The 144,179-nt window shown below is 39.1% G+C and overlaps 1 protein-coding gene across 1 annotated transcript; it reads right to left on the bottom strand.

Moving 5' to 3' along the window:
• Positions 1–137,665: 137,665 nt before the first annotated feature.
• On the bottom strand, positions 137,666–143,109 carry DPPA3 (developmental pluripotency associated 3). The gene is made up of 4 exons (XM_045073340.1): positions 142,872–143,109; positions 140,290–140,555; positions 139,485–139,520; positions 137,666–138,273 (listed from the first exon to the last, which is right to left on the bottom strand). Exons 1-4 carry the CDS (start codon positions 142,954–142,956, stop codon positions 138,163–138,165), a joined length of 498 nt encoding a protein of 165 aa, XP_044929275.1. The 5' UTR covers positions 142,957–143,109; the 3' UTR covers positions 137,666–138,162.
• Positions 143,110–144,179: the final 1,070 nt, after the last annotated feature.

Below are 144,179 nucleotides of genomic sequence, written 5' to 3'. Positions count from 1 at the left end.
AGCAGTGACACAGATAGTAAAGATAGCACAGAAGTAATTAAAGCCCCAGTTTATATATTCAACAAGCTAAATGACAGGTTCCACATTTTAAGGAGAAAGATAGGAAAAGAATGAATTTGACCTTGTAGCAAAAATTGTGTTTAGCATAAAATAAATACATTGGATGTAATTGCTGTAAGACATTGCAGAAAAAAATCATAAACATGGATACTTCATGGTAACTGTTTAAAACAGAAAGCATAATAAGAATGGGGAAAAAGGGACGCCTGGGTGGCTCAGTTGGTTAAGCAGCTGCTTTCGGCTCAGGTCATGATCCCAGTGTCCTCGGATCGAGTCCCACATTGGGCTTCTTGCTCAGCGGGGAGCCTGCTTCTCCCTCCGCCTCTGCCTGCCTTTCTGTTTGCCTGTGCTGGCTCTCTCCCCTTCTCTCTCTCTGATAAATAAATAAATCTTTAAAAAAAAAAAAAAAAAAGAATGGGGGAAAAAAACGGGCGCCTGGGTGGCTCAGTGGGTTAAGCCGCTGCCTTTGGCTCAGGTCATGATCTCAGGGTGCTGGGATCAAGTCTTGCATCGGGCTCTCTGCTCAGCAGGGAGCCTGCTTCCCTTCCTCTCTCTCTGCCTGCCTCTCTGCCTACTTGTGATCTCTCTCTGTCAAATAAATAAATAAAATCTTAAAAAAAAAAAGAATGGGAAAAAAAACAATGTGATTTGTGATACAACTTCAGACAGCCATTATACTTATAATCAGAGTTCCTCAAAGAGAGGGGTCAGATATATTTGAAGAAATAATCACCCGACAATTTCCCAGTTTGATAAAAACTAAACCCAGGGATTGAGGATTTTCAAAGAACATGAAGCCCTAAAACATGAGGGAAATTATACCAAAGAGTATCTTAATTATGTGGCTCAAAAGAAATATTGATTTATTGGTTTTAAATTTATAAAGACATCCTGAGGAAAAGTGTATGTACAGAGAAACAATATCAAAGCAAGAGAGAAGACAGTTGATCAACATCTTAGAAGTACTGATTAAAAAGTCATCAAGGACAGGGGCACCTGGGTGGCTCAGTGGGTTAACAACACCTCTGCCTTTGGCTCTGGTCATGATCCCAGGGTCCTGAGATTGAGCCCTATATCAGGCTCTCTGCTCAGCAGGGAGCCTGCTTCCTCCTTTTTCTCTCTCTCTCTCTGCCTACTTGTGATCTCTATCTGTCAAATAAATAAATAAAATCTTAAAAAAAAAGTCATCAAGGACAAATTTGATGAATAGAGAAACTCTTCTAAAATTGAAGGTAGGGACGCCTGGGTGGCTCAGTTGGTTAAGCGGCTGCCTTCAGCTCAGGTCATGATCCCAGCGTCCTGGGATCGAGTCCCACATCGGGCTCCTTGCTCGGTGGGGAGCCTGCTTCTCCCTCTGCCTCTGCCTACCGCTCTGTCTGCCTCTGCTCCTGCTCTCTCTCTCTCTAACAAATAAATAAATAAAATCTTTAAAAAAAAAATAAATAAAATTGAAGGTAAAAGATTTTTTTTCCCACTACAACCTGAGAGAATGGATGTACCAGATATATACTATAAAAGCAGGTAAAGGCAGTGTTTTAGAATTCTGATCCCATCGAGCAAAGAAGGAAGACCCTGAATTCACCTCCCTAAACATCCCAAATTTACACTATTTATATGTAGAACAGTTCCTCCTGAAGAAAAGCAGAGGGCAGAGCTGCACAACAAAAGACAGGCCACACAGAAAACAGTAAGAGAGAGAGACTTGGCAACGAAGGGAACCCTCACCCCACTGCAGATTGCAACAGGGAAGAATAGTACTAAAGGGACTAGGAGCAGATTGGTCTGTCCTGGGGCAGAGGGAAAAAGCTGCCATTTTGTTTTTATTTTTTAGACAGTGGGGAGTGAGAGGGAGAGAGAGAAAATCTTTTAAGCAGATTCCCCACGGAATGCAGAACCGTCCAGAGGCAGGGCCCATCTCATGCCTCTGGGATCATGACCTGAGCTGAAACCCAAAGTAGGATGCTTAACCAGCTGAGCCACCCAGGTGCCCCAGAAGCTGCCGTTATAAAGAGCAACTATTATATGAAAGATCCAGTTACCTTCCAAGTGCTGAGAAGTTCTCTGGGTTGAAGGGGCTGAAGAAAACCACTGCTTACCTTCTCCCTCCATCCTGGTAGAGTAGCTAGGGACAGGCTTCCTTCACATACCACAGACAGCCTGCCCCTTCAGTGAGCCTCCCAGGTCCTAGCCCACATGAGCCATGAATATCCTGGCTATAAAAAGTTGTAATTTTAAAAGAACAACTAGAAAATAAAGTACCTAGCCCTAGGACTGCCGAATGGCAAGGGAGCTTCGAGAACTCTCTGTGAGCCTGAGGGTCTGGAAAGTGCCACCACTTACATTCCTTATCTACCTTGACAGTGCAGACAGGAGCAAACACAGCCTCAGAGAGTCCTGGGTCTCAAACCATACCCACCCCCAGCCAAGCCATCAAGGCAGCCCCACTGCAGGGTTCACCAGGACACTCCTGAGCAACACTCACTACAGCTCCAGCCACTGGTCCAACTACCACCAACTGAGGACCACAGAAAACTCCAGGCCCATGTCACTTTGGCTCCAAACAGTTTGGTAGGGTAGACAGAGATGTAGACTAGTAGAGTCTTGTAGAGATGTCTTGATGTAGACAGAGAACTCTGTGACCTTCTGGCTTGTACCTTCTGCTATAGCCAAAACTCTTTGAGTACCCCCTGCAGAGAGTGCCCTGGGAACTGCTAGTCTGTGCCTACCTTGACTCCAGCCTTCCTGCCAGAAGAACCCCTGTGCCGCACACCCCACCTGACCCTCGTGTACTTCACTTGAGTTTCAGCTGTTCTGCCAGGGCACCCTCTCTGTGGAGAGCCCTAGGCCTACCCCAGCCTATGCCCACTTCAGCCACAGCTGTCTTGCCATGGCAGGCTCTGTTGGGAGTGCCCCAGGATGCTGGCTTGTAACCCCCCCTTTGGCTCCATCTGTCCTGCTAAGGTGTCTCCTGCAGAGAATACCCCAGGTCCCCCTTGTCCAGAGCTCTATTAACCTCACTAGGGTACTCTCTGCACAGAGAGCCCCAGCATACACAGATTTCTACTGTATCGTCAACGGTCCTGCCACAGGGCCCTCTGTACAGAGAGTCCTGGGACCACTATAGCCCGTGAACCCTTGAGCTCTGCCACCCTATCAAGGCACCTGCACAAGTGTCCTCGGATCCCCAGCCCATACAACACCACTCCCAACTAGCCAGCCAAAGTTATCAGGTACACAGAGTCTACACAGGGAATGACAACACACAAGATTATGACTTCAAATTTAGGGGAAGTAGCTGTGCCACCTAATTCATAGAAACAAATGCAGAAAGTGAAGCAAAATGAGGGGAGAGAAGAATATACGCCAATGAAAGAACCAGAAAAAATCTCAGAAAAAGAACTATATGCAATCTGCCTGATAAAAAGTTGAATTATTTTCCAGGCTAGGTCACATCTTAGACCCCAAAACAATCTCAATAAACTTAAAAAGATTAAAATTATACCACCCAACTTTTGCAATAAGAATAGCACAGAACTAGAAAATAATTACAAGGAAAAAATGGGGGAGGGGGGAGAAAAGCATGTGGAGCCTAAACAACATGTTACTAAGCAACTGATGGGTGAAAAAAGAAATCAAAGAGGAAATGAAAAAAAAATGCATGGATACAAATGAAAAATGAAAAAAGAACAGTCCAAAATCTGGACTCACTGAAAGAAGTTCTAAGAGGGAAATTTACAGAGCTATAGGCCTGCCTCAAGAAATAAGAGAAATCTAAAAAAAATTAAAAATCTAACATTATGCATAAAGGAACTAGGAAATGGAAAACAAAGCCCTAGTAGAAAGAAAGAGATAATAAAGTTCAGAGAAAAAAGGAAAAGATCAAGGAAACCAATAACTGGTTCTTTGAAAAGATGAATTTACAAATGTCAGGAGACAGGACACAAATAAAATGAGAACTGAAAGGAAGTAACAACCAATACCACAGAATGACAAAGTATTATGAGATTACAATGAAAAATTATATGTCAGTAAATTAGACAACCTAGAAGAACTGGATAAACACCTAGAAATAATCCTCCAAAGCTAAATCAGAAAGAAGTAGAATATCTGAACATACTAATTACTAGTAACAGAATTCAATCAGTAATCAAAAACTCTCATCATTATGAAGTTCAGAACCATATGGATTCATAGGTAAATTCTACAAAACATTTAAAGAACAGTTAATACTCTCTTTGAACCATTCCAAAGAATCTAAGAGGAAGGAAAATTCCCAGATTCCTTCCATAAGATCAATGTAACCGAATACCAAAATAAAAAATGCTACAAAAGGAACACTACAAACCAATACCCATGATGAATATAAGTGCAAAAATCCTCAACATACTAGTAAAAAAAAAATTGCAAAAATACTTTAAAAAGGTCTTTTACCATAATCAAGTGGGATGTATTCTGGGGATGCAAGGGTGGTTCGAAATTTGCAAGTCCATCATGTGATAAACCACATTAACAAAATGGAAGATGAGGGGCGCCTGGGTGGCTCAGTGGGTTAAAGCCTCTGCCTTCAGCTCAGGTCATGATCCCAGGGTCCTGGGATCGAGCCCCACATCCGGCTCTCTGCTCAGCGGGGAGCCTGCTTCCTCCTCTCTCTCTCTGCCTGCCTCTCTGCCTACTTGTGATCTCTGTCAAATAAATAAAATCTTTAAAAAAAAATGGAAGATGAAAGTAATTTGATTATTTGGGCACCTGGGTGGCTCAGTCCAGTCTGCTAAGGTCTGCCTTTGGCTCAGGTCAGGATCCCAGCGTCCAGGGATTCTCCTCTCCCTCTGCTGCTCCCTCTGCTTGTCCCCCTGCCCCGTCAGATACATAAATAAAATCTTTAAAAATTACTTGAGGGGTGCCTGGGTGGCTCAGTGGGTTAGGCCTTTGCCTTCGGCTCAGGTCATGGTCTCAGTGTCCTGGGATCGAGCCCCTCGTTGGGCTTTCTGCTCAGCAGGGAGCCTGCTTCCTCCTCTCTCTCTGCCTGCTTCTCTGCCTGCTCGTGATATCTCTCTATGTGTCAAATAAATAAATAAAATCTTTAAAAAAAATTACTTGACTATTTCAATAGATGCAGGGGCACTTGGGTGGCTCAGTCAATTCAACATCCAAGTCATGATCTCAGGGTCATGGGATCAAGCCCCACCTCAGGTTCTGCATCTCTCTCTCTCTCCCTTTGTCCTTCCCCCACTTGTATTCTCTCTCTCTAAAATAAAACCTTCAATAGCTGCAGATAAAGCATCTGATGAAGTACTATACCCATTTATAAAAACTATCAGCTCAACAGGTTTAGAGGGAATATACCTCAACACAATAAAAACCACGGATGAGGGGTCCCTGGGTGGCTCAGTGGGTTAAAGCCTCTGCCTTCGGCTCAGGTCATGATCTCAGGGTCCTGGGATCGAGCCCCGCATCGGGCTCTCTGCTCAGTGGGGAGCCCGCCCCACGCCCCACCTGCCTCTCTGCCTACTTGTGATCTCTGTCTGTCTAATAAATAAATATAAAAAAAAAAAAAGACCACGGATGAAAACCCACAGTGAACATCATACTCAGTGGTGAAAAACAGAATTTTTCCTCTAAAAATCAGGAACAAGACAGAGATGTTCACTTTTACCACTTACATTTACTATAATACTGTAATTCCTAGCTGTAGCAATCAAAGAAAGAATAGGCATCCAAGTTGGTAAAGCAGAAATGAAACTGTCACTGTTTGCAGGTAACATGATATACGTAAAAACTCCAAAGACTATATTAAAAATATTGGAAGTAATAAACAAATTCAGTAAAGTTGGAGGACACAAATTAATACACAGAAATTGAGTTTGAGGGGCGCCTGGGTGGCTCAGTGGGTTAAGCCGCTGCCTTCGGCTCGGGTCATGATCTCAGGGTCCTGGGATCGAGTCCCACATCGGGCTCTCTGCTCGGCAGGGAGCCTGCTTCCTCCTCTCTCTCTCTCTCTGCCTGCCTCTATGCCTACTTGTGATCTCTCTCTGTCAAATAAATAAATAAAATCTTAAAAAAAAAAAAAAGAAATTGAGTTTGAGTTTCTTAACACAAAGTAACAGAAAGAGAAATTAATAAAAGAATTCCATTCGCAATTGTAACAAAAGTAATATTAAAGAGGATACAAATGTAAAATTATTTCAGGTTCGTGGACTGGATGAATCAATATTGTTAACATGTCCGTAACGCCCAGGAAACCTACAGATTCAATGTAACCCCTATCAAAGTACCAACAGGGGTGCCTAGGTGGCTCAATCTGCCTGTGGCTCAGGTCATGATCCTAGGATCGAGTCCTGCATCAGGCTCCCTGCTCAGTGGGGGGGTCTGCTACTCCCTCTCTCTCCCCCCTGACTCATGCTCTTTCTCTCTCTTGCTCTCTCAAATAAGCAAAATAAATAAATAAATAATAATAAAAACCACAATTTTTCACAGAAGTAGAATAGTAAAAAAAAATTGTATGGAACTCCAAAACAAACAAACAAACAAACAAAAACTCCAATAGTCAAAGCAATCCTGAGAAATAAGAACCAAGCTAGTGTATCACATTCCCAGATTTAAAAATATACTAGGAAGCTGTAGTGATTAAATCAGTATGGTACTGACACAAAGATAGACACGCAGAATAATGGACCCAGAAGAGCAAACCAACATGTTGTATAGTCAATTAATCCATGACAAAGGAGGTAAGAATAGACAATGAGGAAGAGATAATCTCTTCAAAAACTGTGTTGGATAAACTGGACAGTTACATGCAAAATGATGAAACAAGGTCTCTTCCTCATACCACATTAAAAAGGGAACTCTAATTAGATTAAAGACCTGCATGTGAAACCTGAAACTTTAAAACTCCTAGAAGAAAACACATAGTAATTTATTTGACATATATCTAAGAAATACATTTCTAGAAATGTCTCCTCAGACAAGGGAAACAAAAGTAAAAATCAGCTACTGGGGCTACCCCAAATAAAAAGTTACAGTGAAAAAACCAGCAGCCAAATGAAAAGGCAAGCCTATTCATGGGAAATAACATCTGCAAATAATCTGATCAGGAGTTAATATCCAAAATACAGAAAGCACTGATGTAAAAAAAAAAAAAAAAACACTGAAAAAAGAGCAATAAACATTTCTCTAAACATTTTTCCAAAGAAGACATACAGATGGCAAACAGACACATGAAAAGATGGGTGGCCACATCATCAGGGAAATGTAAATCAAAACCACACTGAGATAGTACCTCATACCAACAGAGTATATAGAATTAAAAAGGTAAGAAAAAACTAGTGTTGGTGAGAGTGTGGACAAAAAGGAAAGATGCACTGTCGATAGGAATGCAACTTGGTGCGGCCATTATGGAAAGCAGTAGGGAGAGTCCTTAAAAAATTAAAAATAGAAGTAATTTATCATCCGGTTATTTACTCAAAGAAAATGAAAAAACCAATTTGAAAAGATAAATCTATCCCCATGTTTATTACAGCATTGTTTACAATAGCCAAGATATGGAAGCAATCCAAGTATGCATCAACAGATGAATAAAGAAGATATAGAATACACACAGCAATATTACTCTGCCATAAAACAGAATGAGATCTTGGCATTTAGTGACCACATGGATGGGTCTACAGGCTAATATGTTAAATTAAGGAAGTTAGATCGACAAAGACAAATGCCATATAATCTCACTTTTATGTAGAATCAAAAAAGAAAAACAAAGGGGTGCCTGGATGGCTTAGTTGGTTAAGCGACTGCCTTCGGCTCAGGTCATGATCCTAGAGTCCCAAGATCGAGTCCTGCATGGAGTCCCGTATCGGGCTCCCTGCTCAGGAGGGAGTCTGCTGCTCCTGCTGACCTCTCTCCTCTCATTTTCTCTCTCTCTCTCTCTCAAATAAATAAATAAAATCTTTAAAAAAAATAAAAATAAAAAGGAAAACAAAGGAATACATGAATAAACAAATCAAAAACAGAAACAGACCCCTAAAGACAAAGAACAAATGAGTACTTGCCAAAAGGAGTGAGGCTGGGGAATGGGCAAAGTGGGTGAAGGGGAGTGCAAAGTGCAACCTTCCAGTTATGGAATGAAGAAGTCATGGGGATGAAAGATACAGCATAGGAAAAATAATCACTTATGTATTTTAATGGCATTGAATGATGAGAGATGGTAGCTGCACTTAGGTGAACACAGCGTAAGCTATAGAATTGTCAAAACATGTTGTATACTTGAAACTAATGTGAAATTATGTGTTAGCTATACTTCAATAAAAAAGTAGTGTTGTTTTTTTTGTTTTTAAAGATTTTATTTATTTGACACACAGAGAGAGATCACAAGTAGGCAGAGAGGCAGGTGGTGGGGGGGGAGCAGGCTCCCCACTAAGCAGAGAGCCCAATGCGGGACTCGATTCCAGGACCCTGAGATCATGACCCGAGCCGAAGGCAGAGGCTCAACCCACTGAGCCACCCAGGTGCCCCCAAAAGTAGTTTTTAATATAGAAGAAAAATGATAACTGATATAAATATGAATCCACACAAAGGAATGAAGAGTACTAGACAGGGTAAGTACATGGGGTAATAGGACACTCTTTGTTACCATTTAAAATTTGTTAAAACATTGATTTTTATTTTTATTTATTTAATTTATTTTTTTAAAAGATTTTATTTATTTATTTGACAGAGATCACAAGTAGGCCAGAGAGGCAGGCAGAGAGAAAGAGGAGGAAGCAGGCTCCCTGTTGAGAAGAGAGCCCGATGCAGGGCTTGATTCCAGGACCCTGGGATCATGACCCAAGCCGAAGGCAGAGGCTTTAACCCACTGGGCCACCCAGGCACCCCAAAACATTGATTTTTAAAAAACAAGAGTGATATAATCTAATATTTATGATATGTGGCAATTATATAACAAAAATAAAATTTGGGAAGGGAGTTACCTAAATATATTTTGTACTATTTTTAAACCATTTGTAAATTGAATTTATTTCACTTAAGTTAGATTATGTTATGTTAGGGCCAACCTTCAGCTCCCGTCATGATCTCAGGGTCCTGGGATTGAGTCCCTTGCCAGGCTCCCCACTCAGTAAAGTCTGCCTCTCCCTCTCCCTCAGGGCTGCCTCTCATTCTCAAGTAAATCAATGAAATACTGTTTTAAAAAAGATTATGCCATTAAATATTTTTACTCTAAGCCTTAAAGTAACCTTAAAATTTTGACAACAAAATGGATAAAGTAGATCATTAAAAAATATGTACTAGAGGGTGCCTGGGTGGCTCAGTGGGTTAAGCCGCTGCCTTCGGCTCAGGTCATGATCTCAGGGTCCTGGGATCGAGTCCCGCATCGGGCTCTCTGCTCAGCGGGGAGCCTGCTTCCTCCTCTCTCTCTCTCTGCCTGCCTCTCCATCTACTTGTGATTTCTCTCTGTCAAATAAATAAATAAAATCTTTAAAAAAAAAAATATGTACTTTGGGTGCCTGGGTGGCTCAGTGGTTAAGCCGCTGCCTTCGGCTCAGGTCATGATCTCAGGGTCCTGGGATCGAGTCCCGCATCGGGCTCTCTGCTCTGCAGGGAGCCTGCTTCCTCCTCTCTCTCTCTCTGCCTGCCTCTCTGCCTACTTGTGATTTCTCTCTGTCAAATAAATAAATAAAATCTTAAAAAAAAATATGTACTAGATTTGAATAAAGGGAAAAAGAAAGATAGCAAAGAACAGATGGCACCAGTAGAAAATACATAGAAAATTGTATGTTACACTTAACCTTAGTACTAATAAAATTACATGGGAATGGTCTAAACACCAACACTAAAGGGAGTAAATGACCGGATTGGGTATAAAATGAGAATCCTACACTGCCAGCAAGAAATATACTGCAAACATAGAGAAACAAAATGGGAAGACTAAAGGGGTAGTAAAATATACTATGTTAACAATAGTCAAACCAAAGCTGGCAACAGAAAAAGTAGGTTTCAGGGGCGCCTGGGTGGCTCAGTGGGTTAAAGCCTCTGCCTTCAGCTCAGGTCATGATCCCAGGTTCCTGGGATGGAGCCCCGCATCAGGCTCTCTGCTCGGTGGGAGCCTGCTTACCCCTCCCCTCTCTATCTGCCTGCCTTTCTGCCTACTTGTGATCTCTGTCTGTCAAATAAATAAATAAAATCTTAAAAAAAAATAGGTTTCAAAGCAAAACATGCTGACAGGGCTAAATAAAGTGATTTGATAACTATACATTGGCTAATTTTTTAAAAAATCTTTAATAGTTTTGCACTTGTTGCAAAAAGTTTAACTAGAAATTCAAAACCTAGTTCTTTGAGAAGATTAATAAAATTGATAAAACTCCAGACGAGTTGTTCAGGATAAAAAGAGAGTCACAAATTAATCAATATCACAATAGGAGTGATGTCACACTACAGAATCTGTATTTCAAGGAAAATCAGACTATTATGAACAACTTTATGCCAATTTGTTAAGAAGTTAGCTGACACAGACATAATTCATGAGAGACAGAGTGTCAAAATACATTTGTGAAGAAATGAATAAACTGAATGGGACAAAATCTTTGAAAAATACAAACTCTCAAAGTCCTCTAAAAATATATATATATATTAAAAAAAGAAATAACGTGAAAAGCCTTACTCCTACTTAAAAAATAAATCTGTAGTTTTAAAACTGGAACCAAATGGCTTCACGGAGGAATTCTACTAAGAAATAACACTATATCAATGAAAGTCTTCAGAAAAATGAAAAAGAATGTTTCCAAATTCATGTCATGAGATTAGCATTGTAGTAATACCAATACTAAAGAATGACAGTATAAGAATATAAAATATCAGAACAATATCCTTCAAAACTATAGATGCAAAATTTCTAAATGGAAACTAGCACAGCTAATTCAACAATATGTTAAAAAGATAATACATCATGATGACCTGGAGTTTAACCCAAGTTTGCAAAGTTGGTTTAACTTTCTAATATCAAGGAATGCAATTCACAATATTAATAAACTAAAAAAAATCCTGTTACCTCACTTGACAAATAACAAATGTGTGACAAAATCCAAAAATACATTTTTGTCATAAAACTAGAAACAGAAGGGAACTTCCTCAACATGATTAAGAACATCTACAAAATCAACAGTGAATAACATTTCTTTTAAGCTAGTAACTTTCTTAATGACAAAGAAATGTATGCACTCCCTAAAAAAATAAAGAAAAAGAAGGTGTTTGCTCTCATTACTTTTATTCAACATTACATAGAAGGTCTTGGCACTGAAGTAAAAAGATAAGAATTAAAAGGCATCCACACAGACAAGGAAGAAAAAAAATGTCTTTATTCACAGATGAGAAGAAGATCTATGTAGAAAATCTCATGAAACTATAAATAATCACTGCTAGAAGTTAATAACTTAAGCAACACTGCATATTACAAATTATGATACAAAATCATTGTATTTCTTCCTAAAAGCACTGGAAATGAAATTTTAAAAATACCTTTTAAAATTGTATAAAATTATGAAATATACTGGGATATGCCCAACAAAAATTTTAAGACCTATACACTGAGCACTTCAAAGTGGCTAAGGGAATTAAGATAACAAATGTAGAAAGCTAAATTGTTTATGATTTAGAAGACTTAATCTTGTAAAGATACCCATTCTCCAAAAATTTATCAAAAGATTCAATAAAATTCCAATGGAAATCTGAGCCAGGTCATAGAAAATAGCATACATGTGTTGAAGGAATTTTATATCCCTAGTGCACCCCCCAAAAATCTTATGCCTCACATCATATAGACATACAAACTTATGAAGGATAATAGACTTGATATAAAACTGAAATTATAAAACTTCTAGAAGCCTTTTCTAATTATTCCAAAGGCATAATTCATAAATGAAAATAATCCATACATTGGATATCATCAAAAAACTTCAAAGACAGTCATATGCTTGCACAGACGCACACACACATTCTCATATGTTCTTATGTCTGCTTATGCATAAGTGAAGTGAATGACATCAGTAATACAAGGAATGTGTGGGAGGCATTGTGATTGCTTGTAATTATAAGAATCTTTTATTAACTGTCAAATGTTACAGTATTAGTTAAAAGTGGATCTGGATTAGGCATATATCTATACTGCAAATTCTAAGAAACCACTAAAAATTTTTAAACAATGCAAATGCTTTTGACAATATGCTAAAAAAAGGGAGAGAACATGGAATCATAAATTGCTCAATTGCTCAATCATAAATTGTTCAATTATAAATTGCTCAATTAAATTGCTCAATTAATTGCTCAATTAATCATAATTGCTCAATCATAAATTGCTCAATTGTTCAATTAAGAAACTTACAGGCCAATAACCCTGATGAACATGGATGAAAAGATGAACATGGATCCAAAGATGAACACGGATCCTCAACAAAATATTTTCAAGAAGACATACAATATGAACAAGTAGGATTTATTCCATGGATGCAAAAATGTTTCAACATCTGCAAATCAATGTGAAATACCACATTAACAAAATGAAAGGCTAAAATCTTATGTTCATGTCACCAAATGCACTAAATCTACTTCAAAAGTTCAACATCCATTTATGATAAAAACTCCCAAACTACTAAAACTCATACAGCAATTCAGTAATGTGGCAGTATACAAAATCAATGTACAGAAATCAGTTGCTTTCTTATACACTAACAATGAAAACACAGAAAGGGAAATTAAAGAATTGATTCCATTTACTATAGCACCAAGAACCCTAAGATACCTGAGAATGAACCTAACCTGTATTTGAGGAACTACAGAACACTCATGAAAGAAATTGAAGAAGGCACAAAAAGATGGAAGACCATTCCATGTTCATGGATCGGAAGAATAAACATTGTTAAAATGTCTATACTGCCCAGAGCAATCTATACTTTCAATGCCACTCCAATCAAAACTCCACCGGCATTTTTTAAAGAGCTGGAGCAAACAATCCTAAAATGTGTATGGAATCAGAAGAAACCCCGAATTGCTAAGGAAATATTGAAAAAGAAAAAACAAAACCAGGGGCATCACGTTGCCTGATTTCAAGCTTCACCACAAAGCTGTGATCACCAAGACAGCATGGTACTGGCACAAAAACAGACACATAGACCAGTGGAACAGGGTAGAGAGCACAGACGTGGACCCTCAACTTTATGGTCAACTAATCTTTGACAAAGCAGGAAAAAATAGACAGTGGAAAAAAGACAGTCTCTTCAATAAATTGTGCTGGGAAAATTGGACAGCTATGTGTAGAAGAATGAAACTCAACCATTCTCTTACACCATACACAAAGATAAACTTGAAATGGGTTAAAGACCTCAGTGTGAGGCAGGAATCCATCAGAATCCTAGAGGAGAACATAGGCAGTAACCTCTTCGACATCGGCCACAGCAACTCCTTTCAAGATATGTATCCAAAAGTGAAAAGGAACTTTGGGGACTTCCATCAAGTTCAAAAGCTTCTGCACAGCAAAGGAAACAGTCAACAAAACAAAGAGGCAACCCACAGAATGGAAGAAGATATTCGCAAATGACACTACAGACAAAGGGTTGATATCCAAGATCTATAAAGAACTCCTCTAACTCAACACACACAAAATAGATAATGTCAAAAAATGGGCAGAAGACATGAATAGACACTTCTCCAATGAAGACATACAAATGGGTAACAGACACATGAAAAAATGTTCACCATCACTAGCCATCAGGGAGATTCAAATCAAAACCACATTGAGATACCACCTTACACCAGTTAGAATGGCCAAAATTAACACAACCGTAAACAATATGTGTTGGAGAGGATGTGGAGAAAGGGGAACCCTCTTACACTGTGGGTGTTGTGGGTGTGCAAGTTGGTGCAGCCACTTTGGAAAACAGTGTGGAGATTCCTTAAGAAATTAAAAATAGAGCTATAAAAATACGATCCTGCAATTGCACTACTGGGTATTTACCCCAAAGATACAGATGTAGTGAAAAGAAGGGCCATCTGTACCCCAATGTACATAGCAGTAATGGCCACAGTCATCAAACTGTGGAAAGAACCAAGATGACCTTCAACAGACAAATGGATAAAGAAGATATGGTCCATATATACTGTGGGGTACTATGCCTCCATCAGAAAGGATGAATACCCAAACTTTTGTATTAACATGGATGGGACTGGAAGCCAAGATTATGCTGAGTGAAATAAGTCAGCAGAGAGAGTCAATTATCATATGGTTTTGCTTATTTGTGGAGCATAAGGAATATCACTAAGGACGTGGGAAGATGGAGAGGAGAAGGGAGTTGGGGGGAATTGGAGGGGGAGATGAACCATGAGAGACTGAGAAACAAACTGAGGGGTTTGGAGGGGAGGAGGGGTAGGGAGGTTGGGTGAGCCTGGTGGGTACTGTAGAGGGCTCATATTGCATGGAGCACTGGGTGTGGTAAACAAAGACTTCTGAAACACTGAAAAGGAATTTTAAAAATAAATAAAAAATTTTAAAAAATGCTCAAGAAAGTGAATTTAGACAGAATGTACCTCAACATAATAAATGCAGTGTATCACAAACCCATAGCGAATATTATACTTGATGTTCAAAAGCTGAAAGCATTTCCTCTAAAGTTAGGAGGAAGACAGGATGTCCACTCTTCTCACTTTCTTTCAACACAGTATTGGCCACCCTAGCTGGAGTAACTAGTAAATCAGAAAGGAAGAAATACAAAGCTTGTCTATTTGGAGAGAACATATATAAAAAACCCTAAAGGCACCACCAAAAAAAACTTTGAGAGCTAATATATGAATTCAGTAAAGTTGTGGGATAAAGACTATAAAAAACCTGTTTGATTTCTGTACACTCATAATGAACTATTAGAGAAATTAAGAAAATAATCCCATTTGGAGTTGCAGCAAAAAGAAGAAAATATCTAGAAATAAATTTAACCAAGGAAGTGAAAGAACTGAACACTGAAAACTGGAAGATAGTAGTGAAAGAAATTGAAGAAGACACAAACCACAAAACTGTAAAGCTCCTAGAAGGCAACAAAGAAGAAAACCTGGATGGCCTTGGGGACTATGATGACTTTTTGGAGACACCACCCAAGGCTCTAGCCATGGATACACTGGACTTCATTAAAGTTAAAAAATGCGTATTCCATGAAAGAAAGTATGAAAAGAATGACAAGAGATGCCAAAGAATGAGAAAAATTTTTGCAAAAGACACATCTGATACAGAAATGTTATCCAGTTATAACATTTAACATACAAGTAGCCTTAAAACTCAAGAATAAGAAAAACTTATCAGAAAATGAGCCAAAGACCCTAACACATGCTTGACCAAAGAAAATATACAGATGGCAAATCAGCACATCAAAAGATGCTCCACATTGGGGAAATGCAAATTCAAACAACAGTGAGTTACTACCTCACACCTGTTAGGGTGGCCAAAATCTAGAGCACTGACAACACGAAGTGTTCTGACAACACAAGGGTGTTGTGAAGCAACAGAAACTTTCTTTTGTTGAAAATGCACAATGATATAGCCACTTTAGAAGAAATGTGGGTTGTTTATTACAAAATACCAGAATGTCATCCAGCAATCATGCTGCTTATTTATCGAAGGACTTCAAACATTTATGTCTACATGATGACCCGGAGAGGGATGTTTTTAGCAGCTTCATTCCGAAGTGCCCAAATCTGGAAGCATTCCAGATGTCTTTCAGTAAATCAATTTACTAATAAACTGTGGCACCTCCTGACAATGGAGTATTATTCAGTTCTAAAAAAAAAAAATGAGCTAGTAAGAGATGAAAAGACATCAAGGAAACTTAAATACAAATGACTAAGTGAAAAACCAATCCAAAAATGCTATATACTATTATGGCTAGCAGTATATGACATTTTGTAAAAGGCAAAACTTCACAGAATAAAAACAAATCATAGTTGCCTGGTATTGGAGCGGAGGATGGATGACTAGGTCAAGCATGAAGCAATTTTAAGGCAGTGAAACCACTCTGTCAGATGCTATAATGGTGAATACTTGTCATGAATACATTTGTCCAAATACACAGAAGGTTTAACACCAAGAGTGAAGTCTATGAGAAACTATGGACCTTGGATATAATGATGTATCCGTGTACATTCATCAGTTCTATCAAAGCACTTTGGCATAGGATTTTGATAATAGAAGAGGCTTTGTAAAAGTGAGCTCAACAAGTATATAGAAAATCTCTGTACCTTCAGTTCTGTTCGGCTGTCAATGTAAAATTGCTCTAAAAATAGTCTATTGAAAAAAAATAATAAATGAGAACACCTGAAAGGATGGATTTGTCACTTATATTAAGAAAAAAAAGCAGATATTGGTGTGGAAATCAAGCATTCTACTTAGTATTGGGATTTTTAGGAGTGAAAAAGGCTGCTGTCACTGAAATAAAGTTGATAAAAGACACAAATATAATAACTGCTGAGTTACAACTGAAAGTCTTTAAGATTATGGACCAAGTTCATTTACATCATAAATATTATAGAATATTTGTCTTATATTTTCATAAATTATAAGTATGATGAAACAGGGGCACCTGGTTGGCTCAGGTCATGATCCTGGAGTCCCAGGATAGCCCCATATCAGGCTCCCCGATCAGCAGAGAGTGTGCTTCTCCCTCCGACCCTCCTCAACCTCATGCTCTCTTTCTCATACTCTCAATCTTAAATAAATAAAATATTAAAAAATAATGAAACAGGGACGCCTGGGTGGCTCAGTTGGTTACGCAGCTGCCTTCGGCTCAGGTCATGATCCCAGTGTCCTCGGGTCGAGTCCCACATCGGGCTCCTTGCTCAGCGGGGAGCCTGCTTCTCCCTCCGCCTCTGCCTGCCACTTTGTCTGCCTATGCTCACTCTCTCTGACAAATAAATAAATAAAATCTTAAAAAAAAAATGAAACAGATAAAACTTCATGACCATGTAATAACAGATATTGTTATAATCTATAATTATCCTAATGTGTGTTACAATTTAAATACATATTGAATTGAAAGTAGTAGAATAACTTAATCAAATATGGACTTAGTCTTATAATTTCTTTTATAAAATAAAAATATCCAGAAAACACACACTTATAGTCCAAGAAAACAAAAGAGATCCCTAAGTGGTATACAGATTTTTTTCCCCCAAATACTATCCATGCATTCATGAGAATTTTAAATGCGGTCATTTGTTACACAACTTAGATGATTCACTGAGTTGGTTTTGTGTGTTGAGTCATTGATTTTACTGCTATTCACCAACATTTTCAGTTCCCTTCATGTTCTCCCTATCTACCTATATCAGTATCTGTCTTCTAACATGTGTACCTATTCAATCACTTTGGAGTAGAAGATTATAGATGTGGGGAGAATTAGTATTTGTTTTCAGTCTAAATTGCATTCCTACTCCAGCAGTATTTATTATATGACTGATAATCAGCTCTAAAAACAGATAATCTCACAGTTTTGAAGCTATTCTATTGGATAACTGAATTTCTCATAAAAAGCCCCACAAAGGTTTACAAGATACAATCACAAAAGCATAATTTAATAATTGTCAATTAGGCTTAAAAATGTGTTTAAGAAAACTACCATGATATATGGTTACTTTTAATGGAAAATGTTTAGAAACCATTAAAATATGTTTTTGGATTTAGTTAGACCAACTCACTTATTGACTATTATTATATTTATGTGCATTATAAATATAGTTACATTTATTATTCACTGGAAATCCAGAAGACCATCTTGTGTATATAGCAGTATCTTTAAAGAATGGATGCATATTCAATTCATTCATATAACATCGCTCATGGACACCTACAAAGTGAATTACATTTTGGTTTAATTACTACTGTTACCAACTGGGAAAACTATCCATTTGAATTATAGTAATTAAATGCATGAAAAAGTATTTGAGTATTTGTAATTACTTAAGTAGTTGACTTGGAACAACACATATTGGTACCAATTCTTAGAACTCGTAACCAAATTACAGGTACTGTACTTCATCAGATGGTTTGGAATAAAAAACAATTCTTTAAAATTGAGTCCGTTCTCAGAATTTCACTCAAATGTAAATCAAAATGGCAAAAGTTAAAAAAAAAATTAGCCTATATAAACTTAAATAAATGCATGGATGGAGTAGTGACTTAAATGTGAGTACTGGGAACTAAATAACTCATTCATACAGTTCCATAAGAAGTTAAAATGTATATTTTTCAAAGGACTTCTTTATTTTAGAAAGAGCAAGAGTGGGGGGAGGGACAGAAGGAGAGGGAGACAGAGAATCCCAAGCAAACCCTCCCTTCTCACATAAGACTCAATCTCAGCACCCTGAGATCATGACGTGAGCTGAAATCAAGAGTTGGATGCTTAACCAACTGAGCCATCCAGGTGCCCCAAGTGAATACTGTTTAATATGGTTCAACATGACATTAAAGATGATTATTTGACTATGGAACATGTACATTTTACGGTAAACTTAAAATGAACCACTGGACAAAATGGTGGTATAGCAATCTGCTTCCACACCACCACACACACATGCATTGATCTGAGTAACTCTCTTGCACACAGAACCAAAGATTCAGGTCAGGGATTATAGCATACAGGTAGAACACAGAAATTTAAAAAGATGCACTAAGGGAGACAGTATTACAGCACTCCCTTTGGTCTTAAGGGGTGAGTTGCTTTACGACAACACACTCCTACCTGCTGCATTAAGACCCTTGATCTGTAACAGAACAAATTTACTTTGTTTGATATTGGCAGACTACTGCCCTTGAAGAGTGAAGGATCAGATTTTTATCTCACCCACAGAGGCCAGCATGTCTGTTTGAAGCTACCTTGGCTTTCTGATTAGCCCAGCATGTTTTTAGGAAAATGCTTTTCTTTGTTTAGGTCACATAAATGATCTTACTAGTCTTCCTTTGTGGATCTGGAGACCTTGCCCTCCTTTTTTTTTTTTTTTTAAAGATTTTGTTTATTTATTTGACAGACAGAAATCACAAGTAGGCAGAGAAGCAGGCAGAGAGAGAGAAGGGGAAACAGGCTCCTGCTGAGCAGAGAGCCCTATGTGGGGCTCGATCCCAGGATCCTGAGACCATGACCTGAGCCGAAGGCAGAGACTTAATCCACTGAGCCACCCAGGCGCCCCAGACCTTGCCCTCCTTTACAGAAAGAACAGAATACCCCTGAACATCACAAGAACGAGAGCCCCTTGCAACAAGCCCTCCCACTGAGATCATGTTTGGAGCTGGCATCATCAAGTCTCCACATAATCAAGAAAAGCTGCAGGCCACTACACTCCGGTCTCTGATTTACTGCCCTAAACCCTTTTAAAAACACTTGTTCGAGGTAGAAACCTTAGAGTTGGCTTTTATACAAGAGCCCACCTCCTCCCCAAGTTGCCAGCCTCCTGAATAAAACTCAAATTCCTTCCAGTCAAAAATCATCTCTTGAGTACTGGCCTCTTGAGCAAGGGGCAGTCAATTTTGGGATTGGTAGGAAGGACAGATTCACATATCCCCCATTACACACCCACCATGTCTAGGCAGCCTATCAAAGACAGAAAGAGTGAGAGAGATGTTCTCCCATGGGAAAAGGGTGGTAAAGTCAGTGTCTGATTTCAGGGCAGACACCAGAGCCAACTAACCTGTCCCAACACCAGGCTTATGCCCATTATCCTAGGTCACTTCCTGTAGGCTCTAGGGGACCCAGGGTCACACCATGGTCCCAAAGTGGCTTCCACTGGCAAGACTCCAGCCAGAAAAAGAAATACGATGGCATTAGTGAGTCTTTACCTATTAAAAGTTACCTTAAATGTAAATGGACTAGGGACACAAGAGTGACTCAGTTGATTAAGTGAGCATTGGTCTCCCTGTCAGTGGGGAGTCTGCTTAAGTCTCCTCCCTTTATCTCCACCCATCCTCCCTGCTCACACAAATGCTTGTTCAAATCAGTATTTTTAATTTTAATTTTTATTTTTATTTTATTAAAAGATTTTATTTATTTATTTATTTATTTGACAGAGAGAGATCACAAGTAGGCAGAGAGGCAGGCAGAGAGAGAGGAGGAAGCAGGCTCCCTGCTGAGCAGTGAGTCTGATGTGGGGCTTGATCCCAGGACCCTGAGATCATGACCTGAGCCAAAGGCAGCGACTTAACCCACTGAGCCTCCCAGGCACCCCCAAATCAGTATTTTTTAAAAAGGTAAACAGACTAGGGGCATCTGGTGGCTCAGTGGGTTAAATCCTCTGCCTTCAGCTCAGGTCATGATCCCAGTGTCCTGGGATTAAGCTCCCCCCCTGCTCAGCAGGGAGCCTGCTTCTTCCTCTCCCTCTCTCTGCCTGCCTCTCTGCCTACTTGTGATCTCTGTTAAATAAATAAAATAAAAATCTTTTTTAAAAAAGTAAACAGACTTGGGGCGCCTGGGTGGCTCAGTGGGTTAAAGCCTCTGCCTTCGGCTCAGGTCATGATCCCAGGGTCTTGGGATCGAGCCCCACATCGGGCTCTCTGCTCAGCAGAGAGCCTGCCTGCTTCCTCCTCTCTCTCTCTCTCTCTGCCTGCCTCTCTGCCTACTTGTGATCTCTGTCTATCAAATAAATAAATAAAAATCTTAAAAAAAAAAAAAGTAAACAGACTAAACTCTTCAATCAAAAGACACAGTGGCTAAATGGATTAAAAAATACAAGTGTATGTGCTGCCTCCAAGTGACTTGTCTCCAGCTTTAACGACACAAATAGGCCCAAAGTGAAGACAAGGGATAAAGACATTCCATGCAAATGAAAACCAAAAGAAAGCAGAGGTAGATGTACTTACATAAGGAAAAAAAATAGACATTAAGACAAAAATTATAACAAAAAGTCATTTTACAATAAACAGGTCAGTTTATCAATAGACTGTGATAACCATAAATAAATATTCATTCAATCCCACAGCATATAAATGTACTAAGTAAATATTAATATATAAGAAACATGATATGATAATAGTAAGGTTCTTGAAACCCCATTTTAACCAATGGATATATCACCCAAGCAGAAAATCAATAAGAAAACACTGGACTTGAACTACACCAAATGGACCTAAACACATATTCAGATAATTTCAACCAACAGCAGCAAGATATACATTTTTTTCAAGCATGCATAGACCTTTTTCCAGGATATGCCTTTTCTTAAGTCACAAAACACATGGTGCCAAATGTAAGAGAACTGAAATTATACCAAGTATCTTTTCTGACCATAATATTATGAAAAGTGAAATCATAATAGAAAAAAATTCACAAATATGTGGGAATTAAACATGCTCCCAAACTGACAATGCATCAAAAAAATAAAAACAGGGGCTCCTGGATGGCTCAGTGCTTTGAGCCTCTGCCTTCGGCTCAGGTCATGATCTCAGGGTCCTGGGATCAAGCCCCGCATCAGGCTCTCTGCTCAGCAGGAAGCCTGCTTCCCCCTCTCTCTCTGCCTGCCTCTTTGCCTACTTGTGATCTTGTATCAAATAAATAAATAAAATCTTAAAAAAAAATAAAAATAATAAAAACAGAAATTGAAAAAACATGAAACAAATGAAAATGGAAATACAATATGCCAAAATTTATGTGTTGTAGCAGCAACAGTTCTAAAAGTAAAGTTAATGCCTACCTTAAAAGAGAGTTCTCAAATAAGAAATGTACATGTACACCTCAAGGAACTGGAAAAAAAGATCTTAAGCCCAATGTTAGTAGAAGAAAAAAGATGAGAAAAATAAAGAACCAAAAGAAATGTAGAAAAGAGGGACTCCTGGGTGGCTCAGTTGGTTAAGCAGCTGCCTTTGGCTCAGGTCATGATCCCAGTGTCCTGGGATCGAGTCCCACATCAGGCTCCTAGCTTGGCAGGAAGCCTGCTTCTCCCTCTGCCTCTGCCTGCCACTCTGTCTGCCTGTGCTCGCTTGCGCTCTTTCTCTGACAAGTAAATAAATAAAATCCTAAAAAAAAAAAAATATGCAGAAAAGATACAGATGTAATGAAAAGAAGGGCCATCTGTACCCCAATGTTCATAGCAACAATGGCCACAGTCACCAAACTGTGGAAAGAGCCAAGATGACTTTCAACAGATGAATGAATAAAGGAGATGTGGTCCATATATACAACGGAGTATTATGCCTCCATCAGAAAGGATGAATACCCAACTTTTGTATCAACATGGACAGGACTGGTCAATTATATGGTTTCACTTACTTGTGGAGCGTAAGGAATAGCATGGGGGACCTTAGGAGAGGGAAAGAAAAAGTGAATTGGGGGAAATCGGAGGGGGAGAGGAACCATGAGAGACTGTGGACTCTGAGAAACAAACTGAGGGTTTGGGAGGGGAGGAGGGTGGGGTGTTGGGTGAGCCTGGTGGTGGGTATTAAGGAGGACACATGTTGCATGGAGCACTGGATGTGGTGCATAAACAATGAATTGTGGAACACTGAAAAAAATTAAATTAAAAAATGGAGATTAAAAAGACAAAGAAAATATAACTAAAAGGCGTATTTTTTTAAATATAAAAAAGTTGGCAATCCCTTATCTAGACTAAAAAAAGACTCAAAACTGAAAGAGTAGACATTATACCTAGTAGTAAATATCAGGACCAGATAATTTCACTGGTGAGTTCTACCAAACATTTTTAAAAAAAATTAACACCAGGTCTTCTCAAACTCTTCTTAAAAACAGAAGAGGAGGAAACAGTCCTAAACTGAACTTATTTATTCATTTGACAGAGACACAGCAAGAGAGGGAACACAAGCAGGGGGAGCAGAAGAGGGAGAAGCAGGCTTCTGCTGGGCAGGGAGACTTGATGCGGGGCTGGATCCCGGGACTTAGGGATCATGACCTGAGCCAAAGGCAGATGCTTAACTGACTGAGCCACCAAGGCGCCCCCTAACCTAAACTTTTATTTTATGAGGTCAGCATTACCCTGATACCAAAGTCATATTAGGACACTACATATAGGGATATTGGCCTGTGGTTTTTTTGTTTGTTTAAGATTTATTTCTTTATTTTAGAGAGAGGGAGCATGAGCAGGAGGGGTAGAGGAGAGAATCTCAAGCAGACTCTACATTGAGCACAGAGCTGGATGTGGGGCTCGATCTCATGACCATGAGATCATGACCTGAGCTGAAACCAGGAGTCTGTCACTGAACCAAGTGCACCACCCAGGTGCCTTCCTGCCTGTGCTTTTCTTACAAGTATATTTGCAAAAAATCTCAACAAAATTCTAGCAAACCAAATCCAACAGGACACTGAGAAGACTATACACCATGATCAAATGGGATTTTCCCCTGGTATACAAAGGCAGATCCACATATGCAAATAATTAAATGTAATAAATTAATAAAATGAAGACAAAATCGGAGAGGGAGACAAACCATAAAAGACTCTTAATCATAGGGAACAAACTGAGCATTGCTGGAGGGGAGATGGGGTAACTGGGTGCTGGACATTAAGGAGGGGATGTGATGTCATGAGCACTGGGTATTCTAGAAGACTGAAAAATCCCTGACCTGTACCTCTGAAACCAGTAATACATTATATGTTAATTAACTGATTTAAATAAAAATGAATATGGAAAATTCTTATAAATCATCTCAGTAGATGCAGGAAAAGCATTGGCCAAAATTCAATATCATTTCATGTTGAAAACACTCAAGAAGAAAAAGAAAAAAGAAAACACTCAAGAGGGGCGCCTGGGTGGCTCAGTGGGTTAAAGCCTCTGCCTTTGGCTCAGGTCATGATCCCAGGGTCATGGGATGGAGCCCCGCATCGGGCTCTCTGCTCAGTAGGGAGCCTGCTTCCTCTCTCTCTGCCTGCTTCTCTGCCTACTTGTGATCTCTGTGTGTCAAATAAATAAATAAAATCTTAAAAAAAAAAAAAGAAGAAGAAGAAAACACTCAAGAAACTGGGTATAAAAGGAATGCATCTCAACATAACAAAATCTATATAAAAAACCCTCAATAGAACTGAAAACTTTCCTGCTGGGATTAGGAATATCAAGGTGCCCACTCTCAGCTCCTATTCAGCACAGCTCTAAGTCCCACTAGAGCAATTAGGCAAAAAGAGAAACAAAAGGCATCTAGATTGGAAAGGGAGAAGTAAAACTACTTCAGTTCGCAGAAAATACGATGTTACATAGAAAATCCCTGAAGACCCTACCAAAAAAACTATTAGAACTAATCACCAATTTAAAGTTGCAGGATATGAAATTAATATAAAAAGATTAGTTGTGGGGATGCCTGGGTTAAGCGTGTGCTTCAGCTCAGGTCATGATCCCTGGGTCCTGGGGTCAAGTCCCACATTGGGTTCCCTGCTCAGTGGGGAGACTGCTTCTCCCTCTGCCTGCTCTGCCTGCAGCTCTCCCTGCTGTGCTTTCTCTCTCTCTCTCTGACAAACAAATAAATAAAATCTTTAAAAAAATATTAGTTGTGTTTCCATACACTAAGAAAAAACTATCTGAAAAAAAAAAAAAAACCACAATTCCATTTACAAGAGCATCAAAATACATAGGGGTATCTTTAACCTAGGAATGAACATCCTGCCATTTGGCAAAACATAAATGGACTTTGAGGACTTTATTCTATGTGAGGTAAGTCAGAGAAAAACAAACTATATGTTATCAGTCACATGTGGAATCTAAAAAAGCCAAGCTCACAGAAGCAATAAAATGGAGGGTACCAGGGGCTGAGGGATAGACGGAAAGGACAAATACTGACCGAGGTTATAAACATACAGTGAATAGGAAATAAGCTCCAGAGATCTAGTGCACAGGATAGCAAATACAACAGTGGTATTATAACCACTGAATTTGCCAAGAGATTGAAACATAATTATTCTAATCACTAAAAAGAAATATAATGTAACATGATAGAGGTGCTAATTATTGCTACATGGCAATTGTATTGCATTATATAAATGTATCAAGTTAACATTTGATACAACTTAAATTTTACAGTATTATATATCAAATGTATTTCATACAAAAATTTTAGACACTGATGAAAAAAAACAACAAAAGACTCAGGATCACCAAAAGAATCTTGAGGAAAAACAAAGCTGGTAGTCATTATTCTTTCTGATTTCAGACTTTAATACAAATCTGTATTAATCAAAACAGAATAGTACTGGCATAAATACAGACACACAGAACAGAATCTAGAGCCCAGAAATGAGCCCTGACATATATGGTGAATTCAAATTTCATGAGGAAATCAAGAAGATTCAACAGAGGAAAAACAGTTTCTTCAGTAAGTATGTTAGGGAAACTGGACAATAACATGCAGAAGAATGAACCTGGACTCCTATCTTACACCACTCCCCAAAATTAACTTGGAATGGCTTAAATTCTTATACGTAAGATCCCAAACTGTCAAACTACTAAAAGAAAACACAGGGAATATGTTCCTCAATATGGGTCTTGGCAATGATTTTTTTGGATATGACAACAAAAGCATAAACAACCACGGCAAAAATAATCAAGCCGAACTATACTGAACTATAAAACTTCTGCAAAGCAAAAGAACTAGGAAAACAAAAAGGTAATCTACAAACAGCAGAAAATATTTTTAAAACCATCTATTAGATAAGAAGTTAATATAAAATCTATATAAATTATTCACACAACTCAAGAGCAAAATTGAATTAAATTTTAAAATGGGGTGAGGACCTGACAGACATTTTTCCAGAAAAGACATACAGGTGGATAACAGGTACATGAAAGGTGCCCAATATCACTTCTTCAGACAAATGCCGATCAAAACCCTGAAATAGTATTTCACACTGTTAGAACAGCTATATTGAACAGAAAAGGGATGTGTGTTGGCAATGCCATGGGAAAAGGAGAGGACTATTTTGGGAATATAAAATGGTAAGCCACCATGGAAATATAAAATGGTAAGCCACCCTGGAGAACAGTATGGAGTTTCCAAAAAAAACCCATGAAAAATACTACTCCCATATGACTGAGCAAATGAACTGCTATGTAGTACATATAAAGGAAATGAAAACAGAGCCTTGAAGAGATATTTGTAGCTTCATGGTCATTGCAGCCTTATGCACAATAACCAATATGTGGAATCTACCTACACGTATATTGAAAGATAAATGGATAAGGAAAAGGTAGTATATATCCACAAAAATGGAATATTTTTTAAAAAGATTTTATTTATTTGAGAGAGAGAGAACAAGCAGGGTGAGGGTAGCAGAGGGAGAGGGAGAAGCAGGTTCCCCGCTGAGCAGGAAGCCCAAGGTAGGGTTTGATACGAGAACCCGGAGATCGTGACCTCACCTGCCTTCAGGTGACTGAGCCGCCCAGGTGCCCCTGTCCACACAAAGGAATATTATTTAGCCCCATGAAAGGAGGAAATTCTGACTTTGCAACAACACAGATGGAGCTTGAGGACATTAAACTAAGGGGAGAAAGTCAGAGAATGACAGGTATTTATTTATTTATTTGACAGAGAGAGAGAGAGAGATCATAAGTAGGCAGAGAGGCAGACCAGGGGAGAGGGGGAAGCAGTCTCCCTGCTCAGCAGAGATCCAGACCCCGGGCTGGATCCCAGGACCCTGAGATCATGACTGAGCCGATGGCAGAGGTTTAACCCACTGAGCCACCCAGGTGCCCCAACTTGTTGTTTTTTTTTTTTTAAATCAAGTATTACTGACCGTTTAGTTTCAGGTGTACAGTGTAATAATTCAACAATTCTATATATTTCTCAGTACTCTTCAAGAGAAGTGCTACTCTTAATCCCCTTTATCAATTTCCCTTATTACCCTACCTACCTCCCCTCTGGCAACCACCAGTTGTTTATTTTTAAGAGCCTTTGGGATGTTATTTACATCTTCTTTCCTTTGTAAGTTTTGTTTCTTCAATTCCATATATGAGTGAAATCATATACTATTTGTTTTTCTCTGACCTTTCAGTTAGTATTGTACTCTCTAGGTTCTTAAGTTGTCATTTATGTGCAGACTCTTAAAAAAAAAAAATCAACCTCACAGACACAGAATGCAAAATGGTGGTTGCTATGGGCTGTGGGTAACAAAAATGGGAATTTGGTCAAAGTGCACAAACTTGCAGCTATAATATCCTAAGTTCTGGGAATCTAGTGTATAACATCATGACAATAAATAACATACTGTATTATATACTTGAAACTTGTTAAGAGCATAAATCTTAAATATTACCACTCTTCCCCCAAATTAAAAGTGAAAAGATAGAGGTAGTAACTAAGATCACTGTGGTAAGCATTTGCAACACATGCCTGTATCTGATCAGACTGGACACCTTAAACTTCTCATGTTATATGTTAATATTTCAATAAGGGTAAGGGAAAATGGACATAAAAAGTTCAGAAGAAAAGTAGAACATAATTAAATCTAAAAGAAGTTACTTCAATTAAGGACAGGCTAAAGTTGAATTTTATACAATGGATATATTCACCAATTAATGCTTATGTCCTGCTGACTAAATCGTCAGTTGCATGAGAAAAATTTCCTAACCTTAATCATGTCTTAATTCTTAGGAATCATTGAGAATGAACACATCCATCTTTCCAAGGAAATTGCATATTATTTTATTTAAGCGTATTTCTGATTTGAACAAAACTGAGGTTCATTATGCAAGAAAACCAAGGTAATTAGTAATAGCTTTAGAAACAGTTCCTCTCTTATCTTGTAACAGCTGGGAAATTTTAACTTTTATTAAAAGAGACTGTAATTTTATGATATTAAATAATTTTACCTTCCTAAATGAAACATTTTCTACAATTGTTCACTTATATCAAGGAACTATAAAAACAACCTAGTAACTTTCAAGTGATTAAACATATCATTCCTTATTTAAGTTTTAATTGACTCTACAAAGTCTCTCACATTTCAAATAATTTTATAAGCCAAAATTCAGCTAGCAAAGTAGTATCATTATTACTGTACCTTATTCTGTATTCTCTTTGATGATAGCTGAGCACAGTAACAGTGTAATTATATTTACGTGGTGACACAGAATGCCCTTATTTTTTCCTGAAAATCACCCTGAGATTAATCATTTCAAAAGCCCATAAAAGCTTGGTCAGTGTAATATTACAAGTGTTGAATAATTTGATTTGCATGAACTTATAGATTATGTCACTTAGAAAAACTATTGATACCTATACAGTTCACTCAAAAATGGTTCTGGTCGGGACACCTGGGTGGCTCAGTGGGTTGAAGCCTCTACCTTCGGCTCAGGGGATGATCCCAGGGTCCTGGGATCAAGCCCTGCATCGGGCTCTCTGCTCAGCAGGGAGCCTGCTTCCCCTCTCTCTGCCTGCCTCTCTGCCTGCTTGTGATCTCTATCAAATAAATAAATAAAATCTTTAAATAAAATGGTTCTGGTAAATTTTAGACAAGCACTGTTCTTGAAAAGTATTTTTGAAAATTTTAAGGAGGCAAGAATTGTTTTCAAAGTTTTAGGCAAGAATTATTTTAGTATTTTTAAGACTTACATTTCAGTATGATTTTTTAAAAAGATTTTTAATTTATTTGACAGAGAGAGAGATCACAAGTAGGCAGAGAGGCAGGCAGAGAGGAAGGGAAGCAGGCTCCCTGCTGAGCAGAGAGCATGACACGGGGCTCCATCCCAGGACCCTAAGATCATGACCTGAGCCAAAGACAGAGGCCTTAACCCACTGAACCACCCTGGCGCCCCTTCAGTATGATTTTTAGAATAACAAATATTTAAGTTACTAGCTCTCTAGGAGAGAAAAAAGATAGTTGTGATTTAGTCACAGATCACCAATTAACTTAATGGCATTTTATAAAAAATCATGTCAAGAAAATTATATTCAATTATTATTTCATTTTATAAGGATGTTAGAAATATAATGGAATATGAGGTATGTAAACATAGTTGATATTTTGTAATAAAGATACTTTCTGAAAGAATTTTAGTGGATTTTCTTGTAATGTTTTTCTCATTCAGAAAATGATTTAACTGGAGTGCCTGGGTGGCTCAGTCATTAAGCATCTGCCTTCGGCTAGGGTCATGATCCTGGGATATAGCCCTGCATCGGGCTCCCTGTTGAACTTCTTTGTAAGTAAACTATTACCTGAGGTTCTGCTTTCTTAAGTCAGAATTCGACAATGAGAACTACTATGCCAAAGATTATATGTTTTTTAGTGTCTTGGCAATTATTTTTAAATTGTTCTTTGTGTTCACTTATACCTCCAATAGCAAAGCGGAAAGAGCTCAACTCAGTAAATCTGGAAGCATTTCATGGTGTTTCATGGCTTTCTTAAGCAGGTAACATAAAACTGAGCCAGAATTTACTACTTCATGGTCATTAAATCCACAACATGGTAAGGACATCAGAAATGACATAGATGTAATTATGTGTATTACCAAGAGAAATGACATATGCTTATGAAGGATTTGCTGAATCAATGGAAAATATTTTTTTAAAGAGTAAAGGGGAAATGAAATCCCCATTATTCATTTTTGCTTTTGAAAAGATCCTACACAGTGAAGGAAATAACCAACAAAACCAAAGCAAATTATGCAATGGGAAAAGATATTTACAAGTGACAAATGTGATAAAGGGTTAGTATTCAAAATAGATAAAGAACTTATAAAATTCAACACACAAAGAATCACAAGTAATCCAATTAAAACATTGATAGGAAACACGAACAGGCATTTCTCCAAAGAAGACATCCAGATGGCTAACAGACATCTGAAAAGATGCTCAGTATCATTCTCAGGGAAACATGAATCAAAATTACCAGAGATAACCTCCTAAGTGTCAGAATAGTTAAAATAAAAAACACAGGAAACACGTGTTGATAAGAATATGGAAAAACCTTTGTACACTGCTGGTAGGAATGCATACTGGTGTACCTACTGTGGAAAACAGTGTGGACTTTCCTAAGGAAGTTAAAAATAGGGGCACCTGGTGGCTCAGTCTCTAAGCATCTGCCTTCGGCTCAGGTCATGATCCCAGGGTCCTGAGATCAAGCCCCACATCAGGCTCCCTGCTTCTTCCTCTCTCATTCCCCCTGCTTGTGTTCCCTCTCTTGCTGTGTCTCTCTGTCAAATGAATAAATAAAATCTTAAAAAAAAAAAAAGTTAAAAATAAAAGTGCCCTATAATCTAGCAATTGCACTAATAGATTTATGCAAGGAATACAAAAGTACTAATTCAGAGGGATACATGTGCCCTGATGTTCACAGCAGCAATATCTACAATAGCTAAATTATGGAAACAGCCCAAGTGCCCACTGCCTGACACAGAGATAAAGAAGAAGTGGTGTATATATATACAGTGGAACAGTACTCAGCTATGAAAGGATGAAATCTTGTCATCGGCAATCACATGGATGGAGCTAGCGTGTATTGTGCTAAGCAAAATATGTCAGTCGCAGAAAGACAAATACCCTGTGATTTCATTCATATGCAGAATTTAAGAAATAAAAAAATAAGGGCGGAAGAAAGAGAGGAGGAGGTAAACAAAAAAACAGATTTATAACTATGGAAAACAAGCTGATGGTTATCAGAGGAGAAGCGGGGAGAGGCTGGTGAAACAGGTGATGGGTGTTCAGGAGAGACGTGCTGAGATGAGCATGGATGACGTGTGGGTGTGGAATCACTGCATGGTGCACTCGACGCTAATATTACAGTGTATTAACTAACTAGAATTTATCATTCTTTTAACTGGAAATTAAATAAAAATTTTTAGAAAAGGAAGGTGGGAGAACAGCAAGTTTAGGGCTCAAACAGTGCACATTTCCCTATAACTTCATTTTTGAATTATGTGTGAGATACTCAGAAATCCTAAAAGAATTAGCTCTCAGCAATTTTAATTACTCAGACTTGTAAATATTCCTATCTTGATATCAGTAAAGGCAAAAAAATTAATTTCTCCCTATGCACTTTATAATTAATAATATATAAACTGCTTTTCACATAGTGTTGGGTTGTGTTTTGTTTTTTTTATACTTAAGGTACTGAGCATTACTCTTCAGTTTGTAAATACTACATTCTCTGATTCTTAAGATCCCTTTTTGACCCTGGTAAACAGAAATCACAAAAAATGTTTGGTTTTGAGCAGGTGGTATGTACCAATCAGAATGTGGCAATCAAAAGTATGTCCTGTGCAGAGGAAAATTCACAGAAAGCTTTTGGTTGCTTTGTTTAAAAATATTTCAGAAAAAAACATTTAGAATTCCATGGGCACATATGTGGTTGTCACAGGGGAGCATTCTGCAATTGTGTTATGTGGGGGGAAAAATTCCTTTCAAAATTAAAATACTGACAAATGCATGAATATAGATAATGACAATTCTGTCACTGAGTTTATTTTTAATGAATTAAGAGAGAAAACAAATAATAGCTGTCAGGTGGAAATTATTCATCACTTTTCTTTCAGATATCAAAAGCAGAGGAAAATAAGTGATATTTTAAAAATCTGAGTTTGGGACGCCTGGGTGGCTCAGTTCGTTAAGCAGCTGAGCTTAGGTGGTGATCCTGGGGTCCTGGGATCGAGTCCCTCATCCGGCTCAGCAGAGAGCTTGCTTCTCCTTCCCACTCTGCCTGCTGCTCTTCCTGCTTATACTGTCCCTCTCTGTTAAGTGAATAAACAAAACCTTTAAAAAATCTTTAGAAAAAGAAAATCTGAGTTAACCTGTGTTTCATTCTTTCTGTTTTAAGTTCTAAACAGCCAACAAAGTAATATATCCATTAATCATCAGCTGATTTCTGGGAACAAGAATGGAGAGATAATGTCTAAAAAATAGTCTAGCCTGTATGAAACAGCATTAAAAGTAAAAAAAAAAAAAAACCTCCATTTCAAAAATGTTATTTTTTAGCTTCTGTAAAAAAAATCCATCAACAAAACATATGTATACCTACTGCCTTTTCAGATTTTAAAAATGTATGTCAGAAAAAGCAACCAAAAACCAGTTTCAAAGTACTATGCCTCCACAAGAACCAGATTGTTTCACTGTAAAATTCTACCAAACACTAAAAAGCAGTCAATTCTAATGCCAGTTAAATTGTTGCAAAGATTAAAAGGACCAGAAAACATTGAGAGCTTTTTTTTAATAAATGAAGGTATTGATGTTATACTCAATCAAGACTGTCATTTGATTTTAGAAGGATGTTAAAGTTATAGTGGCATCAAAAATATACAAAATATAAATATATTATATACAAAATATATTAAATATGTTTTATTTTTATATATTTATATGTTTATCATTTGTATATTTATTATTCATATATTTATTTGTATATTAAATATAAAAGATATAAAAATAAGTACTACTCCTGCTTAATCACAAATACATTTTAATTGCAGGAGGATTTAAAATCACACTAAAACCAATACATCATGGTCAAGTAAGATTTATTCTAGAAATTGGATGATTTAATATAATATATCCACTAATGTAGCTCAAACTATTGACATAAAAACTTTTTTAAAGTCCACTATTTGTTAGCAAGGTACCAATAAAATAAAAAAATTATGATGACTTCCTAACCTTGAATCTACATAGATCTACGTACATCAGTTGCAAAGTCAATATCTGACACACTGGGAGAGAGCAATTACCACTAAAATAAAGAAAAGGACCACTATTTTTTATACTAGTTTTTAACACTGAACTATAGTTATTATTCAAAACAATAAGAACACAGGAAATGTGAGAAATAAGAATTGAAACCAAGAGAAAAAAATCTTAATTTCCTCATTTTATGACAGCATGTCTACAAAGTTAAAGTAAAAAAAGAATAAAAACCAATACAAACACTTTAGTAAACCACCAGAATATTAAAAATTATGAAATTTTAAAACCTTTCTTATATCCCAAGAACAATTACAAAGAGAATCTTGTAAAAAAAAAAAAATCAGTAAAATACCTAGGATTAAAAGTGCAAAACTAGGGTGCCTGGGTGGCTCAGTAATCCAGCCCTGGCTCTGGCACCCGGTTCAGCAGGAGGCCTGCTTCTCCCTCTCTCACTTCCCCTGCTTGTGATCATTCCCTCTCTAGCTGTGTCTCTGTCAAATAAGTAAATAAAATCTTTAATCAAAAGTCCAACACCTAGAGAAGGGAAATTTTTAAATGCTTCAGGCACAAAAGCAGTTTTGAAAAAATGGAAGGAAACACCACTTTTTAAAGATTTTATTTATTTATTTGACTGAGAGCACGATGCAGGGCTCGATCCCACGCCCCTCGGATCATGACCTGAGCCGAAGGCAGAGGCTTTAACCCACTGAGCCACCCAGGTGCCCAGGCGCCCCTTGATTGTTAAATTTTTAAAACGGTGCTGGGGCACCTGGGTGGCTCAGTGGGTTAAAGCCTCTGCCTTCGGCTCAGGTCATGATCCCAGGGTCCTGGAATCGAGCGCCGATCGGGCTCTCTGCTCAGCAGGGAGCCTGCTTCCTCCTTTCTCTCTCTGCCTGCCTCTCTGCCTACTTGTGATCTGTCAAATAAATAAATAAATCTTTAAAAAAAAATTAACAATCAAACATTATAAAAACATCAATCCAGAAGCACCTGGGTGGCTCAGTGGGTTAAGCCTCTGCCTTCAGCTCAGGTCATGATCTCAGGGTCCTGGGATCTAGCCCCTCATGGGGCTCTCTGCTCAGCAGGGAGCCTGCGTCCCTCCCTCTCTCTGCCTGCCACTCTGCCTACTTGTGATCTGTCAAATAAATAAATAATCTTAAAAAAATAAAGGCAATTCAATAGTTATTTAAAAAAACAGTAGAACTGACGGGGCGCCTGGGTGGCTCAGTGGTTAAGCCGCTGCCTTCGGCTCAGGTCATGATCTCAGGGTCCTGGGATCGAGTCCCGCATCGGGCTCTCTGCTCAGCGGGGAGCCTGCTTCCTCCTCTCTCTCTCTCTGCCTGCCTCTCTGCCTACTTGTGATTTCTCTCTGTCAAATAAATAAATAAAATCTTTAAAAAAAAAAAAAAAAACAGTAGAACTGAAAGTATATAACATGTTCACTAGGATAAACTCCAAATGAATCAGAAATCTGAATGTTTGAAATATAAATCATGCAAGTACTATAAGAAAACATTTATTAATTTTCTAAGTTGGAGTTGGAAAGCCTGGGTATTAGTTCTCAAAATTCAGAAGCATTAAAAGATGAATAAATTTCACTATTAAAAAAAAAAAAAGAACCAAACCTGGAACACAGACTACACACACACTTCAAACTAAAACCAGAATATATGTGCAGATTTTTATCATAGATGTTTAATTGCTGTGTTCATTCTTTCTCTTCCTCTCCCTCTTCCTCCCATCCAGTCCTTCCTATTATATTTCTGTAAGTATCTATTTAAGAAAAGCAAATTCTCTAAAAAATGGACAAATAACATAAAAATATGTTTGACAGAAAACTTAGTGTAAATGTTTAAATTTAGGAAAAATGCTAAGACTCACTTATAATAAAACAATTTCAAATGAAGAAACATAATTTAAATATTTCTTAAATTTTAGCAAAATCTACAAAAATTGACAAAACAATTGCCCTTGCTGGGTCGGGGGAGGCTATTCTCACAGTTCATTGGTGTATATGGGTAAAATGATACAAAATATATTGTGGGAAATCTGACACCACCATGAAACACTGGATGGCAAACCCACTGCTTAGGCATCCAACCTACATGTAGCCCTTTGCAAATAAGGTGGAAAAAATTGATGCCAGTGTTATCCACTCTACCACTGTTTACAGCAAAAACTTAAAACAATGCAAATGCTCAAGTTAAGATACTCTTTAAAATTTTTTTTTAAATGGTACATCAACACCAAGGAGTACCATATAACTGTACAAGACAATGAAGGAGCTGTTGAGTCTCCTTTATCTGAGTAGTGGTCAAAGTGAGTGTAGAGTAAAGAAGCAAAAATCTTCTGGGGCGCCTGGTTCAGTCAGTTAAGCATCAGTCTTCAGCTCAGGTCGTGATCTGGGGATCCTAGGATCCAGACCAGCATTGGGCTCTCTGCTCAGCAGGGTGTCTGCTTCTCTCTCTCCCTCTGTACTGTCTTGCAGGTAAATAAATACAAAGCTTTTCTGAAAAAGTAAAAATTTTGTGAGTATATTCTTATGCAATTTTTAATTTTTAAGACTAAGAGAGTATTTTACACATTCAAAACATTTGGAAAGAATTTTCTAACATCTAAATTGAGTACCACTGAGAAAACTGATTCCGACTCCATGTCAAATTATTAACAACCAAATAAACTGAAGAAAAGAGGCATTTCAGGCTCCCATTCTTAATGGGACTTATTCTAAAGCAAGAAAAGAACTGTAGAAAAATCTTATAGATTTTAATGCAAAAATATATTTCTGCATTAATCGAAACATATTACACACATCTTTTAAATTAAAGTAAGTATATGGCTTTATGCACTAAAAATGCCAGAAAGGAATGATATCCTTTGTACCAACTTGATAATATGGAATATGTACTATAAAGACTCACCAAAGATAGATTTTTGAAAACAAGTAAATGGAAGGTTATTCTGAATCTAACCAAGCCTTCACATATAAATTCCATTTTAATGTCAATAGAAAAAAATTTAAAAAAAATAGTACCCATAAGAAAGCAGTAAAATAAATCTAGATTGTGGTACACTCTGTAAGATATCTGGCATGGTGTCAACCAAACATCAATATTTTAAAATAAGGAGTTAGGAATCTTGGAACACTGAAAAAATAAATAAAATAGGAAATTAGAAAAAAAAACAGCCCAAGAAGTTAGGGAGCTCTTCTAGATTAACAGATTGAAAAGACATATTGACAAAACAAATAATTATTGATAAAAAAGATTAATGGGATATGTTCTTACTTTCACTGAATACACTTTATATTATTTATGATGAAACTGTCATAGTGTCTTTAGCTTATTATAAAATTATATTATACATATACATGAATATAAATACATGCATGAATACCAACACACATAATTACATCCATATGCATGTGTGCAGGCAGACAGAAAGGGAGAAGAAACAAATACAGCAAAATAATGATTATATGTGTGGTTTGTGGTGTTTACTGTGTTATTCATTCATATTGCCTGACTGCAAATTTGTATAAGAACTAGTTTAAAAAAATAAAGTGTACTCAGATCTATTTCTTTGAAGCACAGACTGTGTGTTCCTAAAATGTTCTATAATTCAATTCAACTTAGTTTGACTTATTACTTTTATGCAAAGAATTTCAATAGGTGAAAGGTGCTACTCAATTTGATAAGCTAAACAATTGCTTACAACATAGATTATGGTGCTAAAATAAATGAAAAGTGCTTCAAAAATGCTTCTTTTGGAAATTATCTCCATTTTCATACAGTTTTTTTGAGGTAATCAGTTTAACATGCATTTCATTTGAGGATTCTAAACTAGGAAAACCTGGGTATCAAGACTAATGAAGATTTGTAAACCATTTGCTAACTTACGGCTTAAGAAATACCTCTACTACAAGGGCGCCTGGGTGGCTCAGTGGGTTAAAGCCTCTGCCTTTGGCTCAGGTCATGATCCCGGGGTCCTGAGATTGAGCCCAGCGTTGGGCTCTCTGCTCCGCAGGGAGCCTGCTTTCCTTCCTCTCTCTCTGCCTGCCCTCTGCCTACTTGTGATCTCTGTCTGTCAAATAAATTAAAAAAAAAAAATCTCTACTAGAAACATTGTAGGACAGGAAGAGAAGTACCCATATTTTCAAATTGCATTCAGTATCTCCCGTATTATTTAGATAATACACTGTTCATAGTCTCAAGTTCCTGGAACATGAGCATGAGTTGATTAGAAACCAAAAAGTGGGAAGAAGAATAGGGATCCCTGGGATTACAAGTGATAAATATACATTCATCGGCAATAGTGAGATTCTGGCAGGAATAACAGAAAATAACAAGTAACTAAATGGACATCAGTTTAAGGTTACATAAGATATATAATATTATATAGTATAAAATATATATTATAGTATATAATATACAGTAACCTATAATATCAGTTTAAGGTCATATAATATATATTTAAAAGGCTCCCAAGAATATGTTTCCTTAATAAGCAGTAAACAAATATAATGAATGCTGGAAATACATCCTCTGATGGAGAACATTAAGGACAGGACAATGGAGAAGCCAGTGTGTACTAGAAATTATTTAAAAAATAGTAGCTGTCATGAGGTGCGACCTGAGAAATTATAATTAAATCAAATAAATCTAGGAGAGTAAAAGAACAAAGAAATGTCCAAGTAAGTTAGTTTCTCTATTACCCTTAAATATTTTATGGATTTAATTCCATATCATTGTACTAAGGGAATGGTATCAGATAACTTTTTATTTACTTTTAAGTTCATTTCTAGATTGCCTATATCACTAGGAACTATGCCAAACTGCTTTTGTGTTTGCATAGACTGATAACACCTGAAGCTAGAAAATGCCAGAATGGGGGCGCCTGGGTGGCTCAGTGGGTTAAGCCTCTGCCTTAGGCTCAGGTCATGATCTCAGGGTCCAAGGATGGAGTCCTGCTTAGGGCTCTCTGCTTGGCAAGGTGACTGCTTCCCCTGTCCATCTGCCTGCCTCTCTGCCTACTTGTGATCTCTCTCTCTCTGTCAAATAAAAAAATAAAATCTTTTTAAAAAGAAGAAATTGCAGAATGTTTAATTTTTCAACTTCTTGACAAAAACACTTAACTCCTTCCTATTTTAAAAAAACACTACGTAACATATGCATCTAATACTTAATATTTACATCAGGAATATTCACCTCTATTTCCAATTAAATAAGTAAATTTTAAAACTTGTGTCTCCTGCCATCACCTGATGTAGTCTCTCTCATTTTTCCCTATATAGATTTAAATAAAAACATCAAAAACTTGGACAACTAAGATTTTAAGGTAACCTATTAGTCGACACAACCAGAAAACCATGAGAGGTGAAATCCAACTAGTGAATGTATACTGAAATATGTTTTCTTCAAATCATGAAAGAAATACAAATTAATGTATCTTGTATTTTTGCTAATAAGAGTAAAAAGATTTGAAAGGAAACAGTTTATTCTGACATGGATACAGTGAAATAGTGCTCTCTATAATTAGGTAAAGAATATGATGCACCATTTCTGGAGAGGGATATGTAAGATGGGGATTATTAATGTTCACATTCACTGAGAAAGTAATTCTACTTCTAGGAGCCTAGTTTAAGAAGATTAATTAAGGCTATTATCTATTTCCATTTTTTTAAAGATTTTATTTATTTATTTGACAGAGAGATAGATCACAAATAAGCAGAGTAGCAGGCAGAGAGAAGGAGAAGCAGGCTCCCCACTGAGCAGAGAGCCCGATGCAAGGCTCAATCCCAGGACCCTGGGATCATGACCTGAGCTGAAGGCAGAGGCTTAACCCTCTGAGCCACCCAGGCACTCCTATTTCCATTTTTTTTTTTTTTTTACAAATGGAAGTTGAATGCAGGTTTACATATGGTAGTAAAATGTAGAAATTGGGAAAAGCCCAGAAATAAGGAGCTGGAGATATAAATATAAATATATATATATATATATATTTTTTTTTTTTTTTAAAGATTTTATTTATTTATTTAACAGACAGAAATCACAAGTAGACAGAGAAGCAGGCAGAGAGAGAAGAGGAAGCAGGAGCCTGCTGGCCAGGACCCTGGGATCATGACCTGAGCCCAAGGCAGAGGCTTTAACCCACTGAGCCATCCAGGTGCCCAGTAAAGCTGTTTCTTATCAAGTACTTATTAACAGTTATGACACTGGTATACTTAAAGACTAGAATTGAACTATTATGTAAATGCATGAAAGATGGTGGCACTCAGATTCTCACTGTTGGAATAGGGGATCAGCAAAGGGGAAAAGGGCTAGAATGAAATATGTGCATTGGAGTTGGAGGTGTGAGGATAGACTTGTGCTTAGCTTATAAAAGACACCAATGGATAAATACCCACTGAGCTACCCAGACGCCCCAGGAGCTGGATATATTTTGACTGTGAGAACTAATTAATGAATTCAGTAGTTTCAGGATATAAAATCATGAAAACTCAATTGTGTTTCAAGATGCTACCAAAGAAATATCTAAAACAGAAGGAAAGCATTCCCATTTAGAACAGCATCAAACAGAATAAAACATTTATGAATAAATTTTACTAAGGCGGTGAAAAATCTTTACCCCATAAACTGTAAGACTCTGATGAGAGAAATTAAAAAGATGCAAACAAATGGAAATTCTATGCTCAAGGGTCAGAACAATTAGTATCACTAAAATACCCATACCACACAAAAATTGTAAAGAGAGACAAAGAAGAGCATTACTTAATAATAAAGGGGAAAATTCAATAAGAAGATATAACAATTATAAATATTTATGCACCCCACATGGGAGCATCCAGATATATAAAACAATTAATAATAAACATAGAGGAACTAATTGATAATAACAGTAATAGTAGGGGGCTTTAACACCCCACTTACATCAATACATAGTTCATCTAAACAGAAAATAAACAAGTGAACAATGCCTTTGAGTGACCCATTGGACCAAGTGTACTTAACAGATATATTCAAGACATTCCATCAGAAACAGCAGAATCCACATTCTTTTCAAGTACACATGGAACATTCTCCACAACAGATCACATATTATGCCACAAGACAAATCTTAAAAAATTCAAAAAGATCAAAGTCATACCATACATCTTTTCTGACCACAACACTACAACACTATATAACCAGAAATCAAACACAAGAAAAAATCTGGAAAGAAGACAAATGCATGTTGGTTAAATAATATGCTATTAAACAATGAATGGGCCAACCAAAAACTCAAAGAAATCAAAAAATTACATGAAGACAAAGGAAATGAGAATACAGTGGTACACAATCTTTAGGATGCAGCAAAAGTAATTCTAGCATGGAAGTTTATGGCAATACAAGCCAACCTGAAGAAGAAGAAAAAAAAAGTCTCAAACAACCTGACCTTACACCTAAAGGAGGTTGAAGAAGAATAATAAATAGAGCCCAAAGCCTGCAGAAGGAAGGAATTAATAAAGATTAGAAAAGAAATAAATGATACAGAAACAACAACAACAACAACAAAATCAGATCAATAAAACTAGGAGCTGGTTCTTTGAAAAAAATTAATAAAATTGATAAAACTTCAGCTAGACTTGGGCTCCTGGATGACTCAGCAGGTTAAAGCCTCTGCCTTCAGCTCAGGTCATCATCCCAGGGTCCTGGGATCGAGCCCCCCACATCGGGCTCTCTGCTTAGCAGGAAGCCTGCTTCCTCCTCTCTCTCTGCCTGCCTCTCTGCCTACTTGTGATTTCTGTCTGTCAAATAAATCAATAAATTAAATCTTAAAAAAAAAAAAAAAACCCTTCAGCTAGACTTATCAAAAAGAAAAAAGAAAACACCTATTAGTACTATTATAGTTGGGGACTTTAACACTACACTCCTATCAAGGGACAGATCATCCAAACAGAAAAATCAGCAAGGAAACAATGACTTTGAATGACACACTGGACCAGATGATTTATGAGATAAATTCAGAAAATTCCATCCTAAAACAGCAGAATACATGTTCTTTTCAAGTACACATGGAAAATTCTCCAGAATAAATCATGTATTAGGCCACAAATCACTCTTGATGAATTTGAAAAGATCAAAGTCATACCATGCATTTTTTCTGACCACAGTACTGTAACACTAGATATCAACTACAAGAAAAAATCTGGAAAGACTACAAATACATGTAGGTTAAATAACATGCTACTAAACAAAGACTGGGTCAACCAAAAAAATGAAAGAAGTAATCAAAAAATTACATGAAGACAAATGAAAAGGAAAACACAATGGTCCAAATCAAGATGCAGCAAAGCAATTTTAACAGGCAAGTTTATCACAATACAAGCCAACCTCAGGAAGCAAAAAATAAAAAATAAACAAGTAAATAAATAAATGATGCCAAATAACCTAAACTTACAACCAGAGGAGCTGGAAAAAGAACAAAACCCAAGGGGCGCCTGGGTGGCTCAGTGGGTTAAGGCCTCTGCCTTCGGCTTGGGTCGTGATCCCAGGGTCCTGGGATCGAGCCCCGCATGGGGCTCTCTGCTCTGCAGGGAGCCTGCTAACTCCTCTCTCTCTCTCTCTGTCTGCCTCTCTGCCTACTTGTGATCTCTGTCTGTCAAATAAATAAATAAAATCTTTAAAAAAAAAAAAAAAGAACAAAACCCAAAACTAGTAGAAGGATAGAAATAACTGAGTATTAGAGCAGAAATGAATAATATAAAAACTAAAAAAAAAAAAAAAAAGAAAAGAAAGAAAGAAAGAAAAGAAACCAGGACCTAGTTTTTTAAAAGATCAACAAAATTGATAAACTTTTAGCTAGACTCATTAAAAAAGAAGAACTCAAAGTCACAAATGAACAAAGAGAAATAGTAACACACCAAAGAAATACTAACAATTGTATGAGAATATTAGGAAAAATTATATGCCAACAAATTGAACAACCTAGAAGAAATGGATACATTGATAGAAACATAAAAACTACCAAAACTGATGCAGAAAGAAATAGAAAATTTGAACAGACTGATTATCAGTAAGGACATTGAATCAGTAATCTAAAAAATTCCCAACAAACTGAAGTCCTGGACCAGACACAGTCACAGGATAATTCTACCAAACATTTAAGGAAGAGAATACCTATTCTTCTCCAACTACTCAAAAAAAATAGAAGAGGAAGGAATATTTCCAAGTTCATTCTATAAGGCCAGCATTATTCTCATATCAAAACCAGATAAAGACACCACCAAAAAAAAAAAAAAAAAAAAAAGAACTACAGGCCAGTATCTCTGATGAACATAGATGTAAAAACTGTCAACAAAATAATAGCAAATAATATCTGACAATACAGTAAAAAAAAAAAAAATCATTTACTGTTTCAACCAAAATTTACTCCTGGGATGCAAGTGCAGTTCAATTATTTGCAAATCAATCCATGTGATTTGTCACATCAGTAAGGTAAGGATAAAAACCATAGGATCATTTCAATAGATGTTGAAAAAAACATTTGACAACATGCGACATTCATTCATGATTAAAGCCTCCAAAAAATACATTTAGAAAGAACATACCTCAACATAATAAAAGCCTTATATGAAAACCCCACAGCTAATATCATACTCAATGGGGAAAAAAAAAACAATAAGGGATTCCCTTTAAGATCAAAATAAAACAAGGATGTTCACTCTTACCATTTTTATTCAAAATAGCACTGGAGGTCCTAGCCACAGTAATGAGAAAGCAAAAAGAAAAAAAGCCATCCAAATTCGTAAAAAAGGAGTAAAATGTTCATTATTTGCAGACGACATAATACTATATATAACAAACCCAAAAGTCTCCACCAAAAAAACTTACTAGAACTGATAAATGAATTCAGTAAAGTCACAGGGTACAAAATCAATGTACAGGAATCCATTGCATTTCTCTACACTAATAATGGTGCAGTAGCAGGAAAAATTTAGAAAATAATCCCATTTAAAATTGCACAAAAAGGGGACGCCTGGGTGGCTCAGTTGGTTAAGCAGCTGCCTTCGGCTCAGGTCATGATCCCAGCGTCCTGGGATTGAGTCCCACATCGGGCTCCTTGCTTGGCAGGGAGCCTGCTTCTCCCTCTGCCTCTGCCTGCCATTCTGTCTGCCTGTGCTCACTCTCTCTCCCTCTCTCTCTCTGACAAATAAATAAAATCTTTAAAAAAAAAAAATTGCACAAAAGGTAGTAAAGTACCTAGGGGGAAAAAAACTTAACAAAAGAGATGAAAGAATTGTACTCTGAAAACTATAAAATGCTCATGAAAAAAATTAAAGACACAAAGAAATGAAAAGACATTTCATGTTCCTGGACTGGAAGAACAAATATTGTTTAAAATGTCTATACAGGGCGCCTGGGTGGCTCAGTGGGTTAAGCCGCTGCCTTCGGCTCAGGTCATGATCTCAGGGTCCTGGGATTGAGTCCCGCATCGGGCTCTCTGCTCAGCAGGGAGCCTGCTTCCTCCTCTCTCTCTCTGCCTGCCTCTCTGCCTACTTGTAATCTCTCTGTGTCAAATAAATAAATAAATCTTTGAAAAAATAAATAAATAAAATGTCTATACAAACCCAAAGCAATCCAAAGGTTTAATGGAATCTCTATCAAAATAGGGATAGTATTTTCCACATGACAACAATCCTAAAATTTGGAACTACAAAAGATGTTGAATAGTCAAAGCACTTTTGAAAAAGAAAAAAAAAAAGGTGGAAGTATCACAATTCCAAACTTCAAGTTGTATTACAAGGCTATAGTAATCAAGACAGTATTGTACTGGCACAAACACTAGGTATTTTACCCAAAGGATACAAAAGCAATGATTTGAAGGGATACATGCAACCTAGTATTTACAGAAGCATTGATCAACAACAGCCAAATTATGGAAAGAGCCCAAATGCCCACTGACTAATGAATGATGAAGATGTGGTATATTCACACATACATAGAGTACCATGGAATATTACTCAGGTATCAAAAAAACTGAAATCTTGCCATCTCCAAAAACATGGATGGAGCTAGAGAGTATCTTGCCAAATAAAATAACTCAGAGAAAGACAAATACCATACTATCGATCACCCGTATGTGGAATTTAACGTACAAAACAGATGACTATAGGGGAAGGGGTGGGGGAAGAGAAGGAAACAACCCAGGAGACTCTTAACTGAGAGAACAAACTGAGGGCTGGTAGATAGGAGGTGGGTGGGGGATGGGCTAGGTGGGTGATGGCTATTAAGCAAGGCACTTGTGATAAGCACTGGGAGATGTATACGGGTGATGAATCAATAAATTCTATTTCTGAAACAATATTACACTATATGTTAACTAACTAGAATTTAAATACAAATTCAAATGAAAATAAAAAAAGATTTGGAAGCAATCCAAGTGTCTATCAATTGATGAATGCATAAAGAAGATGGAGGTGGAATATTCAGCCATAAAAAAGAATGACCTCTTGATATTTGCAATGACATGGACAGAGTTAGACAGTATAATGCTAACAGAAGTTAGTGCATAAAAGACAAATACCATATGATGTCACACACATGTTGAATTTAAGAAACAAAATAAACAAGCAAAGGGGAAAAAAAGAGACATCGAGAGATAAGAGAGTGAGAGAGACAAAGCAAGAAGCTGATTCTTCATTATAGTGCACAATCTGATGGTTACCAGAGGGGAAGAGGGTGTGGGATTTGTTAAACAGATGATGGGGATTAAGGAGTACCCTTGCCATGATGCACACAGGGTGGTGTTTTGAGCTGTTGAATCACTCTATTTTATGCCTGAAGCTAATATAACACTGTATATTAACCATCTGGAATTAAATTAAAATCTTAAAAAGAAAAAAAACTTACACCACTCAATACCAAAAGACAAATAATCTAATTAAAAAATGAACAGAAGACAGGAACAGATGTTTCTCCAAAGACATACAGATGTCCAAGGGACTCACTAGAAGGTGCTCAACATCACTCATCAGGGAAATGCAAATCGAAACCACAGGGATGTATCAACTCATACGAATCAGAACGGCTAAGATCAATAACTCAAGAACAGGTGCGGGAGAGGATATAGGTAAAAAACAAACCCTTCTACACAGTTGGAGGGAATGAAAAGCAGTATAGCCATGGTTAAAAACAATATGGAGTTTCCTCAAAAAGTTAAAAGTAAAAATCCTCCATGATCCAGTAAGCACACTACCAGCTGTTTACCTAAAGAATGTGAAAACACAAATCTGAATGGATATATACACCCTGAAGTTTACTGCATTATTTACAATAGCCAAACAAGAGAAGCAGCCCAAATGCCCAGGGATAGAGGAATGAATAAAGAAGGTGTGATATCCATACACAATGAAATATTAGCTACAAAAAGAATGAAATCCTCCCATTTGTAACAGCATGGAAGGATCTAGAGAGTATAATGCTAAGCAAAAAAAGCCAGTCAGAAAAAGACAAATATCATATAATTTCACTCACATGTGCAATTTAAGAAATAAAACAAATGAGCAAAGAAGAAAAGAGAGAGAGAGATGAGAGAGGGAAACAAACTGAGAAACAGACTCTTAACGCTAGAGAACAAAGAGAGGGCAGGTGGGGGGGGATGGGGGAAAAAGGGACTAGGATTAAGTGCAGACTTTTCATGATGAGCACAGATGTAATGCACAGACGTGGTGAGTCACTATACTGCACATCTGAAATTAATATAACACTGTGTGTTATATTACTGGAATTTAAAAACATGGCTAAAACTTTGAAAGACAAATGAGGAAATCTTCAGACAAGCAAAATGGGAGGAAATCCTTTTCAAGCAGTCCTTCCCTGCAGAAGAAAAAAAAAATCTTAAGGCAGTTTTTTCTGGTTAAAGGAAAATTATATAGTTCACAAATGTGGCTCTCTCTAAAGAAGGAGAGAAATACCACACTAACACTAATCAAAAGAAAAGGGAGTAGCTGTATTAACTTCAGATGAAGCCAACTTCAGGGCAAGGAAAAAAAATGATCAAGAATAAAGTTAAAAGAGTAAGGTGGGGGCTATATAATGATGTGTACATCTCACAAAATTGTGGACTTTTTTTTCTTTAGCAAAATCCCATTATCAGATCTAAAAATGTGTTAATTCTTTTGTATCTAATATCATTTCATGTAGTTTACCATTTGTAGTTTACCATTTGTCTCAAAATACCTATTTTATTTATTTTTTTAAAAAGATTTTCTTTATTTATTTGACAGAGAGAGAGCACAAGTAAGCAGAGAGGCAGGCAGAGGAGAGAGAGAGGAGGAAGCAGGCCCCCTGCCGAGCAGAAAGCCTGATGCGGGACTCGATCCCAGGACCCTGAGATCACGACCTGAGCCAAAGGCAGCGGCTTAACCCACTGAGCCACCCAGGAGCCCTCAAAACACCTATTTTAAAGTAGTCTGTTCAAATTACATACATCGAATTGGTTGTTCTGTTTCTGAGGTCTTTGTTAACCTAGAATTTCTTCTGTTCAAATCCTTCCTCTTGTTTCACATGCTGTCACATTGCAAAAGCCATGTAAATTGTTCAATGGTATGGACTACGTTCTTGATTTATTGGTCTCCTTTCTTTGATGTTTTTTAAATTGTTGGAATTATTTTTCCTTAGAAGTTGGAACTATTATCTAGAAGTCTGCATAAATTCAGTTTCAACATTAGGAATAATGAGGTATAAAATACCTGGCTGGCTCACTTTTAATAATCCTAAGATTGATCATTGATGTTCTGGTGATAACAGCCTAATTCCTCCTTTATAAAGTTCCCCATCATTTTTTTCTTCCATTTAATTGCTTACCCCTCTGCCTAAAACAATGATTTTATTAAAAAGTGCAAAATAGCAATGTTCTAATTCTGGTATTTCCTCCTCATTTATTAAATTCTTCTCTTAAAAAACTTTTCATCTGGGGCGCCTGGGTGGCTCAGTTGGTTGAACGACTGCCTTCGGCTCAGGTCATGATCCCGGACTTCCAGGATCGAGTCCCGCATCGGGCTCCCAGCTCCCTGGGGAGTCTGCTTCTCCCTCTCACCTTTTCCTCTCTCATGCTCTCTCTCATTCATTCTCCCTCAAATAAATAAATAAAATCTTTAAAAAAAAAAAAACTTTTTCATCATTAGCTAAGAGTATTTGATTACACTAAAACAGAGTTAATAGGACATCAGCAGGGAAAATACTAAATTTTCCTTTCATTGCCAACTCCAGAGTAAGGAAGTGGTGTTCTAAATACCCAGGTGGTAGGCGCCTGGGTGGCTCAGTGGGTTAGGCCACTGCCTTCGGCTCAGGTCATGATCCCAGGGTCCTGGGATCGAGTCCTGCATCGGGCTCTCTGCTCAGTGGGGAGTCTGCTTCCTCCTTTCTCTCTCTGCCTGCCTCTCTGCCTACTTGTGATCTCTCTCTGTCAAATAAATAAAATCTTTAAAAAAAAAAAAAATCCCAAGTGGAGATGGCTGTAGGCAAGAGACTGGGAAGATTCCAGAATTTGCAGCAAAATTATATCATAATCTGCCGCCATTAACATTTGATTTACAGCAGTACTTTTGTTGTGAGTCAGTCTTCTTTTTTAGTGACCTTCTGATGCCTATGCATGTGGGTTTTAGGACAGACTTTAGCTTCTGGCACTTACTTTATTTCTGTGAATACAATTTTTCACTTTAAAAAAAAATGTCACTTTTTAAGATATGCGGCTTCTCTATGCTTGACTAAGAGAAAGAATATGCTGATCATGCCAATACCATATTCATAGTCCCTTCCACAAATTGTTGTTGTTGTTGTTTAAAATCAATGACTTAGGGGTGCCTGGGTGGCCCTCAGTGGGTTAAGCCTCTGCCTTCGGCTCCCGTCATGATTCCAGGGTCCTGGGATCGAGCCCCTCATCGGGCTCTCTGCTCAGCGGGGAGCCTGCTTCCCTTCCTCTCTCTCTGGCTGCCTCTCTGCCTGCTTGTGATCTCTGTCTGTCAAATGAATAAATAAAATCTAAATAAAATAAAATAAAATAAAATAAAATAAAATCAATGACTTAGCATTCTGGTACCTTAGTCTAAAGCACATTTTAATTAGCATTAGTTATTTTCTCAGGGGTGGTCAGGCCTGGGTCTTTACAATAGCAAGTCTTCAAAGAAAGTTTGCTAGATAATAGCAAACACAAATGACAGCAAGATTTCAAAGAAAGGACTAGTTAATAGCAATGTCTAAAAAAAAAAAAAAGACATTCTTTCCTCAGATCAGAGCTTCCTAAACCTTTCAAGAAGTCTGAATACAGGTGGAGCGGACAGAAACACGGTCTGAAGGGACTAGCTTCAAATAAAACATTTCGGGAAAATCTCTTGTTTTGTAACAGAAATTCAAGTTTATTTGGTGTGCTTTTTCATAATAAGGATTTTATTTACTGGGTGCTGAGTAAACACCAGATGCTGTGTTTAAGTGCTTCAGGCCTATGTTCCTATCTGGTTTTCTGAATTCAGCAAACTGAGACTCCAAGAGGCTAAGTAACAGACACTCTCCGTGACAGGTCAGGACTTGAACCCAGCCTATTGAACGTCATAAGCTCTTAAACAATCCTCTTCAGAAGGAAGTGCCAAGTTTATACTAGAGTTTTCCAGACTCTTGAGATCACTGCCATCGAAGACATATATAATTACCTCATTTTTAGAAGCTTGCCATAAATCACTAAATTATCGATCCCTCTGCCTCATCTAGAGGAATCTGGAATAGCTGATCCAATGTGATCTCAATAAATATTTTTAGCAAAGAACCCTGGTGATTATAATGCACAGAGTTAGGGGCTCACATGAAAAAACCATATGCTTGTAGATTTTCTTCCATTTATTTCTGCATCAGTTCACCTCCCTATCTTGACTTTTCCTTGTCAGGAAAAATTCAAGCTGCTCCATCCTGAGACAAGTCCTATCTGACGTCAGAGGTGGTGGGAGTGGTAAGAAGGGAACAGAATGAGTGGCATTGAGGCCCAGCTCTGTGGGTCTCCCTTGCTCCTCGGGCAAGACCAGTGACAAGTGTTTGGTGGCAAATTTATTTTAAAACTTTCCCTGTCGTGGCAGGCACAATGCCTTCTGCTTACCATGGACATGTCTGTGTAACAAAAAAAGTATTTGCTGAGTTGGGAAAGTAGTATTGGTGTCTAGAGGAGAGCAGGGAAATTGAAGATCCATGATATATTGCAGTAAATTGATTTTTCTCCATATTTTTTGGCTAAGCAGTATACATAAATTTTTTTACATGGATTTAAAAAGGTACTGTTGTTTTTGAAAACGTGTAGGGAATTGGCATCTAAACTGATCCTAAAAGACTCCTTAGTTTACACGTTTTAACCAGACACTTTTAACCATAATATAATTACATTAAAATGACTTACCTTTCAGTAGACAGGCTGGCAGTCAGTTAGGAAGTTATGCTTATTTGGTAGGATTTAAGTAGTCAAGAGAAGAAAAAAGTGAACTTCTATTTGGGAAATTTAACAATATCTTTATAAATCTGGTTTCAGGGGCACCTGGGTGGCTCAGCGGGTTAAAGCCTCTGCCTTCGGCTCAGGTCATGATCCCAGGGTCCTGGGATCGAGCCAGGCTCGCTGCTTGGCAGGGAGCCTGCTTCCTCCTCTCTCTCTGCCTGCCTCTCTGCCTACTTGTGATCTCTGTCTGTCAAATAAATAAATAAAATCTTTAAAAAAAAATCTGGTTTCAGACCTCTAACTCTAATAGTGTTGACCATTAAGCTACAGTAGCTTTGGTAGAAATACGTTTCTTTGAGAGCTAAGAATTGGAATCTAGCTGTTACAATGAAATTTACTTGAAAAATTTCTCACCTGCAACATTTATAGAATATTTAGATTTGGAAGAATGGTAGAAGAAAGCATACTTTACACATTGGGTTGAACAACCAAAAAAGGTTGCCAGACTTTGTTTTCTTCTCTTTCCTCCTGAATGAATTAAAGGGATTAAGGGAATTCAGGTCCACAAGGTGGAAGGTTGCCCTGGGGACTGTTTTGTTCCCCAAGTGTAGAAGAATATTTGGATACTGAGGTTTGAGGTCCCAAGCCTGGAGAACCCATGGCTTATTTGAAAGCTCTTGTGCAAGCATTGAGATCCGTGTATGAACACAGAGCCACAAAATGTGGCCACATAAGAGCAGTAAACATCATTGGCCCCAGGGCTAAGGACTGCCCTTCTGCACTGACACAGGGTGACAGCAAGAAGAAAATGCTGTGCAGTTTAATAAGACAACTTCTCTAGAACTGAAGCTACGTTTCTCTCTTTCAGCAGATTACTTGGGAATGGGACAGATAACTACATACCAGGCTTATAGGGCAAATGATTTACTCTTGATTTACCAAGTAATAATAGCGCATTTGGAAAACAAGTATATGAAACAGCTCATATTCTTTGCAAACGTACCCCAAGGAAAGAGACTATAAAGATATCAACAGAAAAAGGAAAGTTTGGTTCTTACCAGAGTAGCTTAATCCTGCCCTGAAAAGCAAGAGACATGAAACTGTTGAAAAGATTACCTGTAAGACATCTCTAGTGCCTCACAACATGGTTCAACACTGGCTCGCAGCACCTCTGGCTGCTTCACATTCAGGATACTTAATATTATTGGGACCCAATGTCCTTATCTGTAAAATAAGAATAATTTAATTATTTATCTCACAGAATTTTTACAAGACTACATGAGTTACTGCACGAAAAGAGTTCTGAATAATTCCCAACACTAGAAAAATATCATTCTTGATATGTATTGTTTGGTTGATTGGTTCATTATCATTTTGCTTATGAGTGTGCCTTTAGGACATGCATATTACCATATTTGGAAAGATTAATTTATCATAGAAGTTAATAAGCTCTTGAGTAAAGCTGTCAGATTTAGCAAAAAAAAAATTATAGAATATCTAATTAAATTCTAATTTCACATAACTAATGATTTTTTTCAGTATAAGCACATCCCAAGAACTTCCTGAATACTTATGCAATAGTCTAACAGCTTTCAAACCCGTCAGTAAGTACTGAATTTCTTCTCCTATAGCTCCAGTAAGATGGAGTCATGGGACGAGGTTACTTTCCAAACCAGGTCAAAAAGCAACAACCTGGGGCACCTGAATGGCTCAAGGGGTTAAAGCCTCTGCCTTCGGCTCAGGTCATGATCCCAGGGTCCTGGGATCGAGCCCACGTCAGGCTCTCTGCTCAGCGGAGAGCCTACTTCCCTTCCTCTCTCTCTGCCTGCCTCTCTGCCTACTTGTGATCTCTGTCTGTCAAATAAATAAATAAAATCTTTAAAAAAAAATAAAAAAGGAACAACCTTTGCTGAAACTATTAACAACAGAAGCCATCTTTCCTAAGTGCTTGAAAGCTGTTAGAATATAACCTAGCAGCTGCCAAAATAGAGACTATGCAATAAAGAATAAGCAAAAACAACACAGAAGAAAGCAGAGCAAAGAGACAAGAAAGATTCGGTGATCAAAAATGCTCTCAGTCCCGGGGTATCTGGGTGGCTCAGCGGGTTAAGCCTCTGCCTTCGGCTCAGGTCATGATCTCAGGGTTCTGGGATCGAGCCCTGCATCAGGCTCTGCAGTAGGGAGCCTGCTTCCCTCCCCTCTCTCTCTGCCTGCCTCTCTGCCTACTTGTGATCTCTGTCTGTCAAATAAATAAATAAAATCTTTAAAAAAAAGAAAAAAGGCTCTCAGTCCCTTGAACCAGCAGACCAGATGTGATAAACCATGGGCCTTTTCATTTCTAGGAACCATGAAATTTTCTGTTTACCTAACATCAACTTGTATTAGATCCTCACACTTATAGATGAAAAATTTGTAGCTAATCAAACTAGGAAAGGTCATCTATGAGGCTTGTGAATCAGCGAATATTCTGAGTCAGGGGCTTCAGAATCTTACAATTCATCTTAATATGCATCTATGATCAGCATTCAATGAATAATGGTTATTGTTAATAGCACAGTTTTTACTTAGTAAATGTCTAAAGAATGAAACATAACTAATTTGAGATGCAAGACTGAGTTGCAAAGATAGAGATTTTCTATAAAAGGGCATTTAAACCAATTTATGTCATCCTAGTTCTTCTTATAGTCAACACGCTTTTTTTTTTTTTTCAAAGAATCATCATAAATATTCTACAACAGCACAGAGCCGTTAGAAACATTCTGACAAGTTGAATTAGACAAGTGGAAATTTTAATTCCCTAGAAATACATATACTTTACACAACAAATGGATAAAAATTGCTGGGGCAATTTGACAAAACCCAAACTCAGAGTTTGGGTTTTGTCAAATTTTCCCTGTTTGCAAAATTGTTCAAGGCATCAGATGACCTAGAACACAGATCTTTCCCCCAATCACTTGCTTGATGCTGCAAGGGTATCAGAATACAGTTGCAGCATCATTCCGTAATCCTCCCCTGTGTCTAATTTCTTTTAGTGATGCAGAAAGGTGGTCTTTGTTGTTGCTATCATTTTGGTCAAAATCACAATTCCTGTGACCTTATGTAATTAAAAAATAATGGGCAGTTGCATAGATCTTTGTGATATATATATTAATTTCTGCAATTCTGAAGCCAGATGAACACAGGCCTGAAAGTCAACTCTGTTAATGATCTCAGGCAAGTTATTTTCTCTTTCTAGAACACAATTTTCTTATCTGAAAACTGGACCTGTTCATATGGTTGTTGCAAGGATTAAGTCAGTGAACACGTGTAGAGCACTCCTAAGAGTTTGAGGCACATGGGAGCAGTACGTTAAGTGTTAGCTGTTATGATTATTAATCCATTGGTCCTAATCTGCATATTCTCAAGGAGTTAGCACATTTTATTATTTATTAACATGCCTTACTCCCATAACTGGGTGAATTCAGGTTCAGAGAAATCAAGTAACCAGTCAAGATCACACAGCCTGAGTGGTAAATATGTGTCCCAGCCTCAGATATAAATGGTGTAAAGAAATAGGGACTGTCTCTTATGGAGATGTTAATTATTTTTTTGGTGTTCTAGAAATCCATGGTCAGTGTTCCCAGGGATGTAGTAAGACATGAAGCGCTTGGTTTTAAATTCAAGACATCCATTTGCCTGTATCATTTTTCTTTCACTGAAAGTATAATTAGCCAAACCATTTGTTTTAATAATGTGTCATTTCTTGGTGTGCCTGAGTTAGGAAGTTTTCTAAGGAGAAAAATTCTTCTCTGAAATTGAATTTTAAGATGTAAGCTGTCTTTGTTATTTCTCCATTCTACTTTTTAAATTTCTTTTCTGTTTTTCTGTTTTCTGTTGTTGGTTTTTGCATTGTAGTTTTGTTTTGTTTCGTTTTCAAAAGAAAGATGGGGTAAGGGTGCCTGGGTGGATCAGTGGGTTAAAGCCTCTGCCTTCCGCTCAGGTCATGATCCCAGGATCCTGGGATCGAGCCCCACTTCTGGCTCTCCGCTCCATGGGGAGACTGCTTCCTCCTCTCTCTCTGGCTGCCTCTCTGCCTACTTGTGATCTCTGTCTGTCAAATAAATAAATAAAATCTTAAAAAAAAGAAAGATGGAGTAGCGATTCTCATATCAGATAAATTAGATTTGAAGCTAAAGACTGTAGTCAGAGATAACAGAAGGACACTGCATCATGCTTACAGGGTCTATCTACCAAGATCAACAAATGTAAATATCTATGCCCCCATTATGGGAGCAGACGACTACATAAGCCAACTGTTAATCAAAATAAAGAGTCACACTGATATGCATACATTAACTGTAGGGGATCTTAACACACCACTCTCAGTAATAGATCATCCAAGGAGAAAATCAATAAAGAAACAAGAGCTTTGAATGACACATTGGAACAGATGGACCTCAAAGGTATATATAGAACATTCCACCCTAACAACAGAACACTCACTCTTCTCAAGTGCATATAGAACTCTCTCCAGAACAGATCACATACTGGGTCACAAATCAGGGCTCAACTGATACCAAAGGACTGAGGTTATTCCCTGCATATTCTCAGACCACAAAGCTTTGAAACTGGAGCTCAAACACAAGAAAAACTTTGGAAGGAATTCAAACACTTGGAAGCTAAAGACCAATCTGTTCAAGAAAGTTTGGATCAACCAGGAAATCAAAGAACTTAAACAATTCATGGAAGGCAATGAGAATGAAGACACATCAGTCCAAAACCTATGGGATATGGCAAAGGTGGTCCCAAGGGGGAAATACATAGCCATCCAAGCCTCACTCAAAAAAACTGAAAAATCCTGAATACACCAGCTCTCTTTATACCTTAAGGAACTGTAAAATAAACAACAAATTCAGCCAACCCCACACACAAGAAGGGAAATAATCAAGGTTAGAGCAGAGACCAATGAGTTAGAAACTAGAAATACGGTAGAACGCATCAACGAAACCAGAAGCTGCTTATTCAAAAGAATCAATAAGATCAAAAAACCACTGGCCAAACTAATCCAAAAGAAAAGAGAGAGGACTCAAATTAATAAAATTTTGAATAAAAGGGGAGAGATCATGTCTTACACCAAGGAAATAGAAACAATCATCAGAAATTATTATCAACAGCTATATGCCAATAAGTTAAGCAACCTAGAAGAAATGGATGCATTCCTAGAAACCTATAAACTTCCAAGACTGAAACAGGAAGAAATTGACAACCTGAATAGACCAGTATAGTAAGAAACTGAAGCAGTGATCAAAAATCAGGCAAAAAACCCCATCAAAAAAGGAGAATTTCAGGCCAATATCCCTGATGAATATGGATGCCAAGATTCTCAACAAGATCCTAACTAACAGGATTCAATAGTACATTAAAAAGATTATCCACCATGACTAGGGGGGATTTATCCCTGAGATGCAAGGGTGGTTCAACATTTTCAAATCAATCAATGTGCTAGAACAAATCAATGAGAAGAAAGAAGAATCACATGGTCCTCTCAATTGATGCAGAAAAAGCATTTGACAAGATACAGCATCCATTCTTGATTAAAACTCTTCAAAGTACAGGGATAGAGGGAACATTCTTCAACTTCATAAAATCTATGAAAACCGCACAGCCAGTATCATCCTAAGTGGGGAAAAGCTGAAATCCTTCCCTTTGAGATCAGGAACACGACAAGGATGCCCAATCTCACCACTGCTGTTCAACATAGTACTAGAAGTCCTAGCAACAGCGATCAGAAAATGAAAAAAAATAAAAGGTATTCAAATTGATAAAGAAGTCAAACTCTCTGTCTTCACAGATGACATAATGCTTTATATGGAAAACCCAAAAGACTTCACCCTGAAACTACTAGAACTCATACAGTAATTTAGTAATGTGGCAAGATATAAAATCAATGCACAGAAATCAGTTGCTTTCTTATACACTAGCAATGAAAATATAAAAAGGGAAATTAGAGAATCAATTCCATTTATTATAGCACCAAGAACCATCAAATACCTGGGAATAAACCTAACCAAAGAGGTAAAGGATCTGTACTTGAGGAACTACAGAATACTCATGAAAGAAATTGAAGAAGACACAAAAAGATGGAAAACCATTCCATGCTCATGGATCAGAATAATGAACATTGTTAAAATGTCCATAGTGCCCTGGGATCCCTGGGTGGCTCAGTCAGTTAAACTGCTGCCTTTGGCTCAGGTCATGATCATGGGATCAAGTCCCGCACTGGGCTCCTTGCATGGTAGGGAGCCTGCTTCTCTCTCTGCCTCTGCCTGCCACTCTGCCTGCTTGTGCTGGTGCTCACTCTCTCTCTCTCTCTCTGACAAATAAATAAATAAAATCTTTAAAGAAAAATGTCCATCCTGCCCAGAGCAATCTGTACTTTCAATGCCATCCTGATCAAAACTCCACCAGCATTTTGCAAAGTGCTGGAACAAACAATTCTAAAATTTGTATGGAACCAAAAAAGACCCCAAATCGCTAAGGAAATACTGAAAAAGAAAAACAAAGCTGGGGCATCATGCTGCCTGATTTCAAGCTTTACTACAAAGCTACGATCACCAAGACAGCATGGCACTGGCACAAAAACACATACAGACCAGTGGAACAGAGTAGAGAGCCCAGATATGGACCCACAACTCTATGGTCAAATAATTATCGACACAGCAGAAAAAAATATCCAGTGGAAAAAAGACAGTCTTCTCAATGAATGGTGCTGGGAAAATTGGACAGCTATGTACAGAAGAAGGAAACTTGACCATTTTCTCAGACCATACACAAAGATAAACTCAAAATGGATAAAAGACCTCAACATGAGGCAGAAATCTATCAAAACCCTAGAAGGGAACATAGGGAGTAACCTCGACATTGGCCACTGCAACTTCTTTCAAGACACGTCTCTAGAGGCAAAGGAAACAAAAGTGAAAATGAATTTTGGGGACTTCATCAAAATCAAAAGTTTCTGCACAGCAAAGGAAACAGTCAACAAAACAAAGAGGCAACCCACGGAATAGGAGAAGGTATTCACAAATGACAGTACAGACAAAGGGCTGATATCCAAGATCTATAAAGAACCCTTTAAACTCAACACACACAAAACAGATAATCATGTCAAAAAATGGGCGGAAGACATGAACAGACACTTCTCCAATGAAGACATACAAATGGCTAACAAACACATGAAAAAATGTTCATTATCACTAGCCATCAGGGAGATTCAAATCAAAACCACATTGAGATACTACCTTACACCAGTTAAAATGGCCAAAATTAACAAAACAGTAAACAATAAGTGTTGGAGAGGATGTGGAGAAAGGGGAACCCTCTTACACTGTTGGTGGGAATGCAAGTTGGTGCAGCCACTTTGGAAAATAGTGTGGAGATTCCTCAAAAAATGCAAAATAGAGCTACCCTATGACCCTGCCACAGCATACTGGGTATTTACCCTGAAGATACAGATGGAGTGAAAAGAAGGGCCATCTCTACCCCAAAGTTCATAGCAGCAATGGCCAGAGTCACCAAACTATGGAAAGAGCCAAGATGCCCTTCAACAGACAAATGGATAAATAAGATGTGGTCCATACTTACAATGGAATATTATGCCTCCATCAGAAAGGATGAATACCCAACTTTTGTATCAACATGGACAGGAGTGGAAGAGATTATGCTGGGTGAAATAAGTCAAGCAGAGAGTCAATTATCATATGGTTTCACCTATGCACTTCTGGGAAGGCTCAGTCTGACTCTGTTCTCCCCAGGTTGTCGGGTACAGCCTTTGAAAAGGCTCCCGGAAGCTCCTCCTTCAGGTCCAGACCTGAAATCTGTGTTTTTTTGTTTTTTTTGTTTTTTTTTTTTTCCAAGCATGGCTGGTGTCCCAGAGCCAGCCCTGTGCATCCATGAGATGTTTCAGGTACAAACGGCTATACCTCACTTTACCCTGGCATCATGATTTCCTTAAATATGGCTGCCTTGACAGCTCGACTTTTTTTGCTTCTAAAACCCTGTGATATTGTCAAAAGTCCTGCTGGTTTCCTTACGTCCTCCCAGATCCTTTATTCAGAATCTCAAATGCTTACTCAGGAGGTATACAAAACAGATACTTTTGTCTTTTTTTCTTATACATAACTACCCTGATATTTTACATCTGTTAAATCCATTTCTTTTTAAGATTTTATTTATTTATTTGACAGAGAGTGAGAGATCACAAGTAGGCAGAGAGGCAGACGGAGAGACAATGGCAGGCTGGGTGGGGGGTGGTGGTGGTGGAAGTAGGCTCCCCGCTGAACAGAGAATCCAATGTGGGGCTTGATCCCAGAACTCTGAGATCATGACCTGAGCCAAAGGCAAAGGCTTAACCCACTGATCCACCCGGGAGCCCCTGTTAAATCCATTTCTAATATAACATTATAAGTCAACTATAATATTTTTTTTAAAAATCACCTGTAATTTTTGTCAGGTTTTGATATCTATGTTGTATTCACGCCAAATAAATTTTTAAAAAGTTCTTTTTCATGTATTCTATAATACTTCATGCAGGTTAGGTTTTTTGTTGTTGTTGTTGTTGTTGTTTTCCAAGATTTTGTGTACTTCCCCTGTGCATCTCCCTGGTGTCTTTCCCCTGTGAAAATCCCTGGTGGGATTTTCTTTAACTATTATTTTCCTAGTTTTTCTTTGGCACTGGTCTCTTTGAATTTTCTGTCTCTATGGGGATAGATTTTGAGGAGAATTATTTTAGGAACAATTATATATATAGACTTATTCAGAAAAAAGACTTTAAAATAATTTGTTATGTATTTCATCTAGGTTTTCAAATGTATCTGCATAAAACTGTGCAAATTATGATTTGGTATGGATTCATTAATCTCCCTCATGCAGTTTTGTAGACCTGAATGAATCAGATTTCGTCTGTGTCTTATCAGTTATTCAAATAGGTAAGACAGGCTGTGAGGCCAAAAACACAGGTTCTTCTCACCTCTCAACCCCTGAGCAAGTCTTACTAAATACCACAGTCTCCTCTCAGTCCCACACTAGTAGTTCAAGAAGAAGAGTATTTTTTTACTCAGGATAAAATGGGACTATCAGCAGTGGCCTTAAGTGGAAGACATATATGGCCGGCTGTTTGGCTATCTCACTGAAATAGATTGGCAGCAAAGACAATACTGTGGTAGAAACAGGCAATATTGTTATCAATAATCTGATATTTGCTTGAAGAAGACTGGGAAGGAGAGAAACAGGACAAAACCAAAATAAAGTTTGTTTGTATTTTATTTCCTTGAGTAAGGAATAGATGACAGTAAATTATATTGCTAGACATCAAGGTTTGAGAAGGGCAATCTGTAATATTCCACATTTCAACAGAGAAACTATAGTAACATAATACTTGTAAGAAACAGAGGTTCTTTAATTTGTCTAAAAATAGCATATTGTGAATTAAAGGCTAGCAGAATATTTTTACTTTGTTTAGAAATCTGTGACTAAGTTACTTGGGTGACATCAGTGTTAAAATGAATGTCAAATATTAAGAGGATAGGTCAGGAGGATGGCTGTTTACTTGGGTGTTAATGGAATGAAGCCTTATAGCAGTGATGAGGGAACAGAAGGCTAACTGAGGACTAAGGAGATGCAGGAAACCTACAGCACCTCCCCGCAGCCACCCTTTGTGACTTGTGTGACATTCTTCAGGCACTCCTGGCTGCCTTCAAGGAAAAACAAATAGTTAACTTGTAGAGATCACAATCCTGCAAGACCTGAGTCTCCCTCACTTTACAAATGTCCTAGTGATTTACAAGGAAGAGGCTTTCTTACCAATAGCCTAACTTCCAAAGACCCATAACTCAGTTCCTGAAGCTCTAACATCATCTTTAGCTCCTTAACAGTTGGGGGAGCCTGAGGCAGAGGAAAATGTAAAAAAGGTTAAATTTCTTCTAAACCTAAAGCTCATTGATAAGGACAGGTGGTGGCAGGAGTGTGACATTCCTCCAGGAAGCTCTCAACTATCTTTTTGTTCATGCCTTACTGAAAGGAAAAACCACCTTAACTTGACAAACAGCAAAGCCTCTGGTATCCTGGGTGTCTTCTTTCAAACCCTCCCTTTCCTTTACCTCCCCTAACCTTAGCTTAAAATCACCACTCCTCACAACCCCGGCACAGCAGCGCTTTCTGCCCATGAGTCCTGTCTGTCCTGTGCTATAATAAACCACCATTTTGCACCAAAGATGTGTCAAGAATTCTTTCTTGGTCATCCGCTCTGGGCTTCACCCCACTGAACCTCACTCGAATTCTAAAACTTCACCAGCATGACAGGGATAGAGAGGACTGTGGCAGTCACTTGGATTAATATTTCTCAAAACTTTTTTCTTTTCTTTTTTTTTTCTTCTAAATTTTATTTATTTATTTGATAGAGATCACAAGTAGGCAAAGGCGGGCTGGGGTGGGGGGGGCACAGGCTTCCCACGGAGTAGAGAGCCCGATGTGCAGCTCAATCCCAGGACGCCAGGATCACGACCCGAGCCAAAGGCAGACACACTAAGCCACTGAGCCACCCAGGCACCCCAAAATTTTTTTTAAATTCAAATCGTAATAAAATCCAAATATATAAAAAAATTTGTGTTGTCTTATGGAATTCTGATTATCTCTTCTCATGTGTGGTCCAGGACTGGGGATTCATGAGCAGATCAACCACAAGTGGGCTATAAAATAATTTTTATGCTGAATTTATGAGTACCTCTTATATAAAGGTAATGCTAGCTTCACGGAAAGCCAAAAAAAAGTTGAAAGAGTGCAGGAAAATACAACCTTGGGTGAGGGCGAATATCACCTAATCAAAAATGACCCATAACTGATAGATACTGGGTATGAGAAGAGAGAACATTAAATGAATTTTTACAGCTTTAGTACATCAACTCAAAGAAACACTTTGTGTCAATCACCACGTTTTCCAGTATCACTGAGGGGAGCAGGCCTTACTCCTAGTTCCATGTAAACATCAATCACTGTTCCTTCTAATTCTTCCAGCTGCTTTTTTCTTGGTGGTCATTAGTTTCCTCACATGCATGCCAGGTAAGTACTCAGCCAAATATTCAAGGGAACCTTCAACCAATCTCTGAAATTCTCTCTCTGGGACTCTTTCCTCACAGGATTCCCTGCTGTGAATCCCTGCTGCTACTGGATCCCTTCCTCTCAGGAATACTGAGTTTACTCTGTGATGTGCCAAAATCAGACTATTTGAAGTTACTCGTGACAAGTCCTTGTTATTGCTTGTGCTTTATCTATTTATCTTGAATTTAAAAGCTTACTAGTGATGTATTACCCTCTGTTCAGTTTGCTAGCTTTCCAGATTCCCAGCTACTGCTAACACAGAGACCCATAGAACTACATGTAGGTCTGTCCTCTGGAATGCCCCAGACTGAAAAGTCTCAATGGGTCTTTCTAGGGCTCATGTTCCTGCCCAGACCATTTCTAAGGGATCCTTTTTCTTCATTTTGTAATGCCCAGTGTCTCGAAAACCACTTTTTCATAACCTTGTTTGTTTTTAGATAGCTTCACTTGGAAGCACAGATCTGTTTCCTGTTATTTCATCCTGGTCAGAAGCTGAATTTCTATACTGACTGTCTTGCTTCTTACTGAAAACTCATTTCTTATTAAAGACATTTTCATTCTGTGAATGTCAGATTATTAGTAATATTGTGTCTTACTCCTGAAAAATGGCTTCATTTTGCTCTGTTTAATGTTTTCCCAAAGAAAATATAGAAAACTAAGTATTTTTTTATTTTTTTACTGTTTGCAAATCAAAGAGGTATTCACTTGGACTTTTGACCTCTTATTTATTGCCATATTGCATCTAAGTGTTATTCTTTTTTATTTTAACTATTATATCTCTGGGTTTTTCCTCTGCTTCATTTGTGATTCTTCAATTATGCATTCAGGTATTTTTGTTCGTCAAACCCATAAATTTCATTCCATTCTCTACAGCTGTAATCTGTCCCATATTCTGTGTATTCCTCCAACTGGAAACTACCATTATAAATACACTAGAACCTTCTCTTTTCTTCCTATTTCTCATGTGTATGTATTCCTATGTCAAACAGTTCTTTAATTTTTTTTCATTTAACAATTTTTAGGCTATTTATTATTTTAAAAACCACTCTGTATTTTCATTTCTAGATATTGATTTGGCTCTCTTATGTCATATTTTAAAGTTGTCTTGTCTTGTGGAATTCTCATCTCTTCTCAGGTGTGGTCCAGGACTGGGAATTCAAGTTTTCAAAGATCTTTTTATTTTTCCCATTCATAGCATAAAGGAAAGAAAAATTACATTCTACAGCTTCTCTCCTTCATTTTTAGAGATAATCTTTCACTTCAAGTGCCCCAGCTTTATGAGCGGTCTTCTTTATAGCCAGCTTCAAGCTTGCCTTCAAGTAAGGTCATGTCACTGTTCTCCACAGTCCACATGGACACCAAGTCCTCAGGCCCAGGCAAGGATCACCAATGTGTAAGGTTTTATAGGCGAGATAAACACAACACCAGGCAAAGTGGGTGCAAGGCAAGGTTTATTAAAGGCACTCTCCAGTGAAGTTTCAGGGCTCAGGAGAAGGGGAGCCAAGAAAGTAGCACTGGAGGAGGTGAGCACCCTTGGGCGAGGTTCCGCGGCTCTGGAAAGCAGAGTGGGGGGAAGTCGCGCTGGGAGGGAGTTGGAGGGGGTCTTTTATCTGTCTCCTGCATATGTATCGGGTTACCTATGGAGACATGACCTGGGCATACATCCCTTTGGTGGGAGAGTCAAGGGTTAAGGACTGGGGCGGGGTGGGGGGGTAGGCTGGAAGGTGGCAGGGAGCCCCCCCCCCCCCCCCCCCCCCCCCCCCCCCCCCCCCCCCGTGGCGGTCATTTCCATTGCTCTTCCTGCACTCCAGGAGCCTCCAGAGTCGCTGGTCATTTCTATTGTTCCTCCTGCACTCCCGGAGCCCACCGACCCAACACAATGTCAATTTCTTTTCTCTGAGATTCTTTTTTGAAGAAATTTGATTTCTTTTCTCTGAGATTCTCTTCTTCTTTCTAATTTGAGACAGAGCTTCCTTTTTACCATTAAAAAAAAAAATATTTTGACATATAATGATGTTTTGGTGATGGTTTATCAATAGTTTTCAGGAAGTTTTGCCTGAAGAGTGATCCACACTAGATCCATTTGCTAAGATTTTCCAAAAACTTTATGTAACTTTTAATATACATTATTTAATTTATTCCTCATAATGACCCAATGAATACAGATGGATAGAGACCAAAAAAAAAAAAAAACAAAAAACAAAAAAACCCCAAACAACCAACCAACCAAACAAACAAACAAACAAACAAAAACAAATGAGCTAAGGCTTAGGCATTTTAAAAGACTTGACCAGATTACATGATTAGTAAACATCTGACTATGATTCAAACCCAGGTCATGACATCTCATGGTTATGCACTTAGCCATTCACCTCTATAACCTATCTTTAAAGAGACAGGACATTTTGACATCTTACAGATGTATTTTTCTAAAAGGATAAAGGATCTCAATTATTTGATCTGTACCTGACAGTTGAGTATGAGTATATCCTTTGTTCTTTGCTATTTAAGTAAGTTGTGAATCTGTTCATGTTACTGGAATTGGAGAAAAATGCAAGAAAATAAGGAAAAATAACATGAGACACTGGCAGGTGGATCAAGCTTATGTCTCTTCCTTTGCTGAAAAGTTATACTATTTCAAATTTCACAGATGGCTACTGGATCCCTTCCTCTCACGAAAATTCTGAGTTTACTTTGTAATGTGCTAAAATCAGACTATTTGATGTTACTCATGATCAGTCCTTGTTATTGCTTATGCTTTACCTATTTATCTTGAATTTAAAAACTTACTTAGTGATGTATTGTCCTCAATTCAGTTTGCTATTTCAGCACTACTATCATTTGCATTTAAAAAGGCGAACACTTAAAGATCTGATGAATTTCTCCTTTCAACAGCAAAAGCACTTACTCCATGAATGAGGTTAAGCAGATACATGCCATTGGTATTTTATCATCATCATCATCATCATCATCATCACATCCCTATACCAAAAAGCAAAGTTCAAATTATTTTCTCTAAATGTTGATATTGTCTCTATAATGTTTTTCTTCTACCTGTAGAATTTTCCAAAGAGTTTCTCCAAATCACTTAAATTTGGGAAACTCCCAGTGAATTATACAGACATAAGCATTTGTCTCTGGTACACACAGATTACTGCTCATCTGAAGTTCTAAGATTGAATCTTACTCTTTTTCATCCAGTCCCAATTAATTTTTAAAATAACGCTATTTTATGAGCACAATATCATAATAAGATAGAAGCTTCTTTCCTTGGGGTGCCTGGTTGGCTCAGTGGGTTAAAGCCTCTGCCTTTGGTTCAGGTCATGATCTGAGGGTCCTGGGATCAAGCCCTGCATCGGGCTCTCTGCTTGGCAGGGAGCCTGCTTCCCCCTCTCTTTCTGCCTGCCTCTCTGCCTACTTGTGATCCCTGTCAAATAAATAAATAAAATCTTAAAAAAAAAAAAGAAGTTTCTATCCTTAAATGTTTATCCTAAGTATTTTACAATTTTCTTAAAATTGTGAGACTTGCACAGTACACCACCCACATGATTATTAGCACGGATAACTGTATCAGTGATAGAAAAACACTGAAGGACACAGGATGGGACTTTTTCAAGGTGACAAGTTATGTAAGCTTATGGGAATGACTGAACAAAAGAGGAATTTGTCCAGGGGTCAATGTCTAAACCCCAAAATAGTCACTCCATGTATGTGAGGTGTAAGTGGTTTGTGAGGTACAAGGATTCATTCCACTTATGCATGGTGAGAATGTGGATGGATTTTAGAAGCTTACCTTCCCTGTTTTGTACTCCTGTGTTCTGCCACCCATCCCAAAACCCCTGCCTAACTCTGTCTCAGCTGCTCTGGAGACTTGAATATCTGTCTATTGCACTAGGTTCTAAGCACAAACCAACTCTTATGAACTCTCTTTGAGATTCAATAAAGTTAAATTTAGTCACCCCAAAACAAAGGTCAGTGGGTCCTAGCTTCAGACCTTTGTGAGATACATTCCTGTATGGTCATACAAAATTCTAAAACTTTAATTAATCGATTCCAGTGGGAAGCTTAGCCACCATGCTAATTACCAACATAATCTCAACAACTTCTTCAGAAATTCATCTCAATCCTGCTTAGTTTCATTGAGAGACCAAAAACACCCCCCCAGCTAGAAGTGCGTTTCTAACCAGCTAGTTTCGCTTCTGTACGAACACTTGCTTTTTCGCGCACCCGCGGGCTAACCTGCCAGTTCTGCTTCTGTAAGATTGCTTTGTCAGCTTTGGCGCGGGTCCTTTGTCTGCTCACACCTGGACCCTTTGTCTGCTTTCGCGCGGACCCCTGCTTGTGTACACGGGTCCCCCTGACCCAATCCACTGACGCCAGGTATACCTGTTCAAACTGTCAACCAATCAGCCCAGCCCTACCCGAAACTTGTTTGTACCTGTCTATAAAAATCCTGCACCGACCCAGCTGGAGACCTCTTGGCTTCTATTGGCATTTCATCATCAATTCCTATAATAGCATAATTCTTGCCAGTTTAATTGTAGACAGGCACCATAGGCCAATATGAGAAATGAACCCAACTTCTTTAATGATATGTATAAGCCACCAAATTAACTGATGCCAAATCTACCCATTTTAATATGAAATAAGTCACTCTATTAATTCAGGAACTTTTCCCTGGTTACTTGCACCTAAGTGTAACTTAATTGATATATTTTCTCAATCTTGGGCATGAGTTACCCTATTCTTGAATACATTTCTATGGTATTCTTACAATTTTTTAGTTATACATTTTTAGAGGTAGACTCTGTATGTATGAGCGGTTAGGTCATAGTCATGCTGTTAAAGCTTCGGTCTCTACTAAGCAAGCGCCCTCCCGGAGGGTTATATTAATTTATGTCCCCAACAGCATTACATCATCACCAGTAGTGGGATGAGGAGGAAGAGGAGGAAGTAGGGGAGGTGGAGAGGAAGGGCAAAGACTACTACTACTACCACTTTTTAACTTTGGTCATGGGAAATGTTCTGTGTCCCCAGAAAAAAGGGTTTTGCTTCTAAAATTCAACAATTCAAAGACCTACAGAGATTTCTTTTCTTGAATGTACTGGATCATGTTTTTAAACATGATTGACAAAATTATTTTTAAAAATTCAAACAGGCGGGCCTGGGTGGTTGAGTGAGTTAAAGCCTCTGCCTTCCACTGGGGTCATGATCCCAGGGTCCTGGGATAGAGCCCCACATCGGACTGTCTGCTTAGCAGGGAGCTGCTTTCTCCTCTCTCTCTCTCTACCTGCCTCTCTGCCTACTTGTGATCTCTGTATGTCAAATAAATAAATAAAACCTTTTAAAAAATTAAAAATAAAAAATTCAAACAAATATAAGGTTGAACAGTTTACTAAATATTTTGGAATATAGATATATAAGAGAGGGTGACAACAAAAAGAAAAAGGCTCAATAGAGAATCTAACACTTTCTAAAGAGACTCATACACAGATACATTATCATGAAATTTCAGAAGGACTGAAATAAAACAAAGAAGGTAAAAGTGGAGATAATAAAAGATATTTTCAATATAATATAAATAATATTCAAAAAGTACTATCAATTACTGAAAGACCAATAAGAGAAGATTCAACATGCACTTTCATCAGCTACCAAACTGTTAACCATACCGGTATGGAATAAAACCATTATCAAACAGAAAAACAGAAAATTTACCTCTTTTACATTCCTTTCTTGGGGAGGTTGCTTCAAGAAGTAATAAGCAAACAGCAGATCCAACCTACGAAGTGAAAGAAAAGACATTCCAAGAACTAGAAGTATAAATGTATTATTTTTAGACATGATGATGACTGTCAAGAAAAGTTAAAGTCCTCTAGGAGAGTTACAAGTTGACTTTGTAGACAGTATCTGTGTTTACTAGGTACCTTACTTTTTACGGATAAAATAAATTTTGGAAATAAAAACTCTTATTAATTGATATTTATTAATAAAAATGTGTTAACAGAAGAAAACCTCCAGATCCACAAAGTTCTGTGGAATCTATGAATCTCGTCATTCATTGACAACTCTATTGACTTCTAGCTTGCTGAATCCTAATACACCTGAACACTTTTTATAGAATAACTTATTGGTCAAAAATTCAGGAAAACTTGTATCTTTTCAAGTAAGTGTTTTTGTTTTCTTTGGGTAAATACTAACTAGTGGAAGATATGGTATTTCAAGTTTTAATTTTTTTCAGGAACCTCCCTACTGTTTTTCCTGGTAGCTGCCCCAGTTTGCATTCCCACATGGTGCACCAACTTCTTTTCCTTCACATCCTAGCAACACTCACTGTGTCTTGTGTTTTCTATATTATCCATTCTGACAGGTGTGAGGTGACAGTTCTCCATGGTTTTTATTTGCCTTCCCTGATGGAGAGCAATGTTAAGCATCCTTTCATGTCTCTGCTGGCCATATGTATGTTGCCTTTGGAAAAATGTCTATTCAGCTCCTCTGTCCATTTGTAATTGGATTTTTTGAGCTGAGTTGTATCAGTTCTTTACACATTTTGGATATTTGTTGCAGAAAAGTGAAAATCAGACCAGCAAGAGATCAAGGGACACTTGGAGAAGTAGGAGTACTTGGATTTATTTCATGCCAGGGGATCCAGATGAGCTCATGCTCCAAACTCTGGGCCCCAGGCAAGGGGGTCACAAGGCTTTCATAGGGGAGTGCAGGCAGTCAGGTACCTAGAACTATGCTGACTCTTGGGAGGTGGGTTTAAACCAGGGGAGCAGGGGCTGCTTTGGGCCAGAACAGGAGTGCAGGGAACCTGTAGGAGGAAGCCTGTTCACAGAAGCAGAAAGGGCTGGTGAGCTCTTGCTGCCGGTAAAAGTATTGCTTATCTCTAGCTTATTGTTAGTAACTTGCCATTTTCTGCGGCCTCCTGGCCTGGGCCTGCTCTGGGTCATTATCCTCTTCATCTTAACCCCTTATCGGATAGATCATTTGCAAATAATCTTTTCCCAATGAGGAGGTTGCCTTTTTGTTTTGTTGCTGAGCAACCCAAGTGTCCACTGCTAGATTAATGAATCAAGAAGATGGGACATATATGTACAATGTAATATTCGTTAGCCATAAAACAGAAGGAGATCTTCCTATTTGAAAAAAAAAAAAAAAAGGATGGACCCAGAGGGAATAAGGCTAGGTGAAATAAGGTAGAGATAGACAAATATGATTTTATTCATATGTAGAATTTAAGAAGCAAACAAAGAAAAATAGACAAAAAAGATTCTTAAATAGAAAAGGCTGGTGGTTTCCAGAGGGAAGTGGGAGGGAAAAGAGAGGAAGAGTTCACCAATCTTCATGAGCATGGAGCAAGGTACAGAATTGATGAACCATTATATTGTATCTCTGAAACTAATATAAGACTGCATTTTTTTTAAAGATTTTATTTACTTATTTGTCAGACAGAGATCACAAGTAGGCAGAGAGGCAGGCAGAGAGAGAGGAGGAAGCAGGCTCCCCGCTGAGCAGAGAGCCTGACTCGGGGCTCGATCCCAGGACCCTGGGATCATGACCTGAGCCGAAGGCAGAGGCTTCAACCCACTGAGCCACCCAGGCGCCCCAATATAAGACTGCATATTAATTATACTTCAAAAAATTCATGAGAACGCATGATTTCAGAAAAGTAGTACCTTGCCAGGAATGGACAGCAATCCCTGTGCCGACGGATGAAAGATTACTCCAGACATTGCTGTTGCAGAGAGGCAAGGCAAGGGGATCAAGGCTCGGAGACCCTTTGCCTTCCTTTGCTCCCGCTTTAGGGGTCCTTCAGGATAATCACAAATCCTTACCACTGTTTCTCAACAAGAGGTCTCACTGACACTAGGAGGAGCTGTTTCCAGGAAAGATGCAATATGCTCATCTTCCTGTTCTACCCATTTCAAACATAGCCTAGGGGCCAAAGCATCCATCTCTCAGGTCGCTTGGCAGCTGTTTGGACTAACAGAGCTTTGGGGAAAGCCCCTCCCCGCGGCATTCCCACAGCAGAGTGGGGAGCAGGCCAGGGCATTCCAAAGGCATCCCCCTCCTCCCAAACCTTCTATCACCCCCAGCGCCCTCTGTGTTAGATTTTAGCAAGCCAGGTATTCCTGCTGATTTCTGGCTCCCCATTTACCCCAACAGTACCTGGCACTGTCCTATGGAGGATCCTTTCTGTGGCACCAAGGAAGGTAAGAATTGTTTTCATAAGACTCAGACCACCACTCTCTACTTCTTTGTCAACTTTCCTCCACTCTCGTTGATTTGTCTTTTTATTCGCTTTTCAGATAGCAGGCAAAAAGATCAGAAATGCCCTTTTAATGAGGCAGAGATGGTGGCTACATTTATATTGTGATCTAAATTATGGCACAAAGTCTAAATGCTTTGAAATTATCGGCTCTAACTAGTCCTATCCAAGGTCACATTCTAAGACAAAAAATGGTATTAAAGTGAACATGCATTTTAAGAAGGCACACAGTTATCTTAGGCATTTCACATCCTCCCAAATGCAAAGAAGTGCTTTCCTAGGTTAGATTAAGTGGACAGTATAATTTGAATTTGATCTGGGATATTTAATAGGGGGACAATCACTAGTTTTCCTGCTACTCATAAAGGAAGTTGTGTAGACTGTCCCATCCAGGCTGGGAGTACAGGGGTACAGGTAGGACTGGGGGATGCAGAAGGCATCATAAATGTCAATCTTAAAAAAAAAAATCCTAGGACAAGAGGAAAGGGATCTGAACAGTAGTAGTGATTAATTTCAAGCTTGCCTGGGGCTCTAGCATTTGCCCAGGGGCCTGAAGTGGAAAATTAAAAAGATCCATGAAAGGAATAGCAACAACTGGAGTTCTCTAGAAACACTTTGAGAAAAGTAGTCCAGAGTTTGGTTTTTGGGAGGGTGCATTGGTTTGAGTTAAAAAACAGGAATATTGGTTTGTTGGTACAGTATTTTTATGAAAGGGAGATAAATATAAGTAAATAAAATATGAAATTACAAGGCCTGCCCAAATGTGACTATAGCTTAAAGTTTTATTTTACTTTGATTACATAACCCCAACTGGAGATCAGCTTGCAGGGCATTAGAGGCTAAAAAGGGGCTAACTAGGGAGCTCTTTATCATTGAACCAGAAAATGAAACTAGATGGAAATGTTAAAAAACAACAACAACAACAACAAAAACAACCTATTAGTGGGAGAAAAAGCACGCAATGTCATTATGCTTATGAAAAGAACATTCTTAATAAACATTTCCTACCCAAAAAAACCCTAATTTTTTTAAAAGATTTTATTTATTTGGCAGACAGAGATCACAGGTATACAGAGAGGCAGGCAGAGAGAGGAGGAAGCAGGTTCCCCACAAAGCAGAGAGCCCAATGCGGGGATCAATCCCAGGACCCTGGGATCATGACCTGAGCCGAAGGCAGAGGCTTTAACCCACTGAGCCACCCAGGTGCCTCCCCAAACCCCTAATATTTAATCAGAATAAGCTGCATTAGCATTTTGCAAAAGTTCCCTGTTGGATCTTCTATCTGCGTGCTCCCATACACGGTGTTATATGTGCCTCCATTCTTGCCAAAGGTATTATATCACCTTCAGTGATGAAGTCTTAGAATATAAGTGAGGCTCCATGGTAGCCAACAACCAAGAAAGAATTCTCGAGACGTCTTGGTGCAAAATTTGAAGAGAGAGAAAGCAGACTTCAATCTTATGTCAGTTTACTTTAAAATCTGTTTATGTTCATCTTAGTCTGCCCTGACCACACCTAAAATTCCGTTCCAAAATTTTTCTTTCACAAACCTTCTACAACTTTTCTTTGCATTCAGATTTTGTCCCAAGCCATCTTTCCAAACAACCATCTTATTTAGGACAAAATTACCATTTACCTTCCACAAAAATGCATTCCCATTAGTCATTTAGAATTTTGCATTCTTTAGAAACCTTAATCTCCAGTGAAGACTAAGGAAAAACCAATTGTGAATGATTACATCGGCATTCATTAGATGGCAAATTTGTGACTCCATTAACCACAAAACTTGTTTACCAACAGATTTAAATATCCTTCATTTCTTTGCAATAAGAAGTAAAAAGCACCAACCTATGTCCAGTAATTAATGACTTAGTACTTTACGCTCTTTGGAAAAGACCTAGATGTCCAATGAATTTAATTCCGTTTATCATCCAAGTCCAATGACTTTGAAAACTATCTGAACAATTACCCATGAAAACTTTGAGACAGACATTGAATCATCAGTTTAGTCATCTTTTTGCTAACAAATTGCAACAGAGATATTAGCTTCTTTGACTTTCAGCAAACCTCAACAGTAAGTTTCACATTCAATGTTGGCAACTTTAAAGACATGTCTATCTTAATTAACCAAAAAGACTTAGTTCAAGTACTGATGGAATTCCACCTGGGTCCACCCCACGTCCAGAGTTTACCTGGACGGTATGAGGTCCAGGGGGTGCTCTTCTTGCTCCCTGACTGTGAAGAGAGGAGGAGCCATGGAGGCACCAAGGACGGTCTAGAGGCTGGTCACGCAGGTGGTACCCACATTGGTGTAGAAACAGGGGAAGGGGAGACAGAAGAGACAAAGTGCTGCCAGAAGGCAGAGAAGGGGTTCTCTGTTTCAGAGCTCATCAGCTCCGAGAGAGGAGGAAACACCATATTTTCCTGCCAGCAAGGGGGGGGGGTTAGGCAGTCCAGATCAGGCCAGAGAAGAGGGAATTTCCCTGAAACGAAGGGAGTTTGGGCAGCTGCTTGGGAATAGTCCTTAATGTCTCTGTCCCAAAGGGAGATGAACCCCAGTTGGCTCTAGTTATAGCCATCAACCCAGGAAGTTAGTGAAGGAGAAGCCCCCACATCTGTTAGGAGGAACAGAGAGAGAGAGAAAGTCAGAGTTCCCTTTACTAGGGATGGCCTGCATATCCACCAGCAACCTGGGTTTACCAGGAGGTGGCTTAGTACATAATTATCATCCAGTATTTCAGGAGGGGGTTACTAGCCAGACATACTCAGGCAAATACATTTGCAGGAGGTCCTTAGGTCAGGGTCCCAGTGTAAAGCAGTGGAGGCCCAGGTATAGCCATGAAGGTCCCCTAGGTTCGTTTGCCTTATTTCCCGCTGAGGAGATCTGACTGATAGATCCCACTGAGGCCATGCAGTGTTCCAGAAGCTCAGTCCTTTCCTAAGTTTTGCAATGCAGTTTCCTTCCAGTGGGTTAAAAGGCACCCTAAGGTAGAGTCCTTGGGAACGGGAGAAGCCTACTGGGGCCATGCTCCCAGAAAAGTAAAGAAGGTCTATTATCAAATCCCCCTGACTCCAGGCTGGCGGCCCATGTGAGATACGTCAGAGGTTCCCCTGTGTCAAAAGCGAATGGAGGCATCCCTCAAACAAGACATCGCTATTGACCACAATCCTGCCTTCCCCGTGAAGGCATTCCTGCCATCAAAGGCCCTGGAGGGGTGCCGGTATCCTTCCCCTCCCCCACTGCATCCTAGACTACAGATGGGTGCCTGGTGAAATGTACTGAAATGCCCTGCCATGCCACGCCACTGTCTGTCCTGAAGGTTTTATACTGCCCTGTCATTTTAACCCATGGAAAATACTAGAAAACTTTTACAAGGGAAAATTACCGAATTTTGTAGCTTTAAGTACTTAGTAGTGGACACTGACAAGAAACAGTAAAAATTGAAATCCATCATGGTCTAAGCAACATTCCCACACACAGTGGTCCTGACAGCCAGCTTCCCTAAGGAATGTCCCTGTTGGATTTTAATTCAGTCGGGTACCTGGGATGAGGGAACAGAAGCCTGGCTGAGGACAAAGCAAAAGGCTGACACCCTTCAACGTCCCCTCACCCCCACTCCTGGGTGGGACATAGGTGACATTCTTTAGTAATCTCCCAACTATCTTAATGTTAATACCCGTTTAGAAGGGAAAACCGAACTTGACAATGGCAAGACCTTGACAATGGCGGGGCCTCAGGTATCTGGTATCTTATAGGTCATCTTTAGCATATGAAAGTTCTATTGAAACCTCCCTTTTTCCTTACCTTCCTGAACCCCATAGTACTTAACCCGCCACCGGTCACAACTTCAGGGAAGCAGCTCTTTCTGCTCACGGGTCCTGTCCCCGTGCTTTAATAAATCACCATTTTGCACCAAAGATGTCTCAAGAATTCTTTCTTGGTTGTTGGCTCCAGACTCCACCCCACTGAACCTCACCTGTATTCTAAACCTTCATCCCCAGTGGAAGTCCTGTGACCAGAAGCGGCCAGACCAGGGATGTTGAGGGGATCACATTAGATCAATCAGGAGGAAACCACACACAGGAGTTAAGATTGGCAGCGGTCCCTGATGACTTAGGTGGCTGTCCCAAGCCCAAGAACAGGAATAAAGGGGTGCCTGGGTGGCTCAGTCATTAAATGTCTGCCTCTGGCTCAGGTCATGATTCCAGGGTCCTGGGATTGAGCCCTGCTTCTCCCTCTCCCACTATCCCTGCTAGTGTTCCCTCTCTCCCTGTGTCTCTCTCTGCCAAAAAAAAAAAAAAAAAAGGAAGGAAGGACAGATGCAACTGCCCCTCGGAAGAATGTGTTACTTAAACTATAACCCCGGGAGATTTTACTAGTTACCAAGCACATTTAGATACGGCCTTAAGAAAAACATATGCTGGGGTGCCTGGGTCATGATCTCAGGGTCCTAGGATCGAGTCCCGCATCGGGCTCTCTGCTCAGCAGGGAGCCTGCTTCCTCCTCTCTCTGCCTGCCTCTCTGCCTACTTGTGATCTGTCTCTGTCAAAAAAATAAATAAAATTTTAAAAATTAAAAAGAAAAACATACTGGCAACAGGTCTTTGGGGAGAAGGACGTATATGACCATGAAGCTGGGCAGCCGGGGATGCCCAGCTTGTCATGGGCAGCTGTGGATGCCCAGCTCGCTCAAGGCCGACCGCTGCCTGCTTCCCGGAAGCCGAGCAGCCAGGAACGCCTGGTCATCTCAGGGTGGAACGAAATACCACCTGCTTCCCTTTTCTGTTGTCGCTCCTTTCTCTTCCCAGAAGAGCCCGTTGTTAGATGAGTCCTTTGAATGTGCTTGGTTAACTACAAACTTGATCCTCCTCCTTGTTTATCCACAAGACCTGTGACTAATGTTTGACCTTCATCAGTTCCTCTGTTGGCTATTGTTTCTATCTAATAAAAGTGAGACTGTGGAATAGCTCGGGGCAGTAGTCCTTTGGACTGCTGTCCTTTGCTCTCTTTTCCTTGCAGCTGACTTGTTTGTGCCTAATTCTTTTCCTGCTCACTGACTGGAGGCGGCAAGTGGTCCCCGAACAGAGGGACCAGACCAGAAACAAAACAGGAGAAGAAACCCCATCATGAGTTTTGCACGGCCGTGTCTTTTTCCCCCTGGTGAGTTGTGGGTACTTATTGCAGGGTATGGGTAATCTAGAGAGCACAAGCGATTATTGTCCTTACGTTTACTTATTGAGATGGCTCCTAAAGGCAGGAGGAGCAAAAGTCATTGGGGGGCCAACTTAAGGAGCTTTTAAAGGTAATTAAAGAACATTGCTCTTGGTTCCCTGTATTAGGGACTTTAGATTTACAAATATGGGAAAAAGTAGGTCATGAGTTAAAACTTCTGCATACTAAAGGAAAGCCAATCCAATTACCATATGACCTACTTGGACCCTCATTCACTCGGTTTGGAGCTTTTACAAACCCCTGATTTGGGGAGCAATAATGAATGTTCAGGAGAAACTAAAAAAGAGAAACCTGAACATGCCCTCCAGGAGGAGAAAGAAATTACTAAAGCCACCAGAAAGGAATATATAAAGGAGGAATCTCTCCCTCTTCCTCCTCCAATAACAGAAAAAAAAGGTGCCCATGGCACTGTAGCCATCAGCTCCGCTGCTCTATAAGAAGGCACCATTTAATGACAAAGATGAAAAGTATATGCTATCAGCTGAAGCACAGAGAGTGGGAGACCGAGATGCCTTACATTTTAATTCCCCGGTTATTACAGAACATGTCCCTCCAGGACATGATCCTAACAACCCTAATGGTGTCTATGAGGCCAAACATGAGTCATTTCCGTTCAAATTATTGAAGGAACTAAAACAGGCAGTACAAAACTATGGAGCTAATTCTCCATTTACAATGGGAATCATTCAAGGCATCGCAGAAGGCAATCGACTTATTCTGATGGATTGGTCATTGCTAGCAAAAACAGTTCTATCTTCAAGTGAGTTCTTAGAATTTAAAACATGGTGGCAAGATCATGCAGAAACAGCAGCTGCCTACAATAGAGCTCGTAAAACTCCTATTTCCATGGAACAGCTCATAGGTCTTGGGCCATGGGCCTGGATGCAAGACCAAGTACTAATGAATGATCAAGCTATTGAGCAGTTCTGGCGTTGCTGTTTGAAGCCTGGGAGAGAATAGAATCCCAAGGAGAGAAGTGTTCTTCTTTTCAAAAAGTGGTACAAGGTTCAAGAGATTTTATTGCAAGACTACAAGAGGCTGTCAAAAGACAGATAATCTTGAGGCTGCGGATACCATTCTTCAGCAGTTGGCTTATGAGAATGCTAATGCTGATTGTAAGAAATTGATAGCAGCCTTTAAAGGCAAGGGAACATTGACAGATTATATTAAGCTATGCCAAGGAGTAGGAACAGAGACCTATAAAGCTGATTTGTTAGCTCAAGCAATGGCTGCTCTGACCACAGGAAAATTTAAAGGACAGTGTTTCAACTGTGGGCAAGCAGGGCATACTAAAGCTCAGTGTAGGCAAAGAGGAAAATTCCTCCGCAAAATGTAAAAAATAAAACACCTGGTCTCTGTCCCAAATGTAAAAAGGGAAATCATTGGGCAAGTCAATGTCATTCCAAATTTAGCAAGGATGGATTGCCCCTTCAGGGAAACTTATTTTGGGGCAAGCTCTCAGCCCCGAAAAACAAGAGGGACAATTCTCCCATAACACTCAGCTTTTGGACAGATGTACCATTTAAAATTTTTTATATGCCATGCCTGGTAGTGCTGGACTAGATATCCCCATTCCCAGAGATTATCTTTTAATGCCTACGAAGCTTCCCATTAAAATTCCAACTAATATTTATGGCCCTCTACCAAAGGGGACCACTGGGTTACTTTTGGGGAGATCTAACATTACTTCAAAGGGAATACTAGTTCACAACTGGCATTGTTGATTCAGATTATACTGGTGAAATTTCAGTGATGTTAACTACTGTGGCTCCATACCCTTTTCAAAAAGGAGACTGCATTGCTCAGTTGTTACTTTTACCCTATCTCTAGGGTCAGTCTAAAAATAAACAAACTCCAATGGGTTTGGGAGTACTGGAAAAGCTGGAGCATATTTAACTGAGAAAATTTATCAAGATAGACCAGTTTGTCATCTTAAAATACAAGGAAAGGAATTTTCAGTTCTAATTGGTAACAGGAGCTGATGTTTCTATCATAAGCTCATTACATTGGCCTAAGAAATGGCCTTGTAATTCCTCTTCTGTTACTAGTACAGGCTTAGGACAGGCTGGCAATCTGCGTCAAAGCTCCAATATTCTTCTCTGAAAAGGCCCCAAGGGTCAAAGGGTTATCTACAATCCTATATTGTAGACTTACCCATTAACCTTTGGGGGCAAGATTTACTAAGTCAATGGGAAGCCTCTCTGGTTATACCTTCTCCTAAGGAGGATTCCCAGATTTTTCACTGAGGGCCCCTGCTCCTGAACCCATTAAGTTAAATTGGAAGAATGACAAACCCATTTGGGTGGAGCAGTGGCCCTTAATACAAGAGAAATTACTTATTTTGCAAGCCTTCGTGGAGGAACAGATAGAAAAAGGACCTATTGAAGAATCTCATAGTCCTTGGAATTTGCCAGCTTTTGTTAAGAAAAAATCAGGAAAATGGAGACTTCTAACAGACCTAAGTGCGGGTAATTCCTGCTGTTTGAACCCATAGGGTCTCTCCAACCTGGATTGCCTTCGCCTAATCTAGTCCCATGCAAATGGCCAATAAGTATCATAGATTTACAGGATTGCTTTTATACTACACCACTTGCTAAGGAAGACTGTCCTCCTCTTGCTTTTCATCACTGTAGTCCTAAGTCTTTCTGGATGTTATGCACAAATAACTACTTCCTGGACTTACATACCCAATCCTCCCTGCTCCATCCAGTAGAGTAGGGAGAAGATATAATACCAATTTATTTAAATGCTTCGAAATGGGTACCCGGAATCTTAGATCCTAGATTGCTGCTATTGCCCTTAGAGGAGGGCACACATACTAATCTTAACTTTGGATGTCAAAATAGACCAATATGTGTATCGGCAATCATTCCAGTTACCTTATCCCTGATGATCAGGGATGGTTGGTGGACCTTCCTACTAATAATTATCTGACTAAAGTTCAGTTACATTTACTCTCCACTAAAGGATTCCAAGCTGATGAATATTGGGGTCCTAGCTATAACACAGCAGCACCCCCTATTCCCAAATGCAAACGAACACAAATGTGGTCTGATGAGGGAATTCATCCTTTATGGGAGGATTGTCGAGCTTCTCCCTCCAGTATTGTTATCGCTCTCACCCTGCAAGGACGACAAGACGCCTGGTTCGGATGCATCTTCTCTTTTATTTCCGCAAGTCTACACACTTATATAGCTTACATGACCAATCAGCGAGCAGGGTACAGGAGGGAGCGAATCAGGCTGTGCACCTAAACGAACAGCTTCGCTAGCAACCAATGCTGTTTACTTCCTCTTTGGGCGTTCTGCTTAGTCCCATGAGGCAACCCTAACCTGGCAACTAGCCAGGCGCCATCTTTTAATGGTGGAGGCCGCCCTGGCCAGGGGCCTGCCTCCGACAATTGTTATTCAAGTTTCCTATGGAATTGCATGGGACTGGTCCCCTCAGGGGATGGCAGTCACCAACTGCACTGGGGGAACCCTGATTCTCTCAAAATTTAAAATGGCAAGTTTTTGATGATCCCATTTTACCACAAACCTTAACCTCAGGAGATGCACCTCTGGTCTGGCTTGGGCAAGGACTTTCTATGCCATCTCCTTTTGCTAATTATCATAAAAGACAAAAGAATTTATGGACGGTCACCATTGCTTTAAATTGCATAAGAGTTTGGAATGGCTTTTACATTCATCAGTCTAATAACTATGCATTTTTTTTTCCCCTTATGGATGAAGAATGGGTAAAAACTTGTGTTAGAGATCCTATGTTTTTGTTACTGGAAAAATGACTTTTGATCATAGCAATAGAGAAATAGTTGGTCTCAGCTGTAAAATGTTCACCTGTGTAGATGAGAATGTTTGTATATACAGACAATTCTATCCTTCTCATAGCTAGAAGAATAGGCATTTGGTTACAGGTGAAACACCACTGTGTTTGGGAAAGCTCTCCAGATGTACACATACTTTTAACAGGATTGAAGGACTGGGTTCATAGAACAAAAAGATTTCTTGGGTTGCTTATAATAGCTATTTTAGGAATTATAGCCATTACTGCTACAGCTACCACTGCAGGAATAGCCTTGCATCAAACTGTACAAACTACACAGTTTGTACAGAAGTGGCATGAGAATGCTAGCAAAGCCTGGAATCAACAAATGATCATAGATCAAAAATTAGATGAACGAATGAATCTCTGATTTAGAAACAACCATGATAGATATAAAAGATGATCTTCAGAATATAAAGCTTAGACTTCATATTTTATGTGACTGGAATGTTTGTTACTCCCTATGCCTATAATGAATCAGAAATATCATGGAGCAGGGCGCTTGGGTGGCTCTGTGGGTTGAAGCCTCTGCCTTCTGCTCAGGTCATGGTCCCAGGGTCCTTGGGATTGAACCCCACATTGGGCTCTTTGCTCAGTGGGGAACCTGCTTCCCCCTCCTCTCTCTGCCTGCTTCTCTGCCTACTTGTGATTTCTTGTCAAATAAATAAATAAAATCTTTTTAAAAAATTGTATTTCAACTACCCCTAAGTAATAAAATCTTAAAAAAAAAAAAATCTTGGAGCAAAATTCGCTGGCATGTTAACTAACCATTATGGTGATAATCTAACTTTAGATATTAATCAACTTCAAGATACTATTCTAAGTATTACTCACCACTACAATCAGTTCCAGGAGTGAGTTTTACTCAAAGAATTAATGATATTCTGTCTGATTTAAACCCTTCTACTTGGATCAAACAAACTGGTCTCGGTGTTATAGGTGGAATGATTATTCTTATTGCTATAATCTTTTTATGCTTAGTCCTCAGAAGCACGTGAAAATCTTGACTGAAGAATCAAGAAGCTGCAAAGTAAGTTTTCTACTGCTTCACAAACAAAAAGAGGGAGATGCTACTGCCCCTCAGAACAATGCGTTACTTAAACTAGAACCCCTGGAGGATTTTACTAGTTACCAAGCACATTTAAGAGATATAGCCTTAAGAAAAACACTGGCAACAGGTCTTTGGGGAGAAGGACGATATATACACCATGAAGCAGGGCAGCTGGGGATGCCTGGCTCACTAGGGGCGGAAGGCCGCCCCACAGAGGCCGAGCCGCTGGGAACGCTGGGCCCACTCAAGGCCAAACACCGCCTGTTTCCCAGAAGCCGAGCAGCCCAGAACGCCTGGTCAGCCCAGGTTGGAACGAAATACCGCCTGCTTCCCTTTTCCACTGTCACTCCTTTCTCTTCCCAGAAGTGCCCTTCGTTAGATGAGTCCTTTGAATGTGCTTGGTTAACTATAAACTTAATCCTCCTCCTCATTTGTCCACAAGACATGTGACTAATGTTTGACCTTCATCGGTTCCTCTGTTTTTCTATCTAATAAAAGAGACTGTGGAGTTGCTCAGGGCAGCAGTCTTTTCGATTGTTGTCCCCTGCTCTCCCCAATCTCTTGCAGCAGACTTCTTTGTGCCTCATTCTTCTCCTGTTCGCGGACTGGAAGCTGCAGATGGATGAACAGGACTAAAGAGAGGTCATCACGTTTCTGGGTCTTACTACCATTCCAGTTAGGGTACTAACCTCCCGCCAAAAGGCAGGCTTTCTCTTCCCATAGAGCAGCTGTGGGCTAGAGGATTACAGCCTGAACAATCACGCAAGTGCTCCAATAAGACCACACTCCTTGAAAAGCCCCTGAAATGAGAGTAAAGGAAGAGGAGAGAAAGTACTCACCAATTTTGCACCAAAGCTCAGCGTCCAGTTGTAAAGGTAAAGCCCCACATTCAGGCACCAAATGATGAAGTTTCAGATTATGTTAGGGTCGGTGGGGTGGAGTCCAGAGCTGACGACCAAGAAAGAATTCTTGGGATGGCTTTGGTGCAAAATGGTGGTTTGTTAAAGCATGGGGACAGGACCCATAGGCAGAAGGAGCTGCCACACTGGGGTTATGACCGGCAGCTGGTTATAAACTATGGGTTTTGGGGGAGGCAAGGGAAAAGGAAGATTTCTGAAGAACTTTAATATGCTAAAGAGGACCTATAAGAAACGGCATACCAGAGGCCTTGCCATTTTCAAGGTTTTTCCCTCCAGCAAGGTATTAACATCAAGATAGTTGGAGATTCCTGGAAGAGTGCCCCCATGTCCCCCGACCCCCAGGAGTGGAGGGCTAGGGGGGAGGGTGCAGGTGTCAGGTTGTGATTGGTACTTGCTGGCCTTCTGTTCCCTCAATAGTGGAATAGGATTTCAAAGGGTCAAAGTTTTCATTTTGTTTTCCATATAGTCTCTCATTTGCCTAATGATGCTGCAGGGCGTGTTTTCACAGAGCAAACCTCAAAACGTACAGTCTGTGCTCCAAGCAATGTGATAAATTAAGTGTTATAGAACAATGTAGCAACCCTTCCCCAGATGAGTACATAGTACCAATAAAGTGTTCTTTTGGCCTCCCTGGGTTGGCCCCTTTGCACGCTCACACAGTGGGACAGTTCATCATTTGGAATTAATTAGCATTACACAATGTGATGGGTGATAAAAAATTGGCGGGAGTAAAATGAGTCAAACTTTACTATTAGAACCATGTTAAAAAATAGGATAGGAGTGATTCTGTCCCATTAAAGCCTTAAAGATGTTCATTGTCCTGAGAGATGTATGAAAAGATACTTTTTAAAAAGATTTTGACAGATCACAAGCAGGCAGAGAGGCAGGCAGAGGAGGTGGGGAGAAGACGACTCCCTGCTGAGCTGAGAGCCCGATGTGGGGCTCGATCCCACGACCCTGAGATCATGACCTAAGCTGTAGGCAGAGGTTTAAACCACTGAGCCACCCAGGTGCCCCTTTATACTTCATTATATATCAAAGGAAAATGGGAGTCATACAAAAGTTGCTGGAATTACTGGCAAACATATTCAGAGAAGGAGAATGTGATACTTCTTTTATACAGTTTGCAGTATGTGTTTGGGGATTTTCTACAAATGGTTCACTTAAAAAATATTCAGATAGTGGGGCACCTGGGTGGTCAGTGGGTTAAGCCTCTGCCTTCGGCTCGGGTCATGATCTCAGTGTCCTGGGATTGAGCCCCTCATCGGGCTCTCTGCTTGGCAGGGAGCCTGCTTCCTCCTCTCTCTGCCTGCCTCTGCCTGCTTGTGATTTCTGTCTGTCAAATAAATTTTTTAAAAAATATTCAGATAGTGATCTATGGTTTTTTGACTAGTATAAATGTTACTAAAATCCCAAAGAATGTGAAGAAACTGCTCTGTAAAATTTCCAAGAATCTAAGTAGCGATCATCCTTACATACCGCAGTCATCAACAAAAAAACATACCATTGTACGTACAGAAAGTCACACAGAGATCATGAAATTCAGTTTTCTACTCCTGTTAGCATGCTGTCTCTTTCAAGGGACAGGAGACATTCTACTCAGGGTAAACCAACATGATTGCATTTTTTTTCCTTGACAACCTCTCCACTCCCATAGCATTAATGGCTATATGCTGACACAAAGCCCGTTACTTGACATTTGACAAGTATTTGGAGATTATAAAAGCAAACTATTCTATTAAATATGAACTTCTTTGCTAAAAATAACACACATTTATTTCTGCAATCACGTGCCAAGTATATGAGTGTTAACAAAGTTTTTGTTTAAGCCTTTTTAAATTTAGTCTAAATATACCTTCCAATCACTTTTGACTCTGATAGTTCGTTATGGCATCACCATGACTGATATTTATGGCCTGCTTGAGTGATCAGTAATAATTTCCTACCTTTTGGTTAACAGTCAAATGTTGAGGCATACTGAAGGAAACCCTAATGTTCCATTTTGTTTCATTTTTAACTACAGTTGCACTTTTTTCTCCATTTTGATCCCTTTTACCCTAAGTAGATTATATGTCATTTAACATCATGCCTTCAAAGCATTTCATCAAATTTAGCCAGAAGCAAATTTCAAGTTTATTCTCAAAGGAAAACTCCATTTAGGACCTACTTACTGTGTGCCAGGCACTTTTCTTGCTCTGGGGATTCGGTGGAGAACAAGGCCGGCAGACTTCTCTTGGGACTAATATTCTTTCTCTTTGAGTGTGCCTATTTGGTTTTCTCTTGGGGTCAGGGAAATTACTGTTTTTTAGCTAACTCTGATAGCCTGCCCAATTCTCTTCATGAAAATCTGAGTATCATCCTATTTTGTTTTCAGATTTTTTTCTCCAAATCTCAGCTTTTCCTTCATGTGTTTTATATCATTCTTAATACTTTAAAATATTATTTCCACTTGATTTTATGAGCCAAGTGGTTTTGTCCCACCATTTATGAACTTGAATGTGTTATTCTGGTAAACATTTTTCAGTTGCCATAATGTGCCTGGTGGGATGTGACGTGCTTTGTTTTCTGCAGGGAAGAGAAAGACCTTTCTCCTGAGACCTGGCTGGGCAGTGGGAGCATCAGGGGAAAGCTCAGAGCTTTCCCAAACTCAGAAGCAGCCCCACAAGCCAGCCAGCCCAAGCAGCTGGTAATTCCTTAACTCCCAGAGGGCCCCTCAAACTCCTACACACAGTCCAGTCAAGCTCCCTTGGATAGCACTCTCCAGACCCTGCTGGAGGGAAGACCAGCACCAGCTCTTCCGTGGAATGTGCTCCAAGCTCCACGCCTGCCCCGTGCCCTGAGGTGGTTGGCTCAGGAGAAGTGACAGAGAAATGTGTGTACACCTGGGTATGTGCTCAGGGCCATGTCTTCCCAGAACTTCTGTGGGAGACACCAGAGTACTATTTTTTTTGTTGTTGTTTTTTAAGAGAAATCTCACCACACAACTTTCTCTTATAGAACATAGCAGTAGAATCTCACTGCCATTAAGACTTTTGAAAATGACCTTTGCATCCTTGTGCCCTCAGAGTATGGGTTATTTCTAAATTTTTTTTCTGTTTTTCCTGTCAGCGAATTACACTGGACTGGACAGCCTGCTTCCAGGTCTGCATACCACATTCCTTCTCACCTCAGAGCCCACCACTCTGTGTTCCCCTCTCTCTTCCTGTCATTTGGCTCCTGCTTACTGAACATTTCCCTTCTTGCCTCTTTTCTTTGGTGTGTACTTACTGAGTACTCTTGTGTGTTAAGAGCTAGTGATAATCTGGGGATCAAAATTAATACAGTTTAGGTCTTTGAGGAGTTTTCAGTTCACTGGAGGAGCAGACCAAAAAAGTGTATATAAATATATAAACTTGATCATAAATTCAATAAAAAAAAAAAGGATACATTTGTCTACGGAGAACAGTTAACTCAGTGTAGGAGTTGAGATAATGAACTCTGTTAAAGAACTTTCCACAACCACATTATTCTGTATTTAATAATTAGAATTATATTAGTTTACTTCTCATACCATCATTTTTCTTTTTAATATTCACTACTTAGGATATATCCCAAGCCAGTTAGAAAAACACAGCAAACTGCAACAGTGCGGTAAAAAATGAATTGAGTTATTTTTCACACCTTCCCGTTTTCGTCTGCCAAGTGACTTTGTACTCCTGCCTACTAAAAGCCTACAGCATTTCTCCACCTCATGGATGCTGGGTAAATAGGTTAGTAAGTGGTTTGTTATGTAGCATTGTTTGTGACAATAATTGACAAAAACTGTAGATACTACCAAGTCCCTTCCATAGTTTAGAAAAACCTCTTGGTGTATTCTGATCTTCAGAGTAAGAAGGCATTACCTCACAAACATTTCTTTTGTGGCATAATACAAAGAGAATTACAAATTGCTTGTTTAAAATAATTATGGATTCACATTTTTAATTAATTATTTTTTTAAAAGCTTTTATTTATTTGATAGACATTACAAGTAGTCAGAGAGGCAGGCAAGAAGAGAGGAGGAAGCAGGCTCCCCACTGAGCAGAGAGCCTCATGCGGGGCTTGATCCCAGGACTCTGAGACCATGACCCGAGCCAAAGGCAGAGGCTTTAAAGCACTGAGCCACCCAGGCACCCCTGGATTCACATTTTTAGTCATAGGAACCTCAACTGCAACCTCCCACTGTGTCCCCAAAAGTATGAGTTACTAGTAAAAAGGAAGCTAAACTACTGACTGAAACAGAGACATCCCTGTCTTGTACTACCTGTAGTGCTTATTTTTTGAGATGTAGAAAAAGGGAGTTGAGATCTCTGCATTTCCTGTTTAGAAAGACGTTCGTATAGTTGTTAAGGTGCTCCCGTACTCCAGTACTCCAGTGAAACTGGAGTTTGTGACCCAAGACTTCATTGATGGTTTGGCGGTATGAGTTAAAAATAACTCAGCAAGGTCACTAATTCAGGAAGATTTTAACAGAGATGGTGGTGAGAGAGGTTGGGGGATGATTCAAATAAAGTGTAAAAGGCAGAAAGGTCGAAGATGGAATGAGTTGACTTTCATAGGGTACCATTCCCAGAGAATAAAATCTGCTTCTGGTATGTGCTATCTTGAAACACACACACACACACACACACAAACAGGCTCCCTTTCTCCCTAAGCATCACTCTTTCTCTGCTCTATTTAACAGTCTTCTCAAAGTAATATGTTAGACTTATTCTCTGCAGCCTTTTGTCCTCAAGAATGTTCCAATGAGACTATGATGCCACAACTACTTCTATCAAAACCACCTAGAAACACGTTGCTAAATGCAGGAGTCCTCAGCTTTTGCCAGCCTTTATTTATCAGCAGAATTTATCAGCAGAATTTTACATATTATTCACTCCCACTCTTCTTACTTGAGAGAACTGACATGTAACATTATAGTAGTTTTAGGCATAGCCATCTCTTTTTTTTTCTTTTTTTTAAAGATTTTATTTATTTATTTGACAGAGATCACAAGTAGGCAGAGAGGCAGGAGAGAGAGAGGAGGAAGCAGGCTCCCTGCTGAACAGAGAGCCCGATGCGGGGCTCAATCCCAGGACCCTGAGATCATGACCTGAGCTGAAGGCAGAGGCTTTAACCCACTGAGCCACCCAGGCACCCCAGGAATAGCCATTTTCTAAAAATACTTCTTCAGTGGTGTTCCGGGGCCCTTCCCCCTCCTAGTGTTTTCCCTTCTGCATCAGTGGTTATTCCTTTTAGCTTCCCATTATCCTAACATCACAGAACCTTTAAACAAAATATTTGGATTTTTTTCCTTATTTAAATCCACTCCTTGAAAATCATAGCTTTAAATATTATCTAAATATGAATGAACTCTAAAAGTATTCTCCAGCCTGGATTTCTCTCCTAAATCCCTGAATTCCAGACCTGTGCAATACCACCTACTGTCTTTACCTAAGTAGTCAAAGACACCTTGAACTCAACATTTCCAAGGCAGGCTTGTCCTATCTCCCAAAACCTACTTTCCCGGACATCATCTCTGTCTGGCTTATAGCTACATTGTTTTTCAGCTGCCTAAACTAAAAATCTTGGTGTCGTCCTTAATTCTTCTTTTATAGCCAGCATTCACTTTGGCCGCCCATCCGATCAGCTCTACTTTTCAAATACGTTTAAAATTCTGTAGCTTAAAAAAAAAATAAATAATAAGTAAACTTCGGTAGCTTACTACATCCACCACAGTGACACGATCCAAGCCCCTAGTCTAGATCATTGTGACGGCCTCCTCATTTGTTCCCTGATTCTGATTTCAACCCAGTTACCTACTGTCCACACTTTAGCTGGGAGGAAATTGTCCATATCTGTATTTATACTGACACCAGTATATGAATATATAGACATTTGTCTTTTACAATGTCAATCATATAATGACACTCCATCCTTCAAAACCTGTCAATGACTTGCCCTACTAGTCAGAGAGAAAGCAAAAATCATTCCAGTAGCCTACAATGTTCCAGGAGATCTGCATATCACTCTCCTCTAATCACATCATCTCTCTGACCACATGTCCTGTTCTTATCTCCCTTATTTCTTGTGTGTGAGCCACACTGAACCTTTGCTCTTCAAACACACCAGGCAACAGACACCAGAAAAGCTTTTATATCCGTAAGTGTTTGGGTTAGGGTTTTGGCTTTGCCTAGAAAGTTCTTCTATGGGTAACACTCATGCTCACTTCCCAAGGGTTCTGTCCCCAGACGCTTCTTCAGTGCGGTGTTTCCTAATCATCTGATTTGAAATTGAGCTCCCTCATTCTCTTTAGCAATTCTTTTCCATATTTCATCTATGGCTCTTAATGATACCTGACATCATACCTTTTTCCTAATCATTTTTGGTTTTTGGTCTTTCTTTTCTATTCAAATGTAAAATTCATGAAAGCTGGGATCTTTGCTTATTTCTCAATTGTATCTTCAGAGCACAGTATGAAATAAATATTCAAAGAAAAAATGGATAAATGAATGAATCTCATGAATCCTGTTTGGCTGAAATCATTGGTGAATAAATTAGCGAATGAGTCAGAGCAGATTCCAGCATCAAACAGAAGTAAGGATATAGGTTTTCTGATCTCTAGATATCCCTTATACCTTAAAGTCTTGGGGTTCTCTGGAGACAGGGCTCATACTAGATAAGAAAAAATTACATTAATGCTTCCTTTTTCTTTCTCCTCCTCCAGATGGTGACAGCATAGGAAATACAGCTGATAATGCAGAACAACAGCTCTGCCTCAGCACAGCAGAGGACAACGGGCCATATGAAATGGGACACACTGAAGAATGAAGTATGTCTTCCTAAATGCTGAGTGAACACAATCCCATAGATCCCATGCTGGGTAGGCCTATGTCTGCCATACAAAGCCGTGATAACCAACTGATAAACCCTGTTTAATTTTACATATTAAGTAGAAATTTGATGTCAGGAGAGTTTGGCCTTGTAGGTTGGACTTGTAAAGACAATCTCGTATCACCGAGTGGCGTTGTTGAATTTCTATTCCTGCCAAGACCTAAACCCACATATAGTTCTCTAAACAGTGTGGGGGGTGTATAGTGTCAGAAGTCTTGGTGTATTTTCATCTGCTGTGCGCGGAGGAAGTTTTTTTTTTTTTTTTAAGATTTTAGTTATTTATCAGAGAGAGAGAGGGGGAGAGAGCGAGCACAGGCAGACAGAATGGCAGGCAGAGGCAGAGGGAGAAGCAGGCTCCCCGCCGAGCAAGGAGCCTGATGTGGGTATTGATCCCAGGACACTGGGATCATGACCTGAGCTGAAGGCAGATGCTTAACCAACTGAGCCACCCAGGCGTCCCACGGAGAAGGGTTTGAAACAGCAGGAGCATATCGTCCGTGAGCACCAAGGAACAAAAGGTGCAAAGGGCGTGTGCGCACACATACATATATTGAGAACAAGAGCACTAGAAAGGGGGAGTACAAAAATATACTTGGCTTAATTATTTTCAATCAAAAAAGCGTATGTGGAAGTTGATTTGAGTGTCTGTCTAGAGAGTTGACATTTCCAGATTCTCAGATTCCTTTAACTTCTAAAAATACCACTATTCTATTTTGGCTTAATTAAAAGACCAGAGAAACATATTCCTGATTTCTTGGGGGAATCAGAGAGGTTCAGTGAGTGGGTAAAAATTTTAATTATATAGACGAATTTGACAAAAATGGAAGTTCCACAGAAGTGAACAATGAATGTTTTCACTTCCACGCAATGCCGAGGAGTACACAGTAAGCATCATGAAGGGAAGCTAGCCAGTGCATAGATTGCCAGTCTTACAGTACGTGGTAAATCTTCTTCCCACCTCCATGCCATGAAACAGCTGCACATTGCTTACAAAATTACAAAAACCAGTAAATGGAGAACTGTTCAATATCAGGGGAAAGATGCTGATTCAGAATTCACATGGTCAGGAACTAAGAAAATATATGGTAATTCCCGTGTCTCGCCTCTTACTTCTTCCTAAAATACACCGCATGTTTCAGAACAAAAATATTGAATTTCAGACCTCAGTTCGACTGATGTCAGTTTTTGAGCTGTCCTGATGGTGAAGTACTTGGCACAAGGTAAAATAAATAAACACATAAAAATTTAAAAAGAGAAAACAGAAAGCCTAGGCCAGGAGACTCTATTTCCAAACATATTCAAGGGAATAAAGCAGCAAGGGCTCCTATACATGATAATTGAGCGCATGGCAGAAAATAGCACATCGAAAACATGATTAAAAATGACTCTGCTGGGCACCTGGGTGGCTCAGTGGGCTAAAGCCTCTGCCTTCAGCTAAGGTCTCGATCCCAGCGTCCTGGGATCGAACCCTGCATCGGGCTCTCTGCTCGGCGCTGAGCCTGCTTCCCCCTCTCCCCCTCTCTGCCTGCCTCTCTGCCTGCTTGTGATCTCTGTCAAATAAATAAATAAAATCTTAAAAAAAAAAAAAAAGATTCTGCCCAGCAGGAACACCATCACTATGGCTCAGAAAACAGGAAAGGTGATAAAGTGATTGTGAAGATCAGTATGTCCCATGTACTGCACCAGTAACACCTCCCAGTGAACTTGGGCCACAGGGATGCTAGGATTTGATTGAGGCAAAGAAATTTCGTGGTCTTATCCTTGAATATGACTGTGTTTGTTATCTGGAACTAGAAAATTAAGTTCTCTTGGAGAAACTTTAATCACTGATGTGATAACTATTTTCCACTCCACAAAACAATTTCATAGAGAATATAGAGGCTCATGAAATTCATTTTTAAAAAGATTTTATTTATTTATTTGACACAGAGAGAGAGATCACAAGTAGGCAGACAGGCAGGCAGAAAGAGAGGGGAAAGCAGGCTCCCCACAGAGCAGAGAGACTGATGCGGGGCTTGATCCCAGGACCCCAGGATCATGACCCGAGCCGAAGGCAGAGGTTTTAACCCACTAAGCCACCCAGGTATCCCCATGAAAAGCATTTTGAAAGTACTCTAAGAGGGGCATGATCTCAGGGTCCTGGGATTGAGCCCTGCATGGGGCTCTCTGCTCAGCAGGGAGCCTGTTTCCTCCTCTCTCTACCTGCCTCTCTGCCTACTTGTGACTTGTCAGATAAATAAAATTTTTTTAAAAAGAAAATATTCTAAGAAAATACGAATAGACTTACAGGGAGTGTACTGAACTCCGCAAACAAAGATGGTAAGGTAAAATGGAGTTCTGAATGTGACTTACCGGGCCAAGGAAAAATTCTGATAACTTTATTCAATAAGTGAAATATGAAGTATTATACTTGTGATGGACTAAAGACTTGTTTTTTTGTTAGTCCTTTTTTTGTTGTGCATTTAAAAGTGAATGTGTGGGGCGCCTGGGTGGCTCAGTGGGTTAAGCCGCTGCCTTCGGCTCAGGTCATGATCTCAGGGTCCTGGGATCGAGTCCCGCATCGGACTCTCTGCTCAGCAGGGAGCCTGCTTCCCTCTCTCTCTGCCTGCCTCTCTGTCTACTTGTGATCTCTTTCTGTCAAATAAATAAATAAATAAATAAATAAATAAATCTTTTTAAAAAAAGTGAATTTGTGCAATATTTTTGTATATAAATTATTCCTCAATAATCTATTAAATAATTAGTCATAAGGTGATAGAGAGTTCACCCCCGTCAAAAAGGTGAATCTCTAGTTTTCAGAATATAAGCTAGTAGGGCACCTGGGGGGCTCAGATGGTTCAGGGTCTGCCTTCAGATCAAGCCCCACATAAAGCCCCAATGAGTCTGCTTCTCCCTCTCCCTCTGTTCCTCTCCCCCTCCCCCAGCTTATGCTGTCTCTCTCTCTCAAATGAATAAATAAAATCTTTTTTATTGTTTTATTTTTATTAATTTTTTTAAAGATTTATTTATTTATTTGCCAGACAGAGATCACAAGTAGGCAGAGAGAAAGGAGGAAGCAGGCTCCCCACTGAGCAGAGAGCCCAATGTGTGGGGCTCCATCCCAGGACCCTGGGACCATGATCCAAGGTGAAGGCAGAGGCTTTAACCCACTAGCCACCCGGGTGCCCCTAAAATCTTTTTTAAAGAAAGAATATATACTATGGAAAAAATTAGAGGAGACTCCTCTTATAAGCTCTACCTCCTAAATTTATTTGGCTACCTCTTTAAAGTAATAAAGAAAATTCTATGGACTCATAATCTATTGTAGTTATTTGTACATTTTTAGGAAGCTTTACTATGTGATGGGGCAGGGGGAAACAACCATGAATAAGATAGATAACTTTCCAGCTCTCAGAACTGAATCTTGAAGAATATGGAAAATACATATATAATTACCTCATACAGTTTTTTTTTTTAAGATTTTATTTATTTGACAGACAGAGATTACAAGTAGGCAGAGAGGCAGGCAGAGAGAGAGGAGGAAGCAGGCCTCCTGCTGAGCAGAGAGCCCGATGTGGGGCCCAATCCCAGGACCCTGAGATCATGACCTGAGCTGAAGGCAGAGGCTTAACCCACTGAGCCACCCAGGCGCCCCACCTCATACAGTTTTAAGTCTAGATGAAAACTATAGAGGAGACAGCAGCAGGAACGGGAGCTGGGCTAAGCTGAGCAGGGGAAGGGTAACAGAAAGAGAGCTTCCACAAAGTAATTTATGGATGGCAGAAAAGAGTAGAATGCCAAATGGGCAAATCTCCTGGATAAAGATCATGACCTGTAAGTCCGCCAAGAGGCGAGAGAAGAATGTAAAGATTTGAAGCAAGTGTGAGAGTGTTCTCTTTGTTGTTTCTTTTGTTCGTTTTTTGTCATGGATAGTGAGAGCTGAAATAGAGCAGAGATGTGATTTTATGAATATGATCCTTCTCCAAAGCGCTCTGTCATTTTCAAAGATGTGTCAAATAAGTCCTGTCCTTTGACCCCGTGAACAGTGCTGAAGTAAGTGGTGCTGTTCCAGTTCCACTCTTTGGCTGTTGAGGAAACGGAGGCTCATATGGTATCTCACAGTTATTAAGGAAGTCAGTGCCAGAATGGAAATTAACATCTTTATCTCTTGGCTCTTAGATCACTGTGCCCTGTTGCTTCTTTCCACTTGTCTTCTAGAGAAAGATAAGCAATGACTCTCTCTTTGTCAATGAAGTACATAAAATCCATTACAATTTAATGGAAATTTTAAAAACAGAGGAGATATAGGGATGTCTCTCTTAAGGAACTATCTTATACTCTGCTTTGGTGTGGTTTAAGCGTGGTAAGTGATATTACTTTATCGCATTGTATGATAAGGGAAAGCACATGGGTGGCAAGTCCTTGAATTGGGAAAAATCTTCAGTTTCTGAGCAGAACATATAATTTGCATTTGATCTTATAATTCTAGGATGAAGTTGTTATAGCATGCTGTATACAATTAAGGCTGAGGAATAATTTCATTTTACAGGCTAATGATGTTCACATAGAAAAAGATGTCAATGAAAGCCACACTGAGAAAATCAGTGAAAAGCTGGCCTGAAAAAAAAAAGAAGCATTTTACATCTGAGGTAGAGAGTGATTTCAGTTTGAAGATGAAGCTGGATTTTGTATGTGAAAGAGATCAAAGAGAGGATGTAAAAAGTTTATATGTAATAGCATGACTTAAGCTTATTTTCTTATTTTGGCTCCATTAATTTATATGAACCAACAATGTAAACTCATCACATAATACTTTGTTTTCATCTGTACAGTGGGAGGAAAATGACATTCTTACTTCTAGTGAAATTGTGGGACTCAAGAAGGAATCTCTTAGAGTATTTCTAAACAGAAAATATTATATGAGGGATAAATTTGGATAAATGAGAATGACTTGAATGAAAAACAGGGCAGAGGAGAATTCCCCATTTGGACTAAAATGATAGAAATGGAAAATAAGAGTTTCCTGTAACTCTTAGAAACTATCTTCTAGGTTACTGGGGTTTCCATTTAGAACTTTTAGAAACCAAAATTTCACCTTGGTGTGTCAGAATCTAGAAAATAATTTAAGTAATGGACCTTGCCAGATTTCCTCTTGTGTATATTATGTACTTTGTATTTTGCATACTTCAGTGGTATTGTGTGTTTCCATTTTACCAGACTTTCAGTTTTTACAGGTTTTAGGCTCAACCTGTTGCTCCATTTATATATAATAATTTTGAATTTACTTTTACTTGTTGAATAAAGATTTTCATGGTTTAATAAGTGGACAGTAATTAAAGTATTTATTGAGCACTGGCATAAATTCTGTCTGAAAGTCATGATCTCAGGTGATCGAGCCCCACATGGGGCTCTTTGCTCAGCAGGGAGTCTGCTTCCCCCTCTCTCTCTGCCTGCCTCTCTGCCTACTTGTGATTTCTGTCTGTCAAATAAATAAATAAAATCTTTTTAAAAAATTCTGTCTGAAAAAATAAAATGCATCATTTAAGAAAAATTGATAGCTGCCTCCATTTAATTCATTAGCCCTTCATTTGCAAAACAAATTAACAAATGGGGCAGCACTAATCACAACATAGATGCTTCTGATTATTTCTATAACAAGGCTTCATATATTTAAGACGAAAACTACAAAGGTTGATAAACATAGTAACTCTCCCTAGAAAATTTAATTCAGTAAGTGCTAGAAAGTACTACCCCAATAGTTGGATTCCCAGCATGTTGTACAACAAAAATCCAACAGTGCCCACCTCAGTTGCTCAATAGGTAAGATGACAGTCTCTGTCAAGAAGCCCAGAAAATATATGTGTGATGATAAAGTAAGATACTCAGAAGTTTTAGCATGGTCGTGGAGAGGTTACAAGGTTTAAAGACAGGCTGAAAAAGATTCAAAGAAGGATTTCTTGACTGAGGACAAATAGTTGGCATCTAAAAGTAGATGCCTCAATACTGTCCCCTGCAAAGACCAGCCAGAAAGTCACATCTCACTGATCACAAGCACAGATTCTGGACTACACCAAGGACAACATGGCAAAAATGAGAGGGGTGCTCAGAATCAAAAGGAGATTCAAGGCCTTCTTATTCTCTGTGACTTTAAGAACACTGAAAGACTTGTTATATCATGACCTCATCTTGAAGAAAATGAGAACAAGATGAAAGGATCAAAAAGGCAGAATTCTCCCCCCAGCCCTGTTTTAGTTTAAGGAATATACATCATGATGGTGTGATTGACATGTATAGTGAAATGATGACCACAAGAGGTTCCGTTAACATCCATCATCTCATATAGATCCAGGAAAAAGCAAAGAAAGAAGAAAAAAAAAAAAAGAGTGCTCCTTGTAATGAGAAGTCTCATGGTTTAATTTTTTTTTTTTAAAGATTTTATTTATTTATTTGACAGACAGAGATCACAAGTAGGCACAGAGGTAGGCAGAGAGAGAGGTAGAAGCAGGCTCCCCGCTGAGCAGAGAGCCAGACACAGGGCTCGAGCCCAGCACCCTGGGATCATGATCTGAGCTGAAGGCAGAGGTTTGAACCCACTGAGCCACCCAGGTTCCCCTCATGGTTTAATCTTTTTAAACTGGTTTAAGCTTTCCTATATATCCTACAGCAATGTTAGCTGTATTCATGTTGTAAACTCTGTCCCTAATATTTATTTATCCTCTAATTGGTAATTTGTGCATTTTGACCATCTTCCTCCCATTTCTCATCCACATAAACCTCTGCCTCTGAAATTCTCAAGTCTGGTCTCTGGTATATTTGGATTACTTGTATATTTAGATACATATATATTTAGATACCACATAAGAGATCATACTGTATTTGTCTTTCAATCGTACAGTATTTCTCTTTCTCTGTCTGGCTCATTTCTCTTAGTACAATGCCTTGAAGGTCCATCTATGTTACTGAAATGGTAAGATTTCCTGGTTGTGTGTGTGTGACACTGAAGCACATTCCATGATCTATGTATAGACCACAACATCCATCAACGGACACTTAGGTTGTTTCCAAGTCTTGGCTACTGTAAACAAAGCAGCTGTGAACAAGGGGGTGCTGCTATATTTTCAAGTTAGTGTTTTCATTTCCTTTGGATATATTCCCAGGAGTGGAACTGTTGGATCCTAGGGTAGTTCTACTTTTAGTTTTTTGGGTCCTCCATACTGTTTTCCATGGTGGCTGCACCAGTTAACAATTTTACCAATAGTAGGGTTCTCTTTTTTCTTCACATCCATGCTGACATTTCTTATCTCATCTTTCTGATAATGACCATTCCAACAGGTTGAGGTGATAGATCATTCCAGTTTGAACTTGAGCACCTTTACATGTACCCACTGGCCTGAAAGGCAGAGTATTTATCTGAAAGTGACTAAATCATTGAAAATGGGTTTTTATACTTGTGAAGACTGTGAGGTCCGATGTTGGCAGGTTAAACTACACAACTGACCCTTGAGCAACGTGAGGGTTAAGACCTTAATTACTTAATTAAGTAATCAATTAAGTGGAAACACTTACTAAAACCCTGTGACAAGAAGCCTTATGGATAACTTAAACAGTCTACTAACACATATTTTGTATGTTATAGATATTCTATACTGCATTCTCATCATTAAGAAGGTAAGGAAAATCTTAAGAAAATTACAAGGAAGAGAAAAAATACATTTACAGTACTGTACTCTACTGAGAAATCTCACACATAAGTAGACCTATGCAGTCCAAATCTGTTGTTCAAAAGTCACCTTGTGTTTTTTTTTTTCCTTCTTTAAAAACACAGCAAAATGGAAAACTTCTAGGAAATTTAGATCTTTTATAGAAAATAAAAATGCTAGTTTTCCTTTACATGTTTAAGGAGTATTGTGAGTAAATTTTTAAACCTGTGATTACTATCTATTTTCTCTTCAATCTAGATCTCTATAATGTGTCCTGAGGAAAATAGGAGTATAAAACAAACACTTTTTGAGATACAACAGAACTTAAAAAATCAAATGTGAGTTGACTTCCTAAGTTATCAGTGACCTGACACTGACTCTCAGTGGATGACAGATCTTCGGAGCAGCAGCTCATGTGGAATTAGCTATAAAGGCATTTCACCAGTGCCATAAGGAAAGCAATTACATGACCCTGTGACCAAACCTTGAATTTCTCATAATGTCATCTCTTTCAGTGTAACTGTTTATCTACCGGTGACTTTTCTGCAGCCACGCATATTTTTAGCTTGAAGGGAGAATTAGTGATACCCCATCTGTCAGCGAACACTCAGGAAATATCAAAAGCTCTGTGGGGAAGGTTGGGTTTTGGAATGATGATGACAAATTTTCTCAGAACCATGGACAGCAGCACCACCCTACTGCCCTGCAGTGAGGCACAGACTTAATCTGTGCCAGGAATAGCGCCAGGCCATTTACATATAACTGCTCCACAGATTCAAGAGATAAAAATGTGGAACATGGTTCCTGCCAGTGAAACCAGAAATGGATAAAATAAGAGCATTTGGAAGATACATAGATTATCAGTGGACTTCAAAGCTAATTCAGACTGATGTCAGTCTCTCATTTTAGAGTTTTATTTTTAAATTTGCTGGTGGAGTATCAACAGATACCTGAGTTGGATTAATACACTCTAGGATGATGCTAGAAAGAGTGTGAGGCTCATGCAAATGAAATACTGTTTTTGTTGGGTTATATTCTGAAAATTGTTTCAGTAAGCAATTGCCTTCATTGTCTAAGAAAATTTTTAATGTTCCAGAAGGAAATGCTATGGCTTTGTACCTTGAGGACTGCCTTCTAGCCTAAAGATAGAAGGGTATCAAATGTTTTATAATGAGTTTTCTTAAAAAAATAAATAAAAACATCACAACAGCTCGCATGAGTTTTCTTAAAAAAAATAAATAAAAACATCACAACAGCTCGCATGTATATCCTAGAGAACCAGGCAAGAAAAAGAGACTGTAAGTATGGCAAAACAAAACTGTATGGGTTTTGAAAAGAACATAGGAATATGATTTAGGGAACCACTCTGTGTTATATTTATTGATATTTCAATTATGTATGATATTTGTCACTGCCTTTGACACTAAGTAGGAGTGTCAACAAATTTTTGAAATGACAAAATGAAAATTATATTAGTGATCGGTGTAGCAAAAAAAAACTGACGAAGAATTATCAAAATAGTATTACAAATGCTTAAAAAAAAGGCAGCAGGACTTTTTTTTTTTCAAAGATTTTATTTATTTATTTGACAGACAGAGGTGGGTGGGGGAGCAGGCTCCTACTGAGCAGAGAGCCCAATGCGGGGCTCGATTCCAGGACCCTGGGATCATGACCTGAGCCGAAGGCAGAGACTTTAACCCACTGAGCCACCCAAGTGCCCCAGGACTTTTAATAATAAAAAATTCCCCAATCCATTCCCCTTTATCTCGTTACCTAAAATCTGAGTTCTTATATTACTAGTTTTGGTTCACTGATTTACTCTACTATGGTAAAAGGTTATTTCTCAAATGTCCTTAACTCTCTCATTTTCCAAATTTAATTGTTACCCTTTTTAAATAGGACACGATATTTTACTCTGATAAAATTATGTTTTGTTCTTTGTCCCCAATTCATAAAGTGCTCTGTAACTTCTATTTCTTTTAGAGCTCTTTTTCCTTGTGATTCTCCCCAGACTCCCAACTAACATTGCCTGTCTTAATTTGTTCTAAAAACTCAAAAAAAAAAAGAAAAAATATGAATCTCTTGCATATTCCTTTTTATTCACCAAACACCTCCCTTTCTCCTGGGAACTCAGCCTTGCCTCTGTAGTCTGGACTGACTGCCATCTCTAGATCTGCTACTGCAGGAGACTGGAACTCTGATGTCATTTCCTTTTTCAACTTTTATTTATGGTTTATTTCCTTCTAATGCTAAAACATCTAAGTAATGTTCTAGGACCAGATATGTGGAAAGAAGTTTTCTGATGTCTGAAATTGTTTTTTATTCTAACTCAAAGTTAATTGAAAATACTGAGTAGTGAACAGCTGGTTTAAAATCATTTCTCAAAATTAAAAACAATACAGAACAAAAACCAAAGTGACTCCTTTGTCACCTGTTATCCAGTGTTGCTGATGAGAATACTGATGCTGATTAAATTATCCCTACTTCATGGGTAACTATTTCCTCAGCCTCTTTGGCCTCCTCACTCTCCTTCCTCCAGACAAAATTTAAAAAGGGGAAAAAAACAACTTCTAAATTTCTTTAGTTTTTCTGCAATTCCACAACTCTCCATCACTGTACCGGGATTTCTATTTTCATGGGTTTGGGATGCTTCTTCGATATGAAGACACGTTTTTTCACTTTGCCCTTGTGAGAAGCCCTGTCAGACTGATGTCAGACAGCCTCAGTGGACAGTCTCTGTGTCACCTTCCTCTTGTGTACTCTGTGTCATCCATTTCTCTTTTTTTGGAATATTATCCATTGCCCTTTTTACTAATTGCTATTTAGCAAAGATACTTTCATTTCTTCCCCCCTTCCAATACCCTTCCATCTCTCACTTCTGGTGAACAGCATCACACTCCATCACATGCTTTTTCTGAAGGTACAATCATTCAAGAAAGACTTTGCTTATCCATCTTGTTCTCCTGCTTTCCCTCTGGCAGGTCTGGCTTTCTTCAAATCTTTGTTGGTCTTGACTATCTGTTCTTTTTTTTTTTTTAAGATTTTATTTATTTGAGAGAGAGAGAGAGAGCATGAGAGGAGAGAGGTCAGTGGGAGAAGCAGACTCCCTGAAGGGCAGGGAGCCCAATGTGGGACTCGATCCCGGGACTCCAGGATCATGACCTGAGCAGAAGGCCGTTACTTAATCAGCTGAGCCACCCAGGCACTCTGTCTGTTCATATTTAACAAGGAGACCATGTGAACACAATCCAGGAGTGCTGTGTACTGTGTTGGGGTAGACTAATGAAGATTCAGTGTTTCCCTGTGTGACTGGAGGATAGAGCAGGCTTTTAGAGTAGGGCTTATCTAAGTGCTGGTATGTGAAGAACTTTCTACCCCAGAGCCATTCATTTCTCTGTTTACCTAGGTAGCAGAATACAGTTTTCTATGTGGAAGACATTTTGTCAGTACTTGAGGGGAGAGGTCTACTGTTTGAAACCCGGTTTCACTCATATTTAGGTTTCCTTTTGTGTCTCACACATCTGTCCCAAGATATTACCAAGTTCACAAAATACTGATCTCCAAGGTTATCCATGGGACAATGTCTTACTTTTGTTTCAACACTACTGTATCAGAACCCAGGCTAACTCTTGTTCTTCTCACAGTTATTGGTTAACCCTTACTGATCTGTTCTCTGGGACTTAAAACTGTGTTGAAATGTTTTGTTTACTATTGGCACCCTAATTTTTTCCTTCTTTTTATTATGAAATTATACCCTTTTATTTCATTTATTTTTAATTTAATGTATCTTCAGAAAAAGGGAAAAAATATATATGACCAATTTTTCTTTTTGATAAATGTTACTATTTGGAAAATTAATGTGCAACTTGGCAGAGAAAGAATGTATAGCTTCTTTTTTTTTTCTTAAAGATTTTATTGATTTATTTGACAGACAGAGATCAAAAGTAGACAGAGAGGCAGGCGGAGAGAGAGCAGGGGAAGGAGGCTCCCCGCTGAGCAGAGAGCCTGATGCGGACTCGAACCCAGAACTCTGGGATCATGACCTGAGCCGAAGGCAGAGGCTTAACTCACTGAGCCACCCAGGCGCCCCAGCTTCTGACTTTTCAGATCTAATATTACGGTGGTTCAAATTATTTTTTTTATCTAAATATACTTGGAGTTCTTAGAGAAATGTCAAACCACACAATTACCTAAATATGACTGGCACTGGCATGCAATGGGTTATTTCAAAAATTAAGGTATGATTGTGTGAATGTGTGAAAGAGTGTGTTTGTGTGTGTGTATTTTCAAGCCTGGAGTATCTAGTACTTTAGGTTCTTTTGATAATTGTATTCAGCACATTATTCAAAGTCTTAGCCACAGTAGTTAGGCACAAGAAATAAGTAGTATCCAAATTGGAAAAGAATAAGTAAAACTGTCGCTAAATACAGAACCTAGATTTGATATTTAGAAAACCGTAAAGGCTTTACCAAAAAAAGTGAGAATTTATAAACAAATTCAGGAAAATTGCAGAGTACAAAATCAATATACAAAAATCTGTTCTGTTTCTCTCCATTATTAACAAACTAACAAAAGAATTAAGAAAATAATTCCATTCACAATTGCATCAAAGGAATAAAATATCTAGGAATAAATTTAAACAAGGATGTGAAAGATCTGTCTCCTAAAATGTGTATATAGTTGATAAAGAAATTAGAAATAAATTGAAAGACACTCTGTGCTCGTAGACTGAAATAAGTCAGATTATAAATGTCTATATTACCTTAAGCCATCTATAGATTAAATGAAATCCCTATCAAGTACCAAGCAGCCTTTTAAACTGAAATAGAACAAACAATGTTAAAATTGGTTTGGAACAACAAAGATCCTGAATAGCCAAAGCAATCTTAAGAAGGAACAAAGATGGAAGCATCATGCCCCCTGATTTCAAACTATATTACCAAACTCTGGTTATCAAATCAGTATAGGGTTAGCAAGAAAACCAACGCATAGATCATTGCATTGCATTCTCGTGGAACAGAATAAAGGGAAATACAGCCATGCATATATGAGAACTTATGTTAAAGAAGACCAGAATATAAAATGGAGAAAGGAGAGTCTCTTCAAACATTCGGAAAACTAAACAATAATTTGGAAAAAAAAAAAATCAGACTACTCTCTTATACCATATACAAAAATCAGCTCAAACTTAACTTGGTTGAGGACTTGAACCTAAGACTTGAACTCATGAAATGCTCATTAAAAACAACAACAACAAACTTGGGTAGTAAATTCCAGGACACTGATCATAGTGACGATTTTTTTTTTTATGTGACTCCAAAAGCAAAACAACAAAAGCAAAAATAAACATGTGGGACCATATCAAACTAAAAAGCTTCTGCACAGCAGAGGAAACCATCAAAAAAATCAAAAGGCAACTGATTGCAGTAATTTCTCCCGTTCAAATCATGTCTTATTAAGTGGCTAATATCCAAAATATATAAAAAAAAACTCATACAATTCAATAGGAAAAATCTGATTAAAAAAGATGCAGAGGATGTGAATAGACATTTTCCCAAAGAATAGGTACAAATGGCCAACATGAATACATGCCAAAACCACTAATCATCATGGAATTGCAAATCAACACGACAATGACATATTATCCCATACCTATCAGAATGGTTATTATCAAAAAGACAAGAAATAAGGGAACATCTGGGTGGCTCAGTCAATTAAGTGTCTGACTCTTGATTTCAGCTCAGGTCATAATCTCAGGGTTGTGAGATCAAGCACCATTTTAGGCTCAGCATGGAGCATGGATCCCACTTTAGATTCTCTTTCTTCCTTCTCACCCTCTGCACTTCCCCCTTCCCCGCCAAAGGGCAAGAAATAACAAGTGTTGGCATAAAGAAAAGGAAACTTTTGTGAAATGTTACTAGAAATACAAATTGGTACAACGAATATGGAAAACATTACAAAGGTTCCTCTAAAAATTAAAAATAGAACTACCATATGATCCCACAATCCCACTTCTGGGTATTTATCTGAGGTTTAAAAACAACAACAACAACAACACTAATTTCAAAAAGACATATGCACCCCTATATTTACCGCAGCATTATTTATAATAGCTAAGACTTGAAACAAACTGAGTATCCATCAATGGATGAATGCATGGGAATTACGTAAAGGGATGTGTGTTTGTGTGTGTGTGTGTGTGTGTGTGTGTGTGTATGTGTGCGTGGGTATACACATACATACATCTATAATACATATATACATATACATGATATATAAATGAATATTGTGTTTTATATATAGGAATATATATATAAGGAATATTAAGAATATGCATACACATACTATAGATCTATGGATGGATATGGAGGTATTTAGGAATACTACTCAGCCATAAAAAGAATGAAATCTTACTATTTGCAACAACATGGATGAAGCTTGTGGGTGTAATGCCATGTGAAATAAATCAGAAAGAGAAAGAGAAATCCATACAATATTACATTTATGTGGAACCTAAAAAACAAAACAAATGAACAAAATCAAACAAAACTCATGGATACAGAGAACCGGAAGGGTGGTTGCCAGAGGAGAGGAGGAAGAGGGTGTCAAGTGAAATGAATGAAGGGAACCAAGAGGTTTCAATTCTAGTTATGAAATATGTAGGTCCTGGGGATGTAATTTTATAGGATGGTGACTCACGTCAATAATACTGTATTTCATTGCATATTTGAAAGTTACTAAAGGTAAATCTTAAATGCTGTAATCATTAACAGAAATGTTTTGTATCATTGTATGAAGACTGATAGTAACTACTTATTGTTGTAAACATTTTGCAGCATATATAAATACTGAATCATTATGTTGTATAGCTGAAATTAATATACTGTTATATGTCAATTATACCTCAATAAAAATATTCATAAATGATGGTGAAGTTAAAGAAAACTTTCTGTAGCAAAATACTGCTTGGGATAAGCAAAGATAGAAATTGACTTACTATTTCTGTCCTTATATCTAGAAACAAATGCCTGTGTGGAAGGACTATATTGATATCAGTATTTCTGCTGTACTGTACAGAGTTTGGCACAAGGTGTTTCAACTGTTAAAAATAAGGGGGTGGTGACAAGTAGAGAGGGGGACCCTTGCATTAGAACATAGAACTACTTTCTTCATAGATGTTGGTGTCAAAAATTCTTGATAAAATGAAGAACAATTCTAGGTAATGCCATAAAGTTGCTATTTCTCAAGAACCAGCTCACTTGAGCACATTTAACAATGGTGTGAAATGTGGACAAAGAGAACATAAATCCTCCACTAAGAAATCAAAAGTGTAGCAGAGGAAGATTTTGCAGCAGGATGCTTTAGTCAAACAGGGCATCCCAGGAATACTTTCAAGAAAATGGGACAGATTTTGCTTAGTGCTTTGAAGATAAAGAGTCAGTTCAAAATCTGTAAGGAGAAAGAGTTCAGGGTCCCCAGAAAAAGAAAAAAGGAGATGCAGCTTTTTTTTTTTTTTTTTAAGATTCTATTTATTTATCTGACACAGAGAGAGAGAGATCACAAGTAGGCAGAGAGACAGGCAGAGAGGTGTGGCAGGGTCCAGGGGAGCAGACTCCCTGCTGAGCAGAGATTCCCAGGTGGGAATATACAACATATATATTTAAAGAAAAGTTCTACAACTCAACACCCAAAAGCAAATAATCCAGTTAAAAAATGGGCAGAAGGGGGCGACTGGGTGGCTCAGTGGGTTAAGCCACTGCCTTCGGCTCAGGTCATGATCTCAGCGTCCTGGGATCGAGCCCTGCATCCGGCTCCCTGCCTCCCTCTCTCTCTCTCTCTGCCTGCCTCTCTGCCTACTTGTGATCTCTGTCTGTCAAATAAATAAATAAAATCTTTAAAAAAAAAATGGGCAGAAGACATGAACGTTTATCCAAAGAAGACATCTGGATGGCCAACAGACACAAGAAAATATGCTCAACATCACTCATGACCAGGAAAATGCATATCCAAACCACAATGAGCTGTCACCTCACCCCTGTTAGATGGACTGAAAATAAAAATCGAGGAACAACATGTGTTGCTGACAATACAGAGGAGAAGGACACTTGGTTGCTGTTGGTAGGAATACGAAATGGTGCAGCCACTGTGGAAAAGAGTATGAAATTTCCTTACAAAGTAAAAGACAGAACTACCTTATGATCCAGTAATCACATGATTGGGTATTTACCCCCAAAATACAAAACCACTAATTCAAAGGGATACATGCACTCCTATGTTTATTGTAGCATTATTTACAACAGCCAAGTTATGGAAGCAGCCAATGTCCATAGATAGATGAATGGATAAAAAAATCTGTGTGTGTGTGTGTGTGTGTGTACATATTACACACAATGGATTATTCAGCCATGAAAAGAATGCAATCTTGCCATGTGCACAACATGGGTGGAGCTAGAGAATATAATGCTAAGTGGAAGAAGCTGGAGAAAGATCAATACCATAGAACTACCAATGGGTAGAATTTATTATTTTTATTTTTTTTAAAGATTTTATTTATTTGTCAGAGAGAGAGAGAGAATGTGCACAAGCGGGGGGAGGCAAGTGGGGGTGGGGAGCAGGCTGAGGGAGAAGGAGGTTCCCTGATGAGCAAGGAGCCTGATGCAGGACTCAATCCCAGGACCCAGGCAACATGAGCCGAACTGAAGGCAGATGCTTAACTCACTGAGCCACCCAGATGTCCCACAGGTCGAATTTAAGAAACAAAATGAACAAGGGGGGAAAAAAAGAGACAAACCAAGAAACAAACCCTTAACTATACAGAGCCAACTGATGGTTACCAGAGTGGATGGTTACCAGAGTAGGGTAGAAGGGGGAAAATGGGCAATGGGATTAAAGAGCACCCTTACCACTATGAGCACTGAGTGGTGTATGGAATTGTTGAACTGCTCACTGTATTGTACACCTGAAACTAATTTAACACTGTGCTAACTGTGCTGGAATTAAAATAAAAACTTAAAAAAAAAGTGGTACATAAACAATGAATCTTGGAACACTGAAAAAAAAAAGTAACAGAAAATCTGAGAAGACTACAATGACTTAGCTTACAAACCTTGCTCAGCAGGGAACCTGTTTCCTCCTCTCTCTCTCTCTCTGCCTGCCTCTCTGCCTACTTGTGATCTCTGTCAAATAAATAAAATCTTAAAAAAAAAAAAAAGAAAATACATTAAAAAGTTGGACACCAGGGAAATTGGTAAGGAGATGGATAATCCAACCACTAGAATTTCTGCAAGTTAAAATACAGCTCTTGTAAGTTAAAAATTCAGCAGAATACTTAGAAAAAAGGGCAAAACTAAAGAATATCTTTATAACCTCTAGAAAGTAAATAAGTAGCACTGGACCAACTGACCTCAGCACAGCCCATAGGGATTCCCCCAGACTCATTTACATTTATTCAACATACAACATTGCAGAAGTTTAAGGTGTATATATATATATTGATTTTATCCATTTATATATTGCAATGCAGTTACTACTGTATTAGTAGCTGGTGGTTCCATCACATCTAATAACTATTATTTCTAAAAGAACATAAAAAAATAGGGAAAAAAGGGATGAGACACCATAGAATGGAAAATCATAGTATAAATTCAACAAAATGAAATAAGAACATTTCTAGAAGCAGTATTAAAAGAAATAATTAATAATTTTCTAGAACTTTTGAAAGATATTAATACATTAAGGAAGCTTAAGTTATTCTGTCCATAAATATATATATAGGGAGATACATGTATCTCTCTTTCTCCATACACACATGCATGCACACACACACACACACACACACACACACACACAGAGGTGAGAATGCCTTATATATGTACATTATACTAAAAAAAGGAGAAAATTAAAGCAAAGGATATTAAAGCAGAGGGAAAGGGTAGTAATTCTAAACATGACATGACAAAAATCTGGATCAATGTCAGGATTCATGTTTACCATACAGACCAGACCCTAGAGAACATTTCCCATGTGCTCCGTGATAACAATCTAGGTGCTCATATGCCACTAAGGTATCATTCAAGATGAAGGGAACAAAGAGCATTCCCAGACAGAAGAATGCACAAGAAAGTTTACTACTGGACGATATGGTAGAAAGTATTACACATGGTTTATGTCAAGACAAAACTAAGCCCAGAATGAAAACAAGAGATTTAAGAAGAAATGGTGACAGAACAAGTAATACATTTTTTAAAAAATTACTTAATTGAAAATTACTGTTCCATTTCTAAATAGGCAGTAGCTTCAAAATAATAAAGTTCATCAAAAAATAGAAAGTGAAGATTCCAAAGAAGAATGGATAAAATAGGAACAAAGATAATTGTTGAAGAGCACATATACTGAACCCATATCCATCATCGACCCATTTAAAAATAAGAATCATTAAATGTACTTGTCACAGCCAAGAAATCTGGGGATGTATGAGTGAGCTAGAGATGGGGAGCAGTGGGAAACAGAATTAAATCTATTTATGGGAGAATAGAGATGGTGAACACTTCTTTACTGATGAAGCAGAGGAGGAAGTGGCCAGGCAGGTCACCTGGAAAGGCTCCTGGATCCAGCTCTAGAAAAAAGCAAGACAGGCAGGAAGCGTAGGCGTGGGGGGAGCAGGGATTGAAAGTGGTTTCTAGGAAGTCTGTATATGGAACAAGTGGAATCAGTGACATGTCTACATTTACACTCTTGGTCCCATACGTATCCTGTATCTGGCCATTTTGGATTCCATAGAGGACAGAGATTACCTAGAAGACAGACTTTACCCAGGTCAGTGGAGAACTACATGCTTCAACAGAAATTTATCACAATTCCTGAAAAAATTAGAGATCCTATGGTAGATGTTGCTCCCAGAATCTAAATTATCTTTTTTTTAATTCATTTTTTATTTATTTTCAGCATAACAGTATTCATTATTTTTGCACCACACCCAGTGCTCCATGCAATCAGTGCCCTCTATAATACCCACCACCTGGTACCCCAACCTCCCACCCCCCCCCGCCACTTCAAACCCCTCAGATTGTTTTTCAGAGTCCATAGTCTCTCATGGTTCACCTCCCCTTCCAATTTCCCCCAACTCCCTTCTCCTCTCTAACTCCCCATGTCCTCCATGCTATTTGTTATGCTCCACAAATAAGTGAAACCACATGATAATTGACTCTCTCTGCTTGACTTATTTCACTCAGCATAATCTCTTCTGGTCCCGTCCATGTAGCTACAAGAGTTGGGTATTCATCCTTTCTGATGGAGGCATAATACTCCATAGTGTATATGGACCACATTTTCCTTATCCATTCATCCGTTGAAGGGCATCTTGGTTCTTTCCACAGTTTGGCGACCGTGGCCATTGCTGCTATAAACATTGGGGTACAGATGGCCCTTCTTTTCACTACATCTGTATCTTTGGGGTAAATACCCAGGAGAGCAATTGCAGGGTCATAGGGAAGTTCTATTTTTAATTTCTTGAGGAATCTCCACACTGTTTTCCAAAGAGGCTGCACCAACTTGCATTCCCATCAACAGTGTAAGAGGGTTCCCCTTTCTCCACGTCCTTCCTGTCTTGTTAATTTTGGCCATTCTAACTGGTGTGAGGTGATTATCTTCTTATTGCCACACGCATGATGCAGATCAGCAGCAGAGTAAGGAATGACCAAGAAGAACTAATAGCATGAAAGGAATGAAAACAATGAGAATTGCAGGCTTCAAGAGAATATTTAAACATTTCAAATTCCTATTTTCAGACTGATTCAAGAATGTACTGGTTATAAAACACCAGAATATCTTACAAAATGAACTATGAAAAAAGTAGGATGGGGTCAAATAAATAAATAAAATCTTTTTAAAAAATTTTAAAACATTGAAAAATGGAAAAAAAATGAAATTATATTCAGGGTTAAAAAAAAAAAGACTAAGAGATTGATTTTGAGAGAAAAGCAGCATTCCAATAGTGTCCATATAAGAATGGCATGAACTTGAGCTGTGGAGAAGAGAGAATAAAAATGGAGAAGGAGAAATACCCACAGCAGGAAGAGAAGTCATTGATAAAAGCTGAGGGGAAAAACACCCCACAAACTTCACAATAAAAGGGACTGCTCAGTGCCCTTGAGAATAGGTGGAAAATATAACTAAATCAATCTTCTCCTTGACACATAACTTTAAAATGCAGAGCATTAAGTCTCTGGAGACAAAGTACAGAAGAACTGCATCAGATTTTCATCAGAGTGGAATCTACAAATAAAGTTGTGGTGTGTCTTTGACATTTTGATTGTAAAATATGATCTGGAACCTAAAATTCTCTGTCTACCAAGACCACCAGGGAAATTTCACCTCCTATGTTTTCTCTCCTCCTGTGTCTTCCACGCTCTGTGTATCTTCCTATCTGCCTGCCTCTTTTCCGATCTTTGTTTCTTTTTAAGGATGTTGTCTGAACATATTAACAAGAGAAATATAAGTGGAAAGTAAAATAAAGGAAAGCTATACCCACAATAGTGAAGTTCACCTAGAGTTCCAGCAAAATGGAAAGGGTAACTTGGTATGTGCACTAAGGAGACCTTATGTACAACATTGAAAGGAGACCTTGAAACCTTGAAATACAACATTAAAATAAGAACATAAGCTGAGTGACATCTAAAGAAGAATAGCCTTGAAGAAATGGAACTGATTAGATACCAAAAAATATATATGGAATAAATAGTCCACGTTGAAGAAAGCTCACATTACTTCAGTCAATAAGAACAGCGTAAAGGTGAGAAATAGAAATTCTATTTCTATTTCAAAGACAAGACAAACCTGATTCGAATATAAAACAACTGTAACAAATCACACTTTCAAGACCTTGATGATGTGTAAGAAGACAGAATCCATATCAACAAGATGTGAGTTCCATTCTTGAGCAGCTCAGAGCTAGGACACCGACCACAAAAAAACAAGTTTGGCATCAGGACACTGCTGCCTATGCAAGTAGCATGGTTCTAAGTCATAGAATTTTAATGTTTATTGTGTTTCATCTTGGCTGAAAACTTCAATATTCAGCAGTGTAAATTTTAATCAGTCTAGACAACATGAAAGTAAAGATTGTAACTACCAGAAAAGGATTGATGGGAAGGAGAAAGAACTGCAGACAGAGAAATTTTCTTCATCTGAGAAGCAAATCAAGAGGCAGTATGTAAACTTTAGGGCAAAAAATAGAAGTTACAATGTATCTTCGAAATATCCCAGAAATAAAAAAAAAATTAAAATGATCCGAGTAGGGGAGCGCCTGGGTGGCTCAGTGGGTTAAAGCCTCTGCCTTCAGCTCAGGTCATGATCCCAGGGTCCTGGGATCGAGCCCCAAATCGGGATTTCTGCTCAGCAGGGAGCCTGCTTCCTCCTCTCTCTCTGCCTGCCTCTCTGCCTACTTGTGATCTCTGTCAAATAAATAAATAAAATCTAAAAAAAAAAAAAAAAAAGAAGATACGAGTAGGGACAGGATGTTGAATTTGATCTGCACTCTTAGCCATCCTAGCAGTAATTCATGAGAAAATTTCTAAGGACAAATAAAGAACACATACCATGTTATTCAGTGATATGGAGGTAACAGTCAGATTGGTGAGAAGTAATCCTAGACTGGGTTAGGACTCCGGCTTTCAATTATGATCCCTCATTTTTTTTGTGCCATGCATATACCCATTGTTGTATATTAAATAAAAAAAAAAAACAAATCAGTGCACTGTATATGGGTCTGTTTTTGACATTTTAATTATGAAATTAATAACTTATTACAGATATACATCACATTTATTTTTATGGGCCATAGTGATAGTTTTCCTATGTTAATTTAAAATAAATCTGATATAATTTTCGGTAGTGACCTATAGTCACTCTCAATTTACTCACATGTTCTGCCGGTACTCAAATTTAACAGTTTGCATGTAAATATTATAGTGTTCATTTCTTTATTACATTTAATTGGGCTCAATTTGTCAGTGGGTACTTAACAAAACTTAGTCCATATTGCGGTGATATTAGATAAAATACTGTCTTAAGTATAATAGATAAGGGCTAAATAATTTTATCTAAATAAATAGATTACAGAGCAACTGACATCAATTCAACTAGGAAGTTTATCATTGGCTTTACTTCAGCCAGTATTTATAAGGAATTAACCAAAGATAATTTTCTTGAATATATCTGCCAACCAATAAACTCTCCAAATGTATTATAACATTTTTCTTCTTTCACATAAAAAATTATGAACATGTTTAGTATTCTTACTCAATATTCATCTACTTTCTAATAAGGGCTAGTGTGGTTTTAAAATGGAAGAACGCAAAGAATTGACCAGCCATTTCACAATCAGAAGCAATTACATGGAAAATACCTAAGAAGTAGGTTTCATGGGCGTGCAACTTAGGCAGTCACACGCAGCCCCAAGCTGAGAACCTCACACTTGGTTTCATGCTCTGCTGTGCTTGTCTTGTAAATGTTAATCATTTTACACAAGGCCCTATATTTTCATTTTCTATTGGGTGCTGCAAATTCTGGAGTTGGGCCTTCAACAAATGGTGTGCTTAGAGAAAGAACACAAATACGCTTTTCTGGAAGAAAAATCTGACTCACTCTATTTTTATCTTCCTAAAGTCTTGCCTTTCTCTCTCAAATTTTTTCCTACAGTTTTTATTTCTTGGGTCCTGAGAGACCAAAAGCAAAATTAATATGAATAATGACTGTGTTTAATACTTAAAATACATAGTTTAGAAAAGGGAAGGTTAAATAAGGGTGAATTTTTTTCTAGATTTGTAAATATTTTTTCTCTTTTATTTTAATACATCATTATTCAACTTTTTTTTTTTTTTTTTTTTTTTTGGAGAACTCTCAAAAAATTTTTATTAAGGACTGCCCACACTTTTGTGTCTACCTCCTCACCCCCACAGCTTACCCTATCCTCTACGTCACATTTTCAGAAGCCAGGGCCCACTAACAGATGGGGAGTGAATCAGAAAAAGAGGCAGAGAGAGATAAGGAGGAAGTCCTGCCAGTAGGTGGGGAAAAAAAATCTGGGTTGAATCTAGATTCAATTCAAGGAATCACTTATTCCCCTACCTCAGACCCCCCTTCATCTACTGTCCACCACCAAGACCAAACCAAAAGGCTGGATTTCTGGTTTTGGAGTCAAAGAGGAGAAGATCTGAGTCATGCTGGCTTCTTGAACTTAGATCGGTCTCTGTCTCAGCCTCAGTTCCCTCATTGTAGCTTTGGAGGAAGTTTTGACATTAGGAAGTGTAGTCTTCCAGCTTTGTTCTTTTGATGTCGATTCTGCATGTAGAGCAATAGAGCTGCCCTACGTGTGCCATTCACGACAGCAGCCCTTATTTTTTTTATAAGATTTTATTTATTTATTTGACAGAGAGATCACAAGTAGACACAGAGACAGGCAGACAGAGAGAGAAAAGAAGGCTCTCCACTAAGCAGAGAGATCGACGCAGGGCTTAATCCCAGGACCCAGAGATCATGACCGGAGCCGAAGGCCGAGGCTTAACCCACTGAGCCACCCAGGTACCCTATTCAACATTTTCTTTAGACCAGATATTGGTGCGAGGTCTAGAAGATATACACATACAAGTAGTTTCGTCTGATGTTCAAAATGTCTATGTCATGTTTTAGCTCTGTAAAAATACTTTTGAAAACCAATTTATTTATTTATTTATTGGAAACCAATTTAAATTTAAACACAGATTTATTATGTCATACCTCTGGCCATGTAGGCTTTAGACATAATGTATTAAAATTGATTTGCGTTATTATTCCTTTGTTCCTAGGAAACAAGAATCTTAGCTTTATCTAGACCCTAATGATTTTTCTAAACTAATTTAGTCCTAGTGTTCCAAGGTATGTACATGAGGTAATTTGCTATCTACTCTCAATGGGTAGGAGAGAGAAAATTATCCACCTGTGGGCTCTGCCTTTCAAAAATGCTGGTTAAAAAAAGAAGAAGCAGGGGCACCTGGGTGGCTCAGTGAGTTAAGCCACTGCCTTCGGCTCGGGTCATGACCTCAGAGTCCTGGGATCGAGTCCTATATCTGGCTCTCTGCTCCGCACGGAGCCTCCTTCCCTTCCTCTCTCTCTGCCTGCCTCTCTGCCTACTTGTGATCTCTCTCTGTCAAATAAATAAATAAAAATCTTTAAAAAAAAATAAAAAAAAAGAAGAAGCAGGTTAGTTCATCAAAAGTAGTTGATTAGTTGATCATGGTATCCACTGAAAAATTACCAACACAAAGCTCACATTTTAGTTATATCCAGTAATTGGGATTTGAGGACTTTAAGGTTATCTCATCTAAGTTTCTCTGGAGATAAGAACTCTGATTACTGCTAAAACACATACAGGGAACATAAGTTCCAAACACGGTAGCCTGTGCTATATACAAGCTATATTATTTTACCAAGAGTGATAATTTTTTCCCTTAAATTGGACAGCTACGAATAGAAGAAGGAAACTCGATCATTCTCTTACACCATACACAAAGATAAAATTGAAATGGATAAAAGACCTCAACGTGAGGCAGGAATCTATTAAAATCCTAGAGAAGAACATAGACAGTAACCTCTTCGACATCAGCCACGGAACTTCTTTCAAGATATGTCTCCAAAGGCAAAGAAAACAAAAGCAAAAAGGAACTTTTGAAACTTCATCAAGATCAAAAGTTTCTGCACAGCAAAGGAAACAGTCAACAAAACAAAGAGGCAACCCACGGAATGGGAGAAGATATTCGTAAATGACACTACAGACAAAGGGCTGATATCCAAGATCTATAAAGAACTCTAACTCAACACACACAAAACAGATAATCATGTCAAAAAAATGGGCAGAAGACATGAACAGACACTTCTCCAATGAAGCCATACAAATGGCTATCAGACACATGAAAAAATATTCATCACTAGCCATTAGGGAGATTCAAATCAAAACCACATTGAGATACCACCTTACACCAGTTTGAATGGCCAAAATTAACAGAAAAGGAAACAACAGTGTTAGAGAGGATGTGGAGAAAGGGGAACCCTCTTACACTGTTGGTGGGAATGCAAGTTGGTGCAGCCACTTTGGAAAACAGTGTGGAGATTCCTTAAGAAATTAAAAATAGAGCTACCCTATAACCCTGCAACTGCACTACTGGGTATTTACCCCAAAGATAGAGATGTACTGAAGAGAAGGGCCCTCTGTACCTCAATGTTCATAGCATCAATGGCCATAATCACCAAACTGTGTAAAGAGCCAAGATGCCTTTCAACAGACAAATGGATAAAGAAGATGTGGTCCATATATACAATAGAATATTATACATTATTATACACTTATTACATCATTATACACTTTCCATCAGAAAGTGGTTTTATTTTTTATTATGTTAACATTTAGTGACTGTTAAATTACTAGAATTCAGATGTTAATAGACGAGATGTATCTATTAATAAATACATACAAAAGTATATTCCCCGTTACATTCAACTGGCCTACATTTTATGCATCTGTAGAGAATTTTAGATGATTTTAAGAAATATCAGAAGTATGTGTACACACACATAAGCACATGTGTGAACATAGGCATGCACATGTGTGTGTTGTACAGACAGAAGGTATACCCTAGTGTGTTCATCCCATTTCTCAAAACAAAGCTTGGGTATAAATCTCAGCTCCTGATAGACATTTCTTTGCAATCCTTTTTTCTTATCAGTACAGCATTTGTTCTGTCGCTATGACCCTGGCACATTTATCAGATACTGTTTCTTACACAGTATACCATTCACCCATCAAGCACTTGTTAAATAAAACTAGATTAAAATACATTAATCCATGGTAATTTTCATTATTTAGTAATATATCACTATGTTGGGGGAGCCTGGGTAACAGGGTAAATTGATTTTGGTGAAAGTTTTGGAAAATGCACTTTAAACCAAATGAAAAATATTTTACTGCTGAAATTTCAAATATGTGGCCTGTAGATCATTAAGTATTTTATATATAGGAGCCCTCTCATTTTTTAATCTCCCAGTAAAGTTAACCATGATATTTAGGTATCATGCATATTATATACATATAATTTTACATACATATTATGTAACAGCAGGTATTTTGTATGGTTTCAAGTTGCATCACACACACATTGCACACACACATGAAGTAATAGCACTAAAAATGTAAAAACGAGCTTTCAGGCTTTCCGAACCTGAGATTTACATCCTTACAGTTTTAGGGATCAAGAGAAGGACTCACAGAAGGTATTAGCTTGTGGGGGTTTTCTGTTTTATTTTTTTAAAGATTTATGTATGTATTTGAGAGACAGAGAGCAAGTGAGCAAGCACATAGAGGGAGAGGAAGAAAGAGACGCAGACTCCTCACTGAGCAGGGAGCCTGATGTACCGCTGGATCCCAGGACCTGGAGATCATGACCTGAGTGGAAGGTAATAGCTTCGTCAATTGATCTTGAGTTCAACCAGATTTGTGTTTCAAAGTTAAAGTCTAAACGCTGCTACATGCAGATAATAATTTCAAGTAAAGCTAACAATTGTAATTTTTTAAATTGTCACTATTATTGTGCCAAATAGACTAAAGTGTAGGTTTCTTGGACTATTTCTACCAAAAATATAATGCTACAAAGATGGGTAGAAAATACTTAATAGAATCACTCTGAGTAATACTTTATGGAAAAAAAAAAAAAAAGAACAGATGAAGGTCACTTCTCTGGTACCACATTATTTCATTAGAGAAAATACTGTGTACCCCGCTACACTTTTTTTTAAACAAAATTTTAGATGGTGCATTATACTCAGGAAATAGCACAAACCATTCTTTGTTGACAGTGGAAAGTTTTAAGTTACTACCTACTATTGAACTAGGTTTAAATTTGAAACACCAGTACATTACTTTTTTCTCTATGAGCACTCTAGAAGACTTATCTCACATGTTTATGTTTCATAGATACAGGTTAAATACTTCTTTCCAAATTCAGCTGTAAACAATATTGAAATTGGTCTTTATAATTCTCGTTCGAGTGGTTTATACTTTTCCAAGTTCCTTCATTAAAATATCTATTGTTCTGGGCGCCTGGTGGCTCAGTGGATTAAAGCCTCTGCCTTCAGCTTGGGTCATGATCCCAGGGTCCTGGGATCAAGACCCGCATTGGGCTCTCTGCTCAGCCAGGGAGCCTGCTTCCTCCTCTCTCCTCTCTCTCTGCCTGCCTCTCTGCCTACTTGTGATCCCTGTCTGTCAAATAAGTAAATAAAATATTTTTTAAAAATCTATTATTTTGTGCATGCTCCAAATCTTAGTACTAATGGAACTCGATACTTTCCCAACTCAATCTTTTCATTTACTGTCTTACCGGAGGGATGCACAAAGAGAGATACATGTTGGTGTTGACTGTATTCTATTGCATGCGTTTGTCAGTTCAGCCATGGAGCATTAAACAAATCCACACTGAGAGAAATTACATATAAAACCACTCCAGGGATGGGCGCCTGGGTGGCTCAGTGGGTTAAAGCCTCTGCCTTCAGCTTGGGTCATGATCCCAGGGTCCTGGGATCAAGACCCGCATCGGGCTCTCTGCTCAGCGGGGAGCCTGCTTCCTCCTCTCTCTGCCTGCCTCTCTGCCTACTTGTGATCTGTCTCTGTCAAAGAAATAAATAAAATTTAAAAAAATTAAAAAAAAAAAAACCACTCCAGGGGGCACTGGGTGGCTCAGTGGGTTAAGCCACTGCCTTCGGCTCAGGTCATCATCCCAGGGTCCTGGGATCGAGCCCCACATCGGGCTCTCTGCTCAGCAGGGAACCTTTTTCCCTTCCTCTCTCTGCCTGCCTCTCTGCCTACTTGTGGTCTCTGTCTGTCAAATAAATAAATAAAATCTTTAAAACAAAACAAAACACTCCAGTACTTTCTGCAACACGTTTCCATCAACGTGAGAGACAGTGTGCTGAGAAGAGAGCTGAAGTGATGACCACTTCATTTCACCTCCTGCTTTGATTGACACTTAAATAAGAAACATTTCCTTCTACCATCAGTATGGCTATTTTTATTTAAGCAGAGTTAAGACGGGAATCCTCTTGTACGTAGGTAAATCAAGGATTTAATAGGTCTGCTGGCCTCAGATTGCAATGCCATTTGTAGTGGGCCTGTCAGAGATCCACAGTTTGTTGGATCATACGCTATGATTCATATCAGATTAACTCAGGCACTATGTTATCATCAGATGTTTTACATATTATATGGATTGGGAGCTTAAGAATCATTTTTTAGCATAGGGAATATTTAGTATGACATTTTATGAGTGCTACACAGATCATTTCACTGGGAAAGCAGTAAAACAGGTCTGTGCCTGATGAAGCTGCGTATGCCATATTTTATGGAGATTCTTAGAAGGATTCTTTTTTGGAACTGATAACCATTATTCTAAAATGAATTACATTCTAATGTATTTTCAAATAGGGCATTTTACCATGTTCTTCTACACTTTTCTAAAATAGGCAAGGTAAATACTGTTATCCAAAAAAGTGACTTTTCTTTTTTTTTCTTATTTAAGAATTTTTAGTTATTTATTTGACAGAGCGAGAAATCACAAATAGGCAGAAAGGCAGGCAGAGAAAGAGGGGGAAGCAGGCTCCCTGCTGAGCAGAGAGCCCAATGCGGAGCTCCATCCCAGGACCCTGCGATCATGACCTGAGCTGAAGGCAGAGGCTTAAGCCACTGAGCCACCCAGGCGCCCCCCATTCAATGGTTTTTGTTTAGCTCCTCAAACATTTGGACTCCACCAGTCTGGAGCTAAACATCCCTTCTTTCAACCCAGGTTGGGCTTTGACAATCTCTGAAATACTGTGCTAACAAGGATTGAGGAGTATATTCAAGTCATATTAAATATGCATTTTAGTGTAGCTATAGTATGATTCTAAATATACATACACATTTATGATAAACAAAAGTCTGGGAAGATATAGATAAAAAATTAACACTGAGTATAGCTGCAGTGTGATTACAGATGTGTTTTCCTTTCTTGCTTTTATGAATGATAGTCCTTTAAACAAAAACTATTCGTTTACAAATGCTTAGTAACAACTACTATAGTGAAGCTATTTTAGGATCTGAAGAGGGAACTCAATAGTCTTTATTATGTTGATTATTAGAGTAATTCCCATTTGAAAATATAAATTTGATATGGTGACAATTTTGTAGAATTTTATGCTTGAAAACCATGATTATTTCTGCAGGATAATAATTCTTACTTTATTCTTTCTGTGGTTGTTAAAAATATTCCAAAATATTGCCCTTGGCCCGCAAGGACGACAAGAAGCCTCAGTTCGGATGCATCTTCTATTTCCACAAGTCTACACACTTATATACGCTTACATGACCAATCAGCGAGCAGGGTACAGGAGGGAGCGAATCAGGCTGTGCACCTAAACGAACAACTTCACTAGCAACCAATGCTGTTTACTTCCTCTTTGGGCGTTCCGCTTAGTCTCACAAGGCAACCCTAACCTGGCAACTAGCCAGGCACCATCTTTTAATGGCGGAGGCTGCCCTGGCCAGGGGCCTGCCTCCGACACTAAAATATGTAAGACTATTATTACAAAAAATTAAAAACAGTCTTAAAACGTTACATTCATCTCAAAATTATGATTTACATTTGTCTGTTCCAATTGTTCCATGATCTATCATTGAAAAAACTCTTATTCTGGAAATATTACCACCTCGACAGCCACGTTTTTCTTCCTCACTATTTTCAGTGGTTAGTGTCTTTTTTATTTTTTAAAGCTCAATTTCTGCCTCATTTATAATAACTACGTTAATATATCATTTTATTACTAAATAATTTAAATTTTGCTTTAGTCACTCGCTTCCTTTTTATCTTACATTCTTTTCCTCTCATCTTTGTTCTTTCCTTACAAATTTTTGCTTGAATTTCATAAATTTGTGTTCTACTATGAACTTAAAGTAACTTAAAAACGAATTTAAGGTTTCATTTAAATTCCAGCTAGTTAACCTATAGTGTAATATTAGTTGCAGGTGTACAATACAGTGATTCAGCACTTCTGTAAGATACCCTGTGCTCACCATGCCAAGTGCCCTCCTGAATCCTCGTCACCTGTTTCACCCACCCCAACTCGTAACCATCCATTTTTCTCTATAGTTAAGAGTCTGTCTCTTGGCCTTGCTCTTTTTCCTTTTCTTGTGCTCACTTGATTTTTAAATTCTACACATGACTGAAATCATATGGTATTTGTCTTATTCTGACTGGCTTATGTCATTTAGCATTATCTATTCTAGCTCCATCCATGTCACGGAATGGCAAATTTTTTGTTTTTTGTTTTTTTGATGGCTGAGTAATATCCCACTGTATGTTACTCAGCCATAAAAATAATGAATTGCACACACACACACCACCCCTTCATCCATTCGTCAGTTGACAGACAAGTGGACTGCTTCTGTAATTTGGCTATTGTAGCTAATGCTCCATGTATCCCTTTGAATTGGTATTTTTGGATTCTTTGGGTAAATACTTAGTAGTAATAAAATTACTGAATTGTACAGTATTTCTATTTTTAACTTTTTGACCAAACTCCATATTGTTTTCCAGAGTGGCTTCACCATTTTACACTCCCACCAACAACGCAAGAGGGTTTCCCTTTCTCCACATCCTTGCCAACACCTGTTATTTCATCTATTCTTGATGTTAGTCATTCTGACAGGTTTGAGTTGATAGCCGATCGTAGCTTTGTATATCCCTAATCATCAGTGATGTTGAGTATCTTTTCATGTGCCTATTGACCATTTTTATGTCTTCGTTGGAAGAAGGGCTATTCATGTCTCCAGTTCATTTTTTAATTAGATTATTCATTTTGGTGGTTTTGAGTTTAAGTTCTTTATATATTTTGGATACTAACCCTTTATCAAATATGTCACTTGTAAATATCTTATCCTATTCTGTAATCTGCCTTTAGTTTGTTGTTTCCTTCACTTTGTAGAAGCTTTTATTTTGACAAAGTACTTGATAATGACATGCAAAAGAATGAAAGTGGACCATTGTCTGATACCATACACAAAAATTAATTCAAAATGTGTTGAAGGCCTAAATGTGAGACATAAAAGCATAGGAAAACTCAGGAAACTAACTCTGACATTGGCTACAGCAACTTCTTTCTAGATATGTCTCCTGAGGCAAGGGAAACAAAAGTAAAAATAAAACAGTGGGACTTCACCAACATAAGTTGTCTTCTGATTATCAATCAACTATCTTTCCTAAAGAATGGCCTGGCTCCCTCTTTTCAGATTGACAGGTCTTTTTACTGGTCAAGCAGATACACCCTGACGTCCTTTATATGTTTGTTGTTGTTTTTGGTGATTGTCCCTTTTTTCGATTTGCATAGTATATAATCAGAATAATTCAATTAATATGTATTTGGCAAGATATAAGAATTGACCACTCATTGACCTCCTATAAAAGGACTCATTCTCATTTTTACTCTAATAGCAGGAATGAATGTCTATATGGAGTGGTCCCAAACTTACCTGCTTATATTTTTTTCAGTGTCTATTAGATTCAGTTGGGAAGCCTTATTGCTCAATTCCTTAGAAAACATAAACCTGTATTACTCAGCATACATGTTACATGTTCTTTTTCTTTATCTTCTTCCATTCCCAACAGTCTGCTCAAGGAAACTATACATTTTGGGCACAGAGTTAGGGGTGACTAAAATACCCACAGTGGGTATTTTAGCACAAGTACTGACATACTGATTTTCACAGTAGTTTCAACTAATTTAAGACTAGATCTCCAAGTGCCATTTTAAAATAGTACCAGGCTAGCAAAGAATCACTCAAGAATCACTCAAGAATCACTTGAGACCTAGTAATTATATCAAGACAAATAATACTCCAAGTCATAGTTATTTTACGCCATTAGAACACAGACATGGGAGGGGCGCCTGGGTGGCTCAGTGGGTTAAGCCGCTGCCTTCGGCTTGGGTCATGATCTCAGGGTCCCAGGATTGAGTCCCGCATGGGTCTCTCTGCTCATCAGGGAGCCTGCTTCCCTCTCTCTCTCTCTCTCTCTCTGCCTGCCTCTCCGTCTACTTGTGATTTCTCTCTGTCAAATAAATAAATAAAATCTTTAAAAAAAAAAAGAAAACAGACATGGGAATATGAACCCCATAAATACCGAAAAGTAACAAGTGCCCCGCTAGATGAGATCCATGGTGGATTTAACCTTTAGAGACGTGAGAGGAGGAAGAAACCTCCCTAAATGCTGTTAAGAGGAAAACACTGAGGGGCACCTGGATGGCTCAGGGGGTTAAAGCCTCTGCCTACAACTGAAATTTAAACATGGAAAATGACTGTCTGTCCCTGGAGTTGAGGCAGGAGAAATAAGGGTCACTTCTTGTCAAGGGACAGTAAGGGGCCTGGTAGAGTCAGGATGTATATAGAGGAACAGGAGAAAGTTAACAGGTGGCTGAATTTTACACAATGCATCAGGCACTCTATCCTTCAATCCCAGATGAGTAACCCAGCAGATGAAACAGTCTCATTTTTTTAACCCACTGAGCCACCCAGGTGCCCCTTACAGTCTCATTTTTTTTTAAATATTTTATTTATTTATTGGACAGACAGAGATCACAAGTAGGCAGAGGGGCAGGCAGAGAGAGAGGAGGAAGCAGGCTCCCCTCTAAGCAGAGAGCCCGATGCTGGACTTGATGCCAGGACCCTGGGATCATGACCTGAGCCGAAGGCAGAGGCTTTAACCCACTGAGCCACCCAAGTGCCCGAAACAGTCTCATTTTTATGGGAAACAATTTTTGTCATTTTTTAAATACAAAGTCCCTCACACTTAATGAAATATTAAGATATGTGAAAACAGATTACTAGCATAATAATGCTATCAAACCCAGAAATGTCCAGATGTTGGAATTATCAGAAATGCATTAAGGTAATTATGATTAACATGGTAAATAATTTAGAGAAATAAGCAACATGATAATAAATAATGCTTTTCAGTAAAGAGATGGAAATTTTCGAAAGCACTGAATGAAAATGCTATGATAAAAAAAATCACATTAGGCATTAAGATTTTGGGGGGGCTTTCAAGAGAACTGTAAATAGCATATAAAGGTCAAAGAATACATATATTTCGACAAAATGTAGAAGAATTTATCTTCAGCAGACTTGCTAAATAAAGTCTGTTAAAAGAATTTCTTTAAACTGAAGAGGGAAATTGGAAAGGGAGGTGAACCATGAGAGACTATGGACTCTGAAAAACAATCTGAGGGTTTTGAAGGGGCGGGGGGGCGGGGGGAAGTTGGGGGAACCAGGTGGTGGGTATTAGAGAGGGCGCAGATTGCATGGAGCACTGGGTGTGGTGCAAAAACAATGAATACTGTTATGCTGAAAAGAAATAAAAAACTTAAAAAAAACTGAAGAGAAAAGATGCCATATAGAAAGCGAATTCTGAATAGATAGCAATGTCTGGAAGAATAAGTATATGGTAAATACAACAATCTCAAAAAAAAAAACTAAACTAAAAAACCTCTTCATAAATTAGTAGTTGGTCTCATTAATATCCTTCCTCCAGTCTTTAATTAGGCAAAGGAAGTCAGTAAATATATAGCAGACTGGAAGAGCTGTACCATTTTTATTTGATATTGTATAACATCACACCAAATATTGGTAAAATACACATTTCTCTCAAATGTACTGGAAATACTCAGTAATAAAAGCCATATGCTGAGCCACAAAACAGGTCACCTTTTGTTAGAAGAAAAGCTGTACAGAGTTTGTTCTGTACTACAGTAGTATCCAATTCTAAGTCACTAAGTAGTATAAATCTAGAAAATCTCCACATGCCTAAAGATCATACAAACTATTTCTAAAGGATCATAGGTCTGAAAATAAACCTCAGAAATAATTGAGGGAAACACAACTTATTAAAAGTTGTCTCATAGGGGCGCCTGGGTGGCTCAGAGGGTTAAGCCTCTGCCTTTGGCTCAGGTCATGAACTCAGGGTCCTGGGATCGAGCCCCACATCGGGCTCTCTGCTTGGCGGGGAGCCTGCTTCCCTCTCTCTCTCTGCCTGCCTCTCTGCCTACTTGTGATCTCTGTCTGTCAAATAAATAAACAAAATCTTTAAAAAAAAAAAAGTTGTCTCATAAGCTACTCAGTGCTTAGATTTATAACATTAAATGCAATAAAGAAAAAGGAAAAAGGAGTCCAATCTAGGTTATAAACTTCAACATCAGTGGAGGGACGCCAAGCTGGCTCAGTGGGTGGAGCCTGGGACTCTCCATGTGAGTTCAAACCCCATATTGGGTACACAAAAAAATCTTAAGGACGCTAGTTGAACAAAATAATCCCAGAGTCAGTCAAAGTTGTCAACATGATAAAGAAAAGCTTCTACATATTTAATGTATTCCACTAAAATTAAAGGAGAAATATTATACGCTAACTGCAAAAAATGTGGTGAATGCACTTGAGAAAATACAACATAGGTTCATGATAAAATTGCTCAGCAAATTAAGAATAATGGTAAATTTTCTCAACCTCATAAATTAAATCTTAAAAACAAAATTGAAACCAAAAGCTATGGCTGATACCATAATTAATGCTGAAATACCGGCCACTTTACCCATGATCAGGAATAAGACAACATGTTTCAGTCTTACCAGGGAAATTAAACAGTGTATCCAAGACCATATAGCTTGTTCAGTAAGTCAATAGGCCTAAAGTCAAATATACCTCACAATAATATTTTAATAGCTAATAAAATAAGAACCAGAATGGTATTTTGAAAATAAGATATTATGAAGACTGAACAACCACCACCACAATAAACCACATAAGGAATAATCATCTAAGATGCTTATTCTCAATGTTTTCCATATATAAATACATAAATACACACAGACACACACACATTTCCAACTCTTGTCAATATCAATATTATCTGAGGTTTTCCAAAATTAAATGTAGCAGCTGATCTCCATTTTTCAGTGTGATCGCTCTACTACCAGGAAACTATGGTAGAGATGTGGGGATTCTAATTCATCTGTCATGCTTTCTCAGAACTTTCAGAGTCACTGAAGAGAGGTCAATTCACAGTCTTGGCTTCAAAGAGGACCATAAAAGTAGTTCTTGAGTCATTTATTAAAGTATGTTGTACTCTTAGGAATTGGTTAAAAATTAAATGATATATTTCAAGCTGTAACAGTTGGAGAAAATAAGGAAACAATTTAACTCCTAATGAAATTAAGTTTGGGGGGGCGCCTGGGTGGCTCAGTGGGTTAAAGCCTCTGCCTTCAGCTCAGGTCATGATCCCAGGGTTCTGGGATCAAGCCCTGCATCGGGCTCTCTGCTCAGCGGGGAGCCTGCTTCCTCCTCTCTCTCTCTGCCTGCCTCTCCGCCTACTTGTGATTTCTGTCTGTCAAATAAATGAATAAAATCTTTAAAAAAAAAAAAAGAAATTAAGTTTGGGGATATTATATAGCTTTATAGATTATGGCTTTCTATAAGACAATCAGATGGTTATTGGTAGCACATAAACATGAAAGCTTTCTTATGTAGAGTAGTAGCACTGTCATCCTTTAGTCACATAAAGCCAATATTTTCCTAACTCTGTTACATCTCTAACTTATCATAATTATTTGTTTACATGCCCCCTTTCATATTCTTTTGTCCACTTCCAAGGGAAACTCAGAGGGGACTGTTATCCTAGTTGGCCTCACTGCTGAACGCAGTTCCTAGCTCAATATAGGAGTTTTGCATTTAATTAAGTTGGATTTTAAGGATAAAGCAGATATCCCTAAATCCTAGAGAGAGAAGAACAAGACTCGTAGGATCGAGGTAAAAACATGGACCAACTAGAAAAGCCAACACACAAGGAGGATTTGGACACGACAGTGTTTTTTAAAAAAACTCTGAAAAACATTGTAGTAGCCAATTACAGAAAACAAAAAACAAAGCAAAAACAATTTGTTCAGCGCAATAGAACATAAGGTTAACCTTTCACGGGAAACTATTTATATACACACAAATCCATTATGCATTCTGAAGAAAAATTTGGAAAAAAATTGACTTGATTATCTATAGAGATGTCTCCTGCCGCTGTTGAAAGCACGATCATTTTGAGATTGCATGGAGTAAAGCCTCAGGGGTTACTCAACAATCTTCAGGTGAACTATTACATTTTGGATTATAGGGAATAGGGACAAATTACCTCCTCTTAGAATGGAGCAATGGTAGAGTAACTTGTAAATGCATTTAAGTAGCAATGACGCAACTGAAGACTTAAATAAAGTTTCAAGTATGGATCAGTATTTTTTGAAACTATAAGGTAATACATTGTTTCTTAAATTCTACCAAGTCTTTCTTTTGTTATTCTTAACCAGAAATATCAGTATTCAAAGCATAGACTGTACATTTCCAAAATTTGACATTAATTCGACCGAAGATACCTTTTCACTGACAGGTTTGAACTTTTGGATAACCAGGAAATTAAATTTCATGAATATAAAGTGAAGGGAAAGTATTTCCTTTCTGGAGAATTAGTGAATTTTATCAATTTCCTTTAAAAGTTTTTATTAATAATACCAACTATCCATGCACCCACTTTTTACTAAAGTAATTCTATAATGGAAGAACTCTGAGGTCAGAACTGTGTTTTTGTTTTTTCTCTGATAGATTTGTACATATTATAGGATAGGTAATCTCCAAAAAAGTCAATATAGAACACAAGAAGGGCTAATCACTGATTCGTACTCCTTAATCAGAAGAAAAATTCCCATGCATAGAAATAAATACAATTTCAGTTTAGGCTCTGCATATATTAGCACCAATCTAATAAAATTAAACACAAATTTTGGTAAGAAAAGTGAAAGTTACATTTATTTGGTCACTTAATGAAATTAAAAATTTCACTTAATGAATTAAAAATGAATTAAAAATTTGGTCACTTAATGAATTAAAAATTTTATCTACCATTTGTTCTTAAAGTCATGGTGAATGTGTTGAAAAAAAAAGTTTTTGTCCTCTAAAAGATTTTAATCTATATAAGGACATCAGAGGATATGTAAATCTTGGAGGAGAAAACAAATGAAAATAAAATCAGAATGTCTGGTGCAGAGCAGAAGGAAATTTCCTTTGTATCTTAAATATAATTTTTCTAAAAATCAAGGTGATCTACATGGTTTTTATGACCATAGTCTGGTTTCTGAATGATTTATGGTCTTCTCAAACCAATGAAAAAGTTAATAAGAGTATTTATTTGAAGAACATTTTCATTTCGTGTATTGCTATTTAAGTGACTAATATAAGTATAAACCAGGTGAAATTACATAGTTAATGCATAACTATTTCAAAAAAAGTTAGCGTAATTAAAAATACTAGCTGTAATATCAACAGACCTAGGTCTTTCCTCAACTTTCCTAGAGTTAGAAAATTACCTCTGTAAGTTTTCTAGACTCTAAAATTTTGAGTCTAGAAATTTGGTCTAACTCACATTATGAAGATCAGATGTGCCCAGTGTGCTAGCATTTTTTTATGACCAAAAATTCATAGTATACATAAAATATTGGGAAGGTTAGAATTTCTGTAGACAAATAATAGTTTTAATGGTTCTTTGTCCCTCATCCTGTACTACACAACTTCTTTTCTGCTGCAGAAATCAACCAAATTCTCCATGAATTACAAAGATAATATTTATTTTTAATTCATGTTATGTGAAGTTGGCAGGATGGTTATAGCTCAGATAGTTCGTTCAATTTTTCTAGGCTCTGTTAATTTGACCAATTTATAGGAAATATGAAATGGGATGTCCATATGAAAATATCCCCTAAGAACTAAATTAATGCATGTATATTAGAAATGAATTTTATAAACATGCTTTCTTTTATGTTCTCTTTCTCCAAGACAGCACTGTAAGTAGCAAAATGTTATTCATTGACCTTCTCAAACTAATCTGTTACAATTTTTTTTTAAAAGATTTTATTTATTTATTTGACAGATAGAGATCACAAGCAGGCAGAGAGGCAGGCAGAGAGAGAGAGAGAGGAGGAAGCAGGCTCCCTCAGAGCAGAGAGCCTGATATGGGGCTCGATCCCAGGACCCTGGGATCATGACCTGAGCCGAAGGCAGAGGCTTTAACCCACTGAGCCACCCAGGCGCCCCTAATCTGTTACAATTTTATAAAGAATCAGTCCCAAATTTCCATGCCGATTGCTCTAGAAAATCCGTTTTATTTCTTTCAGTGAGTCCCTGATTGCCAGCAGTTAGACTCCTTTTTGAATTCAACTTCTTATAGTCATTGATAAAATGAAATTAGTAACATATCACTTGCAGTATTAACATTCTGTCTTAAACTTATTCTCCCAAAGCAACTTCTCTAGGTGTATTTTCTACCTCCTACTTTAGCCAGACTAACACTTTTAACTTCGCCAAAACACACTGTGGACCACTACTTTTTCAGTTTTCTTTAACAGTAAAATTTATAAGCCTCTAGTCAGGTTACCAAAGAAAAAAAATTGTAAGAGAAGACACAAATTACAAATATCAGAAGTTGGAAAGTGCCCATCACTACTGATCCCATGAACACTGCAACATTAGGAAATGAATAGTAACAACTCTATGCCCACAAATTTGATAACCTGATAAAAGAACATTCCCTCAAAGTCATCATCTAAAGGAACTCCCACAAGAAGTTGTATAATCTGAATAGATTTCTATTAAAACAACCAATTCAGTGATTAACAACCTTCCTAAATGAAATTACCTGTTGCAGGTGGTTTCACCAGTGAATTCTGACAAACATTTCAATAATAAGTAATCATTCTTTACAATCTACCCAAAAAAATAGCTAGCAAACCCTTCCTAAGTCATTCTGTGAGGTCAGTTTTACTCCAATAACAAAAATATAGAAAAACTACAAACCAAGATGTTTCACGAAAACAGATATAAAACCTACGACAAGTCATTAGTCAATAAAATTCAACCCTGTATGAAAACAGCTATACACCATGAACAAGTGGAATGGATTCCAGGTATATAAGGCTGTATTAACATTTTAAAATTAATTATTATATTCCATCACAACATGTTAGACATGAAAAATTGATTGATACAGAAGTATTATTTGAAAATGCAATACCATTAATGATTGAAAAAACAAAAAACTTCCAACTAGACCTAGAAGGGAAAGTAATCAAGTTGATTTAAATTAAAACTAATGTCCTATTTAGTGGTGAGAAACCAGATACTTTCCCCCTAAAATCACCAACAAGATAAGGTTATCTCTTTTCACTATCCTAACTAAGTGTTGTACTGGAAGTCCTTGCTAACATAGTAAGAAAAAAAGTACATAAAAGGGATGCAAGTTGGAGAAGAAAAAATAAAGGGCAAATGAAAGCACTTAAGAAGCTGCTCAGTATCTTAGGGCATCAGGGAATTGCAAATTAAAACTGTACATATAGTGCAAGATACCACTGTGCATATAGAATGATTAAAACCCAAAACACTGAGGGACGCCTGGGTGGCTCAGTTGGTTAAGCAGCTGCCTTCGGCTCAGGTCATGATCCCAGCGTCCTGGGATCGAGTCCTACATCGGGCTCCTTGCTCAGCGGGGAGCCTGCTTCTCCCTCTGCCTCTGCCTGCCATTCCGTCTGCCTGTGCTCGCTCTCTCTCCCTCTCTCTCTCTGATAAATAAATAAAATCTTTAAAAAAAAAAAAAAAAACCAAAACACTGAAGAATCAATGAAACAAGATGGAATTGGGAGGGAGACAAACCATAAGTGACTCTTAATCTCACAAAACAAACTGAGGGTTGCTGGGGGGAGGGGGTTTGGGAGAAGGGGGTGGGATTATGGACATTGGGGAGGGTATGTGCTTTGGTGAGTGCTGTGAAGTGTGTAAACCTGGTGATTCACAGACCTGTACCCCTGGGGATAAAAATATATGTTTATAAAAAAATAAAAAATTAAAAAAAAAGAAACCCAAAACACTGATGAGAATGTGCAGCAACAGAAACTCTCAGTCATTGCTTGCATGAAAGAAAATGGTCTGACCGCTTACATGTAGAACACAGTTTGGAAGGGGTTTTTTTTGTTTTGTTTTGTTTTTTAAGATTTTATTTATGTGACAGACAGAGATCACAAGTAGAGAGGTAGGCAGAGAGAGAGGAGAAAGCTAGCTCTCTGTCGAACAGAGAGCCTGATGTGGGGCTCCATCCCAGGACCCTGAGATCATGACCTGAGCCGAAGGCAGAGGCCTTAACTCACTGAGCCACCCAGGTACCCCCAGCTTGGAAGTTTTTTTACGAAGTTTGTCATAGTCTTATCACATGATCCAACGGTTACTCTTCTAAATATTTACTCAAATGAGTTGAATACTTATGTTCACACAAAAAGCTGCACATAAAGTTTCTATCACTTCCTTTGTAATTGTAAAATATGGGAATCAACCAGAATGTCATACAATAAGTGAACAGATAAATTGATACATCCTAACAACTGAAAACTATTCAGCAATAAAAAGAAAGAAACTATCAAGTTTTGAAAAAACAGGGAGAAACCTTCAATATTTATTACAGAGAAGCCTGTCCACAAAGACTACATACAGTATCCTTCCAACTAAATGACATTCTGAAAAGACAAATATATGGAGATAGTAAAAAGAGAAGTGGTTGCTGGGAGTTAGGTAAGAGTGAAAGATCAGTAGATAGAGCACAGGAAATTACAGGGCAGTGAAAGTACTCTGTAGCACATTGTAATGAATTATATACAGGATACTATGCATTTATCAAAACTTCCAGAATATACAACACTAAGAGTAAACTCTAACATAAACGATGTACCCTAGGAAATGATAGCATAGCAGTGATGATTCAATTTTTTTTTTTAAAGATTTTATTTATTTATTTGACAAAGAGAGATCACAAGTAGACAGGGAGGCAGGCAGAGAGAGAGAGAGATAGAGGGAAGCAGGTTCCCTGCTGAGCAGAGAGCCCGATACGGGACTCAATCCCAGGACCCTGAGATCATGACCTGAGCCAAAGGCAGCGGCTTAACCCACTGAGCCAGCCAGGCACCCTGATGATTCAGCTTTAACAAAGGTATCACACTAATGCAGCAAATTACTAACATGGGAAACTAAAGGAAGCTATATGTGGAGGAAAGGGATATATGCCAAATTCACAGTTTCTGCTTCATTTTTCTATAACCTAAAACTAGTCTCAAATATAATCTATTAATTTCAAAAACTCTCATTTCAAGTCCCAGTTTCACATGTAAAGAACTTGGAATTTCTTGCTAAGTCATAACAAGTGAAAACACTAAACAGACTGAAAAATCAGTAACTCTTCATGGCTCTCTAAGAGAAGACAGGACACAGGGCTGTATCACCTGCCTCCAGCACTAGAGAGACAAACACAGGAAGACACAGGAGCTACGACTCACCGCGGTAGAGACTCTAGCAGAAATCACCACTGAAGGAGAACTAGGGTAGGAACACCCGAAGTACAGTTGCTGAGTTCCTAGAGGCTGAACACAAACAACTCTGAGAGTTAAAAACTCCCAGGAAGAGGAGTCATAAAATGGCCTCCACCAGATATACCTCCACGAGCTTGGCCAGGTTTCCTCAATAAGCAATGGAGAAAACTTCCCCCGCTTGTGTTTTCCGCAGGGGCCGGGGAAAATTTGAAGTTGGTAAATGTAGATAATTGTTCAGGATGAAATGCTCCGTATTTTGGAAGTCATGATACTATTCCTTCTACTTTAGTGAATGTTTCAAATTTTCAAAATTTTAAAATAAAAAAGAATGTTAAAAATATTTATTAACCAAATGAAAGATGAATGCAGGACACATTTGATTATATAATCCAAAATAAAATTAAGACATAAATCTTGGGATGCCTGGGTGGCTCAGTTGGTTAAGCCACTGCCTTCGGCTCAGGTTATGATCCCAGGGTCCTGGGATCAAGTCCCACATTGGGCCCCTTGCTCAGTGGGGAACCTGCTTCTCTCTCTGCCTGCCACTCTGCCTGCTTGTGCTTTCTCTCTCTGACAAATACATAAATAAATAAAATCTTAAAAAAAAGGACATAAATCTTCACATTCAGTACTGCTTAATATTAACTGCAAAGAGAGGTTTGAGCAAATTATGTAGTATGTAAATTATATCTCAGTAAAACTGTTTAAAAAAGAAAGGTTTCTTTTTGGCATGACCATTAAAGGTAGCACAGAAGAGCTTTGCTTGACATCCAAGCACAGGCTGGCAATTGAAAACCTACATTAATGTGTCACACCATTTCCGTTTATTCTCCATTATTCCATCCTTTTTTTTTTCTTTTTTAAAGATTTTACATATTTATTTTAGAAAGAGAGAGAGAGAGCACACGAGTAGGGAGAGTAAAAGGGAAGATGGTAGAGAGAGAATCTCAGACAGACTCCAAGCTGAGTATGGAGCCTGACTTGGGTCTCCATCCCAAGACTCTGAGATCATGACCAGAGCCAAAATCAAGAGTCACATGCTTAACCTATTGATCCACCACGGTGCCCCCTACTCCCTTCTTCTTAAGCATCACAGGACTTCCGTTTCTCCAACTTAGGTTAAATGGGGAAGGAAGGATTCTATGGTACCTTTGAAGAGACGCAGCCACCTGAGCTGGGATTCATTAGCATTGTGATCTGTTGATCTGTGTTGATTATATATCAACAGTATTTAAGAATAACAGTGCCAGTTACATTCTGATTTTCATCCTGTTCTTTATCCACCACCCGAACAGCTGACTCACCCATTTCGGGACCCTCGTACCACACCGCAGGACTCCAACAGCCACCAGGAAGAAACCCTGCCATTTGGAGTTGCATAGAACCCTCAGAGTGGCAGAAAGGTGCATGCCCAACTGAGGCCACCCCTAGCTCCGGAGGACTCCCCCAGCCACAATCCCAGGGACTGATGCACGGCCTGATACCTGTCCTCAGCTCATGCCCCACAGGAGCCTGCCCTAGTGCCAACAGATCCGTTCTGCGATGTCTGAAGCCCAAACCCTAACCTTAGATTGGGTTTTCAGGCTTCTGCCCCTTTTTCATGGCCTGGCCCCCAAGCCTTCCAGATTGATGACTGGCAAGCCACACCCCAGGACTCAGCCTGCCACCCAGGAAGAAGCCATGCCATTTGGAGATGCACAAAACCCTCGGAGCGGGAGAAAACTGCATGCCCTCCTGAGTCCACCCCCACTACGGGTGGCTCCCAGCAGCTCCCGGCCACAAAACCAAAACCTGATGCATCACCTGAACCCCACCCTCAAATCAGCCCTCCGGGAATCTCACACCAGTGTGAGCTGATAGGGCCTGCCACGCCCCAAGGCCCTAATCCAAACACTGGATTGGGTTTTCAGGCTTCTATCCCAGAGACCTGGGCCCTAAACCCTCCAGATTGAGGACCCCTGAGCCACACCCCAAGGACTCTGCCTGCCACCCAGGAGGAAACCGTGCCCTTTGCAGCTGCGCAGAACTCTCAGAGCGGCAGAACCTGCATGCCCAGCTGAGGCCACAGATAGCATCAGCGGCCCCCCTCGCCAAAATCCCAGGGACTGATAGCACTACCCGATTTCTGCTCTCAAATCATCCCCCCAGGGAGCCCGCATTCACACCAGGAGATAGGGCCTGCCATGCCCCTGGGCCCTAACTCTAACCCTAAATTGGGTTTTCAGGCTTCTGTCCAAACAGGTGTAGCCCCCAAGCCTTCCAGATTGGGGACCGCTGAAACACATCCCAGGACTCGGCCTGCCACGCTGGAGGAAACTGTGCCATTTGGAGTTGCGTAGAGCCCTCAGACTGGGAGAAATGTGCATGCCCCCCTCCAAGGCCACCCTCACTTTTGTCGTTCCACCAGGCCACCAGAATGGAGCCTGATACTCAGCCTGAGCCCCTCCCTCAACTCTGCCCACCCCTGAAAAGCTCCCCTCAGCTGGGGTCCTCATGAGAGCTGCATATCCCCCCTAGGAGTTTCCAGATGATCACAACAGGGACCTAACCACAAAGCTCTCTCAACAGGTGGGAGTGTGACCCGAACCACCACACAACACTGGCCAATTCTCACGAGCTTTCTCCCCAAATCGATATCTATTTGGGGAGAAAGCTCGTGAGAATTGGCCGAAACCCCCAGTGAACTCCCTTCTGGCTGCGTGGGCCTTCAGGGGAGCCACCAAGGCCTGGCCCGAGTTCCGGAGTGGTCACTGTCACTGCCGGAACCCTGCAAGAAAGCACTCTAAAAGCCAGGTGCACACGTGGCCAAACCCTCCCTCAATTCAGCCCCCTGGGGATTCGTTTTCAGCACTGGCAGATCCGGCCTGCCATTACCCTAGGCCCTCACCCTTATGCTAGGTTGGCTTTTCAGGCCTCTGTCCCCAGGGGCCTGTCCCCCAAGCCCTCCAGATTGGAGACCCCTGAGCCACACCCTCGGAGTCCCCCTGCCAAAAGATGGAAACCGTGCCTTCTGGAGCTGCACAGAGCCTTCAGACCAGGAGAAACCTACCTGCCCCCTACCCAGGCCACCCACACAGAGCCTGATGCTGAGCCTGAACGCCTCCCCCAACTCCTCCCTGGAAAACTCCTCTCAGCTGGGGCTCTCTCGGGGAGCCCCGTGTCCCCTGCTCGAGTTCCCAGATGGTCACAACCTGCTCCTAGGGAGAAAGTGCTCTAAGGAGGGGGCACGATTGGGGCCTGAATCCCCACACAATGCTGGCTAATTCTCAGGAGCTTTCTGCCCAAATCAACATCAATTTGGGCAGAAAGCTCGGGAGAACTGGCAAGCACTTGGTGGCGATTTGGTCTGGAGATAGGCCTAGAATAAGTATTTTTTGTTTTTGTTTTTAGGATTTTATTTGCTTTTGAGAGAGCGAGCAAGCACGAGAGGGGGTGGAGGGTGGCAAGCAGAGGGAGAAGCAGGCTCTCCCTGAGCAGGTAGTCCAGGTAAGAGACTCCATCCCAGGACCCTGAGGTCATGACCTGAGCTAAAGGCTGCCCTTTAATTGAATGAGCCACCTAGGCGCCCCTTATATTACGTATCTTTTAATGTTTAAATCCTTGAAGGATCCAGCATCACAATGGCCTTAGCAGGAATCTGATATGAACCTCGCCACTGCTTCCTTGGGTCTAAGTTACCTTTCCTCAAATTACTCTGGTTTTTTTTTCGATTGGCCACCAGGAGTCACTGTGTTCTTTGCTTTACACATATATCTAAGCATGTCTCACCTAGATAGAAAAGTCAGTTTCATCTCTAACATAAATACCTTCAATTTTTTAAAAATGTTATTTATTTATTTGAGAGACAGAGATCACAAGTAGCCAGAGAAGCAGGCTGAGACAGAAAGGGGAAGCAGGCTCCCAGCCGAGCAGAGAGCCCGATGTGGGGCTCAGTCCCTGGGCCCTGAAATCAGGGCCTGAGCCAAAGGCAGAGGCTTTAACCCACTGACCCACTTAGGCGCCCCTTAACCTTCAATTTTAAGAAGAGCTGTTTGGTCCCTTTGGTTTCAGAGACAACCACTTACAGCCAGTAAAAATGGCCTTCACCCTGTGTAAACCTGGCGATTCACAGACCTGTACCCCTGGGGATAAAAATATATTATATGTTTATAAAAAAGTAATAATAATAATAATAAATAATAATAAATGGAAAATAAATGAAAAAAAAAGGGGCTTCACCCACAGCCCGCCAGACATATTTGTTTTATATAAGTCCTGTCAGCCGCAGGTCTTCACAGCCTCCAAAATGGTGGAAAGAGCCGTATATCATTAATAAAAGTCACAGACTTAAATTTAAAACAACATAGAGGGGGCATCTGGGTGGCTCAGTCATTAAGCTTGTGCCTTTGGCTTGGGTCATGATCTCAGGATCCTGGGATTAAGCTCCACATCAGGCTCCCTGCTCCATGGGAAGCCTGCTTCTCCCTCTCCTACTCCCCCTGCTTCTGTTCCCTCTCTCGCTGTGTCCCTCTCTGTCAAATAAAGAAAATCTTAAAACAAAAACAACATAAGAAAGGTCCTCAGAATCTAGAACTAGGCAGAGGTTTTTTGTTTTTTGTTTTTTTTAAATAAGGATTTTATTTATTTGACAGAGAGGGAGAGAGCACAAGTTGGGGGAGCAGCAGACTCCTAAGCAAGGAGCCCAATGCGGGACTTGAGGCCAGAACCCTAGGATCATGACCTGAGCAGAAGGCAAATACCTAGCTGACTGAGCCACCCAAGAACCCAAGGCAAAGAGCTCTTAAGAGTTGACACTAAAAGCAGGATTCATAAAAGGAAAAATTCATAAATTGGATTTCACTAAGAACTATTGCTCCATGAAAAACCTCACAGAGGATGAAAAAACAAACGAGTCAGGGAAAGTATTTGCAAACCACATATTTTTAAAGTAGGTGAAACAGGTCTCTACTAGGAGATACCATCTGGGGCTTTCATAGCCAGTGAGAAGTCAGGCCTGGCTTCAGAGCTTCCAAGGATAAAGTAATGTTAGGGGCAAGGGCAGCTGGTGACTTAAATCTTCACCATCCTACAAATTCTAGGGCCCTTAAGAATTGTATTAAATGGGGGCTCCTGAGTGGCTCAGTGGGTTAAAGCTGCTGCCTTCGGCTCGGGTCACAGAGAGCCTGCTTCCTCCTCTCTCTCTGCCTGCTTCTCTGCCTACTTGTGATCTCTGTCTGTCAAATAAATAAATAAAATCTTAAAAAAAAAAAAAAAGAATTGTATTAAATGTGCTTTGCCTGGGGTAAGTGGAATAGCAAAGCCTGCAGAACAGCACATTTATGACATGGTTTATTGAATGTTCAGCACACTGTTGGAAACTACTGCCCAGAATAAAAGATTCCCGTCCAAATAGGACTGCTCATGGACACTGCACCTGGTCACGCAGGAGCTCTGATGGAGATAGCCAATGCGATTCACGTTGGTTTCATTACTGCTAATACACCATCCATTCCGTAGCCCATAGAGCAAGGAGTAATTTCAATTTTTTTTTAAAAAAGATTTATTTATTTATTTGTTTGACATATAGAGATCACAAGTAGGCAGAGAGGCAGGCAGAGAGAGGAGGAAGCAGGCTCCCTGCAGAGCAGAGACCGATACGAGGCTCGATCCCAGAACCCCGGGATCATGACCTGAGCTGAAGGCAGAGGCTTTAACCCACTGAGCCACCCAGGCACCCCGTAAGGAGTAATTTCAACTTTTAAGTCTTATGTTTTTTTAATATTTTTTATTTGTTTATTTTGAGAGAGAGAGAGCATGAGAGGGGAGGTCAGAGGGAGAAGCAGACTCCCCAAGGAGCTGGGAGCCCGATGTGGGACTCAACCCCAGGGCTCTGGGACCATGACCTGAGCCGAAGGCAGTTGCTTAAACCAACTGAGCCACCCAGGTGCCCAACTTTTAAGTCTTATTTTAAGACTTTTTAAGTCTTATTCTTTAAAAAATAACTTATATTAAGACTATCACTGCCATTGATATTGAATTCTCTGATACATCTGGAAAAATGAGAACCTTCCAGAAAGAATTTGCTATTCTTGATGCCATTAAGAACATCTGTTATTGGGTGCCTGGGTGGCTCAGTGGGTTAAGCTGCTGCCTTCGGCTCGGGTCATGATCCCAGGGTCCTGGGATCGAGTCCCGCATCGGGCTCTCTGCTCAGCAGGGAGTCTGCTTCCCTCTCTCTCTCTCTGCCTGCCTCTCTGTCTACTTGTGATATCTGTCTGTCAAATAAACAAAATCTTAAAAAAAAAAGAACATCTGTTATTCCAGGTGAGTGGTCAAAGTGGCAATAATTACAAGTTTGGAGGAAGCAAATTCCAGTCCTCACTGGAGGACTGAAGGCTTTAAGACTTCAGTAGAGAAAGTGACTGCAGATGTGGTTCAAACAGCAGGAGAACTAGAATCAGATGGAGCCTAAGATGTGCGTGAGTTGATGCAATCTCATGACCAAACCTGAATGAGTTTCTTCTGATGGAAGAGCAAAGAAAGTGGCTTCAGGAAATGGAATCTACTCCTATAGAAGATGCTATGAAGACTGTTCAAATGACAACGGATTTAGAATATTACATGAACTTAGTCTATAAAGCACCAGCAGGCGGGAGAGGAGGCTCCAATTCTGAAAGATGTTCTGTGGGTAAAATGCCATTGAACCGCATAGATTCACGCTACCCAGAAATTGCTCCTGAAAGGAATAGATGAAGCAAACTTCCTTGTTGTTTAAAGAACCTGCCACAGTAACCCCAGCCTTCAGCAAGGAACCTCCCTCATCAGGCAGCAGCCATCAACATCAGAAGCCAGACAGCCCACCAGGAAAAAGACCACCACTAGCTGAAAGCTCAGATGGTGGTTAGTATTTTTAGCAATAAAGTATTTAATTAGGGTATCTACATTTTTTAGACATGATGCTTTTGCACATTTAATGAACTACAGCATTGTGTAAACCAAACTTTTCTATGCACTGGGAAACCAAAAAATTCATTTGACTCACTTTGTTTTAATACCTGCTTTACTGCAGTGGTCTGGAAGCAAAATCACTATCACTCTAAGGTATGCCTGTGAACAGAAGATAAAAGGAATAACAACGAAAATTGAGTGGAGGGTTGCCTGAGTGGCTCAGTGGGTTAAAATCTCTGCCTTCGGCTCAGGTCATGATACCAAGGTCCTGGGACTGAGCCCCACATCGGGCTCCCTGTTCAGCAGGGAACCTGCTTCTCCCTCTCTCTACCTGCCTCTCTACCTACTTGTGATCTCTGTCAAATGAATAAAATCTTTTAAAAAAATAAAGAAAATTGAGTGGAAATTTTAAGAGAATTCTAGAAAAAAATATAAAGATAAGCAAAGGCAGTCGCAAACATACAGAATTGGACTCCCCAGACAAAACAAAAGCAATGGAACAGATCCACTCTGAAGAAAGTACTCAAGATACTAAATGAAACCAAAAGAACACACGGTGCTCAAGAGGAAATGGTCCAGAGAGTTAGAGTTAATATAAAAGACCCTTTTGCATTGAACAATCAGGCAAGATACTCGAGGGGGATGGGAGCAGGGGAGCAAGCTGGTCTCAGATCTGAAGGACGCTCAGCATTTACAACAGTAGAACAATGCTCCTAATATCCTTGAGCAAAAGGAGAGAGACAGGCAGTCTCTCAAGAAAAAAAAAGAACAGAAGAGTTAACAATGGGCATTACAAGGCATTACACATACTAACTGAAGGAAAAGGGACTTTAAAAAGCGAGCAGATAGAAGTAGCAGAACAAGCAGTGGGAAATCTAATGATGTAGGAGGAATGACAGTTGAAAAGTTGAGGGGGGGGGCGCCTGGGTGGCTCAGTGAGTTAAGCCTCTGCTTTCAGATCAGGTCATGATCTTGGGGTCTCCCGATCAAGTCCCGCATGGGGCTCTCTGCTCAGCGGGGAGCCTGCTCCGCCCCCCCCACTTGTGATCTCTGTCAAATGAATAAAATCTTAAAAAAAAAAAGTTGGGGGGTGCCTGGGTGGCTCAGTGGTTAAGCCGCTGCCTTCGGCTCAGGTCATGATCTCAGGGGTCCTGGGATCGAGTCCCACATCGGGCTCTCTGCTCGGCAGGAAGCCTGCTTCCCCCTCTCTCTCTGCCTGCCTCTCCACGGGTTTGTGATCTCTGTCAAATACATAATAAACTCTTAAAAAAAAATTGAGGGGAAGGTGGTACGTGATAATAGCTGGTTTCTGTGTAAACTGGAGTTGAGCGGGGTTTAACACCAAAAGATAACTGATTCAGATTAAGAGGTGGAGAAGAGGGGCGCCTGGGTGGCTCAGTGGGTTAAAGCCTCTCTCTTCTGCTCAGGTCATGATCGCAGCATCCTGGGATCAGCCCTGCATTGGGCTCTCTGCTCAGCAGGGAGCCTGCTTCCCCTTTTCTCTTTGCCTGCTTCTCTGCCTACTTGTATCTTTCAAATAAATAAAAATCTTAAAAAAAAAAAAAGAGCTGGAGAAGACTGGAAGATGTAGTAAGGGAAAAATGTAATTACTGTTCACATTAGAAAAATAGGTACTAAGGAAAAGTAAAAATATTAAGGAGGTTTAAGTTTTAGGGATAACCACTGAAAGAAAACCTGAATTCTAAGTTCCTGAAGAAGTACACACATATACAAATGTGGCCGGTATGATACGAAGAGAAAAATCACCCACTGATGTTCAGGTTGCATTAGACAAAGAAATCTCAATCTCTGCTGCACTGAAGAGTCACAGAAGAGTGATACAGAAGGCTGAAGAGGCAAAAATTATACAATTTCTTTACAAAAAAATTTGTCTTAAATTCGTCATTCTGTCAGAGAACACGCTTATTCAAAATACTAAGTATTTGAGAATGAGGGATTAACATCAGAAATTTCCAAGTATCTCAGAGTAAAAAGTGTTAAGCATTGCTAATACTGAGGTGAAATAGATTTACTAGCCTAATCCTGGGAACTTTTCTAAGTTAAAAATAAAAATGTAGACACCAGACTGGCTCAGTTAGTAGAACAAGCAATTCTTGATATCAGGGTCTGAGTGTGAGCTCCATGTTGAATTCTTGAATATTTTTAGGGGTGCCTGAAAGTCAGGATTCCAGAGTCCTGCCTTCAAGCCCCACGTCAGGGGCCCTGCATCTCAGAACACCTGAGAAAGGAACTCAAAAGGAAAGATGAAAGAACTATATAATAACAGTATTTAAAGTGCAGAAAGTAATTTTCATCTCAGCCACTTTTGTGCAGTCTTGAATAGGTTTTCCATGAAAAATATACACCACTAAATTTTGTTGCAAGCTAAATGAAACTTTAAGCCTTCCCACAACTTATCCATGTTAGTAGACTAGGACAGCTAGACTAGACCTAAGTAGAGTAACCTCTTAAGACCTACTTTGGTAGTGAGCAGAGGCCAATATTTAATGTCCTCCCCACAACATAACCCATTACCCTTTCCATTTCTGCCTCCACCCCATTCTGAGGACCAACAGATTATGGTTCCATACCTATGTACTAGGGGATTTATTTCTTCACCCAGGTCTCCAGTTGCTTCTCCTCCACATGGAACACTTTGAACACGTATTTCACCTCTATCTCCCTCCCAGTTTTCAAGAACTCTTCCAGAAGGTGGTATGTACAAGAATCTGTCTTTTAAAAGATTTGAAAGAGCAAGAGAGATCACGAGCAGAGGGGAGGGTAGAAGGAAAAAGATTCCCCATTGAGCAGGGAGCCTGATGTGGGGGGTCGATCCCAGGACTCCAAGATCAAGACCTAAGCCAAAGATGACCCTTTAACCTACTGAGCCACCCAGGCCACCCAGTATCTGTCTCCTTGCTTTCCAACCTTACCCAGGAATATCAGCTCCCTTTCCAGTAGGACATCACCACAGATTAGAATGCCAGTTTACATGCTAGTAATGTCCTAAGAATTCTTGTTCATTAAACATACAGAAAAAATGAGTTAAAAAAAAAAACAAGACTCAGTAACAGATATTCAAATAACTCAATTTTATTAAGATCCTCTACACACACACTTCCTACTGAAAACTGAAGAGCACAACAAAAAAATTTTATTACAATGTCAGAAAACCAGAAAATCTAGCATATGTACCCACCCTAATTTTGCTTACCAAACCACCCAGAGTTTTCTTGTATTCCTTCTGCACAAGTTACTTGGCTTCTAATTTTTGATATTAGATCTTATCTTAATGACTTCAGGTCTCTCAAACACACAGGCAACATTCAAAACCTATTAGTGCTTCCTTAGGTCAAATCAAAAGGTGCAAGCATACTGAAAAGTCATCCAAATGCAAACTACAGGATTCCTCACAAATTACAGGCATCACGGTTAAAAAAAAAAAAAAGATATTAAAAAAAAAACCCTTGTAATATCACAGATTATCAAAATATTAGTTTGCCCTAACATAGAGCAGCCTTCCAAGCTGCTGCAAAATGATCCTAAAATCACTAGCAGAAAGAAAGAGTTCAAGAATAAAAGTCTGTTTACATTGGCTCCACGTCATAATTATTCTCCATGCTGGTTTCCTCAGCAAGATCTTTGTGATACAGGCAATAATGACAGCGACATCTGAATCGTTCCACTCTTGTTTCACCCTGAGAAGAAATGAAATGAAACGAATTTAACTGCATTAACAATTTAAATAAAATGGATTAACTGCACCATGAGATGTAACCACCCTCAAATCCAGACTTAGTTATTATGATAACCTTTTAAGTTAACTCCAGTGGAGCATGGAGACGAACTCAGGGCTTGAACTCACCCACAGATCAAGACTAGAGCTGAGATCAAGAGTTGGATGCTTCAAATAAGTCAATCGGAAAAAGACAACTATCATATGATCTCTCTGATATGATCAAGTGGAAAGGCAATGTGGGGGGGTTGGGGGGGGAGAATCAATGAAAAAAGATGGGATTGGGAGGCAGACAAACCATAAGAGACTCTTAATGTCACAAAACAAACAGGGTTGCTGGGGGAAGGGGGTTGGGTTATGGACAGTGGGGAGGCTATGTGCTATGGTGAGTGCTATGAAGTCTGTAAACCTGGCAATTCACAGACCTGAACCCCTGGGGCTAATAATACATTATATGTTTATTAAAAACATTTAAAAATTTTAAAAGAGTTGGATGCTTCACCAACTGAGCCACTCAGGCACCCCTAAACTAGCCTTTGGAGTACACGTTTTTAGAGGCAAAGAGGCAAGACTGAAATGTATGGGTACCAAAGAATGCCAGACTGTGGGTCATTTTGTGATAGGAACACCTGATTGTCAACCAGTAAAAAAATGTATCCATGTCATTCTCTGAATCCCTTCAAAGTAACTGGACCCAGTACTTGGGGTTGTCTGCTCTTACTATAGATTATCTTCATGACCATGTTTTTGACATTTGTAAAAGTACAAATGTACCAAGGATTAAACCTAATGTAAATAACAGACTTGAGGTGATCGTGGGTCTCTGTAGGTTCGCCAACTGTACAAATTCACCATGGCATGGAATGTTCATAGTGGTGGGCACTGTTCAGGAGCTACCCGGGAAGGTTCAACCTTCTGCTCTGCTTTGCCATTAATCTAAAACTGCTCTAAGAAAAAAAGGAAAAAAATAGAACTAAAGAATTACAAACATAAATGGGATTTCTCTAGAGTTCTCAGAGATTTAGAAGGTCCAAATCCATTCCCCTTTTCTCCTCTCAAAAAAACAAAAAAACAACAAACAAACAGCAATAACAACAAAAAAAACCAGAACAAAACAAAAACCAGAAACTAGATAGCCACCCACATGTATAACGTGAGAAAATCTTATTTTACCTCCTCCGTTTCCTTCTGCTGTAGATCTTTTTGAAGCTTTATGGGGGGAAAAATAGATATTTATTCAAAAACCATCAAAAAGGCTGGATTACTAACATTATACATCTACCATCAATTGGACAATCCTGAAAACACAAGTGCTGTTCACACCCTGTGCTCATCATTCTGTCCATCATTAATTTAAAAGATTTGTCAGAGACAAGAGAACGAGGCTGCACAAGAAGGGGGAGCAGCAGGGAGAACAAGCTTCCCACTGATCAGGGAGCCTGATGTGGGACTCAGTCTGAAGACCCTGGGACCATGACCGGAGCCAAAGGCAGAGGCTTAACAGATTGAGCCCCCAGGCTTCCCGTAGGGCATCATTTTTTTTTTTTAAGATTTTATTTTTTTATTTGACAAAGATCATTAAGTAGGCAGAGAGCGAAGAGGAAGCAGGCTCCCTGACAAGCAGAGAGCCCGATGTGGGGCTCAATCTCAGGACTCTGGGACAATGACCTGAGCTGAAGGTAGAGGCTTTAACCCACTGAGCCACCCCGGACATCATTCTTTTTTTTTTTTTAAGATTTTATTTATTTATTTGATAGACAGAGATCACAAGTAGTCAGAGAGGCAGGCAGAGAGAGAGGAGGAAACAGGCTCCCTGCTGAGCAGAAAGCCCGATGTGGGGCTCAATCCCAGGACCTGAGACCATGACCTGAGCCGAAGGCAGAGGTTTTAACCCACTGAGCCACCCCGGACATCATTCTTAATGGCTCACTGAGCACCAGGTGGGGCAGCACTGTCTGCCAAGATCCCACAAGCCTACCTGAGACCCCGGGTTTAGGTAGCGCTGGTACTGAATCATTCGAATCATTCTTGCCATCCTTTCCTTCCGGGCTGTTAACAAGGTCCTCACTCCAGTCCTCCTCCCACTGCTGCTGAGGATCCGCTCCACCAGCCCCTGTGGTTTCCTCTCTCTGCCTGGCTGCTGAGACGGATACTCTGGCAGAGGGGAAGGGAGTATGATACTAGAGTCTAGGGTCAATTTACCAAGGTTCTTGGTTAATACTTCGGAGATCGTTTGAGAGGCACCTATAAGAAAAGAGAAAGTTAAAATCCATCATAGAGTGCACTGTATCATTCAGAAGTCACTGGTCTCATCCTCGAAGGAGGTCTGCTCCTCCGAAGTTCCACAATGGGACGTTCTTCAAGATGGAAGATCACATCTAGTGCCATCACCTACGGTGCCTGTGTAAGATGCTGAACGTGGTGAGACCGTACATCTGAGAACATGCTGAAGAAGCCACTATTGATAGGACTCCTGGGTGGCTCAATTGGTTAAGTATCTGCCTTAAGGGGGAGTCTGCTTCTCCCTCTGACCTGCTCTCTCATGCTCTCGCTCATTCTCTCAAATAAAAAAAACCTTTTTTAAAAAAAGTATAAAACTATCTGCCTTCAGCTCAGATCATGATCCCAAGGTCCTGGAATCAAGCCCCGCATTAGGCTCCCTGCTCATCGGGGAGCCTGCTTCTCCCTTTGCCTCTGCCTGTTGGGTCTCCCTGCTTGTGCTTTGTCAAGTAAATAAAATCCTAAAAAGAATCCATGATGACGGGGGACAGCTGGGTGGCTCAGTTAGTTAAGTGGCCAAATGGATGTCACCTCAGGTCTTAATCTCATGATCTTAGGGTCATGAGATCAGCCCTGTTAGGCTCAGCCCTCAGCTTGCTCGAACTGGAGTCTGTCCCTCTCCCTCTAAAAATAAATATAACCTTAAAAAAAAAATTCACTGATGGGAAACAGTTCTTTAAAAAACTTTCCTGCTCCTCCTGTTGTTGGTAGTTCTAAAGGTTAGATTCCCTCTCCCCACAGGATCAACACGTACCTAAATACATGATTCCAAGTGGAAAAACACGGGAGAGAAATCAGGTATTAGTAGTTTTCCCATTTTCACTTTTGTTAATTTGTAACAGAAGAGGGGAAGAGACACACAAAGCATTAACGCAAATTAAAAAATCAGTGAACAAGTTTCAGCACTTGGTAACAATTCTAAACATCTTAAGTTTCGCAGAGGAGGGGTCAGGAGGCAGGTACAGGCTTGTGAAACAGACAAACCCCACATACAACAGTCTCTCCATGGGACCCCTGGGTGGCTCAGTTAGTTAAGCATCTGCCTTTGGCTCAGGTCATGAGGCTCCCTCCTTTGCCAGGAGGCTGCCACTCCCCTTGCTTGTGCTCTGACAAATAAAACCTTAAAAACAACAACAACCGGAACTAAGAAGCTAAATTGTTACCCTCTTCACTCACATCCAACCTGATCACCGTACAAAACCTCTCTCACTCCCACTCCAAAATCAGCCACTCACCTCTTCGATCCAAACCATTAGGCATACCCCATTCACTCTCCTAGCAGTTAACGTTCATTTTCCCTGTGAAAGCACTCAGTAAGAGAGTCAGGATCCATTCGACTTTTAGGGACTTGTGCGCATATAAATAATGATCCCTAGCTGGGAACCATCATGTACTAAGGCAGACTGGAGGAAAAACAGAGATCGAATTATACAGATAACCGCTCTTCGTTAATTTCCCCCTTGTACATATCCACCCAGGTTCTTTCCTCAAAGATGGGGGAAGGCAGGTCTGGGCTGGGGATGGGATGCTGACAAATTACCAAGTATCAGCAAGCTTCCCACCCAGCTTTCTAGCTGCCCAGTGAGGACGGACTCAGGCCTACCCATTAATCAGGGTTCAATAAGATTTCAAAGACATTGGGTGGTTCTCCGTGGCTAAGCCTGGGATTGGGTACCGCTCCCAGAAATGAGTTCTGCTACAGCAAGAAGCCAGGAGAGGACCTAATTGACAGTATTTCTGGGGCACTGTTCCTAAGAACGCCCTCTAAAGTGTCCTACTAATTTACATTATAGAGCACATTCCTGGCTTTAAGTATTCCCCTTCCTTCAATTTCCTCTGAAAAGCCATTTCCCTGTTTAACATTCCTAAAGGGTAAATTTAGCTGGTAAACCAACCCAAAAAAGGTTGCTGAGGTGAGAAAAATTTTAGGTTAAATCAGTTTTGGTTTATAGTGTTTTTTCCTTTCTGCCACTTCTGGTAGGCAGACATTCTGAGGCACGACCTAGGAGAATTCATAGCTCTTCCCTAGAAACTGGGCTGAAAACATTGCAAGTGTTCCTGAACGTACTAAGTAAACCATGCAGTTCTCAACACCCCCTCCCCAATTTCCCCTCCTCCTGGATTTCTTTACTGGGGAGACCTATCCAACCTTGGCCCTCCTGTCTGGAAGGGGTTCCCCTTCCTGCATTTCTCTTTAAAAGACTGAAGTCAATTTAAGAAGGAAGGCAACCTCTTCACTCCCAAACCCTCTGTTGTCAGAAAGGGTACCGTTGGGCTTACCTGAGCTTTCCTGGGAATCCTCTTCATTGGGCGTCTGAGATGATCCCGGAGCCCAGGTTGGGTAAAGCTGCTCTGGCGAATCCATTGGAAGCCTAGTGACAGACCGAGGCTCCTCCTCGATCTTTGGGGTCCGGTGGGAGGTGATGCTCAGGTCCCACCTTGCTACAAAGTAGCCTGCCAAAAACTTAACAGCCCAGAAAGAGGGAGAAAAAACCCAAACTTCACCAACAGGCAGAGTAGCAAGAGAAAAATCAAACCCCAAAGTTTTCATCCGGTTTCCTTTTAAAACAACAGATAAGCCAATCAACCAGCCTATTTTAATGTAAATGCTAATGGTTAAAGGGATAAGGTGAGTGGCATAGTCCTATTAGCGGACTAATAGGGTAATTCTTCATCTGCTCTGCATTAAGATAATCATACTCTCTGTCACGTAGGCAGAAAATTTTAAAAGAAGCTCTGTGGTTGTATCTCCCTTAAGGTTGCCTTGAAAGTTGGTTTATTCCAGACTTCTGGAAATGCTTCTTGGTTTGTAAACTGGGCTTCCCGCCCCCCGGCCCACCCCGGGGTTCTAGTGCTGAGAGATAAAGGGTGATTCCCCACCCATCCAACTGCTGATTAACTCCCCGTTAAATTAATTGAGAAAGTTTCCTTAAAAGTTTTCCTTGCCTGACTTCTTAAACCCGTGGATGCTAGTAAGGGAACGGAGAGGAGAAATAAAGTGTCCGCTATAAACACCTTAAGAGCTTGCTATGTTATGGATGTGTGCTTTAGATCTGTAATTTTAGATTGTTTTCTAGACCATTGAATTGCATTTAACATTTGTGAGCAGCTGAAATTAACCAAATTTATAAATTCCCACTCTCGCCCCAATACTTGTTCTGAACTCTGGAAACGAGCGCCAATATGAAGTGCAGATTTTCTGCTGCAGGTGGAGAATGAGTCCGCCGCCTTCCCCATACATGTTTTTCCCATCACGTAGTTAATGTGCGTCTTCCACTCTACCGGCTTTAGCTGGAAATCAGGAGAAACTACTCAAACGTCATCTTGTTTTAACTAAAAAGCAAAAGTCAAAGTTCTGATAAAGAAATATTTTGCAGATGAGAAGCAGCCATAAATACACATTAGGTACAATACTTTATTCAAGTGGTTCTTTAAAAATATGGCCTGTGGACAGGCAGTGTCCCCGGCCCCTGGTAACTTGTTGGATATGATTTTTAAAAAGCCCTGAGCTCCAACCCAGATCCGCTGAATCAAAGACTCTCCCAGCAGTTTCGCAGGCCTCCCAGGTGATTCTGCTCAAGCCACAGC

This window comes from Mustela putorius, unplaced genomic scaffold, assembly GCF_011764305.1.
Source record: "Mustela putorius furo isolate JIRA1106 unplaced genomic scaffold, ASM1176430v1.1 tig00537227_pilon_pilon_pilon, whole genome shotgun sequence".
Taxonomy (NCBI): domain Eukaryota; kingdom Metazoa; phylum Chordata; class Mammalia; order Carnivora; family Mustelidae; genus Mustela; species Mustela putorius.
The sequence above is the reverse complement of the archived record's forward strand: the minus strand, read 5'-3'. Positions and strand labels throughout refer to the sequence as shown.

What these genes read in the sequence shown, in the direction of transcription:
- DPPA3 (XM_045073340.1), bottom strand. Translation starts at nt 142,956, where the DNA reads ATGGATTCGCCAGAGCAGCTTTACCCAACCTGGGCTCCGGGATCATCT. An exon ending in ACCTAAACCCGGGGTCTCAG is followed by an intron (nt 139,521 to 140,289) that starts GTAGGCTTGTGG and finishes CCCCCCATAAAG; the next exon opens with CTTCAAAAAGATCTACAGCA. An exon ending in AGCAGAAGGAAACGGAGGAG is followed by an intron (nt 138,274 to 139,484) that starts GTAAAATAAGAT and finishes ATTTCTTCTCAG; the next exon opens with GGTGAAACAAGAGTGGAACG.